Genomic DNA, 120,594 nt, shown 5'->3' on the forward strand with positions numbered 1-120,594 from the left:
TTGTTGTTTTTTTACATTTAGTTTTTTGGAATAGAAAAATTGTTGTATTATATGCCAACTTTAATATTTAACCCCAGTACCAAAATAAAAAATAAAAAATCCATATTTAAATTTTCTTATTTTTTTCAAATATTTTCACTTTTTTTTTTAAGCTTGCATAGTTAATAAAAAAACAGGTACTTCAGAAATAATATTGAGCCTCAGGGGGTGTATAATAAAGGTACAGAGTACAAAAGGCATATTTATATATGTATATATTTTATATTTTTTTTATTTTATGAAGACAACATAATACAACACAATAAATATATCAAAACAACAAGTAGGGAGAACAATGTTTAGGTATAAAATGTTATTTTAGTTGTATTGCAATTAGAGCCTATTTTTTTTTACTAGATATGTCAAAACAGGGTGTGTGTGTGTTAGTGAGAGAGGGTGGATGGGAGGGTGTAAATGTGTAAATTTCATCAATAAAAAAATGGTAAAAAACGTATAAAAAAATTAAAATATAAGAAATTTTAAAATTTTTACATATTTATAATTATGAAATAAAAAAATATTGTGAATTTTTTAAAATTATAATTTAATTAAGAAAACAATCGTTTTGTAACACAAACGTGGGATACATTACGTAATACTCACTATTCTGCCTATGTTGGAGCATCCACATTTCCTCAACCATTTGTTGACTTTTGTGAAGTAAAAGAGCTGGAACCTCTATCAAGTGTGGGGAAATCTCACCCACACTTTATACTAAAGGTTGTTTTGGTCAGTCTCACCTTAGAAAATCTGAAATCAACGGGACTTTTCGTTCCGTATTTGTTAAAACCTTTATTATATTATGGAATACTGCCAACATAAATGTATCCAGGAAATAAAACCTTTTATTTTTACACCCGCATCCTTTACCAGCATTTATCTCGTGGACCATAGTTTGGCAACTCGTGTCGAGAGTACCTACAGATTTAGAAACTTAAAGGTAAAAATATGTCTTTGTTACATACTCAAGAATATCCTCTTAGCGCTATGAAAGAGAGTGATAAACCTATGTCATGCTTTTTCATTACCTCTCTCGCTCATCTCAATATTCGAACAAATAAAATTTACGGTCGTAATATAAAGGTAATTTATTCGTATTTTATACTCGTATTTTCCGAGTCGTATTATTTGATATAACACTTATCGTTGATAGCAACTGTATGTATATATGTATATGCTTCTAGGAATTTTTTTTTTAGGCGTTTTTTTTTTCCGAAGAAGGCAACGGGAAACCACTTTGGTCAATGATTCCCAGGATATCACTATGAAGAGAAACCAAACAATGGCCCCGAGTCCCGGGCGGTCCTTAAATGGACCAGGGGTGCGAAGAATCTCCCGGCTCGACATAGAACTGTAGAGGAGCTGTTTCGCACTGCTTAGGATAGGAAAGCTTTCTCCCAAGTGATCGTCAACGTCGGGGGGATCCGACATGACACGTGAAGAAGAAGAAGAAGAAGAAGATGCGCATATATATATATACAAGTGTGTTCAGAAAATAACGAGAATTTTTAAATTTCGCGCGTTTGGAGAGTCTGATTGTCAAAAATATGCTGGTATACATGTTCCTGAAGTGTGCTAATTTTATTATCTTTATTCATTTTTTACTTTGTCTGTGGCAGCCGCTAACTTTAGACGTGTTCGATGATGAGGGACGATTGAGCCTTAGTTTTGACGTTATATCCTTAAAATCTATGTTTTTTTACTTGTTATTACACGTTTCAGTAATCCTGTATCGTCGTTGACTTCATTTAGTGACACCTAAGCAACTTCCATTCGCCGCTATTTTTGGTTGAAATTCAAAAATTTTGGAACAAATTTTGCCGCCACACGTTTCATACCCAAAACATTTGAAAAAATTTCATGACATGAGCCAATCGAAATGCCAACATCTTCAGCGACTTCTCTAATTGTGATTTGGTGTTCCACGTTTTCATCGGTTGTTGATGTGCTGGGGCGTCCGGGCCGTTCGTCATCTTCAACGTTTTCACGGCCATCTTGGAAACGCTTATACCGCTCGTTAAATCTTATTTTACTCATAGCAGACTTACCATAGGCCTTTTTTTCAACATTTCACACACTTTTTTACACTTTATTTAATTTTTTCCAGAAAATTTGATACAAATTCTTTGATCCATTTTTTTTAACAAACGAAAATCGTCGAGCTCAAAAAAACACGTCTAACCTTAGCAGCTGCCACAGACAAATTAAACAATGAATACAGCTGAAAATTTTAGCATACTTCAGGGGCATGTATACCAACATATAAAAAAATTGACAATCGGACTCCCCGAACCCGCGAAATTAAAAAAATCTCTTTGTTTTCTGAACACACCTCGTATATATATTATTTATTCTACGGCGTAATGCCATGTTTGCAATTTTTCGCCTTTTTTCCATTGTTTTAAATGATTAATAAGTATTAGAACTTATATGAATGTAAAAGAAGCGAGGCCTTTATGCAAAGAGAGAATTCTATCATTTCTGCCTACTCTTTAGGGGAAGCGGCGTGATGATATGTTGTTGTTGTTGTTGCCTTTTTCCATATTTCAGAAAAAACCGATGAAAAAATATACAAGTACCATGTAGATATTTAAAACAGAAAATATATGTGTATGTCTGTCTGTGACTGGGCAGATAAATAATGCAATCAAAATCCTGGACGCGTGTTTCCCACTACTCTCGGGTAAAAATCCTGACTGAAAATATGTCTGCTTACCATGCTTGTGGTCCTGGGTTCAATTCCTGGCAAGGTCAACTTGAAATATTGATTTTTATTATTATTTTTACGCTACAATATTTCATTGTTCTAAGACTGGTCATGTAACAGATACAGACATAGATACGCTGTATTTTTAGTGTGATTATGCAAAAAAATGAGTGCGCATAGGGAAATTATAAAATTTGTTATATTTGTTTGTCCGTAAAAGAAAATCCTCAGAAACGGTTAGTGATAGAGACATAAAATTGGGTCACGTAATTCTAAATTAAATTTCTATGTCATCCGTATCCATGCTATTATTTAAGTCAACCTTATACCCAAGCATAAAATCATATTTTTTAACGATGTGTCCTAGCGACGTGAAACTTCTAAATCATATTTGAAAAAATATTTTTTATCAGCATTCCTTATTCGTGTCAAATGAAAGTTTTCATAAAAGTTGTTTTTACTGTTTTGATAGTTATTTTATTATTTTTTATTTATTTTACAGAAACATATTGTCAGAAATAATTTAAAAACATAATAAAAATAATTTAAAGACATGCCAACGATGTTTCTAAATAAAAATTATAAATATTAAATTGTAGGTCATTTTTAAATGTGTGCGTGCGTATAATATATATATATATGTAAAAGGTTGTAAAAGTAAGTTTTCAGATACCAAATCATTAAAAAGCAAGTAGGAGTTTACCGCAGCCAGATTCAATGAATCTGAATTTATTTTATAATAAGGGGCATGTTAAATATATCAATAGATGAAAAAAAATCATTACAACTATCATGTTATAACAAAAATATTATAAAACATTAAGCGGAAATTTCTGTTGTTGACACCGTAAACAACCGAGGCCCGGAGGGCTGATCAAACGAGGGGCTGAGGGCTGATAAAATAAGGCCTGAAGGGCCGATTAAACTAGTCCATTACACACTAGTTATTATTTAAATACTAACAAAAACGAGAAATTTATTTTTTAAATTTATCCCCTTTTTCTTGAACAATGCAATGTCTCTTACTTCATTTAAAATATCCAAATCGTTTTCACATCTACGGTTATGAGTCTAAGTTAATGCACAAAATTTAAAAGCCGCCATCTCGTGTTTTATTGTAATTTACCTTCATCTCTGAATGAGCGATAAAAGCACTTATGACGTAATAAAGCATGAAAAACCGCGTCTAAATGTGTTTACTGTGTCAGCATTAAGTGTTTACGCTTCAAAAGCGGAAATTAAACCTAGGAAAGTAAAATAGTGTCAAAATTTCTGTACCACTACTACAGTAAGGTGTTAAGAAATGTATCGATACCGATTATGTTTTATGGGATTACTAGATATTGTGTGTAGATTGTGCTTCCTGAGATTCGGACAATGGAGTCACCTTCTCTCTCTCAAAATTGTTTTTAAAGACAAGTCTCTTTTTGTGTCACGGCGGATGAAGAATACAGTTATGTAGTTGAAATAGAATCAGAATCCCATACGAGTGTTTTTGACTCGATTGCTACACTCGGGTAAAAATCCTGAAAAAGAAAATCGTGTCGCGAAAAGTCACCTTCGTAGTGTAGTGATATGACAGGCGCATTCGCCAGTCATACTTGGGGTCCTAGGTTCGATTCCTGTGAGGGTCAACATGAAATGTTTGTTTGTACGACGGCCACCGTGGTGATGTAGTTAAGACGCTTGACGCACGCTCAGAAGGTAAAAACACAAAAAAAAAATTTTTTTTCTTACAACTGTGTGTTTTGTGCTATAATTCTCTACTTTAATTGGACCTCCTACCCTATTGTGATGCAGCAAATATACATTTTTTTTAAATATGAGATGATTTTCAATGTAATATTTTTGTTCCTTGACTGGCACCTGAAGCATCTGACTAATAACCTTACCTTCAATTCGATTAATTTTTCGGCCTAGTATATCTTCTGCAAACCCCTACCCAATCCATACGAAATTGAGATAAAAAAATGATTATAAAAATAAAATAAAATAAATATTTCAAACGAGAGTTTTTTTTTTTTTTTTGAGATTTTTTTGCATTTAAAATGTTCCTCTGAAGTTTCGCATTGTGGCCCTGAAACACCAAGTATAAATCCTGTTTCTTTTTAATGTCTTTCTCATCTTCACTTTATTTCCTTTCTTTTTTTAGAATTAATTAAATGTTTGGTGTAATAGTTATGATTTTATTTTATGTTATTTTCTATAATGCTTTATGTACTTTTAACTGTATATTGTAAGAGCCCTCGGGCGTCTTAAAATATTCTCGAGTGTACGATAGTTTCACTATGTGAGGAATGAATAAAAAAGAGAACGGACACAGCAAACTCCGGTGCGGTTTTTAATGCGAATAAAAATAAATTTCTGTGAGTCCACGATACTTCCACGAAAAATAAATTCAAGTAAAACAACATTTTTTTTTAACACTTATTTTTAATGATTAAAAAATGTGATAAAAAAGAATTTCGTCTTATTTTATTTTAAAATAATTACAAAGTTATTGCTTCAAATATCAATTTTATATTTTAGTTTCATTCGACTGGTCTATACCGAAAAACATCGGTAAACCTATCACGGTCTTTGTGTAATCGAAGGCTTATGATGTTTTGTACCTCCGTTTACATTACAGGTATTCTTGATGTCTCTATGACAAGAGACATAAACAAAATTTATATTATGAAATGTGTTTCCATCTCTTTGTGTTTGAAAAGGGTTGATACATACTCGTAGAAATATAGAAAACGAGGTACAGAGAGGGAGTGTATTGTGATTCTGTGGAAATGGAAACATAATCCTTTCTTAGATTTCCTGCCAAACTCCAAGTACAACAAAAATTTACGATTTTCTATTTTGGGTGTCGTTTCCAATTTTAAACATTAGACTTACGTACAATTGTAAGAGTTTTCAGACAGGATCAAACGCCACACTACTACAGTAGGTCTTTGCAAACAGAACTTTCTTTCTCTTTATTTATGAAATATTCTTATGCACGCACCTAAAACTTACATAAATCCGTTTATTTTTATTATATTTTATTTTATTTTTATTTTATTTTATTGAAATAAACGGCACTTAGTGCCTTTTACATATTATTTACAAATACAATGAAATATACATGCATGTAAGTAAGTAATGCAGAGCATTCAAAACAATATTATTAATTAACAAAATAAGAAAGTCTAAAAAAGATAAACTATATTAAAAAAATATATGTAAAACCAATTATAGAATTATCGATAAAAAAATATAATTTCGTATTAAAAATACTTTGAACTAGTAAAAAAAAACTAAGAGAATAATTTTGAATTATATTAAATGATAAAAATATAAAAAATTGTATGTATGTAAATTGTAATCAGAACTACTTACGTAAATAGTATATATTTATGTATAAAAATAATAATGATGTAAAAAAAAATTAATGAAGAGAAATATTTTGTAATTAAAAATAAATTCAAGAAAAAAAACACTAATAAAGAAGTTTAAACAATTTTTAACAATAGTAACAAATAGTTATCTGGAACTATTACCAATGAAATACAGGATTTATTCACAAACAGATGTAAAAATAACATTGCTTTTATTTTAAGAAATAAAACATATTTTACAAAGTAAAAGGCCTGCCATCCAATAATATATCTTCGCCGTTCGGGCAAAATACATCATTTAAAAAAAATCGCAATTCAAAGAAGAAGAAGAAGAGATTCGATCAGTTTAAAAATTTTATTGTCATTAACAAAAAGCCAGAACTTTGATAATATCATGTATAAAAATATTTAATAATAATGAAGTAAGGTGAGTTCCTTGAGCTGCTTATTGTAATATATATTTTATATAATAGAGAAACATTTCATAATTAATTTATTCAAAAAGTCGTAATTCCATAACTCCGCCAATCCCAATGTCCAATGATATAATCTATCAAATTACGTTTTTCGCCTTTCAAATACGAAAAAATATACACTGAAATGTCATTTACGAAAACAAAAGTTTTAATCTCATATTGAGTGCTTTTTTCATTTGAAAGTTCCACAAAATGGCCATTTTTTAACGTTGAATTTCGAGTGTTTGTAGCGAGTACATTAACCCCATAGCGGATTCGGAGCTGTTTGCCAGTTACCAGTTATATTTGCCGACCGTTCTCTGAGAAAAGTTTGTCGATAAATCATGCCATTGGCATCGGTTAGGGAAAAAGCAAAATGTGTTCCGATAATGAATTCCATTTGACTACGACACACGTAATTAGGAACAGTCTCAGGTGCTCCGGTTCTCAAAGCAGATTAGGGGTTGTATGGAACATAGCAACCCCTAGAGTGAATGCACATATCGCACCCTCGGAAGTTCACTACCGTTAGCATAAATTTCTTTTATCACTTTTTTTTATCTTTCTTAGAAGAACACTCGCGTGTCTTTATAATTTTTTGAGCGAGATATACCACAAGCTTCAGTAGGTATTCTTTTAAATCAATTGAGTAAAATACTGAGGAGAACATTGCAATAGAGAAATATCACATACTACAAATACCGATAAATCATCTCAAATGAATTAGTAATATTTCATTGTATTTTCGAAATCAATATGGATATTGTGGAGAAATGTTTTCATACATAAATGAAAAAAAGAAATTTAATTTAAAAACGTTGCTAAAAAAACGCGACGTCTTTGGCCTTGGTTGTTGTAACGTCAAGATTCGTGATAATGTTCTTAACAAATTTCAATGGTCAGGAACAAATAAACATAAATCGTGACGTATGAGGGGCGCGGCCAATGGAATGACCGTTTTTGCGGCAATTCTAAATTACAAGTTTAAAAATTTTTTTTGCTACTGATAATTAGATTTTTTTTTATTTATTTTACGTATTTCATAGACCTATATTACTTAAAAAAGGTAAAAAAAAAATTTTTTTTTTAAATATTATAATGCTAGTGTTCTCATAATATTTTAACAGTCAAATGAGTAAATACAACAAAAATTATTATCATCATCCCTAATCCATTTCCGCACCAAATGGTGTATAGGGCAATGCATTGGTACACCAATCGCAGCTAATCTTGATCTTTTTTTGTTTCATGAAGGTAAGATGATCAGAAGATACAATTGTTAAATACAATTGCTAAACTGTATTTAACAATTGGATTATGATATATTATTCAAATTAACTAAGCAGCAGTTCTTCTTTTAATGGGAAAAGAAAGTACAATATTTGTTAAATTAATGTTCAGAGACGTTGGGTGTCTTTGATAAAATTTGATTTACCAACTGTTCTGCACAATTTAAAAGAGTTCTACAAACGTCGGTCATTATTTATGGGGTACCGCTGAAAGTTTATTTACTGTATTATGTATATAAAGAAATAATCAAATAAAAATAATTATGAAGTCGACCGTACTGACGTTTTAATTGTACGTCATTGGTCCGACAGCTAACTTGTCAAAATCCCAGACGACATGGATTAAGTATAGCTTTTTATCCACTCTAATTCATTATCAAGTACGTAGGTAAAATTTATTTACGTCAAGCACAGCTGTGATTTCTCAATTTTAGACTTTATTACTTTGTTACTAGTTACTAACTAGCTAATGGTAAAATTAGTCCTGACAATGATCGATGTTCGTATTTACATATTCGTATGCTATCAGAATTAAAATCAACGTTAGTCGAAATACTTTTTTACTCTTTATTCGTTTATTTAATACATATCTGAAATTTTACCAATCATGGAATTCAAGTTCCAATAAAAATGTTCTGTGCCATAGTTCTAGGTGCTACATTTATAAAACAAGTTAGTATCACTTTTTGTTACATACATGCATTGATCAATATTACGTACAGCATCGATTCGTACATTTTCATTTTATTTGCTATGTTATCACATGTCAAAATAATGTATATGATAATATTTATTTAGTAGACTTTTCCTACATTTTATTTGAACATTAATGGCTCCATTACTTAATAAATATTTTTATTTACAGATTTATAAAATAAACGAAGATTTTTTTAATGTTTCAATTCGTATGTGAAAAAACCGAAACGTGATAGATTATCTTTAAATATTTAAATTTAAACTTTATTTAAAGCATTAACTTTGTGTTCAAACGTTTTAAATAATATTCATAAATATTTTTATTTTACTATTTACCGGTTTTTTAATGTTTCAGTGTATTTTAGCATTTACATTTTAATCTAGCGAGAGTCCTGTCGAAGATACGGGTACGTCTTAAAACTGGTAGTAAAAAAATAGGCATGAAAAGGAGAGAAAGATAAAAGTTTATAAGAGAGATATAAGAAATGTTTCTTCAGACGTGATCAAAACCAAGTTGCTGTAGAAACATATTGTATGGGTGGACCTCGGCTTAAGGCTCCGTCGGATAAATCTCCGAGCGTGGCTTTTGACCCCTTCATCATATTCTGCCTTGCTTTCCCACAGGTTTGATTTTACGTGTTCGAGGTACAACAATTAGATGGTAAATAAGAAATAAAAATCCAATTTAAGATAAGCTCTGGTGGAGCATGTATATTTAGGCAACCAACTAAAATTAGGCTTAAGATTAAATCTGTTCTTTGAAAATGTACGAATACATGACGGGGAGGGCAATCCCTGCGAGCTAAATAATTGCCACAGCTAATCTAAACTATCAAATCATATTGCCCTGATAAGAAATTGTTTGGAAGACAAAAAGGACTGCGGCTGACTGCAGTTTCCTGGCCAGAACTGGGGTAGGGCTCCAGGTCGATTATGCAGTCTCCAAGGTCTGGGGGACGGCCGGGCACTGGCTCTTCCACTCGTAACTTTTTGACGGATTTATTGCACAATAGCGCTTTGGCAATTATCCATACAATTAATTTACCGCTCGGGTTCTTATTTAGACGTTCGAGTTTAGCGGTTGGGGTAATGATTTACATACCCCATTCACCAATATTATTGCCGGTAGACAGCGATAACTAAGATCCCTGACTCCCGTCTCTAGGCGACGGAATCGACGGCAACGAATTGCTGGCGGAGAAAATAATATTTAATTAATTCATTCCGCACTTAGCAATTTTTTGGAGGAATAAGATTTTGTCCAACTTCAAAATGATGGAATCAGAACTATTCAGCGGGAATAAGTCCGCGATACGACAAGATTAAACTACTAACACAAACCGAAGTAAGGGGACTTAGAATGCCTTAGAATGACTTAGAATGAACCTTCTAAAATTAAAGTTTTCGCTTTTATAGCATTTAATTAAGAAAATATTACACTTGGCAGTGTGAGTGGCCAAAAGCAAGAGCTAGACCTGTAACTGCTTAGTGTAAAATTAAATGTCCAATGAGAGACTAGATAATACATACTCAAAATGGCCGCTAGGATTCTATCCCTAAGTAAGCCAGTAAGATGTATTGGCGGTCCATTTTAAAATATGTTGAGTTATGGTCACGCCCTCTTCCTCTGTATGTGTACATAATTCCTTGAAATTCTGAGCGATCGGCAAGATTGGCGCAATGCAAAAAGGAACAGATCCTCACTATGGTAACCGCTTGTAAATTTGAACATCTGGCAGCTATATTTCATTGTGAGTTATTATTTCCTTGACCATAAAACTGCCTAAGCAAATATGTCCTTGATTCCATAGATAGGGTGACCATAATTTTAGTATTATTACTCCCTTGAGTCTAACTATTTTTTAATTTTACCTATTAAATCTATACTAATCTATATATATGTATGTAAGTTATGTAAATCTACTACATAACAATATTTGATAGTCGATGGGAGATGATTGCACAGTCGATTCGCATAAAAAGTCAATGAATTTGTTAAGTAGGGGAAATTATAAGAGAGAATAAACAAGATGCTTCGTGAATGTGAACGAAGGGGAAAGCAATGATACTATAAGCGTTGAAAATTTTCACGGAGGAAAAACAGAGCGTTCGGACTGCAGAGTACAGTGAAACGAAGTGTGAAATTTTTTTAAAGATGTACAGAACAGTTGGTAAATCAAATTTTATCAAAGAAACCCAACGTCTCTGAACATTAACTTAACAAATATTGTACTTTCTTTTCCCATTAAAAGAAGAACTGCTGCTTAGTTCATTTGAATAATATATCATAATACAATTGTTAAATACAGTTCTTTTGTAGTGACTAGATTATATTGAAGAAGGTAATTTTTTTTTTTTTCAATAAAAATATTTGCGTTCTTGTGATTTACCCAAATATTTCATTTTGAGTGCCATTTTCAACGAGTTGTAAATAACTCACTATAAGAAAATGGAATCGAGTTGGGGTAGACTGGGATTCGAACTACGGACCTTTGGTCCGTGAGTTTGAGACACTAGCCACAGGACCACAATCCGATTGCAATTTGATTTTTAACTGTTTGTTTTTGGTTAAAAAAATGCATGTTTCTGTAAAAAGTATGCGCTATGGTTATTTCCCATATTTGATTTTGAAACATAGTAGATGCTCCTGTAAAAAAATGTGCAAATTAAGTCATTCAAGGTATTTTTTTTTGTTTTCTTACTCCTCGAGTTTTTAACGAAATTTTCTAAAATTGTATTTTTTATAATTTTGTGTAATATGCAAATATAGAGCAAGTAATGTTCAATTTAGAAAATCATCGTTTCTCGCAAAACGTCGCATCATGCTTATTTTTATACTTTTTCTGGCAATAGATTTTTTTAACATGAAAGAGTTAGCCGAAGCTTTGTGGCAGTGTATAATAATGTTATGAATAAATTACAGTAAAAAAATCAAATACGTTTCGCTTTGAACACATACTTTTATGTCAATTTCAATTTCTTGAAAATTTGAAATGTTCGTTTTCGTAAACTATCATACATTCAAAAAAAAACATATTTAACATATTTTTTCATCATGGTATTGTGAAATATATTGCACAAGTGAACGTAAGGCTTTTTAGAATTTTCAGCGTCAAGTTTGTATGAAACGAACCGCTGTGCGCCGTTTCCCTGTAAGCAGAGAGCCCCTCTTTTAGTCAGTATTTGCATACATACCACTTTTTCTTTGTCTTCTCGTGCACGCGCGATTACTATTTTGACATTTAAAATGTCCACCTTCAAGTACTTATTGGATTTGATCATGCCATGTCCTTCTCGATCATCTTTATTTTTGGTCTTTTCGTTGTCCGTTCACTTTACACGACCAAACCGACGCAACAGTCTTTAATTTTGTCGGTAACGCTGGTTTCAGTCTAACACCATACAAAGCTTTATCACACATTTGCCTGAAAGATCGCATTTCGACAGCATTCAGCATACTTACATCCCTGTTTTTTTTCTAAAACCGTACTACGCTCCCATACGGGTCGGCACCGGGACTCCATTGTAAACTGAAATAAAAAAAACACTGCACGAAAGATCGAGAAAAAATATGAAATACATATAAGACATAAGATGAGATAAATTATTTTTATAAAAGATACAAAAAATGGGTAGTGTATTTTTGGTTGGTTACGATGTTAAAAAGTGATGAATTCGTATAAACCATAATTCAGACTGATAGTAATTTAATGCCACTTGAATTAAATTATTCGATATTTAGCTCATGGATTCTCAATACTTTGAGTTTCACTGAATCGAAAACATTTTTTAGCAACACTGCTTAGTAATTCAGGGGGCAGAAACCGCGAAAGAGATTTTCTTAGAACCCTTAATAATAGATAGGCCAACCCAAAGGGTCGGTACTAATTTACAACCCTGCAGTGAAATAACAATATGTATAATTCATTTAGCCGCAGGATCCGTATATTATAGATTTATATATATTTATACATCGCTCTAATAACCGGCCATTATTGGTACACCGCCATGTTTAGTTATTCACTTAACCCAGCGGTTCCTAAACGTAAAAATTAAGGAATGAGGATGGTCAATGATTTTTTTATTTTTTTTATTTTTTTTATTTGTTCAACTAAGCCGAAATTGTTGTTTTCTTCATTTTTATCCATTGTATTACCAGCTCTACGATTTTTTAAGTTTTGTCGTTCTGAAATAACTCCGTGTGTGACATCAGAGGTTCTCTTCTGCTTATTTTCGATCAGTTCCGCCGATCGGTCCATTCACAGCAAGCAAACCGGAAATTTCCCACAATTCTATCATCATTGGTAGATTTATATGAACCAGTGACGTAGTTCAAAGCAGTTTGTTTTAACCAAAATGTTTGTTTTTTGTACATTTTCAGGAAACTTTACCGTACAATTTAATGCTCCAATTTTTACCGCTCGCAAAAAGACATTTTTTGTATCCAATTTCCCGTAGGAGTGAAGTTCTTGAATGATAATCTTTAATTTCCATTAAGATTAGTGGAAATATATCTATGGGCGGGGGGAACAATCACATAAGTTAACTTATTAAACTTTTTTTATTTGCTCATCTATGCACCTATGTCCACATGTGTTTCCAAACACGGATGTCAAATAACGTTATTAAGAATATAATTATAAATGTAATTTATCATACAAAATAAACTAATTAGTTATCGGCTAAAAAAAAGTTTTCTCGAAGAAGAACTTTTTCGAACGTTATGCCATAAATGACGTTACATTGAAGAGTTATTACATGACTATGTATCCCTGATTAGCAATAATTCAATACCTATAAGTATGGAAAGAAAAAAAAGAAATTCTTCCAATGTTGGATTTGATTCCTGCACAAAAAGCTGTCTCCTGAAAAGTAAGGCATTTTGACTTATGCCATAGATATTATTTATGTTAAATAGATAAACTGACGCTTCAATTCGAGGTAGAATGCGCATCTCTTGGCCAAAGAACTTGCGTGACTGGTTTCATTGCGGCACTCAGTCCTTGTTTTTTTTTATTCATTTATTTAACTTTTTGTACATAATGTTATTTGTACATTGGCGGGCTTATTGCCAAATTACAATTTCTTCCAACCAACCAATAAAAAAAAGGTATTTTTATAATTCAAGTTACAGAATTAAAAATTAAAAAGCTAAAGATATATAACAATAGAAAAAAACGTATTTGTTTATAAATTACCTTAAATCAATACTATTGTTCAATGGGAAAAAGGAAAAAAGAGGAAAAGGAAAGGAGAAGAGATTAAGGAAGAGAAAGGAGATGTTTCTTCAGACGTGATTTAAACATAAATAATGAAGTAACATCTTTGATGGTGGATGGGAGATGATTCTACAGTCGAGCCGCATAGACACTATATGAGTTAGAGAAGAAAGAGAAATTGTGGATGGGTATTAAGAAAGTGCCTTGAGAATTAGAACGAATTGGTAAACCACGAACTGATAAGAGTTGAAATTTTTCACGAAAGTATAAAGGAGCGTTAGGACTATGAAGTACCTTGTTCAGGGCAGCTGCCAACAAAGTAAGTATTCTTGCGATGATTTCCAACCTCCATCGGGGAAAGGAAAGGTAGGAAGAAGAAGAAACTTCAGTAAACGTGTATCAATACGTGTTGTGTTTTTTAGGTGATAAGTGTAAGTTAGATTTAGTCTGACGCGCGACGCAACGTTGCGATTATTCGATAAACAAAATGTCACTGAATGTATTTGTTGCCGACTTTTACACGGTACAAACTACTGGTACATCAATACATTATTTTTTCTACACATCACAAAGTTTAACTCAAAGAGAAGTGCTGCAGCGGTAGCCGAACCATCAGAACGAATATAACCTACACGGAGTCACCCATAATAGGCTATACATATTGAGTAAAGTCTATGCTTGGTGAAGAACAAATCATTGAAATTTGCAATTTTCCATCCAACTAAACATTAAACCGTAGGACTAATATAAATATTAGCATTAACTATAAAAGTATTAGCATTTTGATAATTCATCATCATCATTTTTTTTTTTTTTTTGCACCACAACAGGCCAGGAGGCCTAATTACAGTAGTGAATTACATCACAGAGCACCCAGGCTTGAGAAAAATCACATTTTAATTTTTGTGTTCTCACCGGGAATCGAACCCGGAACCTTCCGTGTGTGAGTCAAGCGTCTTGACCACTGCACCACGGAGGCCGTCATCGTTCCCTTTCCGCACCTAATGGTGCATAGGACACTGCATTGGTACACCAATTGCAGCGTATCTTGATCATTTTTGTTATATGAAGGTAAGATGATCAGGCTTACGCTTCAGGTACCAGTCCAGCGACTATGAAATATTGTAGAGTGAAAACACTCATTCAAATTAATATTTCACATCAACCCCGTGTCGGGAATCGAACCCGAGACCTCTTGCATGGCAGGCTAACGCGCTGACCATTACACCACGAGGCCGACATTTCTTATAATTTACCCAATTTTCAGTTTCGTTTCGATTTCGGTGGCCATTTTCAACGAGTTGCAAATAACTCATTATTAGAAAATGGAAATCAAGTTGACGCAGAGTGGGGTTCGAATTAATTTCAAACATAATAAGCTCAATAAAAAAAATATTTATGTTACGATGTTTGTTTGCTCGATTATTGTCAAAAGAATTGTTTGAAGTGTTGGCGAAGTCAATTGGAAGACCCTCGGTCTTTAAAACTGTTTTCAGTTGTGTGGAGGAAGTGTTTTCACTGAACAGCAAGAGTAATAATAACCCTGTAAAGTTTAGAACCTTTGATCTAAACCAATGTAAACAGAACCTAACATTATATTAGGTGTATTTCCCATCAATATGTACATATTTTAACATTGACTTATTGTAAATCTGACCAGGAACCTTTTTCTATTATTAACCCATCATCATGACTAAGGATGTTGGTTCTTCATAAATTCGAATCCTTAATTGATATATACTTAGAATTGTTTTGTATATTTCGATCGTTTAGATGAATGTTGTGTATATTTTTGTAAATTAAAAATCAAAAATAAATTACAAAATTAGAAACATGAAAGTGTGATTATCACCATCCTAATTGCACTAATGGTAGAAAAGCAATATATTTAATACTGCAATAATTCATTAATATTAGCATACATTCAAAGTATATATTAAAATAAGATGTTGAAATAATAATTAGCTTAGAATTAAAAAAACTAGTTTATATTTATTTCTATTTTTATTTTGCTTTTGTAAATAGTATAATCTTAGTGAAAATCGACGCCTTAATTTGAATACAATGTAAGTCATTAATTATAAAAAATTGTATGAAACCTTTTTGTTTTTTTGTACAATTTTTATTTTATTTAAGGTATGTAAGATTTGTTTTTTATCTTTACAAATGTAAACTTCTATTTTCATGACCACTTTGCGCTGTATTCCAAGAAATTAACATCTTCTTTGAGACACGCGTTGTTTAATAAATGTATTTTTTTCTCTTTTTGATAATAATATTACTTCCTCCAAAAAGGTAAAAAATATTCAATCATAATCTTAAATACAAAAAAGAATACTTACGTTGTTTTCAAATTAAGGCGACGAAATTTATCTGCTAGTAAATATTATTAAATCTGTGTCCCTAAATTAGTTTTTTCAAAACTCCATAGAAATAAAAAAGTATGTATATATATTTTAAAAATATGATTAAATAAAATATGTTTTTAAAAATCAATTTTATTATTTTAGAAATAAAAATTGTCAAAAATATTTTTTTACTACTTCCTTAGATAGTTTGTATTCTTGACAGTTTTTTTGGTTTCCTTTGTTCATTTCATGAAAGAAAAATATTCCTCTGTAAGTATTATATGTTTTCCTGTTGTTTTAGTTTCTGAATGAAGATATTGCCAATTGTTCTAGGTCTCGTACATACATTTCGTAATAACAAAACATAATAATACATGTTGTCTTAATTTATTTGAAATTAACGATTCTTTTTAAATTACAAATATAACCAAGAACCTTAATTATCTTAAATAATTAAACAATGGAGAAAGTAGAAGGTTTTTTAGATAAAATATTTATAATTATTTTTAGTATTTTTACTAACTAGATGTATACTATGTTTTCTAAATTAATATTTACTGAAATATTTATAACATACAAATTAGAATTTCATAATCATTCATGTTACGTCAATCTATAAAAGTAATTCTCTAGAATTGATTGATTGCGTCCATTTCTTTTACTCGCTAACAGGAATTTGAGACTTATTTGAATCGGGGTCATTTAGATTTATTAAAATTTAATATTCGAACCGACTAATTCTCTATATTTTTTTATTATGTAAATAAAAGACGAGGGATACTTTCATTCACAAATTTGGATTATCCAGTCACCGATTTCATCGCTTTCGCGACATCTTCGAGACTGGTATCTTTATTAAGGAGTTCAATGTATTTATACAAAACAGAGGTAAGGATAGATAATTCAAAATTTTATAAAAGTAAAATAAATAAAGTTATTTTTATCATAAGGATTCCAAATTTGTGGATTAAAATATCACTCGTATTTTATTTATATAATAAATTACAATGAACTTCCATCAAAAATTTTCACTTACAAATATCTCTTTGTTTTTGTATTTAAATTTGCCTATATTTAATTTTTAAAATTAACCTTGACAATATATTTTTAAAACAATTATTATCACAAAATATTTAAATCTTAACTATTATATTTTAAAAGCCGTCAATCTTCTTCAATATCTTTGAATATATTATGACGAAATTTCAATAACTTGAAGACTATTTTTTTTTGTAGCATTGTTTTGAGAGAGTCATTATTATTACATTTTAATTACTCTGAACAAAAAAAAAGTGAGGCCCAAAGAGACGATAACTGAGCTGTAAACTGAGGCCCACTAAGCCGATAAAACGAGTCCCGGAGGGCCGAATGCATGAGGCCCGATGAGCTGTATTCACTAGCATGAAACCGGGCTGCTAGTATATATAGTAGATAGTTATTTTTTCCACGCAAAATAGTATTTCGGTCGCGGGGTGAATCCAAGTTCACTGACGCTGTAAATTTGAGATTGGCTTTCTTTTGACTGATTAAAACTTTGAGCTATAAATTTATTTGACTACTCTTAAATTCGGAAAGTATTTTATAATACTTAAACTCTACATTAGAAAGTCGTAATGGAGGTAAAAGTATCGTTAAATTTACATTCCTCATGCTTACAGGCCAAATGAGCAGAAGTTGTTAAACTGTTAAATATTAACGGGCTATATAACTCCCTATAATACGTTCCCCTAACAACCCAACTTACTAATTGGCTTTACGCTTCGGACACTGATCCGACGCCGGCCATTTAGAAACCGCTGGTTTAACTGTTATATATTATGATATCCTTTCATTTAAGTAAACTTAAATTAACGCAAGATAGCGTCATGAACTTACGTAAATTTAATTGAATCTGTGCAGGAAAAAAATCGTCGTACATTTCATTGTAACCCGGGCAGAACCCTTCAGTACGATCAGCGACGGGAACATTTTGGTCTAGATAAGTTGGAAGTTAAGAGACAGATTGTGGAATTAAAGTATATTTGTCATATAATTAATTGTAATGTTCATTCTACGTATTGTTTAGATAATGCATATACATTCGTTGTACCTCTGAATGTTCCCAGTCGACGATTACGATCATACCTACAGTAAATTTTATCTTTTAACCTTCAATAATCATATGGCGCATTTAATTGCATCAACTCGTTTATTAAGATTATAAAATTGTGTAGAAAATAATGCTGATGTTGATACTTTTAACAATACTTTAAATAATTATAGGAGAACTTTAACTAAATTTATAAAATCAAGTAGTCCCTTTAGATAAAATTTTGATAAACAGTCTTCTTCTCCTTCTTCTGCAGCCTTGTTCTCTCCACTGCTGGATTAAGGCCTTTTCCAAACGTCTTCATTCCTTCCTATCACCCGCTTTCATCATCCACGTTTTACCGACAAAAGAGGCAATGTCGTCGACCCATCTTTTCTGTGGCCTTCCAACACTTCTTTTGTTTGCCCACGGTCTCCACTTTATTATTCTGAGTGTCCACCTGCCATCATTTTGCCTCGCCAAGTGTCCTGCCCACTGCCATTTCAATTTCGCTGCACGATCCATGATATCCATGACTCCGGTTTGGCGCCTTATTTCTTCATTTCTTATTATGTCTCTTAGACATACACCGAGCATCTATCTTTCCATGGATCGTTGCGTGCATTTTAATTTCTGTCTCCTTTTTTGTGTTATAGACATGGTTTCTAGTCCGTATGTTGTCACCGGCAATATGAACGATTCATTTACTTGTCTTTTCAAGCATATAGGGACTTGTTTATTTTCAAAAATATATTTTAGTTTGCCGAAAGATAAACAGTAGGCATAATTATTACAATAAGTGGATAACTTGATAAAATTTACAGAACTTAAAAAACTTTTCAATTTCAAAAAAATATTTAAAACTTTAAAAAATATTTCTGTCCCAAAACGATTTTGTTGCAACTCTTGGGAGAACAAAAAATACATGCAAAGTTTCTATTAGATATTTCAAGACTTTCCATTTTTGTTATTTCTTTAGGTAACTCAATGTATAATTTTAAACCCTTGCGCGATGAGTTTTGAGACTTTTTGCTTTTCCCCTTATTGGTAATCTTACCCGATTTTATCTCTAGTTTCGTATGCATGGCATTGTCGGCTAAATTGTATTATATTTTTTTACTTGATTTCACCCCATAATTATTTTATGAATGAAAATTGAAACATTATATTTTATTTGTTGCTTAACTGCGAGAAAGCCAATTTCCAAATACATGTTTATCTACATTTAAATGTGTGTTTGTTTTGAGTATTATCTAAATTAAAATGTTTTTTGTTTCTTAAATAGTACTTTTAGTGTAACCACGGTATGAAAAAGCTCTTATTTAGCAAGTTAGTACCAATAAGACTATTACCTATAGCCATTTAAAAGTTGTAAACTATTTTTTCTCATTAAAAATCGCTTAAACGAGTTCTCTTAACCACGAACTAATGAGTTTCAATTCCCGTTTTTATGCAAACGAACATTTAAATGAACATTTAAGCACATTTCGGGCACAAGTAAAATTAAACGCCCAGAGAATTATCTCCACATTGTTTTTTTAGCGAAAAATTTAGCTTATTAGCGGACGAAAGTACTCCTGACCTATTGAGAACCGTGACAAAAAGTCAGATCAAAGAAATATAAACATTTTTAAATGTAAGTATTGTGTACGTGCAAACATGTACACATTATGCTAATTGTAAATTTATATTTGCATTTATATATTTTTAGATAATTAATGTTCGTGAAAGCAAATTATTCTATCAAATCCCAAAACGAACACTCATACACTACCAGAAGTCAAACTAGAGGAGGGGTCATGGGGTCTATCACAAACTCTGAATTCGGGCAAAGAAATTTCAGGTTTCTGGGCCCCAAAATATTAAATATGTTACCCAAACATTGCAAAACCATGACCCGGATTCAATTTAATAAATTTGTAAAAAAAATGGATACAGGGTTTAGGTTGAGAAAAATCGGAAAATTTACTTTAAACCATTCTTACATAAAAACCCCTCACCGTCTATATGGTAGGGACAAAGGGAAGTATAAATAAAAAAATAAAATAAATACAAAACCCAGTATAAAACCCCTTTATGTCGACAGTGATAGAAAATGTTAGTATCTACTCTCTGGAGCACTAGGCGGAAGAATTGAGAAAATGTAGATGTTTAACACAGGCAAAATGATGAACGTTACACAGTGAGTAAAATAGTCACTTAAAACTGCTAATGACCTGTCATAAGCCCACATTTCCTTCTCAAAAGTATTTTCCATCTCTGTTGCAATTTTTTTTTTAAATATTTAATCTAGTTTTCCAGGTGTTAAAGAAGTCCTCGCAATTTTATTCTGGGCGCACGTTGGTAGTCGGTAGATACTTTAGTAACGGGAGAACTTAACTTAATTAGGACGTTATCTAAAAATGTGCAAGAATTCCAGGTGCACTCGGCGGCTTAATTAAAATTGCAGCAAAATATATGCAGAAATATGCATCAAGATACGAATATTGTACACGACGCGACCTGCCGTCTGGTGATATTATTACTGTCGCTACTTGCTACAACCCTGGGTACGGGGAGGTAAATATATTTAACGATGTTTCGAGTATCTCCGAATGTTTGTAGACAGGCTGTTATTTAGATTGAGAACTAAATTTGTTGCAACAGAAAAGAAAAATATGTTACACAGTGTTAAGTGTCTACTTGAACCAGCCAATGACAGGTCATAAGCCCTGTAAATGCCTGTACTTCCATATTCTTTTCTCGAAGATGGTTTTTGTTGCAACAAATTTTGATCTAAATAACTTCCCGAATAACAGCATGTCTATTTTATCGAATTCAATTACATATAACATCACAACCATCACCAAAACTGCACCACTTACTTGTATCGAAGGGCCTGCTACTAACACAGATTTTTCGACATATAAGAAAATTACCGATTGGTTTTAAAAAATTGACAGAGCAGCAGTAGCAGCAGCTATGGCTTCAGTAGTTCTGCATGATTTTCAATTCAATTCAATTAATTTATTTTTAATATAACATATAACGGCTAGGTAACGAGTATGGTGAAGTTGATATATTTCGACTGTCTTTATATAAATATAGGTAAAGTATTCAAAAGGTTATAAATTAATTTGTTTAAAATTTCTTAATATTGTTCTTTATTTGCTATTTTTTTTCTCACGTATCTCTATAATAATGTATAAACTTATATGTATGTGTGTATGTTTTCATATGTAAATTTATTAAATATTTTTCTATGTACCCTATACCTATGTTGGTACATTTCATTATTTTTACTTATTATTGTATCTTTTAGTTTTTCTTGTGTTATCTTTAATTTTAACTAAATTTACATACTTATGTTTCACTGCTGCACTTGAATGTAATTCCTAATGTTAAAGCCCGTAAGGCGTGTAAATAAATAAATAAATATACATTACAAACATATATTCAATACGTACATATTATGAAAAAGAAAAAAAAATACACTAAAGATACTCATGTCAAAGTAGTAGGAGAATCCTGCTCCGGAAAACCCCTTCGGATACATGGAACAAATCAATATCCAGAGCGACGTCGTTCAGCATAGCGGTAGCCCTTCCAACAGGCATAACCATAGGCAGGTTGGTCCTGAATATCGGAATGGTTTAAGGATATGTATATTGGAAAAAATATTTTGAGTATATTGTGTATTTATCAATAAGTTCTCTTTTAGTAGCACCGTTGTAATTTATCGTGGGAGGTAGTATTTCAGTTAGTTAAATCTTGGTACATTTGCGTCACTAATTAATATAATATATCCTCATACTTGATTTTCAATAAAATGTCACCCTTCTTATGATGATGGATCCCGACATCTATGGAAATTAAGTGAAGATAAACACTGTGAAGAAAAACACTTATCAATGAGAAACTAGATTAACTCATTAAAACCGAATGACCTAAAAAACAGTAAGCAAAAGCTTACCGCTAGGGATATTAACCAATTTTTAAAAGCATCTGCGGTGTTATTAAGAATCCTCTGTATCCCCTAGAGTGGGTTTAATTTGGGAATATTTATTTTTCCATGCGACTCATTTTTGCTGCATATAATGGCCACATTGATGATTAAACGTCAAAAAAACATGAATACGTGAAATCAAACATGATGATTTTTTTAATTTAGAACTTTATTGCGACCTTAAACATTACCCAAAACACTTACATAGGTTGAATTGACCAAACCGTATTAGTTTATTTCCGTTTTTGAAGCAGTTTTATACACCATTTGACGTTTAATCATCAGTGTGGCTATTATATGAAGCAAGGTGTAGTCATATAAAAAAACTAAAAATCTTTAAATCAATCACTCTATAAGGGGGTAGAGAAGATCGAGAATACCACCATTGGCAAAATAAGCTGCACGCCAAATTTTGAAAGCTCACACAATGCGGAAAGAAAATAATTCTTTTTCAGGTTCCGTACTTATATAACTTCAAAGCAGCCTTTTATTAAAGTTTGATAAACTGACAGCAAAAAAAATATAATTTAACCATTAACAATCCAACAATAATCATCTAACGAAAACCTTCATTCGTTTATAATACATTGCCGCAAAAGTGAAGTGCCTCATTTGCCTGAAATACCTGAAATAATACCTGAAAAATATTTCTGAAGCCTCAATAACATTAGTTTACAAAAAATTAAAACAATTTTTTTATGCTTAAATAGCATCTTCAGTGTTATGCTACAGTTCGAGAAAAAATAATTATTTGATAATTTATTATAAAGTATCTGTTTTTGTATGAACCTGCGTAAGGTTTTTTTTATATTTAAATACATTAAAATATACCTTTAACGACTATTTTAATTTATAAATTAGATTTTTTTATCGAGAGATATGCCTGTGAAAAGAAATAAAAAATGGGTCTTTTTAAAAAAAAAAAAAAAAATTAACTTTAATTAGGATACAGAAGATGTTGCCTAATACTTTCAATACTTTTCATGCAGTTAAAAAACGTCATTTAGCAACCTTTTTTCACTACTACATCTTACCCACCACATACCGCACACCGCATCTGAGGACATAAGTCTCCTTGGCGGTGCCCACATACACGGAGAATTTGCTCGTTGTCAAACGAGAAAAGCTGCCCGAAGGAGCTCTCTGAAATCTGGTAGCCTTAGCATCTTTGTGCTGAAATAAAATTGGATTGACTTCTCAATCCAATTTTCTTTTCTTTCAGAGGGAAGTGAATTCTTCACTGACTGGGATTAAATTGATTGGACATGATCAATTCGCCGAAATGATTACAAAATTTTTTAAAAGCCTTGAAATTCTTTTTAGAAGCCACCAGATCTGTATATCCGACAGGACCTATAACAGGGCCACGGATAGTAGCGAGAAGCTCCATTCGGTAATCATAGAGAAGGGGAAAGGGACAAGACAACAGGATGTGTTCAGAAGATTGGTTAGGATATCCGCAGCAGCACGAAGGGGAGTCAACGATATTAAAAACAAATATTTTTTTATTAAATTTACCATGACCTGATAAAAACTGCGTAGTCCAGTGATCGGGGATAACCCAAGAAGATTCTAAGCGCTGGCGGATTGAAGGAAAAAAAAGAAAGGTAACCCTCCCTGAAGAGGAAGATTCCCATCGCGATTGCCAAGCATTAAGAAAAGCATTTAAAGTCATTTTTTTAAATATTTGATTGAGACATTCGTTCACTACTACAATTTAAAAAAAAGTGTATTTCTCCAAAATACATTGTTGGGCCCACCTTATTTTAGGTGGCTCCTATAAACGTTTTCAACTTGTTTCCCACAGTCCCCAAAGAGCTATAATATATAACTTTCTTCTATATTTATCTCAAAAGGGTAATCTATTTCGATAGATCCCACTTAATTTGGCGCATTGTCGACGTATTGCCAAACCGCATTTTCCGTTTATGTCTTTTGCTAAGATAAAAATGGCATTATTTTCGCAAACGCATTTCGAGAGATAATCTCGAAACTGCATTGACAGCCTGTCATCGTAAACGCGGGAAACACGTTACGTCATCCTTCCGGATAAGCTATTTGAAATTGCAGCCGAGAATTTATAGTCGCGAAATGGCCAAACCTCTACTTAACTAACAAACGCACTGTTAAACTTGGTTAAACCCGTCTAATTGATGGATCGCAGTAGAAAGCCGAACGTATTAATTGTCGGTGGGATTGTTGGCTTATATTCTGTCGAATTTGCAGCGCGGAGGTTGGTACTCGTATTTTCCGACAGTTCAGCGATTTAGTCAGACTAATCGTACTTTATCTATGGTCCATTTTGGGTGCCAACGCTAATAATTGACAGCTATCCAGAATCAACTTAATTTGAACTAAATTCTAACATGCACGCACGTGGAACGGTTATTTAAAATAATAAAAACATTAATTTTACTCATTATTATGATTAATTGAATTCTTTTTTCAAGGATAATGTAATTTTTCTGTATCATGCAAACTCATCAATTCTTTAAATTCAATATTGTATTGTATTTTTAGGGCTGTAATCTAAAAAAAAAGTAAGGAAATTATACAATTAAGTCATTTTAATACTCTGTTCTTTTAAAATTGCGCTATTAAAAATATAAAGTAAATAAACATTATGTAAAAACAATTATCTCATATGGTATTTCTAATAACTAAAATAGAATTAGTATTTGACCGACAGATAACGCCTCTTAAAATTCAAACTAAAATTAGGTACATTGGTACCCAAATAAGAAGTATTTAAGTAAAATTTGTTTTATTGATTTGAAAAATTTGGAAGATTGATTGGAAAATTTTTGAAGAAAAAAAAACTTTTAAAATAAAATAAAAAAAATTTTTTTAAATAAATTCTTGTTGAAATATGATTATGAAAAATAGTTTTTTTTTAAAAGTTGAATGAGTTCGAATCCTTTTTTATGGAATGGTGTATTTTATCTTTTTTTTTAGAGAATATTTTGATTTATAATTTTTTATTTATACAGTTTGTTTTTTGTGAAACTTACTTATAAAAATAAATATTCGAAGGCATTAAAATTTTGAGTTACCCTAAATTTAATCTCAATTTTCAGAGGCGTATTCTGCCGGTGGAAAAGTTATTATATTTTAGTTCGGCTTTTAAGTGCAGTTTATTTTATCTTATATTTATTTACTTTATTTTATAATAGCGCGATTTTGAAAAAACGACGTTTTGAAATAACAAAATCGTATGATTTTTTTGTTTTCCACCAATCTAGAGCCTTAATTGCTTTCCTCGTTTATTTCATATTTTTATGTTTTGTTTTATCGTTCAGTATTATATCGTTACTTTATTGATAGCTATAATTTATACTTTATTAACATCACATCTTAATTAGTACTCTAATGATGTATTTGTCTTGTTTTCTTTTAATTTAAATGTAATATTTTTATTATGTTTTTTGTTTATTTGTTGGATTGTGATAAAACTTTGTATAATTTGTATTCTAATATTTTTATATACTTAACGCTTTTATTCTTCTAATTATTTTATTTTGCTATTCTGTTTACTGAGTGTTTTTTTTTCCTAGTTATGATTTCTATTCTTTTATTTTTAATGTATTTAACTTCTTTTTTTGTATTCTCAATACTGTTATATTATAATATTTATGTATTTTTTCCTTTTGATTTACTGGTTTTTTTCCGTGTTTATGCCTTAACACGGGCAAAGTTAAAAATTAAACTTTGTGAATTGTCGGCTTCGTGGTTTAGTGATCAGCGCGCTTGCCTACCATACAAGAGGTGTCGGGTTCGATTTTCGACATGGTTGAAATAAAATATTTATTTAAAAAGCTGTTTTTACATTAAAATATTGCTAAGTCCCTCGTCTGGAACCTGAACCGTAAGACTAATCATTTTACCTTCATGAAATAAAAATGATCAAGATTGCTGCGATTGGTGTACCAATGCAGAGCCTTATGCACCATTAGGTGCGGAGGTGGAATGTTGATGATGATGGATATGTAAACTGTTAATTAATTTTATATAATTGAATGAATTAAAAAATTAAATAATTTAAAAATAATGTTTTACTCTATTGTCATTGTTTTGATATAATAAAAGTGTTTTAATTAGAAATCTTAAGATCCGCCATTAGGTGGTTTAAGTGATCACTTTACACGCTTTGTAATATTCACTTTACTAGCAATGTTTATTTCGATTTTTAGCATCATCTACATTATGCGTCAGTCACTAAAGATTTCAGCTCTTTTGTTTTATAAAAACAATAAAATGGTTTTGTTTTGGGCAGGAATAAATAATTATTTCAATAGATTTTTGCAATATTATAAATTCAATCAGCTTTATCAAAAACGCAAATTTGAAAAACCTTAAAAAATACTTGACACGTTTTATCGAGAATCCCGCCGATTTAATTATTTCTACATGAAAGGACTTTTATGATTTATATTTCCGACTTTAAACTTATTCACGAGAACACAAATCATTCGCCATATTTGATTGGTAGAGTTTCCCAATTTCGGTAACATATTATTTCAGTTAGTCGCAAATTATCAACTATGTGTGATTTGAGTACCTATCTACAAGAGGCGACGCGTGCTGTTTATTCTGTTTTTTTAGATATTATTGGAAAAAAATGTATGCATATTCTGCTTTTCGTACAGAAAACTTAATTTTACTTTGTAGATAGAATTGAAGATAAATGTTAACTTCCCATTATGATCGAGGCCCTGAAGTGTAAGAATTATCACCTTACCTTCCATACAACAAGAATGATATATATTTACTAAAATGAGGAAGTTTAGTGCTACAGGAAATTGGAAAAAACTGTTTTCTTACACGTGGCAAAAATTAGAGCGTTTAGTTATGTAGCGAAGTTTCTCTAAAATGTATGAAAAAAATAATAAATAATAATGAACTACTTTGAACTGCGTCAAAACTTCTTCCGAATCAACCAATGATAGAGTATTGTGATAGATTTCTGGGAAGCCAGCTTACCAATCAGCTGAACTCACCGGCGGAAACTTGTGACGTCACGGGCGGAGTAATTTCAAAATGACCAATGGAGTTTCCTATTCTTCGCTGTATGCGAATAGAAATTAAATACACTTAAAGACTGTTTCACATTCCAATATACAGGAACAACCTGCCAATGGTTATGCCTGTTGGGAGGGCTATCTCTACGTCGAGCAATATTACTTTGGACATTGACATTTTCCACGTCTCTGAGGGAGTTTTTCGTTACAAGATTCTTTTAATTTTTTATTATGTGTAACAGTTTTTTAACGCATGTAAACAGCCCTTTAGATAATAAAGACACGAAGGCAATTACCCACTTATTGAAATGACACTTTCTTCTAGCTCGGGGCGTGTCTATTTAATTATTCGCCATTGGTTGTTGTCACTAGTCAATTTGAAATTATATAAAGTATTTCTTATTTCATTTTATTAAACATTAAAATACAAATTTACTATATAATCAGAATCCTCAAAACTCCTTGGATTTATTAACAGAAGCACAACTTTTAGCACCTGGTGCTCAATCAATAATCTACATCTTAACTTAAGTAAGTGCAAGGTTATGATATTTTTTCGTCTGGAAAATCCAAATATATACGACTACTCACTGAACGATGAAATATTATCATCTGCGTCTAGTATACGAGATTTAGGCATTATATTTAACACTTAACTTTCTTTTACAATTCACATTGAACATGTTATCAATAAATCCTTAAAACTCCTTGGATTTATTAACAGAAGCACTACTGACTTCAAAAATATCAATACCCTTAAAACTCTCTTTGGTACCTTAGTTTACCCGCACCTAGAGTATTCCTCTATTATCTGGTCTCCATATTATGATATTCACATCAAAAATATTGAATCAGTTCAACATCGAATTTAAAAAAAGATAAGCTGGAGGTTGGGCTTATCCAGGAACCAATATACGTACAATGAGCTAGAAACTAGCTTAAATATATCTTCTTTTAAAGACCGTCGAAATAAATCCGACCTTTTAGTCCTATTTAAAATTCTCAACTCACTCTTTGATGCGCCTGAACTACTGAGCTCAATAAAATTGAAAATCCTAACCAGAAACCTCAGACAAAACTTACTCTTTCATACTGATAACCATAGAACTAACTATGGTTTTTATTCCCCTATGCCCAGAATTCTTAGGTCTGCCAACAAACATACTAGCCTTGATTTCTTTGATAACAAATTGTCTTCTTTTAAACGATTACTGAATCAAATTCAATTGTAAACACCTCTCTCCCGCTCCCACTCCCACCAAGTCTACTATTATACCATTGTGTCTTTCTACTTTCCTTTATAATAATTTTATATGCATAAATATGTCCTTAAAAATGCCCATTGGACGTTCATATAAATAAATAAATATAGGTAATATGGCATATTATTTTTAAAAACTAAATCCCACCAAGCCACTTATTGTGGCTTAGCCTGTGTTGGTGGAAACGAACAAATAAAATAACTGAATAATCCTTATGCGCCCTCCACTGGGAGGTACCCTCATCAAATTCAAGCTCTGGACCAATATTGCCAGATCAGCCTCGCAATACATTCATTGGCCTATAAAAGGGAATTTTCTCTCGCCTGTCCGGGTTTTAATTAAAACTTTGACCAGGTCACAGTAACTTTGAATTAATGTTTTGTCGTAAACAACTTTGTTCCCGATACGCGCGAACTTTCGCATGTTAAGTTGTCGTGGGGTTCCCATAAATTATGGGAAATTGCCGACACTATTTCATTCGGTTTAAAACTTCTAAGGTATTTTTTTACCTAGGACTATCGACTCACCTAACCCATTGACATTGTTTTCTTCAAATAAAATCATACCGCAGTACCTACGTAACCCTAACTTACCTTTTCACTAATTGGCTGTCCCTGTGGTCTAATGATACTGACGATGACGCTTGCTCCACGCTCAATTCCGAGTTCAATAACCGGAAATATCACGATCATTATATGTCATTATTCTTAGTTTGTGCTCAGCATTATAATGTTCTTTTTAGCCGTTCTTTAGGAAATGTTGAAAACAAAATCTTTTTCAATAGATTGAGTTTTTCAACTGACATTTCTTGGAGGAACTACATTTTAATTATAATAATAAAAATACGTATTTAGTTTTATTTCACTTTTATTTATAAATTTTTCCGAAATTTCTATGTTATATACAAGTGCAAGCGGGGGTTTTAAATCATGATTTTATATAATTAAAGAAATAAAAGAGTTTAAATTAAAATAATTTAAACATAAAGTCAAAACAATTGTACGAATTTAAGTTTTGTTTGAATGTATATAATAAAAACCGGTGAAAATTATATAATTGTATGCAGTTTTATAATTAAAATGTATTTGAGTTACATGTATTTAAATTTTATAATAAATATAACAGGGGTCGCTGGTTGGTAGTTCCATCGACAGCTATGTCCCCGGGCCCAGGGGTAATTGGGTGATTCTCTGAAAGCAAACATTCGCGGCAGTTAATTCCTATCGGGTAGTTTTTATTATAAATTATATACATTCAAACCGGTTTTTATTACGTACATGAAAACAAAACTTAAATTCATACAATTTTTATTACTTTATACTTAAAATAAAATTATGATTTACAATCCGCTTGCCCTTGTATATAACATAGAAATTTGTTTAGTCTCCCACCAGTCTTAAGATGTCGGTCACGACAAAACCCGTTCACTGGTAAAAATTTATAAATAAAAGTGGAATAAAACTAAATACGTATTTTAATTATTATAAAATCTTTTTTAATGTCCCTTTACAAAATATTGGCAACCGTAATATTACGTACATACTATTGTATACCTGTGTTTTTTATGAATTAAAATATTTTTTGGATAGGAGTCACATTTATTATTTACCTTGCTTCATACGTCTCCGTAAACCTTGTAAGGCTTTATATTTCTTTAGGTGGAATTTTTCTGCTTTTAAGAAGCTTCTATTTTCACTTTTAGTGTTGGGATCAGTGGGGATATTCTGTAGTAGGCCAATCAGAAACTTTTCAGCATATGCTCTTGTAAAGAGGAAACCACTTGAAACTCTTCAGAAAAAGCCAGCCTGTTGACAGACATCAACAGGCCTTCTGTTCCACTAGAAGGGTGTTCGGCATTTTCTGTCCTACTTTGGTTTATTTTACTAATGTAATAGTTATTTTTTTTATTACTCACCATTCTTAAACTTTATATTTAAAAATGTTTCAACAAAAATAAAGACCCTTTTTTAAATGTCTTATGATCTATCGTTACAGGTTTTTTTATATTTTCATCATTATCATTCCCTTTCCGCACCTAATGGTGCATAGAGCACTGCATTGGTACACCAACCGCAGCGTATCTTGATCATTTTGTTACATGAAGGTAAGATGATCAGTCTTACGTTTCAGGTACCAGTCTAGGGACTATGAAATATTCCCGTGTGAAAACACCCTTTTAAATAAATATTTCATATTAACCATGTCGGGAATCGAACCCAAGACCTCTTGCATGGCAGGCTCACGCGCTGACCATTACACCACGGGACCGACAAATATGTTTTATATTTTCTAACGATTTAAAAAATTAAAAATAAATCTTTTCCATCGGAATTCATACCCCTGTCCACACCCGATGGTACATGGGCACTAAATGCAGCGTATGTAAATCATCTTTTAAATGAAGGTAAGATGATCAGCGTTACACTTTAGGTGCCAATCCAGGAACATAAAATATTGCCGAGTAGAACCACGTTTTTAATCAATATTTCATGTCGACCCTCTCTGGAATCAAACCCGGAACCTCAAGAGGTAGTCAAACGCGTAAACCACTACACTACGAGGCGGACCTATCTCCACTCGATTTCTTTATTCAGCATTTTTGCCTAAGAATAGCTATCGAGTCGAATAAAAAGTGTCCAGGATTCTGGTTCAATTTTAAACGCAGAACCGTATTCTTCATCCTTCCGGACACGGACATAATTAAAGTAAAAATTAGTGTGAAAAAGAAAACAAATCAAACTCGATTTATAAATAGCAAGTCCAGAACCTTGATATATGAGAGTAGCTATCAAAATCGAAAGCAATCGTCCAAATTCTGATTCTATAATATTTCACACACACATAGATGCATTCTTCATTCTGCTTGGACCCAGAATGAACAATTCATTATAAATTTGGCCACATAACCGAATATCGCACGCAACTACACTGGCTCAGTATCAGGCATAGAAGAAACATTTACATTCTATCGCTTCTTCGCAATATTTTGAATAATTTCTCTTCACCTGGTTTATCTGAGAGAGCACTTCCAACCTCTACCACATCACGAACTATCCTTTTGTTCTCGTAACGAGAGGACCCTTTCAATACCCATTCACACCCCTATTTTTTTCCTTCTCTTTCACAGTAGTAGCTGCTCGATTATGGAATAATTTACCCATTAATGTCAGAGACGCCCCCTTCTTTATTCACATTTAAATCACGATTTAAATGTCGCTATCGGAATACTTGAGTTTTTCCTTTCTCCTCCTTTCCTTTTCACTTTTATCCTCTCCTCTCTTCATAGTACGCAGTGGATTTTAAATTAAATAATGCTTCTTTACATAAAATTAGTATGCTCATATATACTACCTATTTTCTCGAATTGAACAGTTTGGGTAGGTGGGAAGCAATGATAAAGTTCAGTGGTTTTTTAATTTGTTTTATTTTTTAATAGACTATTAAACTAAGCCAAAAATTTTTTTTTTAAATTATTTTATATCTTATTATCAGCGCTACATTTTTTTTAAGGTTTTTATTTCTAAAATAACTGCGCGCGTGACGTCAGAGGTTCTTTTCCGGTTATTCTCGATCAGTTCTTCCCGTTGGTCCGTCCACGGCGAGCAAACTGGAACATAACTCTCATATCATAGATTGATTTTTATGAACCAGTGACGTCATTTAAAGTAGTTCGTTTTAATTCAAATGTCTTTTATTATTTTTTCGTACATTTTCAGGAAACTTTGCAGTACAATTTAATGCTCTAATTTTTACCGCGCGCAAGAAAACATTTATTGTATCCAACTTCCCGTAGGGCTGAAGTTCCTCATTGCATAAAGACAATATGCCTGCCCTTATATGTATAAAACGTGTATATTTAAAGTGTTTAAATAAAATAATAATATTTAAGAGTGGATTATTTCTCTTAACCCGGAGTCAAGTGCTAAAAAAACTTTTAATAAAACACAAATGGCTTTCATTATCACTTTTCTCGCGATACTGGCTTAAACCCCCAAACTTGAAAATTTATGCTAACAAATACGTAACCGAAAAACTTTTCGATTGTCCTTTGTTTAGTCACGTGGCAGTTCTCGTATGAAAATAAATTTTTCGAATATAAAACAGGAAGATAGCGCCGCTAGAAAGATACGAAAAGAAATAAAGGCAAAAACTGTTTGAAAATATTATCACCGTGAATATGGGAATATCGGTTCCGCCTTTTTTTAAACATCGCGCCATATATTTATTTCCGTTCCGCGATAAGCGAACGTCACAATTTCGAATTCGAAATAGGAATTCTGGCGCGCATAAATTATATGATTATATTTATTTAAAAAAATATATGAATTTATTTTTTAATAAATTATTAAATTTCATTTCACAATATTATTTTCGATCAGTAAAGTTTTATTCTAACGTTAGCACCAAATTATTTTTCTTATTCAATCTATATCTCAATTGTCAATTTTTTAAAGTTCGAGATTAGCAATTAGCAAAAATTTACAAATCTGCTTTCCTTCCATACTTTAACTTTTATTTGCTTTCTATATATCTTGATATTTATATGTTTTTTTCATTTCTTAATATATTTTTGTATTACTTAATTTAGTACGTACTGTTATTTGGCATATTATTTATTACTCCTATTTCTTATATTTCTTACTAATATTATTTAGTGAATTTCTAGAAAATATATCTCAATTATGTTTTTATATATACATTATTTTTCTGTTGATTTCAATGATACTCTTATTTTGTTTTTTTTAATACTTTTGTATTTTACTATTATTTTGGTGATTTTAATGATACCATTATTTTATATATTTGAATATGTGTGAATCTTAATTTGTATAATTTATATTTTAAAAAATATTTCTGATTTTCTTTTTCGCATTGTATTCTTAAGAATTTGATTATTTATTACATTTTTTTTTCTAGATTGTTATTATATTACATCACATGTCATTATAAGTTAATCTAATTCATTTTACTATGTATTTTTATTGTTAATTATTATGGCTTGACACGGACATAGCCTAAAAAGCCTTAATAACTTCATTTATATTTAAACTAGTGTAATTTTGAATAAATAAATAAATAAATCTAAATAAACTAATACTTAACAGAGTCGGAAGATCAATGAGATGTACATATTTCAACCCATATGAAGAAATTATTTTGGAATGCATAAATTTAGGCATTTTTATAACTTTTGACCTGTCACTTATTTCACTCAATAAACTTTTTGTACATTTACACGGTGTTTCAGGGCCAGACCGCGAAACGGCGTTAACTTTTTTAAAAATCGTAATATTTGGTCCTGGACTAGATAGTTATAAAACGAGTCTGATTTTTTTTTATTGTAATTAAATTTAAGAAATTAAATTAAAATGATGTTTAAATTAAATTAATTAAATGTTTTTTTATTAAACGTTTCTCTTTTTAAAATGTTTTTTTTTTGCTTTTAATATTTATGTATATATTTCATTAATATTTTTGGTTACTAATGGGTATTTACTTGTTACTATTGTAAAGTTATGTAATTTTATCATTTTTATAATGTATTTACATATGTATATTTTTTCTTCATATTTATGTTCAATGTAAATATTACAGGCAATTTACACAGTTTATGTAAAAATAAAAAACCCTTATTTTAATATAATTTGAAAATGTAGTAAACCCTTAATTTCTCGGGTGAACATCCCTTCTACAAACCCCTATCCCTCCCCTACCGAGCCGCTTCTCTTGTTCGCGTCTGGTGCGTATCGCTTCGTTGGTCAAATAATTGTATTATCTCCATTTTTTTATTAAGGGAGGGGTAGGAGTTTGTCGAAGGGATCCTTTTCGGGAAATTAAAAACATTCTCCATTTTCAAATTATTTTTAAAAAAACATAAAAAAATAGTTTTTGGATGGGGAATGTTCCTCTGAAGTTTCGCGGTCTGGCCATGAAACGCCGTGTGAAATTGTATGTTATTATTATTATTTATGCTTTATTAAGTTAGTTCATAACATCTTAAAAACTAATATAAACTTTTAATAACATTACAACTTTTTTATCTAAATTTCTCAATATCATGTTAGGTGGCTTATTACCAGGCAATTTCTTCTAACCAACCAATAAAATAAATAGTGTTTATATTGTTTTAACCAGGTTTTAGCTTCCAAACGTATGCAAGAAAAAACATAATTAATAAAAGAAAACTAGCAATATGCATATATAAATTCATTAAAATATACACTTGTCTTTGTTGGCAAAAAATGCAATAAAGAGTGAGGAAAAGAGGATAAATTAAGGAAGAGAAATTATGTATTTTTTCAAGCGTCATTGGGTGATTTAAGAGATCACTTTACCCACTGCGTAACATACACCGTTCTGCCGAACGTTTGTGACTTCCACATCTCTACAATTTTCAGAAGACGTATATAAGTTAAGTACATTATTGAATCTATGCCTTCGCTTTTTTGAGCAGTTACTTTTGTTCAGATATATCTGGTAAGATACCTTTAATTTAATTGTTCACCTGGCAAGAACGAGAAAGAATAATATTGAAGTTATCCGTAGTAAAAATAACTTTTGAGTATCTTTATTCTCCGAGTATCTCGCTGAAAAGTTCACCCTTGTACGTACTTTTACAAATGGCATTTATTTATTTTTCTAAACTAACTCAAAGCGAGGAACAATTCGGTTATTACGAACAACAAATATGCTTATTAAAGGTATCGTTTAGACAAGAATTAAAAAAAGAAATTAGGTAACAACAAACAGGGATAAAATTTTACAGCTAACATCGCCTTTTTCTGTTCCACGCGTGATGCTTGGAATTGTACAATAACAATTTATGAAATAACTATTCACATTTTTTTATCATTGTTTCACCAATCACATTGTATTTTGATCATTTGTTACATGAAGGCAGGGTGATCAATCTTGTGCTTCAGCCATACAGATACGAATCCTGGCACCTTACAACTCAGAAAAGTGTGCTTGAGGAGAATATTAGGTATAAGGTGGTTTGATTTTATAACGAACATTGAAGTCCATAAAAAGACACAGCAGCCTCCTATAATGAGTATCTTAATAGTGTGGCGGTGGACTTGGCTCGGTCACGTGAAGTGGATGCTTCAGGAGAGCTTTAACCCGAGTTGCCTACTATTCACACCTGTGAGCTCCTGCTATCCTGGAAGGCCATCGATGATGATTTTTCGGCACTATTCAACGAAATTTAAGGACGCGCCATAGATGCACCTGGTGATATTCACTTAGGAGATGTGGAAAAAAAAATGCAAATATGCGTTTGAATATTTTGACATATTTAAAAAAAAAAATTTAATGCTTGCAATCCTTTTTTTCTTCGCACGTGTGAACGCGCAATATGTTAAGGCCATGTACTATTTGCCCCGTTTACCGGCTGACATAGAAAAAGGCGGGAGCCGAATACAAATGGCGGTCGTTTCGTTTAATTTGACAATTTAAAAAAAGAATTAGCCAGGGTTTTACCCATTCCTGGGAACAGTTACATGTGTGGCAGCATGTTAATTAGTCATTTTAAGGACTCGTGAAAATCTGCCGAAGCGACGCCGGCCGCGGCGCTCTGAATAAGAATCGGATACCTAATCACAATTCTATACACGAGGTCGTTCCCATTAGGATTTAATGTCCGCTTCATAAATTGTATCGTCAGATCGCCACTCTACGTATAAAATGTGTTGGACCTAAAATAGAAAACAGGCAGGTTTCTACTCTTGGAATACCTTGGTCACAAATAAAAATGCATTATGAAGCGAAATAATAATATTTTTAATAGATTATAGGCACTGATCTAACTGTATCTCATATTTAGCTAATATAGGGTAGACAGAAAATCACAATACTCACGAAAACATTAGTTTCATAAAAAGAAACACAATTTTTTTTAGTTCATATTTTTGTGTAACCCAATACCACAACAACAAAATTAGCTGGCAGCTGAAAAATTGTACAAACATGTACTTTAAAAAATATTAGTAATCATCTTCTTATTGATAAATTGGATTGTATTTACGAACGTATTTATTCGGATTTTTTTATTATTCTCGTTGCAGTGTCATTTTCTCATCACACATGACGACATTTTTCTCCACGTCACGTCTTATCACGATGAAGATCCGTTAAAAAATAAAGGCAAGGAAGGTAATTACCCACCAATTGAAATGCCATTTTCTTCGTGCTTGTAACGTGTCTATTTTAATTATATGTCATTGGTTATTGGTAAAGGTAGGGCAAGACGAGTCCCTTAACGTTGGTTTATTAAAAACTCGTTAAAAGTTTAAAAAAATATTAAATAAAATTTACGCAAATTAACAATGCTTCTCAGTGATAAAAATAAATTATGATTAAGAAAACTTGAAATTATCATTTTTAAGCGATACATTTTTTTATGAACTTTGGTAAAAACTCGTTTTGCTCGTAGGGGGAAGGCAAAACGGGTACCCAAAAACGAATACCCGAATTCAAGTGATAGAACAGAATTTCACAAATCGTTACACTTTCTCAGTAAAATTATACACGTTAAAGATAACTTATAAACCAAACATTGTTTTAATATTTATTGATGCACAGTAAGTATTACGCAAATCAAAATAACACAGCGTATTTATCTTTATTTCATTTTTATTTTCGGGCTAAAAAAATTGTAGACGCTCCCGTGCGCGTGTATTACTCTCCGGGCACGCCGAGGTGGACTTAATTGTCTACGGGAAGAGTAAGCTAACAATCCACGCAAACGCCACATATGAGAAGTACCCGTTTTGCCCACCGTAACCATCTTGCCCGACCTTACCTCACAAAAAGTATGGATCGACTTTCTTCTTCGTTCGTTTTTTCATGGCCTTTTCACATCTCAACTAGGGTGTTCTGGCCAGGATCGACTTTCAATAGCTCGACATGTTAGGCTTTAATAAGTTTAAAGAAACAAATGGAAGTAGGAACTCTCATGTATTTGTTTCCCAGTCTGTATATATGAACCGTATATAGAAGAAATGAGGCATTGCCGGTTTCTGGATTCGCAAGTCATCTTAAATACGAATTCTTCGTGAAGAATCTTGTATCGCTGTATACCTATCTAATTCCGTTCGGAGGTCAAATAAAAAAACTTGGGTTTCTAAAAATATTTTATTGTAAGCGAAATATTCGTATTACGTCAAAATTTAAAATTTAAAAAATTTAAAATTTCTAAATGTAAAACTAAATCTTTTCAAAATTCATTTGTAAATAGAACCTGCCATATGTGTGATCAGAAATTAAATAGTATTGATATTAATAACATATCTTTAACTTCCTTTAAAAGTGAAATTTCCCAAAATAGTTTAAGTTATGATGTTGCGCCTTGAATCCGCAGCCTATATTATGCAGGTTATGTGCAGTTCTGTATGTAGGCACATAATAAATGAACACTGTATGGTCAACTATAGTTGTATTATTTATTGTAATGTGCAACTGTGTGACCAATATTCATTTACATTTCTAGTAATATTATAAGTTATGTATAATTTTTATGTGACAACATTTACAATAACAATATTATGTGGAAGCCTCTAATTGGACTTTATTATATGTATTTATGGTATAATTGATTCTTATAAATGTATAAATGTCTGTTGGCTTTCCAATGAAATAACATAAAATAAATAAAATAAAATATATTTACTGAAAAAAACTTACAAAATAAACACTTTATAAAAAAACTATGTATTACTATCTTCACAACAATCGGGGGTATTTTTACTACTCTTGCGTTTCTCCGATCCTTTCCTCTTCAACTGAATACTCATGATGTCGTCTACCTCCACTTTGTTGTTCGTAATTTGATGCTGAAAAGGAAAATCGTATTCAGGATAAAATAAGTATCTAATAATTAATAGATCTTTAGCAATAAATAAGATATCTTTAACAACAAAATGAGATCGAAATCATGATGAGAATGTTCAGTGGTGTATTGTTTTACTTTTACTGTACTAAACTAAGTAAAAACTATTATTGTTTGTGTATTAATTTCACCACCAGTTTCTATTTATATATTTTTTTGTAAATCCCTTCATTCATTTGTGACGTCATGTTTTTTACTTTGTTATTCTACGAAACATGTGGATTTTTTTTTCAAATGAGCGTTTACGATTGGCGAACTAATTTGTGAATTATGACGATTTTATATATCAGCAATAATAATAATGTTAGCAAAAAAATATGGAACTGTAAATTTATTTCATTAATCCCTACCCGAGCAATGATTTTTTTACCGTAGTGTGTCGCTTTTATTTTGTTTTTTGATAAATTGTTTATTATGGAAATTAGAACCATCCAAAAACCCTCAAAATCGTCCAGCTTTATTTGCTGGCTTCGGTCGTACGGTACATACATATGATAACTATTTTTGCAAAACGCAAAAGATACCGAAAAAGAAAATTTTATTCTGATACTCTTAAAAATAGCAACAGAATCGGTTCAGTTTCAAGGAGCGGTAAACGGGACAAAGAAACATCTTATTGATTTTAGTTAGGCATAATCAGTCCGACATGTCTTTTTCACACAGTTTTAGGGAGACATTTGCGAGACAGTGACAGAAAAACAATGTTCAAATTGTCTGGCACCGCATATTCTGTTAATGTAAAGGAATAGATTACGAATTACGATATATTTCCTCTGTCACTCGAAAACTTCATATTTTTAATATCTGTCGTTTTATTATGTATGCTAAATTAATGAGTTTGTTTGTTTTTTTTTATTTTTGTATTTACTACTGTTTTGATTTCATTTTGATCGTTTTTTGTTTCGTATTTTGTTTTAGTGATTACTTTTTTTAAATATTTTATCAAATAAATAAATTAACCGTATTTAAAATGCGTTCAATTAAAAAAATATTATTATGATTTTTTTCATACATATTTCGCCATACAATTTAATGTTGCATAGGGCATTGGATCAGTACAAAAGCAGTATACATTATAACGCTCATTTTTGTTATCTACATGAAACTTGAAGTTTCAAATCCATTCCTGGATTATTAAATATTCCAGGGAAAATCGTAGTAATTTTATTTTTTATTTTCACGATTTTTTTTTTTAATGTATTAAATCACATAAATAAGTAATTGATATAAAATTAACCTGCATCGACTCAATGATCCTCTTGTATCTGTCTTGAAATCTGCACACCGCGTCCTTCAGCTCTAATTGGCTTTCAGTAAAAACTTGAAGTGTTATTTCCGCATTCTGCTTCATTAACATCATCTGAAAAAATTATATTAAAATTGCAATAGCGTGCTCACCAAAAAAGCGCAAAATTATAAATGCTAATGCTAAATGTCTAAATTTTAGTAAATTCGTCGCAAATACCTACTTTACAATAAAATACACACCTTGTTTGGTGAGAGATTTACTTATTTGCAAAAATGCGATTTTTTACCGTTTTGAATAGGTACATAAAAAAATTGAAAAGAAAACAATACTTCTTAATATTAAATAAAATTTGCGATCTCTTAGATGAATGTGTGGGATATCAATGTATGACGGGGTTACGAATGATGAAATCAGGCGTGAGTGTAAATCTGAGTAAGGATAAGATTACACAAGCGTCTCTGAGATGGTTTCGTCATGTAAAACGAATGGACGACGAAAGAATGGTAAAACAAGTATATTTGGCCAAAATGAATGGTAACGTAAGACGAAGACGACCAAGGAAGACGTGGCATGATCAGATAAACCAAAATTTTCAGTCTGGTCATGCCAAAAGCAGACAGAATCGAAGGGCATGTATGACAACATGTATGAATGTGGAAGAAGCTTGGAATGTATGTCAGGATAGACGTATATGGCGGTCCATTCTTTCTGCCTACCCCTATGGGGAAATAGCATGATGGTAGTAGTAGTAGTATTAAAATGAAATAAATTATATGCCTCTTCTTATGCGAAAATGGTATAATTAAAAATGGCACTTTAAATTGAGAAGTCAATGAAATTGAAATATCGATTAAATAAAGGTCTGAAAGGCTTTTAGTTATAAAGGTTTACTTTTTTAAACATTGTTGAAAAATATTTGGCGTATCTAGGGGACGTGGGATTGGCGTGGGTGGAGGGGAGGGCGATAGGGTCTTCCGGAGGCGTCTGGTGATGTCCAAATGCTCCACGGGTGTTTTAATTAGAATTTTTTGAAAGTAGGAGAAAATATAACATAATTTTCAAATTGTTCCATAAAAAAATTTGGAAGCTTTTCCGATACGACTTTTTAATGCCTAATATTTTTTTTACTAATCAATCAACTGATCTGTTCATTTTTTACTTTACTCAAACTATAATACAAAACATATTTACACAAATAGATACATTATATTAAAATTACATGATATTTCAAGAACAGATGATACCTTTAAAAAAATGTACTTTTAAGGCACAAAAAATGGATTGTGATATTTTTAAACGATATTTGCTCATCCTACTGATAAGCCGGTTTCGCGGTTTAGTGGATTTAATAATTTTTCTTTTATATTTACAGTTCATGTTTACCTTCTTAAATAAATAAATTGTTTTTCTCATTTAAAAAGTTTTTTTTTAATTGATCATATATTTATACGTCATTCTTAAAGTGTTTTTATTTAAAACGATACTGGATAGGTATTCCAATATTTTACTTTCGATAATTGTGGATTTTGGGTTCACATCTAATAAAAATTAGATATCGAGTTATTGCGATGTAATTAACCCAAAAATGTTCATTCAGCCATATTATTTGGAGTAAATTACCGACATTATTTGCCGACCTCTCCTGATTCAATAATAAAATGTTTAATAATGGCCAAATTGTTTGGTTTGAGCAAACTGTTAGGCACAATAATGGATATTTCGTTAAGACCGTGAATCAAATATTCCTAATGGTGTCACCCGGTGCTGCCTTTATTAGTGATGGAAATTATTGCTTTTTATACCAAATTTTATTAGCATGCGAAAGCATGTGAACAGCTCTCGCAATATTATGATGAATAAATTTGCAAGATATTTAAATTTATTGCAAACAGAGAGGGAAAACACCATTGAGAAGGGAATATGGAAGTCTAGGCATGAACAGGGCTTATGACCTGTCATTGGCTGGTTTAGGTGGTCACTTTACACACTGTGTAACATTCACCGTTTTGCCCATGTTTAAACATCCCCATTTCTTCAACTCTTCCATCTGTTGACCTTTGTGAAGTAAAGGAGCTGAAACCTTTATTATGTGGGTGAGATTCATCTGACTGAACCAAATCACCTACTAGGCATAGCCTGAAAACAATTTTTCAATTTTTATTAATTATCTACCTGGTAAAAGAGGAAGTATAAAAATTGAAAAATTGTTTTCAGGCTATGCCTAGTAGGTGATTTGGTTCAGTCGGATGAATATCACCCACATAATAAAGGTTTCAGCTCCTTTACTTCACAAAAGTCAACAAATGGAAGAGTTGAGGAAATGTGGATGTTTAAACATGTTACACAGTGTGTTAAGTGGGCACTTAAACCAGCCAATGACAGGTCGTAAACCCTGTAAATGCCTAGACTTCCATATTTCCTTCACAATGGTATTTTCCCTCTCTGTTGCAATAAATTTCAATATGAATAACTCCCTAGAGAGGAAATCCAGCCAGTCTGCAAGCATTTGGACGTACTTAAATATTGTTGAATTTGCAAGATTTTTGATAATCGATTCTCAAAATCTTAGTAATTTATATTGAAAAAACAAAGGTGTCAAGATTAAGGGCAAAATTGTAGTCCGATAAACAGTAAAGGGATCATACGATTTTACCGTTTTAAAAACTTTGGATAAAAATCATTATTTTCTAAGGCATTTCTGATAAAAATGTACAGTTTTTTATTTAACTTAAATATAATTATTTATCGACCAGCAGATTACGCTTTTTAAAATTAAGACTTAACCTCGGTACGTTCATTGTTACTCATATAAAGGCGAAGCATTTAAGTCAAATTTGTTCTAATGATTTAAAAATAGTAAATTAATGAAAAAGCGATTGAAGTTAAATGTTAGATTGTTGTTTTTGAAAAGAAAGAAAACCATTTTAAGATGCACAAGTTTAGTGGTATTTTTCTTAAATTTTAGGTTAAGTTATACCAACATAAAAAAATTAAAATAGGTCAAACATTTTAGTTCGAACCGTGTTTATGGAAATGTGTTTTTTTAGAAGAATATTTTGGTTGTAAATATTTCATTTCAACAATACGTTTTTGGCCAAATTTAAAAGCTCGCACGAGGGCGGATTGAAAATGAAGCTACCGGAAGTGGGAAAAAAAGTTTTTTTTTTCAAAAACCATTTATTTCTCAACATAGTCTCCTTTTACTTCGACACACTTAGTAAGACGATGTTCCAACTGTTTGTATACCATCTGAATAATATGATTTCGGGAACCTCTTAAAATACGCGTTAGTTTCGGTAATCACTTCTTCGTTTGAGCTGAATCTTTTTCCTGCGAGCCATTTTTTCAAGTTTGGAAACAGGAAAAAGTATTAGGTGCAAAATCTGGACTATAGGGTGGATGATCAACCAATTCGAAGTGTATTTCACGTAATTTTAGTATCGTATCTAATTTTATGTGAACCGGTGCGTTGTCTTGAAGAAAGAGCACTCTTTTCGTCTTTAAATGTGGTCGTTTTTCCTTGATTGCATCATTCAATTGATCCGATAATACACGATAATACTTTCCTTTGATTGTGGATCCTTTTTTAAGATAATCGATGAGTAATATTCCGAGTGCATCCCAAAATACAGTGGCCATAACCTTGCCAGCCGATTTCACTGCCTTTGCCTTCTTCGGAGCACTTCTACCAGCTTCCACCCTTGTTTCGATTGATTTTTGGTTTCAGGTGTATACTGGTGCACCCACGTTTCATCAACAGTTATTAATCGATGCCAAAAATCAATAGGATTACGCTTTATCATGTCCAAACACTGCTGTGAAGTGGTCTCTCGAACTCGTATTTGTTCGACACTGAGCAAACGCGGCATCTTGCCGATAGCTTTTTCATATGCAAATGTTCATGTAAAATGTTGAACACACGTTCATATGAGATGTTTACCATTTCAACAATCTCACGAATTTTCACTCGGCGATCATTCATTACTATATCGAGGATTTTCTTGATATGTCCTTCAGTAATCACCTCTTTAAGCCTTCCTGTTGATGGTATTGTTGCAGTGCTTGTTCGGCCGCGTTTAAATTCAGCAATCCAATATTTTACCATGTAATCTGACGGAACAAACTCACCGTAATGTTTATCGAGCTTTTCTTTTGTCTCTTTCGCCGTTTTCTCTTTCAAATAATAGTGTTTAATCACTGCACGAAATTCGCTTTTTTCCATTTTTCAAAAAACACAAAAGTTGTTTACTTCAGATGACTACAACAAATAAACTAATCGATGAATTTGGGTGACATTTTAACAGCTGCCGTTTGACAGATCGCAATTTGGAAATATAAATATTTTTTGTGTTTGTGCTGCCATCTAGCACTAGGTAGCTTCATTATCAATCCACCCTCGTATTATTATAACTTCGATCGATAATACAATTATTGTTAAATAGTTTTAATTTCTGTCACTATATCTACACGTAATGCTTATGTTCGGACCAATTCTCAACCAAATCCATATCTACCTACACGTCCTTCCCATTTCCTAGCACACTCCATGTAACAATAATTCTACGTGTGAGTGCCGGAAAAAACATCATATTATCAGTACACAAATAACATTCTACGAGTGAAGTGCGTTTTTTTTTCATCAAAATCTTTCAAGCGAGTTGTGCCACGGTCCATTTAGACCGTCAGCTCTATACAAGTTGTGCCAGCGTCTCACGACCGCCAGCTTCACAAGCCAGGTTCCAGCACTCATCAGGCCTCATCATCAGCAGGTTAGTGGAGTTGCGCAACCTTCCGTTCTAACAATACAGTCCACTTACTAAATTTTCCTCCTTCTAGGGCGAGGTATTCTTCACACCTCGTCCACTCCTCAACAGCTTGAATTACATTAAAATTATCAACTACATTTAGCAGTTGCAAAATAAGTATTATTTTACTATGCTAATGCTTTTTAACACTACCATTTAGCTTTACCAACCTCACTGATTTTTTTGTAGATCTGATTTCAAATAGAATCTTCAGAATTCAAGTCAAAACTGACGATTTTTCGGGGGTATGATTTTATTATTAGTGGGAAAAGCACTTTAATATCGATAAAAAAAAAACTAAAGATGGAATAAAAAGTACCCCAGTAACATTTTAATAAGAAAATTATAATACCAAAATAAAAATGCTACCAAAGTTTACCTAATGAAGGTTAGCAACACTGCTATCACTACTCTTTTACAAAAACAGAACTTTTATAATATAACACAATAATATCACAAATCTGTATTTCACTTACCCTGACCATATTTTCATGCCTGTGTTTCTCCTTGAGGACATCTAATAGTTTCCCATCGCAGTGTTTCAAGCACTTATCCTTCACATTCTTCATCTTGTGCAGCCATTTCTGGCACTGACATAACTTCTCTCGGGTCGCGACGCACTCCGGATTCTTGCACTCTTCCTTTGTTTTACACTGGATATCTTCAACTTGTGACTTCAGCCTGTTACAACAAAGTCTCAATTATTAGCCTTAAAGTTAAATTTCCACTGTCATCCACATCTAGATCAACTTTTCTCAAAGTGGACGATAACGCCCCGTTGTGGGCGCTGGAGGCCATCAGGGGGACGGTAAAAGGTCCAGATAAAATTGGAGGGTGTTGAGGCAGTCTAGAAGGGCAATGGCTGATTTATTAAAAGGAAAATTAAATATTTTATTATTATTTAAAATAAAATTAATTCCTTTCATATCTCTGCCGTGTTTGTAGCAATCAAGTTCAAGTATTTTTGCTAAATTTAATCATATAAACAAACTCTTAAAAGTGCATCAGATTCATCCTCATTGCTCCAGAAAAAAAATCATTCTTAAAGTGGGCGGTGGGTGAAATAAATTTAAGGACCTGTGATATAAATAAATAATGTTGATTAGATTAAGATCCATCAAATTCTAGATTCAACATTCCTCTTAGCATTAATAGTTTAATCGGTGCATATTATCATCATCATCACTATTTCCCTATCCGAATTTAATGGTGCATATGGCACTGCATTAATACGCCAATCGCAGAGTATCTAGATCATTTTTGTGGCTTGTAAAGTAACGCGTTACGACATATTTTTCAGGTGCTCGTCCAGGAACAATGAAATATTCCTAGGTAGAACCTCATCAAAAACCAATATTCCATCTCAAGCTTGGTAGGCAAACGCGCCAACTACTACATTACGAGGCGGACTTGTCTCAACTCTATTTCCTTTTTATAACCATCAAGTCAAAAACACTTTTCCATGATTCTGGTTCTGAGAAAATACAGTTCACAGAAAACAATATGTCACTTTTATCGATATGGTGCAACGATGTTGTTTGCGTTAGATAGGTGTAATACGAACGAACTTACGAACTTACGAAACGAAGGCATGACATGTAGGGCTTCTAGTCTCGACACAAATTTGAGTCTCGAGACTAAGACGAGAATCAGGGACCAAGTCTTGAAATTTCGAGACTTTTCGATACTCGATTACATGTAGTAAATAAATCACAGCATACCATATTAAAAATTTAACTTTTTATTTGAATTAATATAAAACATACCAACCGACTATCCTTATATCACCAAACACACGTGGATCACAATAGCCTAATTAAAATAACATAACAGAAAAATCTTCTTTAATCAACAACTATGGTCCATAAAATATAGCATGATTAAAATGACAGCTGCCAAACTAATGTCAATAGTGATGGGAAATTACTGATCACTGATTATGTACCGATGAAATCGATTTTATCAGTTTTTTCATGTAAACATGAAACTCTGTTTCCGAAAATTGATATAAAAACGCAAAAACAAGCCTATTATAGTGTGTCTAAGACAATTATTCACCAAAAAATAAGACATTTATACTTTTTTCATGAACAACATCAAATGAATTATTTTTTTATTGGGTCAATTTACATTGATCAATTTGTCCAATCTCCAACGTTTTTACAAAATGATGTAACCTTGTAAGAACGTCATTAATAGTTAGGTTTATTTTTGTTTTTTTTTTTTTTTTTAATCTGATTTTATTTATATCTATATTGATTTATATGTCAACCATTGAACTAAAAAAATAAATTGACATGCCAGATACGAATGATTTTTCGTGTGTCAATATTATAAATCACTTCTTAGCCGTTACTACAAAGTTATGTCGTTACTTTTGCTGACAACTGTCATTCTAATCAAGCTATATTTTAAGGGCTATAGTTTAGGGTGAAATCAGCTAGCAGCCAGCAGCCATCATGCATCGTGCTCCAGACAGAGCTAAGAGAAAATATGTGCAGCTTTTGCATACATTCGAGTAATGCCACACTTATTCAGCCCCAGTCTAATTTAAAAAATCTACTAAAATAGCAAATACGTAAATTTAAATAAAATCACAAAGACACTTACTTGTCGGAGGTACCGTTTTTAGATAATTTGATCGTATGTTATGTAGACCCATGTAACTAAACTATTAGTTTACCCTGAAGATGGCTCCTGCAATGGTAGCCGAAACTTTGGAATGAATCCAACTTACTCAGAATCACCCAAAAAAGAAGATTCATGTTGAAAGCAATGCGTTCTCAACCCCATGGAGAGAGTTGAAATCGTACTCATGGTTTCGAAATTTCGAGTCTCGAATAAAAGCTCTAATGGCACGCTAAGGGGTCAGGAAGTGGACTTATGGTTAAGATAATACAATTATTTCATTTACGTTTCGCACTGTTTTTCCAGTAACCCCTTGAGCCTCTCTATTTCGGAATTCTTGTTGCCTAACAGTTGATTGGTTGAATCCTTAAACTCTTGAAACGTCAAGTCATTATCTGTAATAAGCTGCTGAATATTGTTATCGTGCTGCTGTGCTAAACATCTGGAATATTATTACATTAAAACGTTATTTAACAATATTTTTTATGTCCAAAACATTTTAGGCTGGAAACTCAACCCACTTTGAATGATATATTTCTTAAAAGACGAATTTCTCAAGAGAGACGAAGGAATTATCATTGATAGATATGAAGAGATTAGTGACTGTAGAAGTCTAGACATTAATAGGGCTTATGATATACCACTGGCTGATTAAAGTAATCACATTACTGACACACTGTGTATCATTCAATTGAGATTTTTTGCTTTTGTCAAATTAGTAAAATCGGTGTTTCAATCTTACCTACTCTTCTATAGACAATACAATGAGTTGTATGAGTATAGAATAGACCATCAGAAACAAAGAATATTGCCTTGAATATTGCCAACTTCAGAAAAAGTCAACAGGTGTCGCTTATTAGAAATATCAACATAAACTTGCTAACTAAAACTTAGACAAAAAATAGGACAAGTGATCTGGAAACGATACGAGAATATCGGAACAATTATATTTCATTGTCGATTTTGATAAGACGCTTGACATTTGTATAGTTTGCTTTGTTTTGTTACCGTGAAACCGTCAAATTTTGCCCGCTTTTTTGCAATTATGTTGATTTTCTCCAAAAAAATGTATGTTGTGCTTTACTTTTTAATCACTAAGAATGACTTCGGTAATCATTAAATTGGTTTACAATTGTAAATTCAGGCATATTTAAATGCGATTTCAAGCAATTTAAAATTTTGATGGCGGGCAAAATTACCTCCATGTTCGTCCATGTTTGCCCGCAACTATTATTTGTTGAACTGTAGCTCATATGGCGTGCTTGTCTTAGAACTACTTTATTTTATTTATTAGTGAAAGTGACAACCCTAACACATTTTTTCGTTTGGGCAAAATTGACAACCCAGAGGCTCAACTTGTGCGGGTTTATTTGCCCATCGTCATAATTCTTGATTTAAGCTACTGACAGCACATAATATAAACAGAAAATGATCTGAAAACCTTTGTCTATAGTATGCAACAAGAAAAACTTACCTTTGTCTTTGCTATCGAGCAGTATATTAAAAAACACAGAGTCGTAATTGGCCCGCAACAAATTACACGCGCACTTTGACAGGTTCTGGCAAGCCACTGAGTAAAGTTAGTGACTTAAGCTTCTGAGGGAAGTTAGTTACATAAATCTACTTTCTTTCTTAATGTACCAAATTTACCGAAATCAAATGGAAATATTTTTTTTTAAAGGTTGAGCATAGATTAGACTCTTTGGGAAAAATATCCATCAAGGGCAAAATTGGACGGTTTCGCGGTACTAATATGAATAACGTGTTAATATTTGTAACTGCACATACGCAAGCAGTTTGTTCATAAATGTACACTAAAATGATACATGGTTAAAAAATAAATGATGGAATAAGTTTAGTAGGTATAGTGTATAGTTATTCTAGGTACCGTCAGTTTTACCAAACTTTAATAATATCTTAGAATATTTCTATGGGAAAACTCCTATCCATTGTGTTAAATAGTGATACTAATTATTCTGAGCATTTTGACAAGTGTCCAACGTTTGCTTTTCTTCTATTTATGGAATTTTCGAAGACAAAATATACTGGACAAAATTACCTGCACTTGTGGACAATTTTGCCCACTTAGTCATTAACTGTTATTTTAGGTTTTATCATCCAGTATATTATTAATTTCTGGGCGAAACATACTGTTTCTGTTCAAAAAAATAGCATCATTGAGGCATCACCATTATAAAATCAATGCAAAAATAGGCGGGCAACATTGTCAACTGTTTCCTCAGTTTTTCTAAACAATGCAGATTTGTGTGCCAGGGTAGGCACATAATTGGATTTTTAACGAAACCAAAGAAGTTTATCTCTAATCTTTTAATTTATTCGTGTTTAACTATGCATAAGCCAATAAATTATAAATTACGTTTGCAATTTTTTCACAAACCATTAGATCAGTTCGGATGCGATTTTCGTAATCAAGATATTTTCAAATTGTATTTTATGTACAAATTCATAATGTTTTCTATGTTTTATTCTCTTCATTGTTCTGTTAAAAATATTTGTACAAAAAAACATTTAAAATAAAAAAATTGGTCTTCATAATTTCACAAAACAGCTGGAAAATTTCATTTTATTGAAACTTTCTTAAATGTGGTCGAATATTCTTACATTTTTTTCAATTAGTTTAAATTGCTTTTGAAGGGTAAAAATAAAAATTGGTTGAAGTATAACCATTTTTAATTTACTCACAGTAAATGACTCAATCTTGCAATTTTAAGGTTTAAACTGAATTTATGGAAACCTTGCCGCAAGATGACAGGTTCAGGCAAAGATTTCAGTATGATCCTCAACTTGAGGCCACACAAAAGTACCATTACGTTTGCGTATTATAAATGACATATCAATATTAAAATTGTGGTTGCTGATGCGCTGATAACTTTACCGACATAATATTTGTTTAATCAACATTATTAAACTTTACTAGAACGAAAGCGCCTTCTTTACCGTTATTAATTTCAAGCGGATCAGACTCCTTGGACGAAGATTCGGAGGCGCGTTGTTCATATTCGTTGTGATGACTTATGATGAATGTCTCGAAATCTGTTGATTCATCAACTGAGTAGGCATCAGAGTCAGTGATGTCCGTATCGCAATGGCAATTTTTTCAATGTTCTCCATTGTAAGGTGTAGGCATCTTATGATCCCGATGGCAGAGAAAAATCGGATGGGTTGTTATTCAATTGCTGTGTGGTATAAAAAGTATTTGATTTAAACCCCCATCAGATTTTTTAATCTTATTTGTTAAATCTCTGGCAAAAAGTCAAATTTCTGGGCCAGTTTGAACAAAACATCCGGTTACCTCGTTTAAAATCATATTTTTGTCACTTACTTAATTTTTATTTTTATTTTCTACTTTGTTTAAGCAGTAGGTACTTGCATTATCTTCAGGTTGGCTGATGTATTATTTTTCTGTTATCTGTTTTTTGTCTTGGATAAATTTTTTTCAAAGTATGTAGTGACAACCGTAGATGTGGGCAAAATTTTCAAATCACTAGCTAAGAAATCGAATGGAATTTTGCCCACTGAAATATCAATTGTGTTTGTTAAAATAGATATACATAAATACTTTCTATGGCGTTGTTATTATTTATGCAATGAAATATATCAATCTTACTTGGCTCGTTTCAACACAAACTACGCAACAACAAAAGTTTTGACACCATTTATAGATATACACAGACCTTCAAGATTGACTTTAAATTTCAAGTGATCAACTGAAACTGGCAGTAAACTGAATGTTAAGTTTTGCCATGGAAGTATCAAAAAGTATTTACCAAATGTAATTCTAATGGTACCAGTAATTTTTCTTAGTTTAGTTCAGTTTAGTTCACAAATGTTGAGCAAAATAGTGAGTGTTACAGTTTGTTAGGTGATCACTTAAACCAGCCAATGACAGGTCACAAGCTATGTAAATGCCTAGACTTTCAGAATCCCTAATCTCTACATCTCGGATCCCTGTTTTTTCAAAGAACTAAATATAGTCAATTTAATGGATCAAATTCATGAAATAAATATAACATATTTGTGATGGCGGTTCTTACCGTATTTGTTCCTTGTACGATTTCTCCATATCTTGTAATTTGGTATTATAATCATTAATAACAGTCATAAGTTTTTGCCTATTGCAATCATTCAGATCTTCTATTTCTTGTTTGTGACTTTGCCTTATTTGACAAAAATCCTTTTTGTATAAAAAAGAAACATCAGCAAAAAAATATAGTATGTGTTAAAATATTATCGGAAATTCACAAAATTATTCAATATGAAACTATAACATTTTTATTATTATCACGATCTCACAGGTAATGTTGATATTGTTAACTGCAGATTTAATTCTTACAGAAAATTCCTTTATGCGGTTGACTGTGTGGGATAGTTGCTAAATGTACATACATATTGTGTGTATTTATGACATATACAGTAGAACTCCATTTATCCCAACTCCAGACATCCGGATTGCCAAATATCTGAATCGTTATCAGAAAATAAAACCTCGAAATAAGAACCTCGCTGCTTGTACACGAGTTTATTAGTCAAACCAATTAACTTTGCTGGACATGTTTAAGTAAAAGTTTAATGAGATATCAATTCCAATAAAAATGTAATCTTACAGTAAATTTTGCATTTTCTTTTAAAACACTGCCTGATAATCCAATTATTATGTTGATCCAATTATTCGGACTTCTACATGGATATCCGGATGGATAACATCTGGCACTCATTAATCTGGATAATTGGAGTTTTACTGTATGTAGGCATTGCATATTTACAGAATAATACAAATGTGTATTTTATGTTTGTACAAAATATGTAAATACATGAATGAAGAGATAACATGGAAAAATTGGTGGTGCAAGAATATGTATAGGGAACTCGATCTAGTGAAAGAAGTCTTATATACAAGATGAACAGACTTGGTGGCAGAAGCAATTGGCGTCTTTCTTCGGTAAGCCTCCAAAAGCGCTGAAGACAGAAGCTGGCGGAGGCGGATCACAACTGCTCTGCCAAGAGCAAATGACTAAGAAGACTGTATTAGTAATTAGCTCCATAGAAAATGTTTAAGATTGTTTTTTTTTTTCACTTAAGGATTTTTTTACTTTTGATATTTACATCTTTTTAGTTATGTATATAAACTTAATTGGTATTTTCTATATTTCAATATCTACGTTTTAAAAATACATAAATATCAAACCTGTAAATAATAGCAGTTAAAATCAGAGCACAAATAGCAATTACTTTAAGGCTTCTGTATGAATAATTTTAAAATATTTATATTTTTCTGGCTTGATAAATACATTTATGTACTATAAATAGCTTACTTGATTTTTACATCTTTCCGATTCATCTAATTTAAAATTCATCATATTTATAGAATCTTGTAATTCATTATTTACACAAACTGTTTCGTTTAACTTCTGCGATATTTGTTCAATGCATTGCTCAGCGGCGTGGTCTCCATTAGATTTCTATGTAATAAAAACATGTATATCAATAGTATTTAAAACATTCAAATTAGTTAATTAAATTTCTTTGGGGAAATTAAATGTAATTAATAGAATAAAATTTTTATAAATGACACTTGAATCAATTTGTTGTGATAGACCAATAACCAGTTTTATCGCTCTCACGACATCGTCAAACTGATATATTTTATAAGAAGTTATTTAATCAGGTTTTTTATAACAGAACTAGTTTTAGTTCAGAAACCGATTGACATAGTTATTTTTCAGTTACGTATTCCAAACAAAGTATTTCTACTGTCTGTTCCATATTACTACAATTTCCAAATAATAAACCAGTTACAGGATATCCAACAGGAAATGGCCCATTTCACACGTATCAGTAAATGCACACGGAATGGTGGATTGACATTTATTATATTTTTTGTATTTATTTAAAATTTATTCAGCAGCTACTCTTAAGTAAAAATCCTGCAAACTATTCTGCAAAATCTCTAAACGACAAGAGTTTCGCAAATGCCGATCACAACTTATGGAGTACCCCTGAGAGTTTCACTTTTTTTAACCTAAGAGTCAACAGAGTAAATGATATGTAATTTATACCATTCTCAACTCAATCTGGATTCCAGAGTGGCCTAGTAACATCTAACGGGCTGTCCAATATTACTTCCCTTTCTTTATTAGGAGAGGGCATTGCCCTTAACACATGTTTGACCATTTGGTTTGACATACCACAAGCACAACTTGGATTGCATGCAAGAGTGAAAGAAAGGAGTTCTCCTCTAAATTCTCCATGCCTTGAAGTCATTTGAACTATATGGTGATTGAGATGACAATGCCTGTTTTGAACTATTGTCCTCATGTCAGGGTAAAAGGAATGAGTCCATCTACCTTTTGGAGAGGAGTCCTAACATCTCTCCCATTTGTGGATAATTAATTTGATTATACGTTCAAATCCGCCTTTAGGTAAATATAATATTGCAGTATAAAACCACATCTCAAACTAATATTAAAAGGTGATGTGTATTTTCTTTGAGCACTATTTCTTCATAGTCACTGTCATCTATATTTTTATTGTGTTCTAAGGAACTCTTGAGAGTACAATGTTTATTCATAAAATAAAAATAGTAAAACTCAAGAATAAAACGGAAAATTACAAAGCAAGTTTTATAATATAATATATTATTAAATATTGTCTTCTTCAGAAACTATCCAGAGATAAAAAAAAATTGGCATCATCTGGCACAGAAGATAAAAACAGAGTTTCCTTATCACTGATTAACCCACGAGGCGATTAGTTTTTCTGCCTTTCATATTTTCAGTCCTGTTTAAGTATTTAATTGAATAATTTTACTAAGCCTATGAAGAGTCATTAGTAAAAAAATAACTCACCTGCAGCTTACACTGAAGCTGCCTGTTACTTTCATGCAACTGACGAATAGTGTTCTGATCGGTCTTAATTGTCGCCTCACTCATTTCCTTTAACTGCCCAAACTGACATCTAATGGCGTTGTTTTGTGTGTTCACAGAGTTTACCTTATTGTTAAGATTATTAACTCTCAGTTCATATATAACATTTATCTCGGCCAAACGCCTCTTGAAAGCGCTGTCTATACACCCCGGCCGGAAGGATGGTACACGTGGACCACTTCTTGCAGTTGGTTCGGGGGTTTCAGAATAAGAGTTATCTTCATTGAGCATTAAGTACTGTGAGTTCTCTGGAGAACAAAATTTGCTATCTTCCATATTCAGCCGTCTTCTTACCTGATAAAGAAAAAAAAAATATTACTTTCTTTTTCCTTTAATCCACATCCGCTCTTAAGTGAAGCATGTGGACATTCGCCTCCAGGAGACCCTATTGCCAGCCAACACTCTCGTCTCCTGCAATGTCAATCCCGCTTCCCTTAATTCCGCCAAATAAAGCCAAAAGATAGTCATTGACGGCCTTCCGGGATGGTGGAACAGCTTTAAATACTTAAGAGTTCACATAACTGAAGATGGTGGCATGCACAAAGAACTTGCAACCTGCTTAGGAATTGCTGGAGCAACTTTTAACATGATGCATGCTGTCTGGAACTATAATGGCTGGTCTATACTCGATCATAATGAAATGCATTTTATTCAACTTTTTATGACTTATTACTGCATGTAAAAAACACACCTAAGTCAATCATCTGAAAGATGTACATAGAACCCATAGTATTTTGTAGACTGCCAATTTTAAAGGATCCATATTGGACAAAACCTAATGCACTATTTAAAAATAAATTAAGAAAAAAATTTATACACCAAAACAAAGCGAATGATCCTCCTGGGAAAATAAATATAAAACGTTTTCATATTACGTATCATTATTCAATCTTTTGTATTTTGAATTTTAACTGTCAAAAATTTAAGATTGTTTATAAAAATGAGCGGATATAAAAACAGTTGCTACATATTTAAAAATCGATTTTAAAAAAATCATAATGTGGAAGTTCAGTGTTACAGGAAATTTGATATAAATAATGTTTTCTTGCAAGCGATAGAAATTAGAGCATTTGATTGTAATGATAAATATCTTGCAAGTGTACGAAAACATTCATAAAAATGAACTACTTTGAAGTACTCATACATCTCATATTCCTTCAAACCAACCAATGCTGTGAAAACAAGAGCGTTGTGATATATTTCCTGTTTCCGGAAATCCAATTCACCAAACAGCAAAACTCACCAACTAGAACTTGTGACTTTAGTGGCAGAGTAATTTCAAAATTACAAAACTTTAGAAAATCATAAAAAAATCACACACATACGATACATAAAAATATATTATTCAAAATTTTGAATTAGTCTGATAGTCTATTAATACAAATAAAAAAAAAACACTGAACTTTCTAACTGCAACACTTTTTTAAACATTAATTATTGACTTTTCAACATCTTCATAGTGGCTTAGTGGCTTATATTAATTTTTTCTCCCACCAGTAAACTTATTAATGCTACTTCTATTAAGATGGACTTATTAGTTTGTTAACGTATTCAAATTTTACTTTAAATACTGAGAAATATCATTGAAATTGCAGAAAAAAATTACATATGTTACTCAAACTGAGTTTTACCCTATATAAAAGACATCAGTTTTAACTATCAACTCACATCTGGCATTTCTGGATTTTGAAAATGTGGAGACGATTTTTTAACATTTCCTGAACCGCCCATAAGATCATAGAAGTTCCTCATTTCAGAGTCAGGATCTGCTTGACTGGGACAGGGTCCATTTTCTGTTTGTATTCTCAACGTGCTCTGAAAATTAGATTTATGAAAATTTAACAAAATTAATGTAGATATGAGTAAATTATTTCTCCGCTAGCCTATTTTAAATTCAAACATTCATAAATTCTTGTACAGTGATGACGAAGCGATCGACCAGTTTCTGGCTGTCCAAAATATGAGATGTTTCCTTATTTTTAAATGTTTAAAATAAACTAATTTTTCATGTTAGATTTGTAATAGATTATTTATTTATTTACACCTAAACAACGGGTATTTACGTGCTTGCGTGAAATTAAACAAAAAAAAAACATAATTAAAAACTATAAAATTGCATTCACACCGCATTTGATGTACTAATGCAATGCCCTGTGCACCATCTGATAGAATGATGATAATAGACATGAGAGTCAAAACAGCATAATTTATATGGGTGGGTAAAATAGTTTGGTCCCTATATTTATTAATATTCAAGATGTTTTTGGGCATAAGATATCACCATATATTATGATGGCCATGTAAAATCAAAATCTTTCAATTACGAGAATCAATTGTTTTACAAAAAATATGTTTTAATAAAAGATTAAATTATATTCACTACCCCAGGGATGCCTTCAGGAGTGACACCTCTGAAAAAATTAGACCCAATAGATGAGTTACTTGAGTTTCCCGTTACTCGGATTTCAGGACATTCTGGTTTATCTCGCGGTGTCTTGCAGTTTAACTCTGGCTCTGATTTGGCCTTAAATGACCCACAGGAAAAAGGAGAACATTTGGATGCCTTGCAACCTGTCTTACAACAGCTCCGACTATTTGAAGAAGTCTCCCCCGATTCACTGTACTGAAAAGTAATTATAGTCATAATATTGTAGTTGGAATGGATGAAACGAAAATTACTCGTAATGAACACGGGAAATTTCTAGTTAATTATAACCAATAACTTATTAAAAAAAAAAAATTATTCACTTAAATTTTAAAATACTTTTTGATTGAGTTGTGCACATTCCAGCCGTTAGGTAAAACCTGTGTACATAGTTTTAAATGTATTATGAAAACTAGAAAAAATAATTATTTACAACTCACTGAAAATTTACCAAAATTTGAAAATATTTGGGTAAATGATAAAAATCTAATTTTTGTGGTCACTTTACATATTGCATTTACATAATTCAAAATTCTGTCCATGGTTGAACAATAAACAAAAACCAATCAAACTGGGTAAATAAGTTTGAATCAGATTTGGTCCTATACCAATCAGAGGTCCGGTGTTTGAACCCTATTATCTTAACTTGATTCCCACTTTCTAATAGTGAGTTATTATGGTCGAAAATAGCCCTCAAAATAGAAATATTTTTGTAAATCGTGTAAATCATAAAGCAAATATTTGTTTTTTTTTTTAAAACAGATGAGCCATGTTAGGTAGCGACTAGCCTTAACCAGAGGACACTCATGAGTTATATAGATTCCTTGGAAAAAAATCTTGTGTATAATAATAAAAAATAAAAAAACAAATGTATTTTTCTAAATTCATCACACAAATGTTTCTAGTTTACCTGACACTCTAACGAAGGAAGCTTCCCATAACAATCTGGACAAGTAAGGAAAGGATCTCCAAGTTGCCCCGACAAAAGCTGCCGATACAATAAGTTCAAGTATGCATTTCTCAAGTCATACTCATCAGAATGTGCATTCTGTAATCTACTTATCCAGGCACTGCAAAGCTCGATCTTCTTCTTGCATTTCAGCTTTTGTATCAGCGTCAAAACACATTCCAACTGATTTTTAAATGCATCATTTCGGGAAGAACTCATGACAGTATCATAAGCCAGTGAACTATATCACCAACAATATATTCAATAAAAAATAGATGTTTTTAAAAAGGTTATATTTGTAAAAAAAAAGTGAAAACATTTCTAAAAATACACATTCTTAAAATATTTAACATTGCTGATTGACAGTTCAATGATGTTCTTTTGTTAGACATTTTAGTTCTAAAATTTTAGTATTTACTTACCCAATTTATCAATTATTTTGTTTGTTATGAGTGTAGAGCTAAGTCAATTTTTTTTTTAGTCAATCTAAGGAATCGGAATATAATGTCTCTGTTATTTTATTTCTTCTTTTTTAGGTTTTACTTAAACACTGTAAAATAGACATGATTACCTATTTCAAAACAAAATGAACCGTCAAGCAATGTCTCCGTAAAGGTAGGTAGAGAGGATAGGACGCCATATTAATTCTGTCTTTTGACATGTCCACTTTCTCGGTCTTTCTCAATTTCTGCACAGATTAACATTCGCATCATAAATCTTTTAGCTGTTCTTTCGCTGTTCATTCGCTATACATGTCCAAACCAACGCAGAACTCCTTTCTTAACTTTGTCAATAATGCTTATCTCAGCCTTACATAATGTACGAATCTCGATATTTGTGGATCTATCGTACATCATTTTACTGCACATTCGCCTAAGAGATTGACAGATCTTATTTCAGCTTTAGAATTATACCATACTTCAGAACAGGTATATGAATTCAATTGCAATTCAATGCTGTTAAATTTTTCAAGTCGATGTAAACATCTGTTAGCTTTATATATAAATAATAAGACACATATTGTTCTTAAATAATAAAAACCTTTATTTCAACAATATCACAACATCATATTCTAATAGGATCACTAAAACTATTTACGATAGTTAAAAACGATGACATTTTCATCTTCTTCGTTTGCTTACAATGAACTACATAAACACATTATGTTTGCTTAAGAATGTGCGTTTAAGTGCAATAATCACACAGAAAACATTTGAAGATTACAAGAAAAGAACAATCAAAGTTATGTTTTAGACCAAATGAAGAGAACCTTAAATAAGATAAACATTACATAATGTTGCAAATATATCAGCAGTGATTTTATGTCAAATAGCATTTGTGTATGTCACTTTCAAAAACAATTCAAAGTTTTCCATGTTAAATTTTTTTTTTTTTTTTTTTCTCTTCGGGTGACTTTGATCATTCTTTCCCTGGACTCTTCATTTGTGTAAATAAAAAAATCTTCTGTTAGGTAATAATAAAATTCTTAAATGAAGGATACTTTTTAATAGTATCATAAAGCTCTTCAATTAACATAAATTTAACAATTCTGTTTTTATAATATCACAGAATACTATTATCTAAGTTAGCTGGAATATGTAAATTTCTAAATGTAGTGTACCACTTAAAACATGTTTGTAAGAAAAAAACATTGTACATCAAGACATATTATGCCTAAAATGTTTAAGCAGGTACTCTTTATTATCGCATGCATTATAATTATAATATTTTTACATAAACATTCATCATCATCATCATTCCCTTTCCGCACCTAATGGTGCATAGGGAACTGCATTGGTTCACCAATCTCAGTGTATCTTGATCACCTTTGTTACATGAAGGTAAGGTGATCAGTCTTACACTTCAGGTACCAGTCTAGGGACTATGAAATATTCTAGTGTAAAAACACCCTTTTAAATAATAGTTCATATCAACCATGTCAGGAATCGAACCCGAGACCTCTTGCACGGCAGGCAAATGCGCTGACCATTACGCCACGAGGCTGATATCAACATTGAATAATGGATTGTTATATATTTTGATGCATCATTCTAAATATTATACATTCTTAACATTTAAATCATTAACTGTTTAATCAGCAAAAATGACAGTATTTCTTTAATATTGTGAGCATAAACAATGTTGAAGATATAATACACGAGGTTTAATAAAAAAATATACGGAATGTTTGAATTTTGAATTTAAATACATAATTATTGTAAAAGCCTATTTTTTTCCTAGTTTGGTACACATGTTTATAATTATTGTGTAAATTTTTGGCCATTTTGGAAGTGCAATTGGTTTTTAACAAGCTAACTAGTAGGATGCGTTTTTGTGTAATCAGATATAAAGATTGAAGATTATTCCACAGTGCCTGCTCATGCCTCACGGTTTATTTGTTCGGGTTGATGCCCCAGCCACCGTATTCAACGGCCTTGGCCCATTGTAACTTTTTCCTGTTCGCAAAGATGAAGATGACTATAAAAGGATAATATTTAGCGACCATAGATGAGATTAAGACCAAACCGCTGACGGCACTGAAGTCTTTACCAAAAACTGCGTTCCAGAAATGTTTCAAAGATTGGAAAAAACGCCGTATTATTGCCGATGGTAATTACTTTGGAAGAGGCAATATAAATATAGAGGAACAAATAAAGATTTTTATAAATATATGCATACAAATTCCGTGTATTTTTTTATCAAACAAGTTATTATGGTTTATTTTCAATTTAGTCATGTAAAAGTGATGTAAAAAAATGATAAATCAATTCTGTATTTAATTTTATATTACATAAGAAAAATAATTTCGTAAAAATTTAAACCTAAGTCATTTTTATATTGAAACTCGTTATAACTTAATTTTAATCAACACAATAAAATTCATCTTGGTATATCAAATATAAATTTTAGGAAAGTTTTAACAATTGACAGATTATTATATTTATATAGCAGGCATCGACCTATTAATACACATAGAGTAAAAAATATTGAAAAAAGTAGTGACATGAAAATGTACCCATAGTTACTGAGTTTGTTCATGTATACCAGGGCTGCATTCGGGGAGCCTGGATGTACTACCAAGAATAGGAGTACACCCATTTCTATATACATGTTCTTCATTGAAGAACACACCATCCTTTTTACGATCGTTATCTGAACTGTTTTACACACTTCCATGGCGCAAGCGGGCATTTTGACTTCGATTCTAAACATCAAGCTCACGTTACACCCGGCTGGCAGTTAAAGAATGACTGAATACGCGTTGGCCATGAGTGTCATCGTTTTCGGGGACTCGGGGCGCACCTATGTGTATTAATAGGTTGATGAAAGCGGATAATGCGAATCGTTGTAGATTTTATTGAAATAATGTTAGTAATTTGGAAAAAGATGATTTTTTTACAAAAGTATTTAAAGTATATAAAGACGTCAAAATCTGGCTGAAACAATTGACAAAGAAGAATAAATAGAAAAATTACAGTCACATGTCAATGAAGAAGCAAAAAAACACCGTACGCCATAAGTCAACTTAACTATTATAAAATAAAATTTAACAGCCAATTGAAACTCTTATACTGTGTGTCATAACAGTATAAAAAAATATTATTAAAACTTTAGGAGATTCGTTCATGGTTGGTGTAAAATTTTGTTATTATGGCTTCATTTTATGCTTTTTCATGGTGTATTCAACACTGCCTCATATTTTTTATAGTAAAAAAGGAGTTGCCTTTGAAAAATCATTACAACAATTATTTTTACTCATAAGACAAACATTTCTAAAACATAAAAATACAGTCTGTCAAAAAAGAGTAATAAATAATTATTCACGGGGTATTAATAAAAACCACAGTACTCTTATAATTCCGATTTTTACTGCTTTCTAATATTTTTTGACAGGTTAAGTATATCATTAGATACATCAAAAAGGATTTGTAAGATAAAACATTATCAAGTTGAAAAACTGTCATATTGTCGCTGCGCCGGCAAGTGATTTTAAAAAAAAAGCATTCTTAACTTCTCATTAAGATAAAACAATTTTGTTTCAACAAAATACAGTTAAATATTTTGTCAAAATAAAATGACATATTTTTCCTTTTTGTCGCCAATGAAAGTGTATTTGAAAATAACATCCATTATTAAAAGATCCATTGTTTAAATTATCTCCTTAAAAAATTCGAAATGTCAGTTAACAGATATTGCCGGCGGTTGCACCGTCGTTGGACGATATGGCATTTCTTTGTCATTTCTAATAACACACTATTTTATGTAAAACTGAATTAATATCCTAAGGCAATTAGAATCAAAAAGCGTACAATGACCAAAAATGAATGATGTAAAAAGAAAAATAATTTACCTCTTTTTTTTAACGTGGAAAAAAATACATAGTTTTAATAATAATAATAAAAAAATATTTTAATTATTTTGTGATCTGTTTTTCAGAGGAAGATAAGAGTACATATGTAATTGAAACAAAATTAATAACATAATGTTTAAGTTAAATAAGTAAATTTTGGGAAAAAAATATGTCTCTGAACAGCGATGGAGAACTTGTGAGAAAGATGTGGAAGTCTAGACATTTACAGGACTGTTTGAGCGCCCGTTCTGCCTTTGTTTGAATATAAATATTTTTTTTACTCTTCCAAAAAACCTTTATTGATGTGAAGAAGATTCATTTGAACTATTTCATATACAATACAAAGTGTGAACATACTTTTAAATTTTTATACTTCTTAGAAAAGTTGGTTAACTCCAAACAGTATTTGAAAATACTCAAAAATTTTGCTAATCAGATTTAGATTAGGCCACAATGAAATTGTACCCAAATAAAAAATATGTATATATATATCATTATAACTACGAAAGTCGTGTGAAAAATAATTACAACTTAAGAAATCAAAAAATTTCTCAAACTTTCCCTTATTTCCCTATCGAGTCAGAATCACAGTGAGAAAATTTAATGGTACCATAAATTCTACTTTAAAAAAATTGGGACACAATAACAATATAAATATCTAATTTCACATTAAAACCTATCTCAAATAAAATAAAAATAGTTCAATACGCACACTATAATAAATCTTTATGGTCCTCATCATTCACAAATTAGTTCACCAATCGTAAACGCCCGTTTGAAAAGATTCCAAAGATTTCGTCAAACAACTAGGCGGATAGGATGACGAACGGTGACATTACAAGTATAAATTAAAGCGCGAATCATATATTGTTGACAAAATAATATGATTTTTTTTAAAACAATTGTACAAAAAATACATAAAACTAAACTTCCTCAACTGAAACACCAAAAACTGAAAAAAAACGCTAGGGTAATCTAAAATCTACATCTACAATTTAACCCGAGAAAAATTCTTGATAAGACAGATTTATTAAGAAATATCTAATTTGGTGATTTAAATCACATACATAAAATACATCACAACAATAAAATACATCCACGAATAAATTTAACAAATACAGTCCGATGAATCGAAGTCGGTGATCAGCTGTTTTGAGTACTAATATCCGTTCACAAATTTCATAAACAGAAACGCTACACTAGTGTTGTCAATACTAAATCAATGAGTATTGGTTGAACTATAGTAAGTTATTGAATAAGTAACATAGACTTTTTATATTAACAATAAAAAGGCTAAATGACTGATGCGCTTACTACTCTTACTACATATGTATGTAAGACATGTTTTGTAAAAAAAAAACTATTAGTGCAATGTAGAATAAATACCAAAAACTGATTTTAATGTAAACCTAAATGACAATTCGTAAGTCCAATTTTGTGTGATATGAATTTGTTGATTTTATAAACATCGTACAAGGGGATTTTTATTTAAACTCCAAAATTTACAGTGTTGGTTCATACGATATAGTTTAAAATCCTAAGAAAAGTGGTATACATAACTCAATTCTGGCATTAGTTCCTTAGCCTTTTTTACTGAAAACATGTGCACTTACATATAAAAAACAGGCAATATGAAGTGCATATTTTTTTGGTATAGTAATTCAAAGCTTTATTTAAGAGAGAAACATAAAAAGGGGATTATAAACTATGTTTTGAAAAATCATAGTGACATTTAGTTGGATTATTTCTTTATAATATCAGTATACATATTTATTATGCACATGCTTTCTTTATTAATATCACTATTTAGTACTGTCCTTTAGGTGCTTACAAAACCGTAGTGTTCCAGATATCCCTAGCATGTCCTTAAATAATTCAATTGGTCATCAATGACTCACTTAAGTACCGGAGAAAATGACATTTACATTATTAGTAAATTTTCCAAATGATTTTTCATGGGATATAAACGGAATTAAAAATATAAAACGCAAAGTTATTAGAAAGAAAAATTGAGCCGGTCGCTGTTAATTTAGTGTTGCCTGTAATTAGAAATTATTCCATTTATGTATAAGGATTTTTCTACTTGAAAAAAATAGTTCTACATAACATTTATGCCTGGATTCTCCACAAACTATGAATTTAACTTTCTATTACATATTAACTATGTAATAATTGTGACACTTGTATGGTGGGTGTGAAAATATTTCAGTGGCATAAAGTGGTACAAAAATGACTTTTGCATCTCAAAAACATTAGTATGTAATTAAAAAATAAAGAATTGTTCATAATTGTTAACGGCTTTCAGAAAAATTTTGGGAAAACAATCAAATGATTTGATGAAAACTAATTTTAAACACAAAATAGCATTGCTACTTACATTTTAATTCCAGTTCTATATTTTTTTTTAGATAACTATATCGAATTGTACCTACACTTTTTTAATATCGATTTCTTAATAGAAAATAAAATAAAACATGCAAGATACAACATAGTCGAATTGAATAAATTTCTCTCGACACACGTAAATAATGAAATATTATGCAACGATTGATTAGTTTGAAAATTACCTTTCAATATTTGATCAGTTCAGGCACTTACAGTATGTAAAAGGTTTTCGGCTAACACAATTTTTTGTACCCTTTTATGCAGCAGCCCATACTTAGTTGGAATTCGGTATCTGCTTTCAGCTGATGCAGGTGTGACTTGATAGGATTAACATTGGTTCCAATCCACTCGTCCAGTGTCGGGGGGTAAAACATCTGCTCTATGTGGCCTTGCAAGTACACTTCTACAGAAGAACACTCGTTCAATAACCTTAAATAATCATTTTTAGAAACATAAAAATTCAACAGATCAATGATCTTACTCATCAACTTTATGCCCTTGGTGGTGAATGGAGCACGGAATCGATACAAGAAATCAACATATTTTGATTATTTTTTTCAAGGTGGTAAGGTGATCAGTCTTACGCTTCAGGTGCCAGTCTAGGGAAATCAATTATAGTGTAAAACCAAATTTAAAACCATGCCTACCATGCCAGGAATAGAACCTGGGACCTCAAGCATGGTAGGTGAACATGACAACCGCATTACTACAAGGTGGACCTGAGTGATTTTTTTCTGATTAATTGTTATTTTGGTTGGTCAGAAGAAATTGCTGTATGTCAATAAACAGTCAGAATTTTGTATAAAGTTTTAAACAAACATCTTTTTTTATATGTTTATATCTACATATTTTGTACAAAAAATTATGTGATTTTCATATACTTATACAAGGGTAAAATGGGCATCATAATGCAATAAATCAATGATAATCTTCAAATAATACATGTCTTGCAACCAAAATAAAAATACTTATGTAAATAAAGTACATATATACATATGTCGGATTTCTGACACATGTTGGTAACTACAAATTTTCTAAAAATGAGATTTCTTCATAACAGGCATCATCTTTGTTTTAAAAGTAAATGAAAATATATCATATTTTATGAATATAAAAAATAATATTTTATAATATTCAACTTGTAGTTTTATTTGAATTGTTGATTTAGAGTGAACTTTTAGCTTTAAATGTGCAATATCTCACAACTAGTGAAATGTTAGTTACCAACTTGTTCCAGAAATCAGACAATATTATATACATGCATATAACATAAACAGTTACTGCATTTAACTTTTAAGAGGTCAAATGAAATCAATAATATATAATTACTCGCACAGCAACACATTCATTATTTATAACTGAATGGTCCCACATGTCGTTCGGTAAAAAGCAATATAATGCATCACTGAAAATAATGGTGAGTAATATTTCAAATTCCCTTATTCCCGCTATTACCATTTTCAATGGCTGAAAACATCTCCATACTTTATATTTCTTTAATATTTATTACATTTAGTTCATTTTTTATTTATAACTAAGCATTCTTGTTTCCTTTAGAACTGTCTTTCAGTATTCATATAAAACTGCTTATAATTTCATTCTCTAATCTGTAGCTGAGAACTTGCTGACCCATGTTAGATGGAGACTGACCTAACCAGTGAACATTTCATATTATTGTTAAATGCTGTAATGTTAAATAGATTCCCTGTAAATAAATATACATATTATATAGGCATATGCTATAAATTTATAAATAAACCAAACAAATTTTAGATTTAACTTACTCATTTAGGGTTGGAATTAAACTTTGTATCTGCATCGGGTTTGTATATCGACTTTGAACTTGCCACGGGTTTAACCATGTTTGCACTCTGAAAACACATTTCAAAAATATGTAAATTCAAAAGTTCTGGATTTAACCTCCTAGGCAGTTCCATCAAAACTGACTGATAGTTGAGTCAAGTTGAAAAGCTCTTTAAATTTACTTCATAAAAGTGGAGACAGCTGGAATGGAAGAAATATGTACATATTTTCAAATTGACAAATTGGTGAGTTTTGCAGTGGATAAAGTGATCACATAAACTAGCAAGCAGACAATAAACCCTGTAAATGCCTAAACTTAGATACATTCAAAAAATCTGTCTCTTTTGTAATATATTAACTAAATATTTTGTTTTAATTATTGTTAAATTAAATTGTTAACACTTCCATAGAAACATTTTTTCTATTTAAAAAAAAAAAAAAAAAATCTTAAAATAGTACGTGCATAAACATATTTTTATGTGTGTTCTTACAATAACATTAGATATTCTTTTTCTTTATATAAGTATTATGTTTTTTTTTCCCATTTTGTAATAATGTTTGACCACTTGTATAAAATAACATTTGACTTGTGACTTTGTCTTTTTACTAAACGGGAGGAGAGTCTGATCTTTACTTTTACCCTGGTATCCTGTTTACTTTCTGGTCGACTTTAATTTATTTTTTCCAAAACTTCTGTGTTTTTAGAATCAATAATGAACAAATTTCCCAGTTTTACAAATATTGTTTGCTTATATCGTCGCCTTAATTTGAATACATCTAAGTCACTAAATGAACTTTACAGGAAACAATAAAAACTTCATAAATCAGTAATTTCGTATGAAACTACATACATACAAAATACATGAATTGAAGTATTTTATCATAAAAATATAAACTATTGTACCACACTTACGCTGTATTCCAAGGAATATGCATCTTCTTTGAGATACGCATTATTTGAAAAATGTGCTTTATCTCTTTTCTGTCGGCAATATTTTTGTTCAAATGACAGATATGTAGATGCCATTTTGTACGGTGAAAAATATTCAATCATAATCTCAAATACACAAAAAAATTACTTACTCTGTATTCAAATGAACGCAACGATATTTTAGTATTTGTAAATTGTTTTATATGGACCTTTGTACAACCAATAAAAAAATTGTTTTTAAAGCTTTGTTTTATAATTCTTATAATACATAACGTGTTTTAAATTGCTATTTAAAGTGGGAATTTGTGGTATCTACGTGAGAACATTGCTACGCATAAAAATTCATCATAAAAAAATAAAGCAAGAAAGTAAAGGAACACAAACTTACTGATCTCCGTACGCTATCATTCTGTACTTGTCTCTTATGTTGAGGAATGCGCTGACCCCCCGGAGTACCTGCCACCCAGGGAACTCCCCCTCCCCCGCATCCCCGGCTCCCCCCTCCGCACTGCCGCTCCCTAAACTTGTCCGGGCCCCTGCGCCGCCCCCGACTAACCAGAGGCGGAGGCAGGCAGCCAGAACAGGAAGACCGGTAGGAAGTAACTCGCAGAGGGTGGCGTAGTGATCATACCTAAAGAAAAATCAACCATTACTACTGGTGCTATAAATACTGATGTAAATTTAAAAATAAGTAAACATTTAAATTGTATCTACATAGATATCTCAACAGAGAATAATGCATTATTACGAAATATGAAAGTCTCGACATTTACAGAGCTTATGACCAGCATATAAACCAGATATTGACAGTTAATAAGCCCTGTAAATACCTAAGCAAAGATATTTTTGTATACATTTATTAATATTTCAGCTTAACACGGACTATGCCCTATGCCTAAAGAGCCAAAATACACCCAATGAAGTGAATTTGAATTTATCAATATTGATAAATTTATAAATGTATATATCAAGTCAATTTAAAACTTTACCTAGACCAGCCAGTAAATGCAATACCCATAAACCTCTGCATCTTGCTTCCGTGTTGTTCTATCTCATTCAGCCAGGCTTCGTGATTACTAACATGATGTTTCATGATCGGTAGCAACTGTAAAATAAAAAAAATATTTTTATAATTTATCGATTTTTTTTTTTTTTTAAATTTCAGTAATTATAAACATTGAAATGATAAATAATGCAATATTTTTTTAGTTCGATAGAGTCACTTGTTTAATTATAGGGGGACCATAAAGAAATTGTGCATTTTATGACCTGCCATTTGAATGCAGTTTGTGTCCGACACCTTCATGAGTTTTGGTTAGAACTACGATATTATTGCTAAGGGTAAAATGTCCAAACCAGAAATTTACAAAAGACACATCAGGCACTGAATATTACCAATAACACCATTCAAGAATTTCATGGTGAAGTGCTAACAGTAGTTTTGGTTTTAAAGGTTCAAATCGGCCATAGAAATCTAAAAGATGGTTCTTAATCTGGACAGCCTTCAAAATTTGATGATGACAGTAGAATCCCTGGTCGAGTCAGATTCTCGATTGACCATTAAGAAATTATAGCATAGACTCAAATCCCCATGGTCGAAGGAGCAGTTAAATTTACAACGCATCGGAAAAATAAATAGAATGGGAATTTGTGTGAGAATGCAAGATTTCTGTATGGTCTCCCTAATAATAATAATAATCCCTATTAAAATACATATACATATTTGTAAAACTCATAATATTTTTATAATTATGAGGTAAAGTAGGCAGTAGACACTGCCTAAATGCATGTATATCGTGCACGCCCCTGCTAGATCCCCACAAACATACAAATTATCTTAAATTTCATGATATATTTCAAGCACCACATTACATAAATAATCACATGATTTATCTACCATTAAAATACAACAAAAAGTACATTGTATTGTCATGCACAAAGCCTCAGTTCCAAATTGTTTTTTTTATACGTAACCCTTGACTCACACTCAAGTGATTATTACTTTTCCATCGCACAATTTGGGAACAAGATAATATAGATTTCGATACAAAACTAATTACAATAAAAGTACAATAGCTTACATTTTGAAAAAGATCAAAGAATTTGAGATATTTTATGCCTTGGTTTTTAAGAAAATATTAAAAGTTAACCAGCCTGACAACTTCCTGTGGCTCCTTTGAAAGCAGAAGCGGCCCATATTCTTGGGAAAACATTGGCATATTTTTCCCAAAGCTGCGGACCGAGTTGGAAACTTTCCCTCGAGTTATAGTGCCAGACCATCGGTTCTACTAAAGAACCTAGCTCGTAATCTAGAATATTAATAACCAATGTTTTAAATGCAAAAAGAAAATGTGTAAATAAAATCAACAATTTCATAATTAATAATTATTATATACTATTTGCATAATTACTATAAAATAATAAAAATATATTATAAAATATCCATTTTCAAAAGTCCACAACAAATAAAAACATATGTAATATAAATTTACAAGTAAAGAAAATCTGCAATGTAAGTCGTGATCCTCGTGAATGGAATACAGAATTTTTAAAAATGTGTTGTAGTTGAAAGTTATTATTATTGATAGAACAATTGAACAATTGTTTTGCTAGTGTTACTATGTTTTTCTTCCTTTTCGAGGCGGGATCTGGAACTTCTCAATTTGGAACTAACGCTGTATTCCTTCATGGTCATGCTGGGAAACTAGAAGGTATGACAAGTACGTATATAAGTACTTACTTGTATACTTATACCGACCATGTGTATTTGATTGATCACTAATTAACATTACTGCAGTGAAGGGTACAATGAAAGCTTTTAAAGTTCATATGTTTTACTTATTTTTGGGGTTCTATCGTAAAGAAATATTAAATGTTCGCTTAATTAGATTTAAAAATTGATAGTGAATACGCGAAACTGAAGAAAGGCAAGTCTATATAAACAGTTTCAGGAAAGAGGTGGGCGGTTTTATTGTATTGATAGCACAAAAAATATTCAAATTAGCAATTCAGACATAATTTATAGGGAGTCAGGTAAGTTCAAAGTCATGAGTCGTTTCTGGTCGTGTCACTATAAGTTGTGTCTTTGTACTCAATAAATGTTGGCATTATGTTATTATAAAATAAAAAAGATACTCAATTATACCGGGTATATATATACCTCCTAAACATACTATGTTTTTCAAAAATAGACCTAACGTAACCAAACTCAACCATATTAAGTTATTAAAAATAAACTAACCATATATTTCTTTAAGTATTTCCATCATGTTAAGTGTCCTCGGCACGGGTAACCTCAGTGGGGTCACATATTTTATTGTTAATCTTTGTTTATAAAGAAAAAAAAATTAAAATTAAAATTAAAAAAGGGGAAAATGATTGATGGACAGATTTTTCAGGACGTCTAATTTATATTACATGACTGTTACAAGTTTGATGCCAAAAGGCTAAACCGTAAACTAATGTGCACACAGTATTATTATTATTATTATGGATAACTTATATAGCGCCATTTGCATAATAAAATACCTCAAGGTCGCTTTACATAGTGATTCTATTGTTAAATTAATTTAATTGAAGCTTTTAAATTTGTAATTTAATTAAAACAATTTATTTTGTTGTCACATGCTACGGATTTATTCAAATGATTTAGAGAACAAGTGGGTTTTAAGTTTTTTCCAAAACATCACTTCACTTTCACAGCCTCGCACCTCTGCTGGGAGAGCATTCCATGCCATAGGGCCTGGAGGTAAAGGAGATAGAGGAGTGGACCGAGTACTGACCCTTGAGGCACTCCTGTAGACACCCGAAAGTTGGTTGAGCTTTTACCCTGGAACGCAACTGCATATTCTCTTTCATTAAGATATGAACTGAACCACATATGTGCCTGATCACGGATACCATAAGTTTTCTCCAGACGTTCAAGCAAAATATTATGGTCTACAGTATCGAATGCAGCACTCATATCCAGAAGAGCCATCAACACCAGATTACCAGAGTCTACCGCCGTTATAATGTCAGATAGTACTCTTATCACTCCCGTCTCCGTGGAATGAAAACGCCGGTATGACGATTGCCTTACCAAAAATAAAGAATTTTGCTCGATATAGTTAACGAGCCTATGAGAAACTATTTTTTCTAATATTTTTGATACGATGGGAAGATTTGAAATAGGGCGAAAACTGGAAAGATCTTCCACATCTAGTTGAGAATTTTTTTAAAGTGGAGTTACATTTGCTTTCTTTATGGCTCTCGGAACAATGCTGCGCTCCATGGATGTATTAAATAAATCTGTTAAAAGTGGAGCTAATACGTTAATGCATTTTTTCAAAAGCCATGTTGGCATCGGATCTAATATACATTGTTTGTTGGGTAATGCCGCAACAATTTTTTTAACCTCATTTATAGATGTTGGTTCAAATTTACTGAATTTATAGTATATCTCTAGACATCAAGAGGAAGTAACAGGAGAGGAATCCACTGCCGGCAGATATATTGAATTTTCAAAGATCCTCATAGTAAAAAAAAATATGAAGGAACGTAATACTCAATCGAAAAGTTTATATAATGAAAAAACAGAATCAAGTTTTCACTAACCTTGCAGTGCATTGGTATCAATATTCCTCAGCATGTCATCCCACATTATAATTTTGAGATGGGGATGTGTCTCCCTGAGGAATCTAGCAACGGCTGTAACATGATCCAGGAATAACACTGCTTTACCATATTTGCTGTCCAATGCTCTCCGAGAACAACTAGGACATAATCCCATGTGCCAAACCTATAAAAATATAGACAGAGTAACAAAAATAAATAAATAATTCGGGCATTAATCAAAACAACAATAAATTTACAAATCAAGATTAAAGGCTAGAGTAATAGTCTTGCTAACTGTCTACTCAATAACAATTGTTAAGAAATGAAAGAACAATAAGTATATATGTAACCAACATTTATAAACATATCCAAATTGTAAGAATTAACGAAAAAATCAAGAAAGAAGTTCTCCGTCGGTTTGGACATGCAGAGCAATCGGACAACGAAAGAATAGCTAAAAAGTTTTATGATGCGAATGTTGATGGATCCAGGAAACGAGAAAGATCCAAAAATACATGGCATGACCAAATCCAACAAATACTTGAAGATGAATGTGTCAAAATTCGGATCAATTAGCGCACGTGCATGAGAAGATGTATGAATGTACAGGAAGAAAGGTCTGTATACAAAGACAAAGTGATATGGCATTCTATCCTCTCTGCTTACCCCTACGGAGAAACACCATGACAGTTTGTTTGTTTTAAACAAATTAGGTAGGTATTAACCAGGGGCCATCCATATAAGCGATTATAGGCAGCTTACCATTATATTTTAGTATCCATAAAAATGTTTTACAGTAACTTTATTTACAGAAAAGCAAGCAAATAATTTTTATTTCTTATAAATCGTTGACACCGTTTGTATTTTCCTCCAAAAAATAAATTAAAATGTTAATAAGGCGCGCCCAGAGCCAGCAGTAAGCCAAGGAACTAGCCAATTATTCCAGCTTATTTCTCCATACAAATAAGTATACTATATTTTTAACATGTTAAACACAGTTGCAGTTAATTCCTCCTAAAGTAAGCTTGTAGCTTGCACAAATTATTTGAAGATTCTCGATTTGGAAAACAACGTATTTCGAACATTGTTCCTAAGGGCTATTTTTCTTTGAGATGATAAAGTTGACATATAACCACCATTACTTTCATGCAGTAATTGCAGGACATGTGGGCGCTCGACCTGGCCATTTTAAGCATTATCCATTTCTAGAACAAATTGGCTAGTTGACATTTCAATCGTAATGGGAATATATCTACTGAATTCATTATGGTATTTTTTTAAAAATTTTTGCCCTTTTAAGTTTTGTATTAAAATAATGGATTTATTGCGAAGTTAGTAATAATTTATTTATATAACTTTTTGTACATAATGTTATTTGTACATTGGCGGGCTTATTGCCAAATGACAATTTTTTCCAACCAACCAATAATCCCGCTCAAGTTAATTTCATAGATGACACATGTTGTTATATAGTACAGAACCACGGAAAAAATAGCAATGTATATATTAGCTACTTATAAATATATATTATGTAGGTACAAATTTATGAACATTTTTTTTAGCTTACCTGTAAACAAAATCACCGTTTGCCACTGGTATCTACTTCAAAATCCAATTCGGATTCACGAAGGATGAAAAGGCAGTTAATAAAAATATGTCACTATTTTTTAATGAACAAAATCCTCGAGTAATAAGTTCTAACGCTATCAGTGTTTTTCCTTCAATTTAAAGCCATCCACTATTAAGTAATTTGTTAATACTTTAATGCCCTTAGTTTTGTAAACCAATCAGTTTCATTGCTATCGCGACATCATCAGACTAGTCATGTCATTTGACCAGTTAGACAAAGATATTTGATTAATTTGTTAAAATTAATTACTTCATAAAAAATCTTCCAGGCATAATAAATTGATAGTACCTCATCTGCCCCGATGTGAATGTAGGTGAGCTGGGCGGGTCGATGTATTGCGAGCAGCTGACGCAGAATGGCTTGGATGAGAGGGAGAGCCTCCGGGTGGGATGGACACATGGAGGAAGGGAAGTGTTCCACCTCACGCAGTCCACTCCACTCTGGGTACTTCAGGACATACTCCATATGTCCCAAGGACTGGACCAGAGGGATCTACATAGTAAAAAGATTAAAAATAAGGAATGCTGACTTTTGTTCATGCGATATCTCTCGAACATATGTTATTTCAATTTTCGTTTTTCAGCTTACATTATCTTGAAGCAGAATACAAGAAAGATGGAATATCCCTAACAAATGCTTAAATTGTCTTCAAAAGTAGTTATTATGCTCCATTGTTCTTGGAACAAATTCAAATCAAAAATGGAACAGTTATTTTATGTTTTGCATATTAAATTAATATTAGTGAAAGGCAACACCAGCTTGTGAAAATATCCAGATCTCATGTTTTTATGGACCTTAATTATTCATAAACACCATTACTGTAATTTTTTACATATTAAATAGTATTATAAGTCAATGGAGTAAAGAAATAAGGCAAACATTTAAGCTTATAAAGGAGTGAAGAATAATTACAATTTTAATACATATCCACATTACATAAAATATTTAACCGCCAAATTCTTTAAAAAACTACCATGTTACCTGCTATTTTAAAATCAAGTATTTACATATGTATTATCCTTACAACAGGTTTCCCTAGTGTGAGACTCTTAAATAATTTTTTTGTACATTTTTTTTTCAAAGGTAGTTTTTTTTTTTAAATAGTAACAAGTAAATAGAGTTAGAATAAAAAATAGTTCTAACAAATTTCGGAAGTATCATGGTGGGTATACACATGTGTACACTAGCAATAAAGCACAGATAACAAGAAATTATGTAAAATCGTAAAAGCAAAAAATTACATGAAAATGTATATGCAAGACGGCCTCGTGGTGTAGTGGAGGTCTCAGGCTCTCTTTTCCCCTCTGCCAAGGATCCTCAGAACTGTTAACAAAATCTCACTAAACAGTACTGTCGATGTGTATCTACTGCAAAGGCAAGCATTCAAGAAGCAAGCAGTGTTATCACTCCTGACTTGAGATGACACACTTGCCATGTTTGCCTAGATCATGCCATGACTTTACCTATTGTACATTTAAATAAATTCTAAAATTGTTTAGGTTCAGTTAATTCATTGTATTATATAGTATATCATTACCATTTTCAAGAGATGAGTTAAGGACTGGATTTTCCTTAGTGGTAGGGATTTGAGTGGGAAACTCCTTGATGATTTTCCGAATGTTTGAGTTTACTGTTTATCATATTGATGTGCCATATATATTTGTTTTTTTATTGTTGTGTTTCTGATCCTATATAATATTTGTGATGATATACTCATGTGTCTGTGTCAACTAATTGCTCGTCCTAACTCGATACAGAACTTTTAGTCCCATGGAGTTGGGACTTACGTCTTTAATAATGTGTAATAAGCTGCCTTTAAGTAAATAAATGCCAATCTATTAGGACTTTCCTAAGACTGTTAATTGGCTTAAAAAATATATATAATTATAATAATCATGGTTTATTAACAAAAATAACAATTACATTATCTACTACATACACGTTTAGGTAATAGATATCTCTGGATCATGTCTAGTCTGCCTAACTAGGTAAAACCTGTTTGAATTATCTAATCTACATCTACCTAATTATGCCACCATCTTTTGATTAAAAAAAACATTAATTATAAGAGAATATTATGATCCAACTACTAATATCATAGGCAAGTTTAAGTGATCTCTATGCACATTCACAATTCTGCTTTTGTTAAACATTCATATTAATTTCTTCAATTTTTCCATCTGTTCATTTCTGTGAAGTTGAAGAGCTGAAACTAATAATTATTGTGGGTGAAATAATATTTTATAAAATAAAATAATGGTACCACTTGAAGTCCACATTCAGCGGCAATATCCAAGATGTGCATGGCTTCCTGGACGGAGTAGGGGGCCGATGTGGTGCTCGCGCTCTCCGAAAGGCCCCCAATGGGACGTAACTCCCTCGAGTATGGGAAAGTGTCCTCCCATTCTATAAGCAAGCCAGTAGCACCCCAGTCTCGAAGATATGGGAACAACTAAAGGCATAAATTTAAAAAAAAATTCAATCAATTAAAGTGAACATGATGAACTAGAAGTAAATATAAACAAAGCTTACTATTTCGCAAAAAGATAACTAGCAGAATTATCAGATGCACAAAGTTGTCAAGATATATGAAGATGTACTAATAGATTCAACACTTCGAAACGTGCCAATGGGCCACTGAAGTGACTACATCCACAAAAAAGTTCATAAATATATTTCCTTTTTGTGGTTGGATTATTGAAATAAATGAAGATATAGGAAAGAAAATACAATTTTATTAAAATGAAGTTTAAAAACGTGTGTATAGTAAATGAGTTGTATTGTGTATTTTTATTGATAAATTTTATATATCTGTGCTGACACGGAAAAAGGGCATAAGTCGGGTTTTTGCCAAATTGAGTTATTAATATAATTTGATACTCCATTTACAGATACATAAGTAAAATCAAGAAAAGGAAAAAAATTCCTCACCATAACGATAAAAAGGCAATTTTACATTTAGGCCTAAGTCGATATTTGTAAATTTGTTACATGGAATACGAGCACAAGTCGACTTGCGCACGCAGTGCAACGCAATATTATTAATCAATGATATTGTAGGGCACTAATTTTAACAATTTGAGCAATAGCAAAGCTAAAATGGATCTATGAATTTAGGCCTAAGTTCACCGGAAAATAAAAAAGGAAAGGAAATACGATATAGATATAGAAAAATAAAAAAAAGAAAAAGGGTACAAGTCGTAAATAAATATAAATACGCCACTTTTTAAAGAAAAAAATATGATATCTTTAGTATTTTCTACTAGTAGAAAATACTATATTTAAATATATTCAAGCATTGAAGTTTAAATTTTGAAGTTGTATCTTTTGTAATTAATAAAAAAACTACCGAGGTCGTAGTTGTCAATAAGTAAAACCGCCGTATTGTAAAATTACGCCACACCCCTTTTCCGTGTCAGCGCAGATATTATACTTAAATAATTTACTGACGAAGGTCCTATGGATTTGGGAAATAGCAATGTTGCTATTACATTGTGTTAGAAATGTTATGAATGTATTTATACAGCATGCGCGGTCCATCCATAGATTGGGTGGAGCCAATGCTTCCCTAAAAATTCGACTTCTAAACGATCAGCGCCTAATTTTTTAAATAATAAAATCAGCTTTACTTTAACTAATCTTTTTAGTAACTACAAGAAACCTTTTTTAATTCATCTGTTGTTAATCGTAGCGATCTGAAATGGATTAATAACTAAAAAATTGTGACAAAACCTCTCATTCCGGAATAAGGAACAGTACTGAATTCACAAGTCCGCGCACGGACAAAATGAGGTCTTACGTGCTTTGTGAAAGCAGTTCTAACAAACAAATCCATGCTTATTTTCCATGTATAGTGACTGTTTTATAACAAATTTAACAACAATGTTTGAGTATGTCCAAATGCTTGCAGACTGGCTGGACTCTCTCCCTAGGAAGCCGCTCATATCCAAATCTACTTAAAGTGGCCACTTAAACCAGCCAATGACAGGTCATAAGCCCTGTAAATGCCTAGACTTCCATATTCCCTTCTCAAAAACGTTTTCCCTCTCTGTTGAAGTAGATTTGGACAAATTTAACACTTAAATCGGTTATTCAAAACATTCAAAATGTTTTAAGTACATTAAAACCATAATATTTGTGATAAAGAAAATGGGATCATATTTAAGATAATATTAGTACATAGTAGTCAAATAAGTAAATAAAACGCTTAAAAGTCAATATCATTATTGAAATATCAGGTTATTTGTATTCTCTGATACTCTTAATACCGATATCTGAAACACTGTATTTTTATTAGAAGAAACATAATTAATAAATTGATGCGGTATTTTAATTAAATCAGATAATGTGTGATACTTATTATGTACAATTACATGCAACCTTAATAAATAAACCAGTTAATTGAACACGAAAACAAATATTATGAACAATTCGTTGAAAATTAATTACATTGATCAATTTTCAAACCAGTTATTATTATTCTATATAATAGCTGGTTTGAGAAAGATATTAAAAGGTTTTTAAAAAGTAAAACATAGATCTCATAATATGACATCACATCACATACCTTTTCAAAATACGATATTTTGGGAGGAGCACCCTTGAGATCCAAATGCACTAATCTGAAATTTAGACGATGACCAAAGAATTGAAAGCCACATTTACTATTCAGTAGTTATTTTTAACAAAAAGAAATAAAACTATTTTACCTGTGAGTTCCGAAACTTAAGGATTCCATTTAGAATATTATTGAGCTCAATAATAATAACAATAACAAAAACCACCTGATCGCAAGAAAAGCACACGCTTAGATAAATATTATTCAATGTTTTCCATAAATTGTCAATTTTTGACCAACATTACAGATCAAAATTGCAATAGACAAACAAATTTTTTGTCTATTATGAAATTTCTTCTGAATAAATTTGTTATGCTTCTATGGATTGTCATTGTACTAGCCGCGCGGGATTCACGTCGGCCGTGATCGGCCAGCAGCGTTGCCATTACTACCGATTTTTCGGTAGATCTACCGATTTTGGGAGTGATCTACCGAATTCTATTGAAATTCTACCGATTTTTATTTATTTCCTTGTTTTTTTTTCATTTGAATAAAATTTTAATACAAATAAATCGAATTCATATTATAATAATTTATTGCTTGTTTGCTCACTTTGATTGCCATCAGTTGCTTATTTAAAAAATTGCTTATCTATCGTACATAAGTATACAATGAATGATATATTCATTATGGAATTGGCTAGTATTGTTGAATATAATATGTTAAAATAAATTATGGCAAAGGATTTCATGACATTATTGAAAAATGTAAATATGTCTATTTTATTAAGTGAAATGTAGAGGGATCACTTTTCATATTGAAAATAATATAAATGGTTTTATCTTCAGTTAAATATCTATTTAAATTTAGTTGATCATTGTTTTAATAACGTGTTCAGTACTTCAGCATATAGCAGTTTTTACTTTGTTTGACAATAAAAATACTATATATTTTGATAAAATTGTGTCATTCATTCAATAAAATAGGTAATATTTTGAATTTTAATCAATGTATTATATTATTATTTTTTTAAGAACCAACTCAAATATTCCTTTTCTTAAATGAATATTTGAGTATTGAAATGAAATATTGTAATTTACATTTTTTTATAAGAAAAAGAAGACATCATTAATTTACGATATTTTGGTGATTCACTTATTGCAGTCCTTTTGGTTTTCAATTGTTCATTTACCAAGCGTTTTCAACTATTTAAAGCAACGGCCTTAGGCAAAACGACGCTTTAATTTCGAACAACTATAAAATTTATTTTTGCCCCCTCCTCCCTCCTACCCCCTCTCCCGTATCTGCCGAAATCTACCGATTTATTTTTCTGAATCTACCTTTTTTCGCTTGATCGGGTCTTGCAACGCTGCTAGCAACTCTGTCGGCCACAACTATATAATCTGTGGTCGGCCAGTGATATTCGCGCGCGCAGGGTGATGGAAATTCGTGATTCAATGATTTGATAAATAAAAGGAATATACAGAAAATAAACATTTTGTGAGTATCATACAACACGTGTATTTAGCATTCTATGTATTGTGAAACCTACAATCACAGCATTTCTGAGAATTCAATGAGTAGCAAATGTCATCAAGTCTACTGGTATGTCAAATGTCAATGTCGTTGTGTTTTGGCGCGAATTGAATATTTCTGGTCTTTGAGATCCAGATTCAACAAAATCGTATTCATCAATTTCATCAAAATCGTAAAGTGCGTATCGTGAAATATATATTTCACTCACATAGCATTCTGTTTATTTTACCTGACCAATCTATCCAAAATGCTAGTACCTCAAACAACATGTGAGTTTATTGATCTAAGGACATTTTGTCTTATAGCATTAATATAATATATGCATAAAGGTGTATACGTATACACTAGATCTTGTGTTCCATTCAACTGAGGCTTCGGTACAGATTATATAGTACAAGGCTTTGGAACTTATCTTTCATTTAGTGGGAAATAGCGTTTTACGCGCAGCGGTCAGTAAATGTGAAGCAGCGTAAGAAGGCGCGACATACAGCTTTGAATTCTGAGCAAACTGGCATCGACAGTTAATATTTTTTACTGTATTACGCATTTTGCACGGCATTGTTGATGCGGCATGACGCGACAATGCTCATTTTTAAAACATAATTTGAACCTATCGTTCAAATTATGTTCTTCAGTGCCTTTTAGTAATAAATTTAAGTTGATTATTATTTTATTATATTGCAGAAACTTCTTTTGGACTCAAAACATCCAAACACAATGTCGAGATCATTCGGAAAGTTGAAGTTGAAGCCTCGTCCATTCAGAGTTTCTGTAGAAGGAAACATAGGATCTGGAAAATCTACCTGTCTTGACTATTTCAAAAAGTGGGATACAGTTGAAATTCACCCGGTAACTTAAAATTTGTATCTTTGTAAATATAGAATACCACGTCGGTACCTGAATGATTGATTATTATTTATTCTGGTCTGCAAAATGTTTCGCATCCGTAGAAAATAGATGTTGTGTAGGTGTTATATAAGCAACATTTGGTTTTCACTGAGTGAATATGCAATCTCCAGACAGCCTTCACACTATTATTTTGATTTCATTCTTCTTTGTGTGCCGTGTAAGGTCCCCCTGATATTGATGATCACTGTGGCCAATATTTCCCTGCCTTGCGCTATCCGGAACAGTTCTTCCACACGTACTATTCCGTTCTAGTCTCTTATACAGCCAGGACGTTTGCCACCTACCGGCTTCTTTGAGACTATTTATTTTTGCAGTTAAGATAGTTTGGACAAGGCGGTATTTCTCTTCACCCAGTTGATTCAATCCTTTAATAAAACCTAATATTTTTCACGCATTTAATATTTACAAATGCATTTCTTCTTATTTTTTCTTCAGACAGCTTATTTAAAATGTGCAATATGATCGCACCGTTGTTCTATCTCCATACAAATTAAGCGCTATTTAATGGGTTCGATATTTTAACTTTCATATTTTACAGGAGCCGATAGCGCAGTGGAGAGATGTATCCGGACACAACTTACTTGGTCTTCTTTATTCTGACTTGGAGAAATGGAACTTCCCTTTCCAACATTACGTCCATCTCAGTAGGCTAAAGATTCAAACTAGCAAACCTGCATCTGACCTCACTGAAGTCAAAATGTTTGAAAGGTATACAAGCAATAAATAAACAAACTCTTAAACTTTTGATCATTGCCCGAAAATAACAAACTCATGACCTAGATTAAATTTAATAAATTAGTAAAAAATGGTCAATGGGCATGGGTTGAGAAAAGTTAGAAAAATTACTTTAAAATATTGATAAATAATATTCAACTTGTAAAACAAATTCAGTCATGTTTTATCATTATTTTGCACTGCATATAAAAGATGACTGTCTTTAAACAGGTGTACGCACAATCCAGAGAAATATATTACCACAAAAATGTAATAGATTTTAGGAATTGTTAACAAACCTTTTTTTTCACCTGTCTCATGATGTTGTGGTTAGTGCAGATTCTCTGTTTGACGGCCAAACAGTGAATAAACAATATTATTTGAGCGTAGAAAAAAATGCAGATTTATGGAAGAACAACTCTTGGATTTTGACTCACAAAGCCATCATTGTGAATGAATTTTTGATCAACAACTCGACGAATATCATTGAACAACCCCCGTATTCTCCTGATTTGGCTCCTTGTGACCCTTTTCTGCTCCCCAAACTTAAATTACACCTTCGTGAAACTGGTTTTGACTCGAATGAAGACATAAAACAAAATTCGCAGAGAGAACTTAAGGCGATTCCTGAGTATGCCTACAAAAAGTGCATGGATGACTAGACTGTTTATTGGAAAAATGCATCGCTTCAGAAGAAACCTATTTTGAGGGAGATTCAAATTTTGAAGAATAATCGATTTGTTTTTATTTTTTTAATCAGTCCAGGTATTTATTTGACAGAAAGTATGAGATTTTTTTATGAATTAAAAAAAAGCTTTAATTGGCTCTTCTGTAAAGTTACTACATGTCACCTAGTAACTTTTTCTTTCCACCATCGATTTATACTAAGGAAATCAACATTGTATACCTAATTAATGTTCCTTTGGATATGGTCTCAAGTATTATGAAACACATAATTATTTTGTCCACAATTAGGACTGAATATTATAAACCTTTTCACATATTTTCCATTTTCAGATCTGTGCAAAATAGCCGGTATTGTTTCATTGAACTTGCCAAGAGAACAAATTTCTTAAAAGGCTGTGAATTTGAAGCACTGGTCGCTTGGTACGATTGGATTGAGAAAAACGTTGACATTTCTCTAGATCTCATTGGTAAGAGCTCTCAATTTTTGTTTCTCTTTAAAATCTTTTTTTCATTTAAGCTACTTCTTCAATTGCCCCTTCATTAAATCATTTTTCTGTATTCGAAATTATAAGAAAACGGACTTTTAATTGTACAGTGAAATTTCTCTTACACATACAAAGAAGCAAAAAAAAATAGCATTAACCCTATTTCCACCACCATTGTCTTATTTTTTGTACAGAGTAGGTACGATTGGCGGGTTTATTGGTATGGACCAATATCTCCAACCATTCAAATAACAAGTTAATAAGAGATGTACATGTCAAGACATCAAATTACGGAAACAGGGAAAAGAAGTCTAGGAAATAGGAGAAGGAATGGGTTGAATTTAGATTAGGGGTTCTATAGAAAGATAATGATATTTCTTAAAACAAATTGAGGATGAATCGTCACAGCTTGTCCAGAAAACTGCTACTAAATAAAAATGTATTTTGCCATGAATTTTTTATTTTTTTTTATTATAAAAAAGAAATATTAGCACTCTTATAATTTGCCCAAATATTTCAATTTTGGTGGCCATTTTCAACTAGTTGTAAATAACTCACTATTAGAAAATGGAAATCATGTTGAGGTAGAGTGGGGCTCGGACCTCTGATCCGTGAGTCCGCAACGCTAGCCACGGAACCACCACCCGACCCAAATGTAGAGCGACTTTGTTCTTAACAAGATACTTGGAAGAGTTAGGGTTGTGATGGATGTTATATAATAATGAAAGGTGGTACGTAATTATTTATAACTATATTATATTATCCTGAACTTCCCTATTTTTACAAAGTAACATACTAGACGCTGAGGACAATGTGCTCATAAATACACTTACGGCACACAGATAAATTTTCGCTAAAGCGCAATAGTACATTCAATGGTAAGTTGCTCAATTCGTTTCATGGAGCTTGGGATTGTATATACATTTTACTCTAAAGTTGCGTCTCAAAATGGACATGAAGCCGATGGAACAAAATACATCATCCCTCGGTGCACATGTGCATCGTATCTACCGGGAATGAACCACAAAGATGTGGCTTACATATTTTCAGTTACCAGGCAGATTCCTCGGACATCGGTAGTCGCTTTCATCTTGTGAACAATAATGTAATATGTGATATCAATGTTTTATTTATTTAGCTGTTTATTGTTTACTTTTTATCATGAACCCTGGGCTAACTTGCTACTCTGCTCAATGTATATATTTTCTTTAAATCATTGTTAGGTTTATAGAATTCCAACCGTCTGTAGATGCAGGATGTTTTGTAATCCAGCTCTTATTCGTAAACGATTTTGTAAAAATAGTTATAAAATTCAATGATGTAAATGGGGGCTAAGTTTCGTAAAGCCCATGCGCTCTTTAGCTGCAAGACACGCTGTAATCTAGCTCCTATATGTTATTAAATTCAATTATAATTGGAAACGAGGAACTAGAATCCCAACCGTCCATGCGCTATGTAGCTGCAAGACATGTTGTGATATTTAACAACTTGGTGTACCTGTCATAGGGAAGTTACGCATACTTATATCAGTGGACATGGCACTTGACCAGTAGCTTTAAGGGCTCTTGATTCCAATTCCAGAGCAATTTGTTTACTGCAATGATGTTAGTGCAATATGAAATGCATATTGATGATTTTATTCAATATGTTTTTAGTTTATCTGCGAACTACCCCTGAAGTTGTTTTTCAAAGAATGATGAAGAGAGGCCGAAGTGAAGAATCTACTGTTTCTCTGGATTATCTTAAACAGGTTAGTTTGTGTTGTAAAAATCATAATATTTCATTGTTTCAAATATCAACTTCTCCACTAAATCTGAGCAAGTCACATAGAATATAATTAATTTTCAATTGAAATTTATTTTCCTTATAATTTATTCATGTAAAATGCAACTCCCTCTTCCAATCTGTTTCTTTATCATTCTAAAAATTAGTAATTAGTATTTATTATACATTTTCCTGATAAAGAATACAGTTCTGTTGTGAAATAGAATCAGAACCCTGGACGGGCGTTCTCGACTCGATGGCTACTTCAGGTAAAAATCATGAAAAGAGAAATCTAGCAAAGACAAGTCCACCTTGTAGTATAAGAGTTGGGGCGCTTGCCTATCAGGATTGACGTTCTTGGTTAGATTCCTTGCAGTGTAGATGTGAAATATTGGTTTGATCGTACGCTGCAATATTTCGGTGTTTCTGGACAGGCACCTGAAGCGTAAGATTGATCACCTTACCTTCCATCTAACAAAAATGATTTAGATATGCTGCAATGAGATACTTCAGCCTTGCAGGAAGTTGGATACAAAAAATATTTTCTTATGCGTGGTAAAAATTGGAGCATTGTGTTATATGGTAGTTTCTTGAAAATGTACGGAAAAAATATTTAAATAAAAACTAACTACTTTAAGCGACGTCACTAGTTCATATGAATCATCCAATGATAAGAGAGTTGGGGAAGATCTCCGGTTAACTTACCATCGACCGAACCAATCGGCAGAACTGACCGAGAAGAAGCGGAAGAAAACTTGAGATGTCACGTGCAGTGTAATTTTCGAAATACTATATTTTAAAAAATAAAAGCGTTTTTAATACGATACCATTTTTTTTATTTAATTTTTTTGGCTTAGTTTAATAGTCTATTAACAAATATATATTTTTTTTAAACCACTGAAACTCCATACCTTATTGCAGTGCCAACGCAATGCCCTATGCACCTTTGGGTACAGATAGGGAAATGATGATGATTATATATCAATTCTCTACCAAAGGTGCTATTCTGAATCTTCTCATGGGGATAGAGAAAAAAGAAATTTAGGGATTTTTATTCTTTGCATGCGACTACACTTTGCTTCATATATATGGATTCACTGATGATTAAATATCCAATGAAATGAAACCAAACATGATGATTTTCATTTAGAACATTATTGGGACCTTAAACATTACCTAAAACACTTAATTAGGTTGAATTGACCAAACTGTTTAAGTTTTTTTTTTGTTTTTTAAGGAGTTTTATAATGTCAAACTATGAAGCGTCAATTATAAAACTGTCTATTTTACTTTTAATCATCAGTGTGACCATATATGAAGCAAAATGTAGTCGCATGCAAAAAACTTTAATCCACAAATTAACCACTCTTTGCCCCCACCAGAAGATTCAGAATGAATATGATTTTTAAAAAAAACATCTTTGTCAAATCCACATAGGACTTTTAAATTTATTTTTCATAAGGCCTTACTCATAAACTTGGCATACAGTTACGCTTAAGAAGGGTCGTTATTCTACTACTATAATAAGAATGGTATTCCCATCCGAATTATACCACTATACTTAGGCGTAACTTTATGCTAAGTTTATAAGTAAGGCCCATTATGTCTTTATACCATGCTTTAACCTGTAATTGCTTCAATAATGAAAATAATACATTAATTATTCATTTTCTCAAAGAAACATTGATTTTCCAATAGGTCCATGATTCATATGAGAAATGGCTTTCCACCCCAGAACAAATTCATTGTAAACTTCTTACCATTGACGCAGACCAAGATTTGGAAGGAGTTGTTAAACAATTAGATGAACACACTTCAACTATTATGGGCATGACTAATGAGAAACCAACCAGTGTTGAATTTTAATCTCCCTTTTTAATGGTAGATAGGTATCGATAATTGTAATGAACTCTTAAAGCCTGCTGGCTTAAACAAATACGTATGTGGCGGTGTTGGGTCAAATTAGACCCAGTTTTAAATGTCACCTTTTAGATATTTTTGTGGGTTCTATAATTTTTTTCATCACAATATGCTCTGAATCATGAAAAGATATGTGGTAAAGTTTTATGTACCAATTTTCATGATTCAATTAAGGAAAATGACATATAAAAAAAAACTTTTCACATAACCGATAGCTTATAATACTACTAGGTCTAATCGGACCCCTCTCCAGTAGGTATAAGTTAATATCCAACTATCTGGGAATACCTAACTCAATCTGATTAACTAAAATAATTATTGAATTAATTTATAACATTGAAAACCGAACATTTGACTAAAAAAACTGTATATTAAGGACAAATGTTAAAAGTACCTTAGTATCATAGTATGTGTCTTAGTATCATAGTAGCAATCATAGTATGTGAAATTATCAAAGAAGTATTTTTTTCTTTAGCCTCGAACTTATTTAAAACTGCAACACAATACATATAACAAATGCATTATATATAGTTGTAATTACAAATCAAATAACACAGAAAATATTTGATGATTTCACGTGTGCCATGGCCAATTTGTACACAATAATGTTTTGGACATAAATGAACATATGTATATGAAATGTCAACATATGAACTTTAATAGTTTTAAGATAGCTTGAGTATAAACATTTTTACAATAAACATCTGTTAAATTGATTGCATTTATGTATCACAGAAAATATTTTGATTTTTAAGCAGATTTTATAAAATCGTCATGTCAAACCTGTTTCGTAACATAAATAGCAACTATGCAGTCATATTATAATGTTGACCTTTCATATACATGAATACATGGCCAATTTCACAGCTATGTCAAACTGCATTTAATCACCAAAAATGGCTATCTGACAATCTCAGATTGGTGTGAAACAAAACTGACCAAAGACGTGCCTGAAGTTTTTGGTCCAAATCCCGAATAGAAATTTGGAACATACAATACCGTGTTGATAATTCCTGACCACTGCAATAATTATCATGTCAATTGAAATGTAAACATAAAACCCATTGTTTTATTTAAAAAAACATATTTTAGGGCCGGTTGCATAGCAAAAAGTTATGTTCAAATTTATACTTGTAAAGGTTACTTTTTATTGAAATAGATTGGAAAGTTATCTATAACTATCCATTTTGACAAAAAAACTTCTTTTATTTTTTTAATTTCCATGTGACAGGCTCTTATACTTGACAAAATGCTCAATCCAGCTTTTATAATTATTATTTTTATCACAAAATTAAATATTACATATGCAAATAATATCATTAATGATTTGTAACCTCAATCCCTATCAAACCACTATCATTCTCTTCTTCAATGGTGCTCGGCCCAAAGCAAGCTTTGGCCCCCTCCAATTCCGCGTGTCCTTAGCCGCCGTCTTCAAATTTTTAACTGGTAGAAGTTGTGCTGCATCTTTTTATACGTTGTCCTCCCACCTGTCCAGTCATGATTCTTTTATGTATCTGCGCATTTGACATTCTTTGTACATATCCAGCCCATCTCGACCTGAGCCATCTTATATGTGTTGAGATTACTAGGGGCTTCGTAAATGCTGTACAATTCATTCAGCAGAAACGAAAACCATATTCATAGTTTGAACTATTTTTCAATGGTCTGTAAATTTTATTATTTTATCTTGTTTATTTCGGTAAGAAGTTTTTTTTTATTTTTATTTAGATTATTATTGATCGAGATTTATCAATAAACCTAGATACAAATAATAGGTCGTAGGATATATATTTTTACACTACTTCGTTTTGTAAAGACTGATAAAGAATATTTTTTTGAAATGTTAGAATCTTATATTTTGCCTTACTGTAGAAATACAGCAAGTGATTAATTTTTAAAGTTAATGTAATTTGAAAAGTAAAGAAGGTATAGCTATGAAATTAATGATGATTCAATGATGCTGGTGTGAATATTCCTAACCTAAAAAAATGTAGCACCGAACCATAGTTCATAAGTAAATTATTATTTAACATTGTTTATAAACTTTAAATACCTTTACTTTTCATTTTATCATAGTAGGTAGCTAATTCTATGTTTATTTTGTTGTGGTTTTGTGAAATTATTAATTTATGTGTACAAACCAAAGTTACATATACGTATATGAATATCATATTTTTATTTTTAAATATACACTGGCTATATTTTACAATAGCTAGACAGTACTGCCTCAAAAAAGATTTAAATAAATTATTTTTGTCATCACTTACAATAGTTTTAAATTTAAGTTGGTTAATGTGACTTTATAATATTTAGACTGTTACTGCTTTAAAAAAGAATTAAATAAATGGTTTTTGTCATCACTTACCCATAGTTTTAAAATTTAAGTTAGTTATGTATGACTTTTATTGCTCTTATTTGTAATGTGTTAATTTATAGAAATAAATAATTGATCCATAAGTTATTGATTTTATTTAATAATTTACATTATAATTTCCCAAAGGAAAGCCTACTTCATATTAAACGGAAATATAGTTCAACAAATTTATCTGTAAAGGTGATCTGCATGAATGTTGGAGGCAATTTCACTTTCCCATTTGTCTCCATTGGAGAGAAGTTTTTCCTTATTATACAAGAGTTCTTCATGAGTCTCGGTGGAGAATTCAAAGTTGGGTCCTTCCACAATGGCGTCTACGGGGCAGGCTTCCTGGAAATTCATTAAAAACGAGTTAACTTTTAGTACATTTCTGCAGATGATGACCTTTACGCATTTATAATGTGATGCTTTATGTCGCAAAGGAAGCCACATCTTCGGAGGACCACTGGTTAAACTAGAGGATGTGAAAGCTCTCACTCCCAACCTAAATAGCCTAATACTTAAAGAACCTAGCCATGAAGGAAGATATTTAGCAATGTGAGAGCACTCGCCCTCCTCTCCGTAACATAACAATACTGTAATATCTATGTACTAGAAGGAATGTGTATTTGACTACACACTTTTATCGATTGTTGCGCAGTATAGTCTAAGGATTATTCCTTAGATTATGATGAACATTGGTTTGTATGTTCCTGACCTAAGACAGTGTCAGGATAGATTGTTTCATGTTCCAATATACAGGATCAACCTGCCGATGGCTATGCCTGTTGGAAGGACTACCGCAGTGCTGAACAACATCGCTCTGGATGTTAAACTGTTCCATGTATCTGATGAGGTTTTCCAGAGCAGGATTCTCCTACTACTTTGACAAGAGTCTCTTTTATTCATTTTTTTATAATATGTACAATATCAATATCTTGAATTGAAATTAGTAATGTATACACTATGTTTTTAATTGAATTGAATGATATGATATTGAGAAATAAAATAACTTTGTTTTAGGAACCACTTTATTAATTTGCACAATTTCGGCAACAACGCATTGCCCTCTTCAGGCGCTCGTGTTAGTAAGTTCCACAAACATCCAAAATATGAATTGAAAAAATGTTTAATGTATTGAATAAGTCAAATGTGTCAATCGGAGGCTGCCATTAAAACCGACATTAGCATGTGATTGTTTAAAAAAAATAATACTGCGATCTAAAATATGTCGATTGATCAATAGCGTTTTAGTTCAAATTAAATTTACTGTTTTGATTTTTGCTTGAGTGTTAAAATATTAATTGGTGAAATTAAATGATAAAAGTAATTACCGAATCAATAGCCAAGTAAATATTTATTTTCACACGACCACATAGAAGAATATTGTTTTCTGCCATTGAAAAAGTGGCGAAAACTTTTTCAGTTTGCCGCTTCTGCACACTAGATTTGTAGTTCACTATTTATTAAATTTATTGAAATGTGATACATTGGTGCATTAATCGCGAGTGAAACGGCACTTACGAAAAATTTATAAATTGAAAGAAAATGAATGATAATTATTTACAAATATCAATATTCATAGAAAACTAAAGTTATAATAAGGTACGCCCTCTTTCATAAACTGGCGACACCAGTTTCCGTAATAATGTGCATTTCTCATTTTTTTTCTAACATTTTTCCATTTTCGTATTTCAATTTCACTTTTGTCTTTTAAAAAAATTCATCACATGAATCTACTAAAATTTTGATAATGTCAAAATATTATTGATTAAAAGTACCTGACAGAATCCACAGTAAATACACTTTGTCATGTCAATATCGTAGCGAGTAGTCCTACGGGATCCATCTGCACGTTCCTCGGCTTCAATAGTAATAGCCTAAAAACATACACAAGCAGTTTTTGTAATACAATGCAGTACTAATACTAATTAGTGATTTTCTTAAAAGTATTTTATTTGAAGATAAATTAATGAGTAAGATTAATGCTATCCGAAATTAAATATCAACTGTTTTTTGGACACAAGTATGAGAAAAAAAGTAGTTGGACTTTCTACAAATTAAAACGATAGAATGAATCAACTTTCGATGGATAAATGATAGCATCACACTTGTGTAGTTTTCATTATAATGTTGATCTTCCATAAACTCATGTATATATTCATATATCGACTGTGTTTAGGACAAAGACTTTCGGCCAAAGTTGTTTTATTAGTTTGAATGTGTTTTTAATCATTACGTGGGTCTTATAAACATTCTGACAATAGGTGTTTCCATTTTAAATACTTTTGCTATAATATGTATAAGACCTACGTGATTAATTAAAAACACATTAAAAATAATGAAACCACTTTTTTTATAATAATTGTGGTTTGAAGCCTTTGTCCTGAACAGTCACTTTATGTTTGTTTAGCAAAACTGACTCTTTAATCCATGTAAAAAGTTAAAGTGCCTTCAAAATAACTAAATATTTTTTTGCTTAGTTACAGATTAAAAATATTTTTTTCAAATAGAAAACACTTCTTTATTTTGATTAATATACCTGGGCTGGGCAGATTGCTTCACACAGTTTGCAAGCAATGCATCGTTCTTCTCCACTAGGATATCGGCGCAAGGCGTGCTCTCCACGGAATCGCGGACTAAGAGGCCCTTTCTCAAACGGGTAGTTGATGGTCGCTGGTTCCTATAAAACAATATATATTTGCCGTTAAAGCAAGCCGGCATTGATAAAATAAAACAATAAGTTTAAAAATTATACATGAAAAAATATTAATGTAGGTGTTCTGGACGCGCGAAAGTAGAAATTCTAAGACAAAGGTTCGCTTTCAGGTCTGGCCTTGGCAATACCGGAGCAAATATAGATTAGGATTTGTATAAATTAATGCATTAAAAATGTTGATAAATGTGTTGCGGTTCTAAAAAAGAGAAATCTCGGTATGTATTTAATGCAATAAGATGAGCATACCAAAACTAAATTCGAAACATGTTGGAATTTTACATAACATTACTTCATATCATTCTAAGACGAGACTAATAAACCAGGGACTGAAATTATACAATAGACTACCAGACAAAACTTAACAAAAGACTCAGACTACCTCTACATAAGACGTTTAAAATATTATCATTTTTATCGCCGTGCAGGCAAAAGTCACTAACCCTAAAAATGACAGTTTTGAGCTGTATATGCCATTCGAAACATAAAATTATATTAAATAAGAGGCCAACTTCACCAAGGTAACTTAGTTATAAAAAAGTTACATGAATCCGAATTATTTTTTATACGTGACTTTATATCATTACATGTATTTATTATATGGCAAAAATGCCTTTTACAATATAACATTATATATTGTACATAAACATTTTTTAAAAACATGTTAAAATATTTTTTAAAATAAAAATATATTTTTACCCAAAATATTATAATAATTTCTTATGTTTTCTTCCATTCACTGACTTTTATAGCTTGCATTGTCCAGATTATAAACAAACAGAAGTCACATAGTCAAATTTTAGCCACCTTGTCTCATTATGTATCAGAAGGAAAAAGTTACCGGTGGAAATTATCAAAAAGATATAAATGAATTATAAACCTATAAAACGCAAACTTTCAAATTGCAATTTTTCAAAATTGTGTTTTTTGGATTAGTGACTTTTGCCTAAACAGCGACGATATATTTCATTTGTAACCGACTCATTACAGGGGGTGGATGGCGGCTTCGTCTCCCTGATTCCTTCTATTCGGCTCACCCGGCGTAAACGGGAGGCCTAGGAGCCTGGCATATCGAGAAAGCACTGACCGGTAAGTCAACCTCAATAGTCCCAAAAAGGACTTTCCAACAAGTCCTGTTGGTACAGAGAGGTGATCGCAGCCAGGGCAATCATCAACCAGTGGCGAAGAGCGAAGTCTGGAGCGGGAAGCAGAGAGGGCGCAAGGCAACAAGAGAAACACACAACTCAAGTGTCTGGAGCGAACTGACTGGTTATTACAAAACGTACACATTATAAAGCGTTGCGGGTCCACTGCCCGTCACGTAAGTTCACGGCCACCACCAAAAGAGGGGCCAAGGGAGACGGCTCACCCACTCGGCTCCTTCTTACTCTACCTGACAGCCGGCAAAATAAATAGACGTTCACCCGAGCACGCAGTTTAGTTTAGTTGCAGTAGACCACGCGGCGCGTTACATACAAAACCACATTGAACATAATATAATAAACATACAAAAAATACACAAAGTCAATAAAAAATATAAAATTAAATCCTATTCTACGTTTTCCCCAGTATAGCCAAGGCCGAACCCCAAAATGGAACAAATCGTCTTTATTGTGGATTCAGCACATGGCTTTGACAGATACCGGGGCCCTATACTATTCAGTATTCATATAAAATATACTATTAACATACACAAGACAATAATAACATAGACAGCGGTTCTTAATTCATCTCCAGCGTGTCCGGAACATCATTCATTCACCAATACGGAAAAATATATTTCTTAAGATGCTGTAGTATCGTAAAATTCCAATTTATTTACCTTGAAAATATGGGCCAATGTTACAGCTCCTCCCCGGAAGAGTTCTGACCAAAACATCGTAATGGCTGCCCTGTTAGTTATGGCAGTGAAACTCATGTCCTCAACTGTATCATTCACATACATATACCCAGAAGACGATGATGGGGTAGTAGGAGGAGTACTCATCAGTCGCGCATTTCTGGCACCTACTAAAATAAAATAATAACAAAAGGTCAATAAAGGAATGAGGATAAAGATATTATCGTTAAATTTTGTGATATTTTGTACTTGTGGAGTTTAGTTTATATAAATTATATTAAGTGAAGCAGGGTTTTAAACGTAAAATTACGTCGTTAAATCCATTCTAAAATAACTTCATTTGTATGCCTATAGGTTATGAAGTCAGTTTGACAGTTGCGTAACACTATTTATTATATGTTGTCTTCTGTATCACCATTTTGAATTATCCGTAATAAATTGCTTTTTAATCATTTTTATTACTTTACCTCTTGTCACAACATTGAATATTTTGGTGTACGACATTTTAAGGAAACCCTCCTAAACACCTATCAAAACTCAAGACGTCAAAATTTGTCCATATCCCATAGATAAAACGCTATCTAGTCTATATTTAATTTTTGTTTTTTTCTTTAGACTTTTTTCTATTTTTTCTTCTGCTTCGTTTTTGATGGCCTTTTTACCTCTCGACTCGGATGTTCAGGCCAGTGTCGGGTTTTAGTTTTTTTTTTCTTTAGATATTTACACATGTGTTAGTAATATGATATAAACAAGTTAGTAAGTTAGAATTTAAAAGTGAAAAGGCCATGAAAACACGAAGAAGAACTAACGAAGAAGAAGAATTTAATATAACATATACATATAATAATATAACATTTTTACAGCTTAACATATTTTATAATCAAATATTATAATTACGCTGTTTGCAAAAATATAAAGTTGTGAATGTCCTCTGTAAATAAAAAAAAAATGTTTTTAAATTTATTATAATATTAACGAAATTGATGAACACACTGATTTGAGAAACCCAATCATCGGAGAAAAATTTTACTACGCACTGAAAAAGATTAGAGATTGAAATTCACCAGCATTGATGAAATACTGGCCGAGCTTATGAAATCGTCAGGGAAGCGAATTGTAGACGCTTTGTTGAAAATGGTAAAGATGAGTTATAAGACAAGATTAATGCCAGAGGACTTCGAAAAATTCATAATCAATACTTTAAAGTTGATATATTATGGTTTCAAAATATTGACAAATAAACATTGACTAATTATTTTGCAAAGAATCGCATCAAAAGAAGGTCGCTCTTAATCAAGACCAATTTGGATTTAGAAAAAAAAATGGGAACTAAGCTATATATTATTGTATTTGTGAACAATATTGGAGAAAAGATTTTGAACAAATCAAAATACGTACATTTTGTTTTTGTGGATCTAAGAATGCCATTTTCAAAATTAAATAGAAAACGACCTTCAAGGTGATGAGAAAAGTAGAAATAAATATAATTTAAAGGCAGGGGAATGTATGTGCGCTGTAAAAGCGAAGCTGCTGTAATTGCATATAGAAATTTTAAAATAATTTCAAAATAAGACAGGGAGTTGGACCGGGATACTCGCTGTTGCCAATACTTTAAATGGATAAACACATCATCATCATCATTCCCTTTCTTCACCTAATGGTGCATACGGCACTGCGTTGGTACACCAATTGCAGCGTATCTTGATCATTTTTTCTACATGAAGGTAAGATGATCAGTCTTCCGCATCAGGTACCAGTCCAGGGACTATGAAATACTCTGGTGTGAAAACACTCTTTTAAATAAAATAAAAAACATAACAACCATGTCAGGAATAGAACCCGAGACCTCTCGCATGGTAGGCAAACGCGCTGACCGAATATATACAGATGCTCAATAAATAAAATAGAGGAAAATGAGTCATGGTTACAATGCAAAAACACACTGGATAGATATGTCAAGGTTTGCTGATTGCAAATCGCTCTGATTGCTAAAAATGAAGAAGAACTAACAGAAGCTCTGACAACCATAAATAATGTACTTACCCAGATAGCAATTTAAACTTGCCTCAAGCTTGCATCAAGTTTGAAGTATCAAGAGTTCAAGCTTCACCCAAGGTTGCGATTGCAACTCTGTAAACTTTAGGCAAGTTTAAAGCAAACTTCCTAGTTACCATCTTTTTGTTAACTTGCATGTTTGGATTTATTTAGCAAAAAAAAACAAAAAATACAACAAAAAAAAACAAAAAAATAGAGAAAAAAAAAACAAGAAAAAACAAAAAAAATGAAACAAACGAAACAAAATCAAACCAAAAAAACAAAAAACACGAGGCTTCTTAAAAATATTAATATTAAATAAAATATCTTGTTATGTATACTCAGTATATTTATTTTGAATAAATAATGAAAATTACGGGCTATTTTTGCCAAGAAAGTCAGATGATGTGATGTCAAATAATTCATGTCAATTGACTGGAGATCAGAGTCCGGTGCATTCTTTTGTCTCTCAACTCTGAAACAAATAAATAAAACTGTTTTATGACTTACTAGCTTTTCGACTAGCGGGATTTCTCATGGTAAAAAGTATCCGATATTCAAATCAAAATTTGTTTTTTTTGAACAGAGGGAAAACATTTTGGGAAGGAATTATGGAAGTCTAGGTATTTACTGGGCTTATGTACTGTCATTGGCTGGTTGAAGTGGCCACTTTACAAACTGTGTAACATTAAGCGTTCTGCCTATGTTTAAACATCCTCATTTCCTCAACTCTTCCATCTGTTAACTTTTGTGAAGTATAAGAGCCTCTGGGGTTAAAGTATTGGTTTATTTTATCGATATATTATCAACAGCCTTTTCGTTCTGTAAATAAAACATAATTCAATCAATTCAATTCAATAATTGTAAAATGTTTGTGATATTTAATAATTAATTAATCAGTTTAAACTATTGCAAGCGTTATGCAGTGGATGAGATATTAATATCATTCTTACTTTAAGGCTGTAGTCGGTAAGTTGAATCGTACGGTTTGCCGCCGAATGCGTAAAATATACCGCTTCAAGACAAAGCAATCAAAAAAAATATCCTGTTACATTGTATGTTCGTCAATTTTTACGTACTCTTCATACTTTGTTTGACAAAATGAGAAAGACAGAGATAGATAGAGTTTTTGCGTGATTATTTAATAGGTAAAATCTATAAATAGCACTCCTGACTAGCGTACTGCAGAGATAATGTAGAATTGTACAACTATCGGATAATCTGTGACATATGTTGATTTCTGGCTTCTGGGTAATTATGGATATTTGTATTTTCGAAGTTGACAGATAACACTGTTATGTTTTAATGAAAATGCACCATGTCACTTAAGTGAATGCCAAAAAAATAATGCACTTCATAATATTGTTTTCAAGAGAAAAATTATTTGATCTCATCAAATTACGTAAGTAAAAACATTTTTTGACAGTATGACATTTTATAATATTTTTCCTTTAAACTGATAAGTTTTTTGAATTTGCACTTGATCATGTATTTCGTAATAAAATTGGAAAAATATGGTAGATAAATTCTAAAAAATTAACAACATATAATGATAAAAGACTCGGCCAAATACCTAAAAATATTTTTATAGGTTAAGAATGTATTGTGTATATTATTTTAATTGATTTTATTTTCTTAGTTACTATTTAAGTTCAAAACCATGATAACTATCAATTAAGGTAAGCATTGCATTTAATCTATGTAAAATTTATAAATACATTTCATTCCAGGTGCAACAGACAAAAGAATAATGCAAAAGAATAAAGTCAAAAGGGTGCCTACCAACTTTTACACTAAAAACCTATAAAAGCACATTTAATCACCTATCTAAGAGTTGTGTATCAAGTTCTATATAGTAAAGCATGTATTCCACTCAGAAAATACTAAAAAGATGTCTACATAATCTTACATGAAAAAAACTAAAACGGTAATTCAAGCATTTTAAGAGTTTTGTGCATAGAGTGGAAACCTTGTATTGACAAAATACTGTAAGCGATTATTTTAATATGCATTGAGAAAATATAAATATGCTAAATTACTTACATAATAGTTTTATTTCTATTTTTACACCTATGTGAGAGTGACGTAAAATATTTTAAAAATATATACAAGTGTTTTAAACCTTTTCGAAGTAAATAGAATTTTGGATAGATCATCATCCCTATCACCTATTGGTGCATAAGGCATTGCATTTGAAAACAAAATACAGCGTATTTAATAATATATAACATGAAGGTAAGATGATCAATCCTGCAGTCCCGTGCCAGTCCAAGGAGAATTAAATATTGCAACGTAAAAACACATAAAAAAAATATTTCACTTAACCCTGCCAGAAATTGATCGTGGGACCGCTTGTAAGTAAAAATAAACAAATTGTGGAGGAAAATTTCATTTTTATTGAAAAAATACTAAGGTGCAAATGGTTCAAAAATATATATTATTGGGAAGAACCAGTAAAGAATCCCAATATTTTTGATAACAATAGATCGCTAGTTATTTTATGAAAAATACATTGTGAAAAAGAACTAAGAATATATTTCATGTTACAATGGTCTTGATTTAGGGGGGACAGGTTCAATCAAAGTTGTGTATCTGGAAACAGAAATTAAAAAAATAATAAAAGCAACATCTACATAAATTTAAAAAAAAAAAAACCATTATAGTTGAAAGAGGGCGGAATTTCTAAGCTGATTTAGGTAAATATTTTTCTGAAACTGGTGAGTATAATTTAACTTTTACTGGTTGATGGGATGTTTTCGTTAAACAGCTTTTTTTAACAATTTATGACTTTATTGGGGGCAACTTTTTTGTTTTCGATAGCCTCGAGAACATTTGGTGGATCTCTGATAGGCATGGATCGTGTAACTCGGGGGTCAACAAGCTCTGGAAGCAAACAGTTTAAATAAAAAGATTTTAATTTTATGTTGGGCTCCGGTCCACACTCCAAAAAGACATATATTTTTTTTAGTAATATGCAACTGTCCTTGAACTTGGTAATACCAATCGTGATTCTGATTTACATAATACTCGGTATGGTTTCTATTTCTTTTCCAAAACTTAATTTTACCACTGTCGATGGCGGTTTCAACAGTCATAGTCATATTAGAAGCAGAGGATGGACATTTTATTTCTATAATGATACCGCCATGATCCGTACTAATGTTATCTGGTGTGGCGCCTAGAAAACAATATTCACTATCAATAAACAGCCCACACTTCTGAAATTTGATATTTTCTTGAAGGCTTAATTGGTTTAATGCGGTCAGTTCATAATCCTGACCATATTTAATAGAAAAAATATTACTTAGCGATTTACTATATGGCATACTTTTAACTAACCCTGAACAACTAATTCCTATTCTTCTTTTACAAACTTTACCAAACCATGACGCAGTGAGTAAATTTCTACACTTTTCTAACCATTCCCCGCTATCTGATTGTAAAACCGTTCTTCTTTCTATCAAATTTCTTTCAGAATGATCGCCGATTCCATACCACTTGAAGATCCTGAGTAATTTTTAAAACATTCATGTTTTGGTGCCTCAATATTCTTATTAGTTGCTCTAGCACAAATCACACAGTATTTATTATAAACACCCATATATAGAACTTTCCCCGTACGAAACCCTACTATAGAAGCTGCGCCCGAGTTAGACGAGTAGTTGGTTTTGTATGATCTCTTAGACCAACACCCGTCAGCCACAACAGTTATCATTGGTTTACCATTTTCATCAATTTCACCATTCGCAGTAGCCAGTTGTCCCTCTTCTTTCGTTGCCTCCTCCATAACTTTTAGTTTCGCAGTATCCCACCATTCACACACTTTCTTATTGATCTTCAAATACTTCCATTTACTCATGCAAGGAATTCCAACAGCAGCAGTCAACTCTTGCAAACCACTATATCCAGAACCGATACTCGATATTCCAGACACAAACGATTCATTTAAACTCATTTCATTCGATCTGTCCTTGCAACAATTTACAGAAAAACATAATCCACACGTATTACATTTTAAATTTAATATAGAATTAAAGCCATGCAACTTTTCATCCACAATCACCATATTCGTTCCTTTGCAATCAAACATGGAAGAATGAGAAAATATTTCCTGGATTTTAGTGAAAAATTCCTGGATGTCCACAACTCTCCTGCCTTCCAACTTAAAGGGGTGTAATGGCTGTGCTAGCAGTTCTGGAACTAGCTGTTGCGCCTGAAATAATACAGATTAATTAATAATCATAATCCAATTTAGATTTCATTAGCTATTTTAATGTAAATACTTAAAATATTCCTACTTCGATATGAATACTAACCTGACAACCGTCATCTTCTAGAATATCAGTTGAAAGATATTTCGCTGGAACACCCTAAAACATTTCAATTTGCATATTACCCAAAAGGCAAATATAACCCTACTTATTGATAGTCAATATTTAGAAAATAAGGGTTATAATAATTATTATTTGTACTTTTTTATTGTGAATGCAGACAATTGGTAGAATTCTTTGTACTTTATTACTTAATTAATTATTGTACTTTATTTTTTTAAATATATAAGAGCGTATACTGTGACGCGTTTCGTCTTGTTAGGACATTTTCAAACGACGGAATGCGTCACAATATAAACTCTGGTCTTTTTAAACAAATAAAGTAAAATAAAAATTCAATAAACGTGTTTTATTTAGGGATACATTACCAAATTCAAACTTATTTGTACATTTAGTATTGTTTTGTAAAATGTTGTAGGAATTTTATTTATCTAAGTAAATAAGACAATAACTTACAGTGTATTCTCCACAGGCCTTAGTTAATTTGAGCTTTTTTGAATCCTAAAATAAGCAAATAATAAACTGTTACATTTATTTGTAATGGTGATACAATGATTTATGTAAATCAAATGTCTGTCCTTTGTATTCTAAATTTTAATACTAATAAATTAATCAAATCCAACTTACATTGCATTTCTCCTTTGGAAATTGGGATTGATTTAGTTTTCGTTTGGTTTTTTCGTTGGTTTTTTCGGCATTGTTATGATAAAATCGGTCACTAAATATTCCAAATTTATGGATTAAAGTATCACTCGTCTTTGATTTCTATAATAAAGTAATTCTGATTGATAGAAAATATTATTAGTCTGAGGCCGGCTAAGCAAAACGTCAAACCATCACAATGAAGTTGGCTGCGTTCGCGACATTGTAATAATTATATGGCTGTTTAGTGTACACTTTGTACATAGTACCTACCGAGTGCTGGTATGTCCTAGATAAATGTGCAATTTGACCGTTTTTGTGTACGAGTAAAATGACGCCGTTAATTGTTATTTGAATATGACGTGAAATTACATTTTTGAATGATTTATCAAATTCGAACAAACTATTCATTCAAAAAATAACTTGGTTTTGATCCTGGTTTAAATTGTGTTAGAAGGAACACAAAAATAATATGTTTCGAACTAAATTTTGTTTTGAAAAAGGCATTAAAATTTTGAGCACAGAAAACACGTCCGTCTGCGGCCGCTCTGAGGGCCGATCTGAATGTAATAAAAACCCAAATAAGACATTGTTTAAAATTGAATATTACAACTAGAATTATCGTATTGAAAAAAAATAAAAAAATACATTTCTATAAAAAAAGGTTTTAACTAAACTATTTCAATATTTTAAAATTTTTTATGGTGTTACTGATTGCATAATTTTACGTAGAAATAAAGGAAAAATTTATGTGATTTAAAATGCTTATATTTCTTTTCAAAAACAAAAAAATAAGATTCTGCCGCGGCCATCTCCTTTTTAAATTTATTATCTTCAAATCATTATTAAAAATTTAAGTTCAATACTTAGTCTTTATTGAGATCCCAGATTAATAAGCTTAGTCTAAATTTTGAAATTGCGTAATCTGCCGGTCTGAAAGTAATTATATATAAATAAAAAAATAAATAAAAAAAAAATACAGTTCTATAAAAAAAGGATTTAACTAAACTATTTCAATATTTTTAAATTTTTTATGGTATTACTGATTGCATAATTTACGTAGAAATAAAGGAAAATTTTACAAAAATTTATGTGCTTTAAAATGCTTATATTTCTTTTCAAAAACAAAAAAATAAAATTCTGCCGCGGCCATCTCCTTTTTAAATTTATTATCTTTAAATCATTTAAAGAAAAATCAGTTCAATACTTAGTCTTTATTGAGATCCCAGATTAATAAGCTTAATCTAAATTTGAAATGGCGTAATCTGCCGGTCTAAAAGTAATTATATTTTAGTTATATGAAACTTTGAAGTACATTTTTTGATAGAAATACCTATAAAAAGTATTGTTTTTATCTCATACATAATTTTTAGTTTTTTTTATTGCGCGATTTTTGACAAACATTCGTTTTAAAATGGCAAAATCGTATGATTTCCTAATTTTGCGTTCGTTTTACCAGACTACAGCCTTGACAAGACGGTTTTGTCGAGTGACAGTGCAACAAAAACTCACCTTTAATGTGTTTTCCTCAGTGGCATATCAATAGTTTATCCTTTAAACTGAGTATTAACGGAAGAAGTAATCGCCGGAAAAACGTCCAATGATAAATGCGTAATTAAAGAACCGCGCATTATAAATGACATGAAACCCACGGACGAAAATGGTGAAATATATCATTTTTCTATGACCTTGATAGTATTGCCAATCTGAATGTTGTTCGGAATTAACCACTGAACAACCACACTAATTTAATTCGGTGGCCTTCGTGGTGTAGTGGTTAAGACATTTGGCTCACACATGGAAGGTTCTGGGTTCGATTCCTGGTGAGAACATAAAAATTAAATGTGATTTTTCTTAAGGCTATGTGTACCGTGCTGTAATTCACCACTGTAATTGGGCCTCACGGCCTGTTGTGGTGCTAAAAAAAATCGGTCTGGTAGAAAAGTCCTGCGATTAAATATAACAGTTTAAATAAAAAAAAATAAAAAAAGGAATTCTCTCCATATTTTTATGTATATGGCAATATGTTGATCATTACTATATGACTTTCAGATTCTGAAATACCATTCTTGACATAACAAGATTCCAGCAAGTTTTGTCAAAACTTGTCTCTTCAAATTTGACAAAACAATATTCCAGCAATTTTTGATAAAAACTTGTCGCGTCAAATTTTCCTTTTTAACCTTCCATCAATCTTATGTCAAGTTTGTACCAAGTTTCACTGCTATCTGGGTAGTAATAAATATATCATGAAAATGACCACGAGCAAAACTTAGGTGATAAAACTATGGCTATGAGCATAAAATTAAGGTTAGGAGCAACAACCAAAAACGTGAAAGAGTTTGTATACCTTGAAAGTAGGATCACTGGGTCGGTGGAACAAAAAAAATAGTTGATTGCCACGTACATAAAGCAAGGCTTGCGTTCATTAAAAAAAAACCAAAGATTTTCGAATCAAACAACATGCATATATGTATCGAGCATATTAATGTACAGCTGTGAGACATGGTGTCTTACCGAAAGAAATAAAAAAAGATTAGAGGCCTTAGAGATGTGATGCTACAAAAGAATATAAGAAATTTCCTGGAAAGGCCACATCACAATAATGTAGAATCGAATAAGAGAGACACATAATCAAAATCATCTTAGAGAGGTGAGCACAATAAATCGGCCACATTAAGCGCCATGAGGGTCTCCTGTTTTCCATAATATAAGGAATGGTTGAGGGGACATATAACAGAGGGCACCCTTGACGGGAGTATTTAAAAAAAGTATGCGAGGACTTTAACTCCTCCTTATATGTTGAGCTGAAGAGGGTTGCAAAGAATAGAGCGCAGTGGAGGACGAGATGTAGGACTTTGCTGCAAATCAATCCCTAAGATTGAGAATGCGAAGTAAGATATGTTTGTATACATAATAAATGGAGTTGGGACTTATGCCAACTTAACCATTATTTATTATAGGAGCTAAAATTCACTAACATTTTATTGTATACCCACACACAGGCCATGCCTTTGTGGGATTTTTTGTTTACTTTTTTTCTATTAATATGTATTTCATTCATATGTAATTATGGTTTATTTTTTTTAATACCCTGTTTTATTATTACGTTTATTGTAAAAAAAAAAAATTTAAAAAATGTCTCAAATAAAAAGATAAGTTTCTTTTTCAAGAGAAAACAACGAAATAAGTTTACTAGAGTTTATCTCTTCATCAGTAAACTTATATAAGTCAAAGTGACATTGTTGGTGATACTGCGTTACCGCGTAACCTATTTTTTAACGAAAATGTTTTACTAGAGAGTCAACTCATTATAGGGACTAAGACCTGTTGATTTTAAATAAATGCTGTTTTGACTATAAATAACAACAGTTTTTTTATACAATAGTGGTATTTTAGGTTAATCAATTGATAGTTATGCGGTATAACAGTATCACCGACGATTTGATATTCGTATTTTAAACGACTTAATTTATCTGAATTGAGTCGCTTGGGTATTATTTATAATACTTTCGTTATTATTTATGTGCAAAATGGAGGATCGGATTTTATGAATCACTCACGTCGCCTTTTTTTTCTTTAAATTTATTGTTTATGACTGGTGACTTTCTTTTTTTGTGGTTTGTCAAACCCATAGATACAGGATATGTGTCAACCTGGGGGAAACGTCAATTGTCAAAAATACACTCAAATAGTAGTACGAAAATATTAACATGCAAAACTTATTTTCATAGAAATACCAGAAAATTCATTTTCGTGTTGGTTTCGTTACCGTGTTTACCTTGCTTTCAATTTGTAAATATAATATTTGTTTACTCGGCCATGCCAATAAATGCAATATCAAATAAAAACACCTAAAACAAATCCAAAATGATTGAAACTTGTCCTAAGAAATGCATGATAATCGGCATTTTATTTTTAGTGCTGTAAGTTTATAATCATGATAATCGCTGTCAGTTGATATGTTTGTTGATTGCCGTTTTATATTATAAAAGAAAGTGGTGATCTCAATTATATTAAGTTAATATTTTTCGTAATAATTCCAGATTGACAATTGTGGTTCTTATACTAGAATCGCATTTTGCATCGGAGAGTGTGTCCCGCTCCAACCTAACGCAAGAAAATAAAAACTTTCCAACAGAAAATAACTCTACATGTTGGATTCACCAAGAATATACCACTGTCAAAGAATGTCATCCATGTACAGGTAACAAGGCTTTATTCTACACCTTTCCTTGTTTTCCTCTTTCTTACACATAGTTAGCCATATTATGGCACTGCAAAGACTTATTGAATTGCAACAATTATCTTGATTATTAGTTACCGCAAGTGAAATATTATTTTAATCTTTACTCTTCTGGTCATTTTAAACCTTAAACAATATTTGAATGTAGTTATACAGAAAGCAGCCAGCCATAAAAAAGTGAAACTGAGATAATAGCACATTTGTAAAAATAGTGAATAATCAAATCTACACAACAGTTAGAATGTTTTTGACTTTGACAAATGATAAACAATGAATACACTAGTTTTTTAAAAATATTGTAAACAAGAATCTAACTATGTATTTACCAGTTCTAATAACTTTTAATGTACCGTAAGGTTTTTCTAGTGCTGTAGGTGTTTTTTTGCAAATTGAGAAATGCCGTTTTTGTGATCAGCACTACTTTCTAAGAGTAATTATTACAGTTTTTTTGTACAAAAGCGGCCTGGCTGTTTTTAGCAGCACTTAGAATTGACTTTGCTGCACCTGTTAACACCAATATATCATTTTTTCAAAATTGTGGGCTGGCTGCTTCCTGCATAACTACGTTCATTTTGAGTATGGCGGATATCTCACACACAAGTTCTGGTTTAAACACACAAGCGATTGTTACCAAAAGATTTATTGTCTCAACAAAAGTAAGTGTTAAAAAAAACATATTATTGTTTTAATATTACAGAAGATGGTTTCTACTTAGTTTTATTCAATTTGTACTATATAATTACAACAATGTGTGAGTATGTCCGAATGCTTGCAGACTGGCTGGATTTCCTCCCTAGGGAGTCATTCATATTTTAATTTGTCAGGTCAGGTCATAAGCCCTGTAAATGCCTAGACGTCCATATTCCCTTCTCAATAATGTTTTCCTTCTCTGTTGAAATAAATTAAAACTATGTAATTACTATCGGATTATTACTACCAATTATGTAAAATATTTGTAATTCTTATTTACGTTCCTCAAATGTTATTGCCGTGAAATAATCATATTACTCATCATAAACATAAAATTTTATTCAGAATACAGGCGCCATGGCCCAGTTGATTAGATTGCTAGCTGTGAAACTGGCATCGTGGGTCCGATTCCCGCCAGTTTCAAGGAAAAAATCCAAAAAGATTTTTCCTTATTGGTCAGAGGGTGTTGTGGTGTATTTTTCGCTTGCTTTCATATCCTCTCTTTCGCACCTGCTGACAAGTCTCTAAACCAGGGGCTTAGCAGATCGAAAAGATTTATGAGAACACAATATGACTTTAATTTTATAATAACGATTATGAACAAATTCTGCCTAAAAATATTTTTTTTTTTTATAGAATTTGAAATAAAAAGCAAAAGCATCGGAGTGTGTATTCACACACATTACAAGGAGCTTCTAAAATGCAAAAATGGTGAAATTGTAACTCGAAGGTAAATAATAATTTATTACACTTTTGTTAGTGATACATGTTTTTAATACAAACTCACAATTGGTTTTAAGAAAATCTATCTGTACATTTTAAAAATTCACTACATATTTAATAATCAAAATTCGGACGTTTTTAGACCAAGTATTGGTATATTTAAAAAATATTTTTTATATGTATATGCATATTTAAATACAAGTCTTTTCTAAAGACACTAGACAGTGTTAAGTTTGTTACGGAAATGATGTATTTTAAGTATTTAAAATTGCTCTCAGATGGGTTATACACACGGTTTTTCAGGGTCAGACCGCGTAACGTCAGAGGAACTCATGGTAAGCTTTAAAAAAAATCCTTATAAAATTTATCCAAAAAGTAATTTTTATTTTTTAGATCTCAAAATGGGGTAAACTTTTAATTTCTAGGACTAGCATCCCTTCCGCAAAAAAGCGATAAAAACGTATTTGACCAATGAAGCGACACGCACCAGACGCGGACAAGGGAAGCGGCTGGGTAGGAGAGGAGTAGTGGTTTGTGGAGGGACTGCTTGTTCGAGAAATAAAAGAATTTATTACATTTTGAGATCATATATATTTTTTTTTAAATTGACTTTCTGGAAAAAAATTACAAGGATTTTATTTAAAGCTTACCATGAGGAATGCTCCTCTGAAGTTTCGCAGTCTAGACCTGAAAACCGTGTATTTACTTCAAACATACTGGTCTTGATAGCTCAAAAAAACAATTATTGTTCATTTTTGCATCATTGAGTAGCTCATTTAATATATTTGGATTATTTTGTTGTGTATTGTTTCTTCTCAACAACATTTTGTATTGTGCTGCAACATGCATTATTTGTTCGTGTTTGTGTTGCTGGTTTAGTTGAATGATTGAAAATTGCGTCATTCCAATACAGAAATAAAACAAGCACTCGCCTTGTATTGAGAGTCCTTCACTTAATTGCTCAAATCTCCGCAAGGGTCAGAATCGCCGGGAAGCTGTTTTGATCGAAGGGTTATTCTTGTTAATTGAACAGTCACGCGCAACAACATAGTTTCATCATCAGCATTACCTTTCCTCTCCTAATGGTGCATAGGGCACTGCATTGGTACTTTTATGTTACACGAAGGCAAGATGATCAGTCTTACGCTTCAGGTACTAGTCCAAGGACTATGAAATATTTCGGTGTGAATACACCCTTTTAAATTAATATTTCATATCAACCATGTCGAGAATCGAACCCGAGACCTCTTGCATGGCAGGCAAACGCGCTGACCATTACACCATGAGGCCGAGATAGTTTATGAATGTTATTTTAAGGTTTGATTTGTATACAATATTATTTAAATGTAAAGAGGGTCTTCCTTTTTTCTTTCCTCATCTGTATGAGAAACGGAAGAGATTTTCTTTACAGATTTGTCTTTTTATAAAAATTTCATATTTTTGTGTAATATTTTTATTCACAGTTGTGACAAAGTTGCATACTTGGAAGAAAGAGCCTTTTGGAAGTTTATGGGATGGACCTGTTTAGTTGGTGTAATATCGTGTATTACTGTGGTATTCAGACAAAGAACATTGAATAGAAAAGCAATGATAAGAGTCAGTAATCAACTTGCTAATGGACTTTCATAACTTGTGAGATCTTATAAGTTCATATTTATTATTATTCTTCGACGGGAGAGTTTTAGATTTTATTCTTTAAATACTTTATCAGCAATCTGACTAAAAATATTGAATCATGATCTAAATAATCACAAATTTTTCATTAAATTAAACTAAATTCTTATTTAACCGATTTATTATATTTTAAATGTTGGAAAACAATTGAAATAATATTGTTTGTCATCTTTAAGAATGCATTCACAATCTCATTTTTTAAAAATACATTTCTTATGACTAAAACGATGTGTATTTAAAATATATTTCAGTATATAAAAGTAAAATTTAATTTTAGCAACAACTGCTGTCTTTATTCTGAGTTATCTAAATTTAGTGAAAAGTAATTACATTTATTTTTGTAATTCCGTACCAGTTTTTTGCTTAATCATTTATAAACAATAAAATTTATACTTAACATTATAAATTATAAGTTGACCATTAAAAATTAAAAAACTAGAATCATGATTTTTGTTCCTCTTTATCCAAAAAATAATAATTGTAGTTTAATAATAATAATTATTATTTTTTTGTTTAAATATAATATATTATGAATAAAAAATATTTTTCATAACAATCTGTTTTTATTTGTGGGTGTTAAAAAATATTTTGCCTGCATTTTTTCATACGAAATGGTGTAAAATGTATTTATTTATTTCTTTAACAAATTAATTATGTACAGTTAACCCATTGCAACACAAAGCCGGCAAATCGCCGGCCAAAGTCAATTTGTCACTGACACACAAAGCCGGCGATTCGCCGGTTTGTCATTGAAGTGTTTTTTTTTTTATATTAAAACAGAATGACAATAACTTTATTCATAAAAATGACATAAATAAGTATATTTCGGTTACTGATTTCATAATGAAATGTAATAATCAAAATTTATTACAAAATATTAATTTAGTCTCAATGTTATTGTAATAAAAAAATGTGTCTAAATCAAATAGTGTGTTGTATGAACAAATTATGTCATCTTTATTAGTGGTGCAATGGGTTAATAATCAATCAAGTATTTTATCAACTCACTGACAACTTTAACATTAATACTATTTCCTAGTAATCTATATCGTTGTTTTTTACTAACGTCTTCTGGAAAATCAAAAGAACGAGGAAATGCCATCAACCGAGATACTTCATTGGGACAAAAAAATCTAAGATTTAATTTTTGCAAGATGTCATTGTATTCTTGGGATTCATTGCAAAGATTACTGCAGACTTCAAATGATGCTTTGACTTCTCCAGGTGTGGATTTTGTGAAAACTGACCCTGTTCCCTCCAGGAAATGGGTGTAAGCTTTCGTAAAACAACAAGATCTTTTTGAATCGGGATAACATATGTCCAAGACCATGGCTCGCTTCAGAAATTTCACTGGCAGATTGTATGAATCATCTAATGTTTCATCAATTATTGTTTCAATAGTGTACGCTTCTTCAACTTTTTTGCTTGGGAAATCACACATCTGCAAAGTAAAAGTCACTTTCAAAATGCTCATTTTCTCCTGCAAAAGAGATGAATTGTACACAATGTATTTATATGAATTAATGTAAAAATATTGTTACAAAGATTTTAATTGTAATAAAAAAGATGAATTTACAATAAAATATTTTAATAGGGTGAATCAAATATAAAGTGGAATTATTTTTTAATGGTTTATTTAAAATAGATAGAAATTTAAACACTGAACATTATTTTTCTAAATAATTTCCTGATTTTAAAACGCATTTTTTCCAACGGATCGGCAATTCCTTTATCCCGTTATCGTAAAAGCGCACGAAAGCTTCTACTACGTCATTGGTGTCAAAACGTTGCCAACGTTGAGGGTATTCCAGTGTAGCCCAGGACAACTCTTCAAGTTTTTGCCGAGTAAGGGCAGCTTATGTCATGGAGCAGGATAACGTTTCTTATCGAAAAGCCCCGCGTTTTCTGACAATATACCTGTTTTGTCTCGTAAGGCAGTGGCCTTATTCTGTAACTAATTTGTTTCATATATTCATTTGTATTGTATGAGAGGGAACAAGAGTGAAATATAATTTTGAATGCGTTAGTGAGATAGATATATGAAGAACTTACGAAAGAAAATTGTGACAGAGGAAGCCTGCAGTTATAGCTGTAGTACTCAGCATTTACAGTTTTACGTTCCAAAAATTATCGATGTACACTTGTGTCTTTTTAAGGGTCTTGTCCCCGAACTGTGCCTCGAGTCCCCTTGAAATTTCGGATGGTTTCACATTCATGTGTTGCGTAACGGACGAAGGTACTGCCGTCTCAGGCATCACCATAGCTACTGGAGCCGGTGGTACAATGCTGCGCTCTAACGAAATGAAAATTGAACTAGACACTCACACAATCTCCCACCAGGAGCGGCGCCTATCTTCGTTAACTTCACTGCCAGTTAGAAAAAAATCCAGTTTATATTTTGATTCACCCTCACATCTTGTATTGTATAAGGAGCTGGCTATCAAAATGGTATAATTTAAATTTTGAATTCCCAATATTTTTCATTATTTTTAACAAAAAGTTTTGATACATGACTAGACTTTAAAATTTCCGTTTTTTGGCCATCCTATAAAGTTGATTTAGGCCAAAAATTATCCTGTTTTGGCCACCAGTTCCTCGTGTGTCTTAACCTGGTCATCTTTCATTTACTTGTTACTAGATTGGGTGGAAGATATTGCTCCGTTGCAATAAACCTGCCAAATGTAACAAAAAAAAATCGACTTCGGAAAATATACAACCGGTAGATTTCATTTCCATTTAACCTATTGAAGCATATTATGAACTATTCTATTTAATTTAACTTTTATGCTTGTGCCTATTTTCAAGTAAATTGACTATCGGCCCGGATATTAAAAAAAATCCAAGTTTGTTTTTTCTTTCATATTTGTCAGCAATAATGTCAAATCTGGTGATAAATCTAACGTAACTAACTATAGACCCATTTCAATGATATCTCCTGTACCTAAACTATTCGAATCAATTATTACAAAAAAAATAACACCTATATTTAAAAATGTGCTGATTGAGGAGCAGCATGGATTTAGGACAGCCAAATCAACGACGACCAATTTGCTTTCTTTTACTGATACTATTTTTACAGCGTTCGAGAATAATCTTCAAGCTGATGTACTGTATACAGACTTCTCCAAGGCCTTTGACAAAGTTGATCACAACATTTTATGTGCTAAACTTCGTGCTGTAGGCATTAGAGATCCCTTTTTATCGTTTTTAAAATCCTACCTCTCACATAGAAAACAAAGTGTAAAAATCAATAACTTCATATCAAATAGCTTCCTAGTAACTTCTGGTGTACCACAGGGTGCCCACTTGGCCCCTCTTCTATTTAATCTGTTTGTTAATGATGCTGCTAATGTTTTTTCTTTTACAAAATTCTGGCTTTTTGCTGACGATAACAAGATACTTAAGCTAATTAAAAATATTGATGACTGTGTCAGACTCCAAGAAGACATAAATGCATTTCATACTTGGTGCAAAACTAATAACATGGAACTTAACATCGATAAATGCAAAATTATTTCATACCATAAATGTAAACATCCTTTTATTTTTGATTATAAACTTAATGGCCAAGTTCTTTCGATTGTCACCTCTATAAGAGATCTTGGAGTGATCCTAGATAATAAACTAACTTTTCTGGAACACTTTGATAATATAGTAAACAGATCCTTAAAAATTTTAGGCTTTATTAATAGAACTACGTCTGATTTCCAAAGTATGCTTACACTTAAAACACTTTATTGCTCTTTAGTTCGCCCTATTCTTGAATATGCATCTGTAATCTGGTCCCCTCATTATGCTGTTCATATCAAGCGCCTTGAATCAGTTCAACATCGTTTTATAAGAAAAATTGCATGGAAGATGGGATTGGAAAGAGGAGACTATTCATATTCTGATATGGAGAGGTTTTTAAGCATATCAAGTCTTGAAAAACGCAGATGCATTGCAGATATAATCTGCATGTATAAAATTATGAACTGCCTCATTGATGCCCCTGAAATTTTGCAAAAGATTCTTTTTAACGTTCCCACCCGTAGACTAAGAAATAATGAAATGCTTTTCCTCGGTCACTACAGGACCAATTATGGTGCACAGTCGCCTTTGCCCAGAATGATCAGGCGGGTGAACGATCATCAAGATCTTGATTATTATGGTGTAAGGATGTCTTTCTTTACAAATCAGCTAAAGAATCTGTATAGTTAGCCTATGCTTTTTACTTAATCTAAAAAATCTATCATCTGTCTTTGCTGCTTATTTCTGTTCCTTATATTTTTTTATTCCTTTGTAAAAATTTCTTTTAATTGTAATGTTTATAATGGACTTTGTCCGTAAATAAATAAATAATAATAATAATAATAATAATAATAATATTTTGAGTTTATCTAAATGTTTCAATTTATTGTTTTTGATATATTTTTTTATTGTAACAGGTGCACAGAAAACTATCTGTTAAGATATATGTCAATTTTAGTGTTTAATATTGTGTTAAAAAAAAAAATATTATAGTACATATTGCATCTATAGTTGTTATTTTTATCTAAATGGGGATATGTAATAAAAGACCGATGGCATTTTTCTCACTTATACTCACTATAATACTTTCTTCAGAATCAATAATGAAGGGTTTCCTTCTAGCCAAACAATAATATCTCAATCGAGAATTGGGTATCCCGATCTGCTGTGGTGTTAATAGAAATTCCTGGTAATGAAATCCGCATGACTTCAATGCTTTTATAAGCGCTTCTCTTGAATTGGATGTTTCAAAACCTTTTACATTTTCAACCAAAATATAATTCAGTGTTGATAAATCCTGTAAAATAGACAGTAAATGTGCGAAGGAAAACGCTCTAGTGTCTTGGGAATCCTTTTGAGCGCCATTCCTTGTATAAGGCTGACAAGGGGGGGACATTAAAAGAACATCTGGATTCAATGAATTGATAAAACTCGCATCCAATGATTGAATATTTCTATTCATGATATTTATATTCTTAAAATTGTGTGAGTAAACATAGTTTGCAACCGTGTTTATGTCCACGGCAGCAATTACTTCACCTTTCATACCGGATTCTAAAAAAAAATATAGTTTATTATGGATGGTTAAAATAACAACATTCCATTACGGATGCCCATTGGTATATTTTAATACCTTTCCATGCATAATGCATGCCTCCGATACCACTGAATAATTCTAATATTTTATGAGAATACATTATTTTCACATTTGTTTTTTTGTTTAATTTGACACAAATCAAAGTCAAGTTACAAACGTCAATGACACATGGCCCACAGATTATATAGTAACCACAGACTACAATAGTAACTTTCAGTATTATATCTTTAGTCTGTGATAGTAACTATAATAGTAACCACAGACTATGGATAGTATTTGTTTTTTTTCCTTGGGGCCTTCTACCTAAACATGATAATATCAGGCTAAAACAAGTTACATTAATGGATAGTAACCTGGCTAAGCTTCATGTCGGAGATTATACACATGCGTAGATCGGAAAGTTAAATATAAATTTACCAGCGCTGCTATTCTGAACGCTCTCGCGGCTGACGAAAACACTTTTATAGCGCGTATTTACTAGGGGAGACCAGCGCTGCTATTCATTCCTGGGCTGGTATAACAAACGCTCTCGCAGCCGTAGATAAACCATTTACCTCGTGTGTTTACATAAAAAAATACACGAGATAAAGTGTTTTCTACGGCCACGAGAGCGGTTCAGAATAGCACCGCAGGGTGCAATTATGAATCTTCTCTATCCCTAGAGTGATTAATTTGGGGATTTTTTTCCATGCGACTAATTTTTGCTTCATATATGGTCACACTAATGATTAAAGGTCAAAAAATATAAACACGTGAAATCAAACAAGATGAATTTCATTTAGAACATTATTGTGACCTCCAAAATTACCAAAAACATTTAATTAGGTTGAATTGACCAAACTTCATTAGTTTTTTTTCCGTTTTTTTAGCAGTTTTATTCACTATTTGACGTTTTATCATCAGTGTGGCCATTGTGTGAAGCAAAGTTTCGTCGCATTAAAAAAATAAAAATCTTCAAATTAATCACTCTCTGGGGTAGAGAAGATTCAGAATATCACCATAAGGATGAAAGTAACAAATTGTGTTTACATCTTTCGTTTGCTTTCAGTTATGACAGTCATTGTTTTTTCAACATAAACACATATTTCTTAGTTCTTCCGCCTTATGTATGATTTTTAAAAACTTAACGGTTTTTGAAAAAATCTAATGACGGCATTCATTACAACCACCCCGAACCCTAGAAATGGTTGTAACAAGGAGTTGGAACAAGACAATATTGTAATATCTATTTTATTGTCTACATGCATGTAAACAATACTTTTAATGCGGCTCCACACGCTTGCCAAGTGTCGACAAGCATTTGAGTTTGACTTGCCTTGCGGACACTTGCCGCAGTTTGGGACGGTATTGGTATTTTATGGACAGATCAAAGGAAGACAATAATTTAATATGTGACCTGTAGACTTGAACCAATTTGCGCCCAGGATTAGCTGCCGCATTCGCAAGCGTGTGGGTGCTGTCGTTTGGCTTGCATACGCTTTTACCAAGCTTTTCGCCAAGGAGATTGTTGGCAAGCGTGTGGACTTACCATACAATAACTGGCACAGGCTCGTCAGTCTTGCCCTTGTTTCGAGAATCTAAGTATGCCACATGTCAGTTCTAAAAAATGGTTTAAAAATAATTATGTTCTTTTTTTAAATTGAGTGTCCGTTTTTCTATTTTTTATTGTCTGCTGAAACATTATTATGGTAGGTCCACACACTTGCCACAAGCCGCTCGGTGAAAAGCTTGGAAAGCGTACGCAAGGCAAACGTCTATATAATATAGCGCTCATTGATTCAAGCCTACATCACATATGTGTATTGTATTCAATTTATTATGGCTTTTTTTTGATCTGTGCGTAAAATACCGACACCACACCATTCCAAAACCACGGCAAACGCTCGTAAGCATCTGCAAAGCAATCCAAACGCCCGTTCACATGCTTGCGTTTGTCGACGCGTGACACCTTAAACCCTTTTTTTTTTATTTGCTTGTACATTATAATACATTCATAGTGTACTTTTTTATTTTTCATAAACAGTTGGAAACGGCCGTCAAACGAAAATATTAAATTTCCCAGGTTTTCTGTTTTTTTTCCCCGCAATGAATTACAGCATAAATACTTGTGTTGAAAAAATCATATTTACATATTGTATTGTTATTCTAGTATAAATCGTTTATTGTTATGTATGGCGTCGACATAGTAAAGTTTAATTGTTTTTAAGGTAGGTACTACATACATTTATGTTATTCAATTGTTACTTGCATTTCAGTAAATATTATAATGTTGTGGTAAAAGCCCCAATAAAGAAAAACAATATTACAAGGAATACTTAGGGAAAACTAAAATCTAAAATTAATCGAGCCGTTCGTTAAACGCGCACAGAAAAGAACGCTGCTCGTCCGCGTCCGCCATGTTTGTATTTGTGCCTTGCCAGTTGCCAGATATCGAGCAAGAGGAAATTTGACGTACCCAAACATCAACCTACATTTTGTCGTGTTTTGTCTTGTCGTGTCGTGTCGCATTGCATCGCATCTCAATATAAACCTACCTTTACAATTTTTCGTCATTTTGAATTTGCGGATGACAGATGATAACGCTGATTTAATACAGCGAGTAAAAATATAAAGAAACAAGAAATACGAATTTGCAATCATAAAATCGCCTGACAAGATCGTAAGTGTTATAATTTGTTTTTGATTAAATACTTTTAAAAAAATTGTTTTAAGTACCTACCAAAAGCTATTTTATTTTTATTTAGTATTTTTACTGATCCAACTGATTTTATTTTATGTTGCAGTGCCTGGTCGAAAATGTCTACTCGAGATGTTGATGAATGCAAAAATTTTATAAAAGAAGTCAGACTTAGACCTGCTTTGTGGGATAAAAATGATCCAGATTATGGTCATCGAGAAACATGCGAAACTCATTGGGATCACCTTGGTGAAAAATTTGGCGCTAGCAGTGAGTACCCTAAAAAATTAACTCCAGTTTCATAATTTAAAATGAATACAATTTTTACCATTTTTATTTTCAGCGGATCAAATCAAAATTAAATGGAGAAATCTTCGCGATTCATTTAGGAGAAATTTTCGAAGGGAAATAATGTTTCGCAAAACTCACCCCACTAAAAAGTTTGTCCATCGTTGGAAATATTTCGTACCTTTATTATTCTTAAAGGCTCACTTGGGACCTGGCAAAAAGAAAGAACCGTTCAGTTTATCTTTTATAAAGCCCAAAGTTGAAGAAAATAGCGATCATTCTGAAAATGAGCTAATGAATGAGTTAAGTACATTAGAAACTGCGTATGACGAAGAACAGGAAAATTGTAATATCCCTACTGATGAAAACGATATTGACAAAAACACCATCTTCAAAGATCCACAGAAGAGTTTCCAGATTTCTCAAGAACCGTTTTCCATGGATAATATTAAACCGAGTACAGTTCTGTCGGACCTGTTGAAAAGTTTCCAAAAAGACATCATAGAATTGGAAAAAGAAAAAGCCAACAGTCTGAATTTAGACGCTACTGATGATGATGTCTTATTTCTTCATAGCCTGTTGCCCTATTTCAGGTCGTTGGATATGAAAAAAAAATTACTTTTAAGAACTCAAATTCAACAACTCGTATGTGCTAATTTAACGGACGAAGATAATATTCCATTGAATAAGTTTTGTTCTTAATTATGATAGTGATTGATGTCACTAGTCGATAAACGCTATCGCTTTTGTTTTCTAAGAATAACAACAAACTATTATTCTTAAGGCACTCTATATTTTAATAGCGTCATTTTTTTTATAAATTATTGTGCAGAATGAATTCTATCCGCAAGAATCTGTACTATTTATTTGGAGAGACATGCTACAAATTAGAGTGAAAATGATGAAAAAAATCTGCCAAGTCAGAATAATTTCATTGCATGGAAGAGGTATTAAAAACATGTATTTGTCTATTTCTATTTGTAAATACAGGATTATTGATTTACTCGGTGCGGTTTCATTTAACCAGACAACTATAATAGTCTATTAATTTTTTAGACAAATATTTTTCATAAGGAATATAGGGATTTGTTAATGTTAGCATCCTAGAAACATTATGTGGATATTCATGACTTTATATTTAGGTATATTTATTATTGAGGACATTTATTAAGTTGGATTTATCGAAAAATCCTTTTGTTAATATGTCTCGGTATTCTGTATGGCATTCAATTTTGTTGTGGATGTATAGAAAAAATGTGTTTGAAGGAGAGTTTTTTTTCTCAAATTTCCACATTGAAAAAAATGTTAATTAAAAAATAATCAAACCAAAGGGACAAGGTTCGATTATTTTTATTTAAATTTATTGCAACAGAGAGGGAAAACATAGAGAAAAGAATATGGAAGTCTAGGCATTTACAGTGCTTATGACCTGTCATTAGCTGGTTAAGTGGCCACTTGACATACTGTGTAACATTCACCAGACAAGATTTTAGGTAATGTTTGTATTTTTTTGAAATATGAAGTGATTTATCTATTTATTGTCACAACCAAACCAGCTTCTATTATAAAAAAAAACTATGTTTACATTAAAACAAACATTTATATTGTTTTTTTTTGTGATTTTTTACCCAAATATTTCACTTTTGGGGTCATTTTCAAATAGCTGTAAATACAGTGCCAGAAAATTAAGCTATGCTTAAGCGCGGATTGAACCTCGAGCCTCTGATCTGGAGTCACACTTTGCAAAATTTCCTATTATAATAATATTTAATTCATCTGTTTTTTTTTTAAAACCTTCAATATTGTTAAGAGAACATGCTTTGGGTATTGATCATAATATTACTTTATTAGCCCGAATATAACGCAGCCTCGAATATAACACGATCTTTATATTTGGAGCAGAAGTGAATGGAAAAATTCACTAATCTTTAATACCGAAACGGTTTTTTTTTAGAAAAATATTTTGAGCAAAAAATATTATGTTATATCCGGACTAAAGATATTTATTTCTAGAATAACTTTTCATTTAAAAATTAATTTACTGGTCTTATTTTTCAAATCAATGATTAGTAATTCAATATTTTTTTAATTATTACTTATGTGATGTACTTGATGTTCTTAATGTAATTAAATACAAAATTTAAACATGTGTTTTTTTTTAATTTCTTACTTGTTGCATTTATATATTTTCTAGAGATCAATAATGTTTGAATTAGGTACATTAAATGTGTATACAAATTTTTCATATTATATGATAAGATTTTTTAGTACAAGGATTGAAAATGAAATTAAACAGCGTTCAACTTGAAGCTCATTTAGCGTACTTGTAAAAATAGTTTTAAATGAAAGTTTCTTAGCAAAATTATATTTACATACTTAGAAAATGACAGCTGACTTAACATTACAAGTGAATGTCATTCTAAAATATTTCAGTTTTATTTTTGTACATTTAAAATCCATCATTTCATAGTAAAATTAATAAAATTGTGAACACCAAAGCAGTAACTATGGCTAAATAATTAACCGCAATTTTTTTTGTATAAAATGCTGAATCTAGTCACAATATAGTTCCACTTTGTGGCATAGTGGTTAATAAAGCGCCAACACACATGAGATCTTTAGTTAAATTTCTGACACCATGAAATATTTATTTTAAGTTATTTACTGTAATTTTTCACATGTCATAGGATCTTCGTAAAATAATCACAATACCCTGAAATTAATGTATTATTAAGTGCATACCCTATGCATCTTTAATCCTTAGGTGCAGATAAATAAAAAAAGTAGGTTGTGTCTGGTTAGAGCAGTCTTCAGTAACATAACCTTAATAAAATAATTTAAGACTTGTAATTTTCAAATCTTTGGTATTGTAAATAATACATACAGTGAAATATAATTATAATCATAATAATATAATGTTTTCAATAATAAAACTATGGCATTCTCCTAGAACAAAATACATATTATATTATTACAAATTATCATTTCAGTCTGCTTTATTTTTTTATAAAGCAGAAATAATTTTGTGATTTCAAGATTAAAATCACAAATTCAAGAACATATTCATATTTTAAAATATATACATTATATTACCAAGTTTGGCAAAAATTATCAATTTCCTGTGTTGGTTTCTACGTTTTGCTTTATGTACTTTAAAAAATAAACATTTTAATTAAATGAAGTAAGTCCTATACATAATATTCTATCTAATCACAAAGAAATATTTTAACTGACTGGATTATTGTACACAATGAATTATATTTTTGTACACAGTGAATTGTACATAACTTGTTTCATATTTGAAGAGCAAATGTAAGATTACATTTTAGATGTCAGTTTATTTAAAATTGAACACACTTTTAATATAAACAGGAATTTAAAACTTGTTGAAAAAAACATTATGATAGTGAAGAAAAGCAGAAAAAAATGTATTTTGGGACTAGAGCACCCAAAAAAAAACATTATCCTTGAGTTCTAGTGTAGTTGCATAATAAATGAATAAATACTAGGTATATTTCACTAATTATTGATAAAAAGGGCGGATTCCTAGTGTTTAATTCAAAACTAACGTGAGTAATGAATTATCTTTTTTTATGGATGTTAAATGCTGTTTTTAGGATTAATTTTAAATATGTTCCTGTTTATTTACTAAATCAAATCAGTTTGAATCAACACAACAAAACACAAGGTACAATAATTGAGATAACAACAGCCACTAACAAAAAAAAACTTATAAATGAAAAATAAAAAAAATTAAAGAGTAATTTCCTTTAGTATTGCGGGGATTTTTATATCTATGTTCATGGTTTGGTCTGATTGTATAAAACATGTAACCTATCAAGATACTGTATAAATCTTATTATTTTAAGTTGAAAAATATTTATCCAATGTGTTTTTTTAATAGTATCAAATAATAAATCAAAAATCTTAAAATTATATTAAAAAATCAAACACTTCTTAGCATTAAACCTAAAAATGCCAAAAAAGTAAGTCTTTAAAAAAAAAACATTTAATTATAATCTTCATAAGAAAATAGCTAAATAGCTCATTTTTGACAAACATCATTTATTGTCTTTAGTCCATAGAAATAAAAAAGACAAATGCTTTGTGTTTTAGGACATCAACAATGGTATAAAATTGCTAATTTATAATAAGAGCAAGTGAATTAATTAATTAAAATTATTTATAGAATTAGAAAAAAGATGCACAAATTTGTGTAAATATTTGCCATTAAAAAAATAATCTGAATCTATTCAGAAACAAATATAAAATAAATACACATTCTTCAATAATTCAATAAAATTTCTGCAACCCCACAAATTGATAACAAATAATGTACTAGATATGTTGAATTATCAAATGAAATAAAAGTTAAATTAGGAAAAAATATTCTACACACTAAACCTAAAATACTCGAAACCTTTTATCACAATAAAAGAATACATTCATAAATAATCTAAGGTGGTTTTTGTTAAGAGGGGACAATGTTAAAAGAAAATCATTGATTTTATTAAAAATTCTATGAGTACTGTAGCATCTATCGGGTCTTCATTTGTAAACACTGGTACATATTATTGATGGGTTTCTGACACCAGTAGGTAACTACATTTTACGAGTTGTGAGATATTGCACTTTTAAAGTTAAAAGCTCATCCCAAATAAACCATTTAAATAAAACTGCAAGTTCAAATATTATTTTTTGTAATAAAATAAATAAAACAACTTTGTTTTTAACCACTAATTTTTATTTTTCACCGACCGGTTTCAAAGCAAGTTAGTGCTTCAAATATAAACTTTATATTATTTTTTGTATTTAAAAATATAAATACTTTTAATTTAGTTTTAGAACAAAGATTTTTTGATGCCATTTTTTAAGATATCTCATTTTTTGAAAATTTGTAGTTACCAACTTGTGCCAGAACCCGACGTTATATGGCATAATATTGAAAAACTTATTCGTAAATACATACTATTCTCAAAGATAACGAACCAATAATTATAAATTGTGCTGGGCAAATATTATTCTAAGTAAATTTTGTTTGTGCATTTTAGTCCAATAATCCAAGCAGCATTAAAAATGTAAATATTGAAATAATTTTTAACAAGCCTTCCTAAAAAAACAAAAAATTAAAAATATGCACCATTATTTTTTTTCAAATCCATTATTTAAAACAAATGCATCCGATAATTATTTTTTTTTATTACTGAAGAAGAAAAACAGCATTAAATGGGTATGTCCGTAGAGTTTTTTGTGACAAACTACCTGCCAGTTTACAGAGCTAGAAGATAATAAGTTAAAGTGCCAGCTGTATTATGACCAAAATTGTTAATTTTTTATGAATATTACAAATATGAAAGGTCCATTGTTTACAAATATTTTTCATGTAAAACTATATTCCAAGAACTAAGCTCTGAGATAGAAGAGGGATGCATGTACATATAAAACAAGTTTTTAAATGGCTCTCACGTGATTTAATAATAAATGTATCTACATATTATGTACTACAATTTCATTTGTAAATAAATTACACACGAAAGAGAAAGGACAGCCCTAAAAATCAAAGGTGAAAATCACTGACAAAATTTTGAGTCCTCTTTCCATTTAAACATATACGTATTTTTAATATTATTCTTATTTTAATAATTTCCCAGAGCGGAT

General features: G+C 31.5%; 7 protein-coding genes and 2 long non-coding RNA genes across 15 annotated transcripts; 4 read left to right on the plus strand and 5 right to left on the minus strand.

Annotated features, from left to right (window-relative positions):
• Positions 1-37,604: 37,604 nt before the first annotated feature.
• LOC148274640 (uncharacterized) lies at positions 37,605-57,776 on the minus strand. 6 transcript variants are annotated; one of them, XM_088236830.1, is made up of 10 exons: positions 57,305-57,767; positions 56,353-56,592; positions 55,638-55,784; positions 53,892-54,263; positions 52,359-52,505; positions 51,081-51,220; positions 47,312-47,467; positions 44,874-45,078; positions 39,581-39,703; positions 37,605-38,287 (listed from the first exon to the last, which is right to left on the minus strand). In XM_088236830.1, exons 1-10 carry the CDS (start codon positions 57,560-57,562, stop codon positions 38,162-38,164), a joined length of 1,914 nt encoding a protein of 637 aa, XP_088092956.1. In that variant the 5' UTR covers positions 57,563-57,767; the 3' UTR covers positions 37,605-38,161. The 6 variants fall into 6 exon arrangements, with proteins under 6 accessions (XP_088092956.1, XP_088092957.1, XP_088092961.1 ...); XM_088236831.1 differs by lacking the exon at positions 47,312-47,467 and having other exon boundaries at positions 57,305-57,771; XM_088236832.1 differs by lacking the exons at positions 37,605-38,287; positions 39,581-39,703; positions 44,874-45,078 and having other exon boundaries at positions 47,360-47,420; positions 57,305-57,775.
• A 4,931-nt stretch (positions 57,777-62,707) lies between these two features.
• Positions 62,708-77,890, minus strand: LOC148274641 (hexosaminidase D-like). The gene is made up of 10 exons (XM_088236839.1): positions 77,749-77,890; positions 77,607-77,661; positions 75,303-75,491; positions 73,328-73,531; positions 71,410-71,593; positions 68,968-69,122; positions 67,803-67,918; positions 67,202-67,444; positions 65,864-65,950; positions 62,708-64,508 (listed from the first exon to the last, which is right to left on the minus strand). Exons 1-10 carry the CDS (start codon positions 77,775-77,777, stop codon positions 64,313-64,315), a joined length of 1,458 nt encoding a protein of 485 aa, XP_088092965.1. The 5' UTR covers positions 77,778-77,890; the 3' UTR covers positions 62,708-64,312.
• Positions 77,891-78,961: 1,071 nt separating this feature from the next.
• LOC148274642 (deoxynucleoside kinase-like) lies at positions 78,962-86,923 on the plus strand. Its single transcript, XM_088236827.1, has 6 exons — positions 78,962-79,097; positions 79,818-79,982; positions 80,581-80,750; positions 81,774-81,910; positions 83,584-83,678; positions 85,391-86,923. The coding sequence occupies exons 2-6, from the start codon at positions 79,851-79,853 to the stop codon at positions 85,556-85,558; spliced, it is 702 nt and encodes a 233-aa protein (XP_088092953.1). The 5' UTR covers positions 78,962-79,097; positions 79,818-79,850; the 3' UTR covers positions 85,559-86,923.
• A 1,138-nt stretch (positions 86,924-88,061) lies between these two features.
• ND-23 (NADH dehydrogenase (ubiquinone) 23 kDa subunit) lies at positions 88,062-93,196 on the minus strand. Of its 2 annotated transcripts, none has more exons than XM_088236828.1 (5): positions 92,992-93,196; positions 92,507-92,694; positions 90,511-90,651; positions 89,750-89,848; positions 88,062-88,319 (listed from the first exon to the last, which is right to left on the minus strand). In XM_088236828.1, the coding sequence occupies exons 1-5, from the start codon at positions 93,026-93,028 to the stop codon at positions 88,158-88,160; spliced, it is 627 nt and encodes a 208-aa protein (XP_088092954.1). In that variant the 5' UTR covers positions 93,029-93,196; the 3' UTR covers positions 88,062-88,157. The 2 variants fall into 2 exon arrangements, with proteins under 2 accessions (XP_088092954.1, XP_088092955.1); XM_088236829.1 differs by having other exon boundaries at positions 92,507-92,691; positions 92,992-93,127.
• A 2,505-nt stretch (positions 93,197-95,701) lies between these two features.
• Positions 95,702-96,600, plus strand: LOC148274644 (uncharacterized). Its single transcript, XR_015824247.1, has 2 exons — positions 95,702-95,960; positions 96,289-96,600. It is a non-coding gene; the product is annotated as an uncharacterized LOC148274644 (long non-coding RNA).
• A 331-nt stretch (positions 96,601-96,931) lies between these two features.
• Positions 96,932-99,767, minus strand: LOC148274645 (uncharacterized). The gene is made up of 4 exons (XR_015824246.1): positions 99,517-99,767; positions 99,346-99,390; positions 98,875-98,928; positions 96,932-98,771 (listed from the first exon to the last, which is right to left on the minus strand). It is a non-coding gene; the product is annotated as an uncharacterized LOC148274645 (long non-coding RNA).
• A 3,395-nt stretch (positions 99,768-103,162) lies between these two features.
• Positions 103,163-107,420, plus strand: JTBR (jumping translocation breakpoint protein JTBR). Its single transcript, XM_088236838.1, has 4 exons — positions 103,163-103,457; positions 103,578-103,738; positions 105,104-105,197; positions 106,654-107,420. Exons 1-4 carry the CDS (start codon positions 103,402-103,404, stop codon positions 106,817-106,819), a joined length of 477 nt encoding a protein of 158 aa, XP_088092964.1. The 5' UTR covers positions 103,163-103,401; the 3' UTR covers positions 106,820-107,420.
• On the minus strand, positions 107,408-112,186 carry Mt2 (tRNA (cytosine(38)-C(5))-methyltransferase). Its single transcript, XM_088236836.1, has 3 exons — positions 112,008-112,186; positions 111,453-111,928; positions 107,408-108,305 (listed from the first exon to the last, which is right to left on the minus strand). The coding sequence occupies exons 1-3, from the start codon at positions 112,069-112,071 to the stop codon at positions 107,841-107,843; spliced, it is 1,005 nt and encodes a 334-aa protein (XP_088092962.1). The 5' UTR covers positions 112,072-112,186; the 3' UTR covers positions 107,408-107,840.
• A 2,038-nt stretch (positions 112,187-114,224) lies between these two features.
• Positions 114,225-115,939, plus strand: LOC148274648 (uncharacterized). The gene is made up of 3 exons (XM_088236844.1): positions 114,225-114,630; positions 114,755-114,918; positions 114,992-115,939. The coding sequence occupies exons 2-3, from the start codon at positions 114,768-114,770 to the stop codon at positions 115,636-115,638; spliced, it is 798 nt and encodes a 265-aa protein (XP_088092970.1). The 5' UTR covers positions 114,225-114,630; positions 114,755-114,767; the 3' UTR covers positions 115,639-115,939.
• The last annotated feature ends 4,655 nt before the right edge of the window (positions 115,940-120,594 follow it).

Source organism: Micrasema longulum, unplaced genomic scaffold, assembly GCF_059751315.1.
Source record: "Micrasema longulum isolate JH-2025_06_02 unplaced genomic scaffold, ASM5975131v1 h1tg001612l, whole genome shotgun sequence".
Taxonomy (NCBI): Eukaryota; Metazoa; Arthropoda; class Insecta; order Trichoptera; family Brachycentridae; genus Micrasema; species Micrasema longulum.

Coding starts and splice junctions, on each gene's coding strand:
- LOC148274640 (XM_088236830.1), bottom strand. CDS start 57,562: ATGAGTTCTTCCCGAAATGATGCATTTAAAAATCAGTTGGAATGTGTT. Junction 56,593..57,304: donor TTCCTTCGTTAGAGTGTCAG/GTAAACTAGAAA, acceptor ATTACTTTTCAG/TACAGTGAATCGGGGGAGAC. Junction 55,785..56,352: donor CTCCTGAAGGCATCCCTGGG/GTAGTGAATATA, acceptor TCTAATTTTCAG/AGCACGTTGAGAATACAAAC.
- LOC148274641 (XM_088236839.1), bottom strand. CDS start 77,777: ATGGAATCCTTAAGTTTCGGAACTCACAG. Junction 77,662..77,748: donor TTAAGTTTCGGAACTCACAG/GTAAAATAGTTT, acceptor TCTAAATTTCAG/ATTAGTGCATTTGGATCTCA. Junction 64,509..65,863: donor TTAATTCCAACCCTAAATGA/GTAAGTTAAATC, acceptor TGATTATTTAAG/GTTATTGAACGAGTGTTCTT.
- LOC148274642 (XM_088236827.1), top strand. CDS start 79,851: ATGTCGAGATCATTCGGAAAGTTGAAGTTGAAGCCTCGTCCATTCAGA. Junction 81,911..83,583: donor CATTTCTCTAGATCTCATTG/GTAAGAGCTCTC, acceptor ATATGTTTTTAG/TTTATCTGCGAACTACCCCT. Junction 83,679..85,390: donor CTCTGGATTATCTTAAACAG/GTTAGTTTGTGT, acceptor ATTTTCCAATAG/GTCCATGATTCATATGAGAA.
- ND-23 (XM_088236828.1), bottom strand. CDS start 93,028: ATGTCGTACACCAAAATATTCAATGTTGTGACAAGAG. Junction 92,695..92,991: donor ATTCAATGTTGTGACAAGAG/GTAAAGTAATAA, acceptor ATTTTATTTTAG/TAGGTGCCAGAAATGCGCGA. Junction 89,849..90,510: donor AAGCAATCTGCCCAGCCCAG/GTATATTAATCA, acceptor GTATGTTTTTAG/GCTATTACTATTGAAGCCGA.
- JTBR (XM_088236838.1), top strand. CDS start 103,402: ATGATTGAAACTTGTCCTAAGAAATGCATGATAATCGGCATTTTATTT. Junction 103,458..103,577: donor GGCATTTTATTTTTAGTGCT/GTAAGTTTATAA, acceptor TAATAATTCCAG/ATTGACAATTGTGGTTCTTA. Junction 105,198..106,653: donor GGTGAAATTGTAACTCGAAG/GTAAATAATAAT, acceptor TTTTATTCACAG/TTGTGACAAAGTTGCATACT.
- Mt2 (XM_088236836.1), bottom strand. CDS start 112,071: ATGTATTCTCATAAAATATTAGAATTATTCAGTGGTATCGGAGGCATG. Junction 111,929..112,007: donor CATGCATTATGCATGGAAAG/GTATTAAAATAT, acceptor ATTTTTTTTTAG/AATCCGGTATGAAAGGTGAA. Junction 108,306..111,452: donor ATTCTGAAGAAAGTATTATA/GTGAGTATAAGT, acceptor TTTACTTTGCAG/ATGTGTGATTTCCCAAGCAA.
- LOC148274648 (XM_088236844.1), top strand. CDS start 114,768: ATGTCTACTCGAGATGTTGATGAATGCAAAAATTTTATAAAAGAAGTC. Junction 114,919..114,991: donor TGAAAAATTTGGCGCTAGCA/GTGAGTACCCTA, acceptor TTTTATTTTCAG/CGGATCAAATCAAAATTAAA.